This window comes from Macaca fascicularis, chromosome 20 (genome assembly GCF_037993035.2).
Source record: "Macaca fascicularis isolate 582-1 chromosome 20, T2T-MFA8v1.1".
In the NCBI taxonomy this organism is placed as follows: domain Eukaryota; kingdom Metazoa; phylum Chordata; class Mammalia; order Primates; family Cercopithecidae; genus Macaca; species Macaca fascicularis.
Window position 1 is genome coordinate 46478275 of NC_088394.1, and position 121896 is coordinate 46600170.

Consider the following 121896-nt stretch of genomic DNA (forward strand, 5'->3'; position numbering starts at 1 on the left):
AAACTCTCTCATGGCCTGTAAGGTTTCTGTTGAAAAATCTACTCATCATCTTATCAATGTTCCTTTGTATGTGATGAGTCACTTTTCTCTTGCTTCTTTCAAAACTCTCTTTGTCTTTGACTTTTGAGGATTTAAATTTACCATGTCTGGGTGAAGGTCTCTTAATATTTAATCTGTTTGTAGTTCTGTGAGTTTTATGACTCTGAATATTCATTTCTTTCTTCAGATTTGGAAAATTTTCTGTAAGTATATCTTTAAATAAGCTTTCTATTCTTTTCTCTTTCTCTGCTCTTTCAGGGGTCCTGTAATGTGAATATTAGTTTGCTTGATCTCCCATTAGTCCTGTACACTTTCTTTACTGCTTTCCAGTCTCTTTTCTTTCTATTCCTCTGACTAATTTCAAATGACTTGTCTTTGAGCTTGCTGATTTTTTTTCTTCTGTGTGGTTAAGGCTGTTTAAGTCTTTTATGAAATCTTTCAGTTCAGTCATGTGTTCTTCAGTTCCATAATTTCTTTTTGATTCTTTATTATGGTTTATATCTCTTTGTTTAGCTTCTAACTTTGTTTGCATATTATTTTCCTTATATCATTTAATGGTCTGTCTGAGTTCTTTTGTAGCTCTTTAAGAAAATTATTTTGAACTCTTTGCCAGGCAGTTCATAGATCTCCATTTCTTTAGGGTTAGTTACTGGTGCTTTTTTTAGATTCCTTTAGTGGTATCTTACTTTCCTAATTATTTATGTTCCTTGTAGCCTTGCATTGGCATCTGCAGATTTGAAGAAGTAGGCCCCTCTTCTAGTCTTCGTGGACTGGCTTTGGCAAGAAAAGTCCTTCACCAGTCAGCCATTCAGAAACTCTGGGAAGCCTATCTGGTAAGGTCCATGGGCAGGTTTGCTGCTAGAGTTTGAGGACCAGGTATGGTCCGTGGTCCCTCGTTCCTGGGCTGGCAGGTGGGGCTGGTGCCTGGGTCTGTGGGGCAGGCCTGGCGCCAAGGTCCACAGAGCCAACCTGGCACTGTGTCAGACCTTGAGCTGGAGTCCACTGGCACCAGCTGGCTGCTGGGATGGGCTGGGTTCTGTATCTGCAGGGGCTGGCCTGGCACCAAGGTCCCCTGGGATGGACTGTAGCACTTGGGTTCAGAGGGGTGGGCTGGATCCTGGGTCTGTAGGTGTGAGTACATAGGGGCAGGCCTGGAGGCTGGGTCCACAAGGGCTTGCCTGGTGCCTGGGCCAATAGGGCTAGCTTGGTGCTGGGGCAGGCCTGGAGTCTGAAGCTACAGGGCCTGGCCTGGACTGTGTCCATAGGACTGGCCTAGTGTGATGGTAGACTTGGAGGCTGGGTCTGCAAGGGACAACCTAGCACTGGGGTGGGCCTGGAGCCTGGTGCTAGGGCCTGCCTGGAGCCTGCGGCCATGGGAGGGGGTCACAGGGGCCGGCCTGGTGTCATGGTTCACTGGGGCAGACCAGGTATTGGGGTCTATAGTGAAGTCAGGTCTGTGCTGTGCTGCCCAGATTTAGGGGAGGGGTGAAGTTGTCCTTTCTACCTTTCTCAGTGTTTTTTCTTACGTTTTGTGCTCCATCCAGGTAGTGTAATGTTTCAACCTGGATTTCTTAGCTTTTGTGAAGATATTTTTGTGCATGGATGGTTGTTCAAATGGATGTTTCCGGAAGAGAATGTGTGCTGAAATCCTAGTCTCCCTTCATGCTGACATCACTCTCCAAACTTAGTTTGATTTAGAAAAATACAACAATGACTTTAAGAAAACACACATACCTAAGATGATGGAGTAAAATTCATGCCTACTATACATGATTTTAGTTTTAAGCATTTCTATCTTCAAACTGCAGTTTAGCCAACAACAAAATAATTCTTTTTCGTGAGCATGGAGAAACTGATGATGGAAAGAAGTCAGTGAAGGATAAAATTGGTTTGTGAATTATCTGCAAAGTGGAATAATCAAGAGTTGTTTAAAATTACTGCTAGCTCTCCCCATCATCAAAATTTGTAAACAACAACAACATTAACAATAGTGTTAAAAACATTAGCCAGGTGCTGAGGATCTACTGTGTTAGAAACTGAGTGCAAGAATCTCCAATTACATTATTTAGCTGAATTGCCTGAAAGCCCCATAAGGCAGTAACTTACTATCCCCGCTTTATAAATAGGAGAAACTGAGGTTAAATAACTTTTTTGAAAGCACAGAGCCAGATCTTACTCTGCTTACATGGAGTATTATACAGCTGCAACAGCATAATCTCTCAAGTCAACCTGCACAGAAAAGAATGCATCATAGGCAAGATACAGGGTGATGTCAAATGGCAAGGGATAGAGGTGAAATGGACTTTGGGAGAGTCTGGACATAGAGAGTTGGGATCACCAGGCCTTGGAGTCTGTTTCTGTCTGCACATCAGCTGCATCTTTCTTTCCTTTCAGACATACCTCACTTGCCTGTGGTCCAGTTTGGATAGTCCCAGCACAGCTTTACAGGACTAGGCCCCAATTCCAACTTGCAAGGAGGAAGGATCTGATTGGCTCAGCTTGGGTAAAGTGTCTGCCCTTGGTCCGGGTGGCTGTTTCCAGGGAGGGTGGAGTAGGGAACTATAAATAAGGCTGTAGGGGAGGGGGATGGAGGTCAAGCCCCTAGTGGAAGGTGTGTTCTCTGAGCAGACACCTCCCTGCTGTGTAGGGCAACCTGAGGCTCTGAAAAGTAATTTGTCTAAGATCATCCAGCTCGTGATGGACCCAGAATGGAACCACTTGCTGACGTTTTGAGTCAGGCAGACCTGGGTCTCAACTTTGGCCGTACTGTGTAACCTTGGGCAAGTCCTTGAGCCCCCAAAACCTTAGTTTTCTCGATTCTAAAATCTAGAAAATATAAACTGCCACATAGGATTGTTGTGTAGCGTAGATAATGTCCACTCAGCTCCCCACACATAATAGACTCTAGTGTTAGCATCAAGCTAGGTTATGGGATGGCAGCTTGCTGGGCTTTTCTTTCCCACAATAGCGATACTGACCATAATTTCAAAATAAGAGAGAACGAGTAAGTGTTCATTCCTTTTGCCTTGTACTTCTTGCATCTTGAGTCTATTATTAACCTCCGTGTGACCCGCCAGCAGCTATTTGAATGCCACAGGGCCTCAATTTTCCCATCTATAATATGGGCACAGTCATTCCCCACTCCCAATCATCTCCAGTGGCAGGGGTGAAGTTCTGGTGGGCCCAGGGATATAAAAGAAGACACTTCAAGGGAAACAATAGTTCATTGCAACAGTTAAGAAAGAAAAAAAAGCCTGCATAGGGTTGAAAACTGGTTGGCTCTTTCTGTCATAGAGGTCCAGTATTGCCAGACATTCTGATTTTCTTTTTTTTTTTTGAGACAGAGTCTCTGTCTGTCGCCCAGGCTGGAGTGCAGTGGCATAATCTTGACTCACTGCAACCTCCATCGCCTAGGTTCAAGCAATTCTCCTGCCTCAGCCTCCCGAGTAGCTGGGATTACAGGCATGCACCACTATCCCCAGCTAATTTATATATATATATTTTTAGTAGAGATAGGATTTCACCATGTTGGCCAAGTGGGTCTCAAACTCTTGACTTTAAGTGTCACCCGCTCCAGCCTCCCATAGTGCTGGGATTACAGGTGTGAGCCATCGTGCTTGGCTACATTCCGATTTTTGAAAAGAAATTAGAAAGTATTTTATTTCTTTAAGAAATATTCAAGTATCTGATATTTTTTTCAATCTTTTAAAGTGTTTGAATATTCAAATTGGCATTTAAATTAAAAATCATCATGGGGGGCAAATAAGACATTCCCTGGGGCTACCATTTGAGACAACTCTTCAAAAGGAGGCAGGGAAGTTTGGGGTCTTGCTTTGAAAACTGTTCCCCACTCAAGCTCTGGTCCAAGCCTCAGACCAGGCTACAGAATTCCTGACCTCCACTGTCCCCTCCACCGGAAGCCTCCTCCCTGCCTGGTGCCAGGGATGACTTCAGCTGGAAGACAAAGGGGCCTTCATGTTCAAAGGCCAGCAAGACGGTTCATCCTCTATCCTCCACAAACAAACAGGACGGCTTTGATCTGGGTGGGGGTGGACGCAGCAGCTCCAATTAGGAGATCAGCCCGTGTCTGGGCTAAAGAATGTTTGCAATAAAATAAAAGATCTAAGTGGCTGTAATGAAGGGTAATAGAAAAATGGTGTCACTCGGGATTCTCTCTGAGTTGCTCCATTTGAAGTGGATTAACTGACTGGTACAGGAATGGGGACTAGGGGCCAGTCCCCAGAGCCTTTCCAAGCCTTCATCCTCACCCCTGCTCTGGGATTGAGTGGGCACTACTGGGCACACTCAGGAAGGCAGCTAGGAGAGACAGCATGACCCTGTTTTCTTTTTTTTCTTTTTCTTTCTTTCCCTTCCTTCCTTCCTTCCTTCCTTCCTTCCTTCCTTCCTTCCTTCCTTCCTTCCTTCTTTTCTTTCTTTCTTTCTTTCTTTCTTTCTTTCTTTCTTTCTTTCTTTCTTTCTTTCTTTCTTTCTTTGCTTCTTTCTTTCTTTCTTTTTCTTTCTTTCTTTCTTTCCTTTCTTTCTTTCCTTCTTTCTTTCTTTCTCTTTCTTTCTTTATTTTTTTCTTTCTTTTTTCTTTTCTTTCTCTCTTTCACTGTCTCTTTTTCTTTCTTTCTCTCTTTCTCTTCTTTCTTTTTTTTCTTTTCTTTCTTTCTTCTTCTTTCTTTTCTTTCCCTTCCTTCCTTCCTTCTTTTTTTTAATAAGACAGGGTCTCTCTCTCTTACCCAGACTTGCATGTAGTGGTGCGATCACTGCTCACTGTCACCTCAACTTCCCAGGCTCAAGCGATCCTCCCATGTCAGCCTCTCAAGTAGCTGGGACCAGGCATGCGCCATCATGCCCAACTGATTTTTAGTTTTTTTGGTAGAGATGGGGTCCTGCTATTTCGCCTAGGCTGGTCTTGCATTCCTGGGCTCAAGCGATCCACCCACTTTGCTTCTGGAGGTGTTGGGATTACAGGCATGAGCCACCGTGCCTGGCCAGACCCTCTTTTCTGAAGCATGAACCTCCTCACCTTTGCAGACATAGCCACTTCCACCCTCCTTCACTTGACACATTTAAATCAAGGTGGTCCCCAGTGACTGTCCTTTGGGGAAAGGTGTTCCTGCTGTTCCTGGCTTTTATTCTCATCTTGCTGTGAGGTTGCTTCCCTCTTGGAGCCTACCGCATGGAGTTTAGTCTTGCATTACAGCAGGGCTTGGGCTATTTTTCTGCTAGAAACTCTTTTTCTTTGAGGGCAGGAACCCTTGTGGATTGAGAATGGAGCAGTTCTTCTTCAGCTTTTACATCCACTGTACTCAGTGTGGAGGAAACTTGCAGGGAAGACTTTGAGTTAAAGTCAATGGTTTGATATGCAAACTTACAAAAAAGGAGGCACAGAAGTGGTATCTCCAACATGCCAACTGCTTTATGTTCATCATCAGGACTGACACATATGGTTGCTCAGATTGTGCACTGCACAGTCACCAGGGATGCCTTCTATAGCCTAGGGAATGATTCCTTTCATCATTCCATGTATCTTCATGATAATGCTGCGAGGCAGTCATTTGGCTCTCAAATAAGGAAACTGAGGCTCTGAGGGGCTGAATGATATCCCCCAAAAAAGATGACTGAGCTAGGAATATGGAGCCTTCTGGACCCCCTGAAGCTCTCATGTCACCACATCAGACTGCAACGCTGAGTGTGTATTTAGTGCTGAAATGCATAGCGCATGTGTACACTAACCCCTTATACATCCTGATGAAGTGGTGACAGTCATTATTATCTCCGTGTTACAGATGAGGAAGCGGAGACAGAGTGGGCTGGAAGGAACTTGACCCAGGACGCTGAGCAAGCAGAGCTGTGAATATTCGAGCTCAAGCAGTTGGGCTCCCGAAGCCGGTGACGTTAACCCTAAGCTACCTTGTCATCATTATAATAGTAATACTTCATTTCTGGCTACTCAGTCTGATATGTTTTTCTTTCCTTTAAATTGGTGATTACATTCACTGGAGAAAGCCTGGGGAGACAACATTTATTTTGTTCCAGACCATATTTGTCCCTTCCAAGTGGACAAATAATAAGTCAATTAATTATTGTCCTGCTGAGGGACAAACAAGAAGTCCCTCCAGGACTTACTGGGGTGTAGGGTCTTCCCCTTTCTTGGTGCCCTAATCATCCAGAACCCCTCTCCCCAGGAGCCACCTGCAGAGGGGTCCTCTGTGTTCTAGAGGTAGCCGGAGCTGTCCCTACTCTCTCACCCTCCCTGCGAGAGGGTCATGCTTCCAGGGAAACTGCCTGAGCACACACACACTGTCTGGATTTATCTACCATACATAGAATTGAGGGCAGGCCTTCTTTGACATGGAATTCTTTTATTTGTAATTTTTTGTTTCTAATTATTAGCTCCAGTTAATTTGGTATGACCTAACATCCCTTGCTTCTAAATTACCAGTGAGTAGATATAGTTGGGACATTAGCCTCATTCTTACCTAATCAGTGATGTGAGAAGCAACATTTTAAAGACAATAAGGGACCAGATATGATGGCTCACGCCTGTAATCCCAGCACTTTGGGAGGTTGAGGCAGGAGGATCGCTTGAGCCCAGGAATTTGAGATCAGCCTGGGCAACATGGCAAAACCCTGTCTCTACAAAAAGGTTAAAAATTAGCTGGGCATAGTGACACTCACCTGTGGTCCAAGCTGTTCAGGAAGCTGAGGCAGGAGGATCACTTGAGCCCAAGAATTTGAGGCTGCAGTGAGCTATGATCATGCCACTGCACTCTAGCCTGGGCAACAGAGCGAGACCTTGTTTCAAAAAAAAAAAAAAGAAAGAAAAAAAAGATAATAGAGAGAATCCCAAGGAAGCAACCATCTTCCATCCTCCTAGTGACTGGAAGAGGGAGATGATCCAAGGAAGGGCAGTTCTGGATCTGTGACTCTGATTTAGCTTTTGAAACAGGAGGTCACCACACCTGGGAGGTTGAACCAGTTCTTGTCTGAGCAAGGACAATCAAATCAGGAGGTCTCCCTGGAGGCACCTTTAGAGACACACATGTGTTTTTTCTGGCCACAGACTTTTAAAATCTATCTTGCTTTTGAATTAGGTTAATGAAGTCATACCTCTGCCTCACTGAAGCACCACATGCGTGGCTGTGTTCACATCTGAGTAGACCCAAGGCACATTGATGGGGACCCTTGTCCTTTCCAGCTTTCTGGGGTGGTTGAGCCTCCTTTGTCAAGAAACGTCAGCTGGCGTCCATTGGCCAGGGCTCTCTAGGTCTGGGGGGCACCTGTGTGCTCTCAGGAGCTCCTAGCCAATGACCGACAACAACGCAGTGCTAGGGCTGCCTCCTATCCTGGGGTATAGGAGGTACTGCATGGGGGAATGAGAGACTTCTTTTCTTAGTGTTGTTTTTCAGAGCTCAGGCTCCAGATCAGATAGACCTGAGTTGAAATCCTGGTTTCAGCCTCAACATACTGTGAGAATTTGGGCAATTCATGTGGCCTCTGTGGGCCTCAGTTTTCTCATCTATAGAAGGGGGATAGTGACCCTGTGCAGGGTCAATGTCATGAGTCAACGTGACAATGTATATAAATAACTTAGCAGTCTGACACCCTGTAAGCTCACAGTGGATGCCACCTATGAGCATTGATATTAGAAGTATTATAGATGAATCATGTTATATGTATTCAACTCAACTATACATGTCTGACCAAAGCAGAAAAAAAGAAGCAAAGAAGACACACGCGTGTGTGTGCACACACAATATGGCAGCCATGAAGGTGCACCCCTTAAATCTCCCTTGAGGAAAAACGTTGCCATTCAGCTACAAGAAGTGCAGTTGGCAGACAGCCTTCAACTTCAGCATCTTCAGGATCTGCCTCGACTTTCAAGCTGAGGCCATGGACATCTCAGGAGCTCCTAGCCAGTGACTGAGAACAACGCGAGTGCTACGGCCAAAAGTGATATTCTTTCTTGCCAGCGTGGGGCTCCTCAGATGGGTAGTTGTTGATTTGGAGCCCCTTTTGAAGTTGGCCTAGTCTTCGTCAACTTTGGATTGCAGTCAGAGGCTCCTCCTGCCTGATCCTGCGTCCTCCCTCTTGTATCTTTCTCAGGCATTACCCCCAAGAAACTGCACTCCTAACTCCATCTCAGCATCTGCTTCCCAGTCTGTCTTATCCCACTGACAAAGAGATGAGACAGAGATGGGAATGATAGAGAGAGGAGGAGGAGAGAGAACAATTTACTTATTATTATTTTTGAAGTTCCAATTGTTTAATGGCATGGGCTTAAGAGAGATAACAATTTAAATGGGATGGGCAGAAACAAGTAAGTGCTCCAGAGGGAATGTGATGACAGAGAGGAGCCTCAGTCCCCATTCTCCTGCGAGAATGGCTCCTGCCTGAGTATGGTTCTCATGCGTAATGTCACATGGCCTCTGTATTAGTCAGGGTTCCCCAATAGGATATGTACATATCCTATTGGGGATTTATTATTATAAGGAATTGCCTCATGCAATTACAGAGACTAAGTCCTTATATCTGCAGTCGGCAGGCTGGAGACCCAGGAGAGCTGAAGGTGTAGTTCTAGTCCAAGTCTGAAGACCTGAGAACCAGGATAGTCAATGGTATAAGTTTTAGTCTGAATCCTGCAGGCTAGAGACACAGGAAGAACGGACGCTTCAGTCCAAGTCTGAGATCAGAGAAGACACATGTCCCAGCTCATGCAGTCAGGCGGGAGGAATTCTCTCTTAGCCTTTTTTCTGTTCATGTCTTCAATGGATTGGATGAGGACCATCCACACTGGGGAGGGTGAGTTACTTGACTCAGTCTACTGATTCAATCTTAATCTCCTCCAGAAACACCCTTACAAACACACCCGGAATAGTGTTTAGTCAAATGTCTAAGCACTCCATGGGCCAGTCAAGTTGACACACAAAATTTGCGACCCCAGCTTCCCACAGAAGCCAACTCCCTCAAGAAGAGATGAAGATTCGGCTCTATGTTGCTGACATGGCATTGTGTACACAGAACAATGGTAGGTCACTCTGTGAGTCCCTGTGGGGATTTTCTAGGGTAAATCAGACCTTGATTCATGTTCACCGTCCTTGCTTATGAGTCTTTAGCACCCCTCAGACTGCAACCCCTACAGCCCTTAGATGTTATGCTCACTTTCACCACATCCCTCAGACTCAGCATTTACAAATTTTCCCTCTGACCTTCGCATCCAATCCCAGGGCTTTGGTCATGGGTGGTTCCAGCTGTCTGCACCTCACAGCTGATACCCCCTCACCTCCTGCCTCCCCAGGGCCACTCTCTCCCCATCCCACCCAAGCTGCCAGGGTGACTTTCAAAACACTCTTCTTTCATCGTAGACCCATAAGATGTTGGAAATGGCAGGGACTTTAGAGACAGTGCATCCTCTCTGATCTTCCTTGCAAGATTATAGCTGGGCAACTGAGTTCCAAAGGCAGGAAGAGACTTGCCTGGGGAGGCTGCTCTGGTCCTCAGGCCCTGGTCTTCGTGTGGGTCCCCAGGGGTGGTGGAACTGGTGGGGTGGTGAGAGGGCTGGGGTCATCATGGATGGAGAGGATGTGAGTAGAGTGACTGGGAGGAGTGGGGATGGGAGGGGGACTTGTGGGTGTGTGGCAGGTGTGTGTGCAATGTGCACACATCTGCATGTGAGCATGTGTGGCTCCTACCAAATGACCCGAGGCGATGGAATCTGGAATGGATGGGGAAAGGGAGCTGGGCAAGAGCCCAGCAGTGTCAGCTAGTTAATAGATAAAACCCATTCTTTGGGATTCTCGTTAGGGCACTGAGGTCTCCATCCACTTCAGACTCAACCTGTATCCATGCAGACCTCACTGAGGGCTTCCAGCAGGCTGTTCTGCTCCCAGCTCTCCTGGGAGAGTGGGTGTGGGTTTTAATTCTTCCCCAGAGCCCTGCTGACAGCTGGTCAGCTCCAGCTGTCTGGAGGCAAACCTGGGGCCCAGCTCAGTGGAACCATTTTCAGCTGTGTACCCCAGCGAGTGCTTGGCCCTTCAGAGCATAATTTCTCTCATGTGCACAAGAAGGGGTGGACCAGGATGGAGGCGGTTTCCAAACACCAGTCTTCCATGCCAACGTCTGCCCCCTGGCCTTGGCAAAAACCAGAACAATAAGGACAATGCTGTGAGTTGTTCATGAAACTAAATGCATCCAGTCTAATGGATTATCCTTTATTCTGAGATGACGTCCTTCCTTTTTTTGATATTCAAATGCCCTTTTGAAAGTCAAATGATACAAACTCTGTGTGTGTGTTTGTGTGTGCACGTGTGCACGTTTGTATGCTTGTGAATAAAGGCAGGCTAGTGAAAGAAAATGAATGCTTATCAAAGTGAGGTCTGAGAATGCCTGGAGGTCCCCAAGACACTTTCAGGGGGTTTAGAAAGTCAAAACTGTTTTCATAATAGTACTAAGATGTTATCTGCCCTTTTTACCATGCTGACATTTGCACTGGTGGTGCAAGAGCTACAGCCAGTAACCTGCTAGTCTGGTAGCACGCCTCAGGCTGGGACGTTCTTGCAGTAAAACAAAAAAGAGAAAAAGACACAATGTCACTTAAGAATGTCCTTGAAGCAGAAAAAGTTATTAACTTCTTCATTTTTCGACCCTGAGTACAAGACATTTTAATATTCTGTACAACCAAGCAAAAGTGTGCATGAAGCATTTCTCCTGCATACTGAAATACAATAGTTGTCTTAAGGAAAAGTACTTGTGCAATTGAGTTGTTAGCTGACCTAGCTGAACATCATTTTTACTTGAAAAAAGAAGACTAACAGAAGAATTATGGTTATTCAGACTCAAGTATTGGTACATGTTTTCTTGAAAATGGATAAAGTGTGCCTGTCACTTCAAGGAAAATAATGGACCATATTTGTCACCAATGATAAAATTCAAGCTTTCAAGATAATGGCGATAAATGCCTGGAACAGAGTGGCTGTCCAATAAAGTCTGTCTTTCCCCTCTTTCTCCTACTCCTATTTCCTCTTCCTTCTCCTTTTTTTCCTTTTTTTCTTTTTCTTTCTTTTGACAACATCTGACTCTATCACCTAGGCTGGAGTGCACTGGCACCACTTCAGCTCACTGAAACCTCTGCCTCCCAGGCTCAAGCCATCCTCCCACCTCAGCCTCCTGAATAGCTGGGACTACAGGCACACACCACCATGCCCAGTTTATTTTTGTATTTTTGTATCTTTTTTTTTTGTAGAGATGAAGTTTTACCACATTTCCCAAGTTGGTCTTGACTTCCCTCTCTTCTTGGTGGAGATTAGCTCGTTGGCCCTGCCTGGCAAGGTGTCTGAAAATTGAGCTTGAGATGGGGTAGGAGGTATTGGTTTGGGCACAGAGTAAGCTGCTGTAAGAACAGTCCCCCAAATATAGCAAGTTCAACAAGATGGAAGATTATTGCTCTCATGGAAAACTCCAAGCTAGGAAGGGAATGGAAGACAATTTGACGCCATGAAGCGGATCAGGAATTCAAGTGACTTCCTTCTTGTGCTCTGCCCTCTTTTTCCGTGTTGGAAGCTGGATCTCTGTGCTGTGTCTATGTTTCAGTCTGCAAGAAGGCAGGGAGAAGATGGGAAGGGCTAGCACACATCACTTCTGCTCACATGCCATTCACATATGGCCACATGTAACTGCTTGGGAGGCTGGAAAGTAGTGTAATTTCTAGCAATGTGGCCATTCTATGACTAAAAAGAATAAAGGGAGAATGGATACTGGGGGATGGGTGACAGTTTCTGCCACAATGTGAGTGGGGTAGGATCAGAAGAGAAAAATGTAGGAATAGCAGAAATGTGGCACCTGTGAGCTCATAGCTTCAAAGAGATGCTCAGGTGAAATCCCAGAGAGGCCCACCTAGACTCAGCACCCTGGTGCTGCTACCTCTTCTCACCTAATCAGTCTGTGCACGGTATGTACGCCATGTGTCTTTGCGTTTTCTCCAAACATCTGAACATGGTGGATCTAGAAGGCACTTTAGAGATCCTCTTTTTTTCTATAAAAGGAGAGGCAGAGCCCCAGAGACAGAAGACTCTTGACCAATGACACACAGCAATTCAGAACTGGGGTTGGGACTAGGACCAAGCTTTCCCACTTCCCAGGTCCATAGCTCTCTTGCCATGGCACATAATATCTCTTTGATGATGCACCAGGCCCATTCCTTTCTGATATATCAGATGGCTACCTCCCTGAGCTGACCATCTGATTCCTTATCCTGTGTTACCTTGAAAAGCATGAATATATGTTAAATAGGAAAGGAATGAAGCAAACATGTATCACACAGTTGAAAAGAAGAACAGGCATAGGGATGTAGTGTAAGTAAGGTTATTCAGGGAAGGAGCATTTCGATCCCTTTTTATTCATACACCACCCAAGAGTCTTTTGGATGCAGGTGCAAAAATCCCACTGAAACCTGCTTACAAAATTAAGGAGGATTTATTGGCTCATATAGTCTCCAATTCCATATTTTTAGGATGGGTCACTTTTAACACCCCACTCCTGATACCCATTTCTACATCACTTGAGATGTCTTGTTGACAAGCAGCAGCCATGGGCTCTGACTAAACTGAGACTTTTGGGCATTTATTGGAATAATCCTGGGGTGGTTTCAATGAAAGGACTGAAGAAAGGGCTGAAGAAACAGATCTGGAACTTATATCTCAGAGGATATCAGCAGCAGAAGAGTCTGCTACCTTCCAACCCTGAGTCTGTATGCAGAGGTCAAGTGTGGGCAAAGGAATTCTGATTGCAGGCCTACCCCATCTGATACCAGAAGAAAACGGGGTAAACATGGAGAGCTATGACAGATAAAAACAATCACCCTTTTCCCCCCATAAATGCATACTGTCATTATCCACATTTGCTTACTAGATTTGTATTTTTTTTCTCAAGTTTTAACTTACAGAAATATGTATAGCTCTTATTGATGGCATCTTTCTAATGGGAGCAGTACATGTAATAGAACTTCTTGGCTCAATACTTCCTAACTATATAACTTGGGCAAGTTACTCAACTTCTCTGAGACTTGATTTCTTCATCTTTAAGATGGGGATAAGAATTTCTTGTAGGGTATTTGAGATCATTAAGATAACTAATGCATGAAAGGATTTAAAAGTAGAGTGGTTGCCATTTTTATCATTTTAATTTTCCTCTCTCTCTACCATCTTGGGCTGGATTCCCAGAAGCAGACTCTTAGAGAAGGAAATGTGTAGGGGTTGAGAAAGCGGGGCAGAAAAGGAAGCAGATCAGGCAAGGATCCAATATCAAGCAAAGTCCCACAGAGGGTAATTTTGGCTCAATTCCACATGTGAGCTTTGGAGACATAAGTCACAACTCAGAGTTGCATGAGCAGGGAACAAGGGAGCTGGGGTATTGATACCCCCATATTGCCAATCATTGGTTGGGGTGTCTGGCAAGCTGTAGAAAGCATTCTGACAATGAGGTGCTAGTGTTGGCTGTTGGGAGTCAAAGCACACTAGGGATCAGGAAAAGGAGCAGAGGAGGTATGGATGAAGCATGCTACCTGTCCTCAGTGGCGCTCATTTGCACAATAGACTTGAAGGGGGTTTTAACAAAGGGGCCAGGGTTAGAGAAAGCATGAAGGTGAGACTCAGCAGCCTGTCCCATCTGGGTCAGAGGTCACTCACTCTGACTCCAGGACTTTTTCCTTGGAGCTGCCAATTTGCAAATTGTAGGCTCAGCAAACTTGGAAAGGCAGGATGCTCAGCTCAAAGCTTAGAGTATTTGTTTAAAATCTGGGGCTGAGCAATCAGGGATTCTCACCTGGAAGCCTTTTTCACCATGGCATTTTGCCAGCAGGCCCTGTGCTGGGTCAGGCTGCACACACTGGCCCAGGCTCCCAGCAGTGCAAAGAAATGAGTGGTTGTTCCCACTGCCCACATTGTGAGGGTTTAGAGGCAGGCTCAGATTTCACAGTTGGCAAGAGGCTCCCCTGCTCAGGTATTCTCCCTGTACTTCCTGATTACCTGTAAGACCTCAGGCATTGACCTCAGCACTGGGGAAAACCTCACGTCTCACAAGACCACAGATAACTCTAGCTCCTGTGCTGCATCAAGAAGGACAGGCAGATCAAGTGTGTTGGGGGCATTGAGAAAAGAAACATCACTTTCCACCTCATCAGGAAAGGTCTCAGAGAAGGGGTGGCTTTTAAGTTGTCCTTGAAAAGAACAATCAAATCGTCTTATTTAGCCAATGGTCTAAAAGTTACATATTTAATATTTATTTTAAAAACACACATGGCATTTATTACATGCCAGGAAAAGTTCAAGAGCTCTACATGTATCAACTCTGTTCCTATTTGTAGGGAATGTGAAGCTTACTGGGGATGCTTGTGGGGATCTTGGCTGCCCAGTGTGGGACCCCTGTCCTCTTTAGGTGTCTAACACATGTTCTCTTTCTCTGTGATGGCTAAGGCATGGCTGGCCAACAGGATGCTTCCCTCTCCAAAGGAGCAGGGAGAGCTGGAGATACCCTCCTTGCAAACAGCAGCTTGAGGATCCAGCGCCTGGTGCACAGGTAACCAGTGGTGGTCTCTTTCTCTGCCTCGACTATGCCTGTGGCCTCTTCCGGCCCTGGCCACACCTGCCTGACTTTCCCTGCTTTCCATTCATTTTTTCTCAGTTTGATTTTACAGCCACCTTGGAGTCCCTTTTCTGTTAGGGTTCATGAGCGTTGGATTCTGTTTCAGTACCCAGAAACTTGATTGGTTCAGAAAAGGAAGCTGGGAGATGAGGCCAGATGGGAACAAGACCAAGGAAGGTCTCGATTGCCAGATGAATCGTTTGTGACTTTAGCCTTTGGTCTAGTGGTTCTTAATTGGGGACATGCTTTAGGATCATCTGATACTTTGGTTAACTATTACCGCAATAATGCTACGTAACAAGTGACTTCCCACCCAACCAGGGCATACAACAACAAAAATTTATTTTTCTCACTACAGCTCTGCAAATCAGCTGGGGTGACTCTGATGAACTTGATTAGTATTGACTGAACTTGGGCCAGGGTACACGATGGGTTCAAGCCTGTTCTGTATATCTGTCATTTGGGGACTCAGACTGAAAGGGTAGTGTCCATCTGGAGCACACTCATGGTAAAGAGCTGGAGTGCAAGAGATAGGAGTGGAAATATTCAATGCCTCTTCAGACCTTGGCTTGGAACCGGCACAGCATCACTTCTACCCACATTCAGCTGAGCAGAACGCATCACACAGTCGAGTCCAACATCAGTGGTGTGGGGTAGTCCCGTCTGCTCACAGTAAATCATGATACAGGGACACAAGGAAGAATTGTGGATTTATAATTTAATCTATCACACAAGGGGTGTTTTTTCACAACCTGATATCCTGATTCCAACCCTCTGAGTGGAATTTTTTATTTTTTATTTTTTAAAGACAGGGTCTTGCCTGTCACCTAGGCTGGAGTACAGTAGCGTGATCATAGCTTACTGCAGCCTCAAACTCCTGGGCTCAAGTGATCCTCCTGCTTTAGCCTCCTGAATACATGAGACTACAGGCATGCGCCACCATGCCCAGCTAATTTTTATTTTTATTTTGTGTATAGCTGTAGTCTTGCAATGTTGCCCAGGCTGGTCTCGAACTCCTGGACTCAAGTGACCTGCCTTGGCCTCTCAAAGGGCTTGAATTACAGGCATAAGCCACCATTTCCAGTTGGAATATCTGTATTTTGAAGAAGATGCCCTGGTGATTCTGATGTGCACTGTCACTGGGTAAGTACTAAGTACCGCTATGGACGATGAGAAGCCACTGAAGGCTTTTGAGCAGAATGACATGAGCAGTTCTTGGCTTGGAAAATAACCTTGGGAAATAGGTGGCGGTGGAGGCTGGCATATCTGCTAGTTAGCAGACTTGCAAATGACCCAGAAGGGATGATGAGGACTTGAACCCTGTGTTTCGGGCGCCTATTGCTGTGTAAGAAACAAGCACAAGACTCGTGACTCAAAACACACCTGTATTTTTTTGTATGTTTTTTTTTGTTTCTTTTTTTGAGATGGAGTTTCACTCTGTTGCCCAGGCTGGAGTGCAGTGGCGTGATTTCAGCTCACTGCAACCTCCGCCTCCCGGGTTCAAGCAATTCTCTTGCCTTAGCCTCCTGAGTAACTGGGAGTACAGGCACGTGCCACCACACCTGGCTAGTTTTTGTAATTTTTGTTGGGATAGGGTTTCACTATGTTGACCAGGCTGGTCTCAAACTCCTGACCTCATGATCCGCCCACCTCAGCCTCCCAAAGTGCTGGGATTACAGGCGTGAGCCACCGCGCCTGGCCAAAACAATACCTGTTTTATGAGCGCTTGTGACTCTGGGGGTTAACTGGGCTCGGTAGGGTAGTTCTGCTCCATGGGACTGCAGTCAATGGGCCAGACATCCTGGATGGTGCACACCTATGGCTAGCAGCTGTGGCTGGCCATCTGCTGGAAGCTCAAGTGAGGCTGTTGACTGACACACATACATGACCTCTCCATGTGGCTTGAACTTCTAGCACAGAAGCTGGGTCCTGAGAGGGAATGTTCCAGAAGTGAACATTCCAAGAGGGAGAAAACAAGAGCTGCTTGTCCTCTTAAAGGCCATGGCCAGCACGAGCATGGCATTGCTCTACCACATTCTGCTAGTTCAGTGGCCACAGGGCCAGCCCAGAGGCAAGGACTTCATGGGGAGAGTGATGAATAATGTGTATCCACATTTAATCAATCACATCTGGACAGTGGCAGTGCTGAGGGAGGGGACGCAGACTCAAGAGAGGTTTAGGGAGAGTGGACAGGACTTGGCACCTCATTGGTCATAGAAGGAAGAACTGGGGATGCCAAGAAGGTGTTGCCCTGAGCATCTGTCAGGATGATCACTTCAACCCCCAGAGCCAACCATGGGGTTCTGACATGGGGCAGTCTCTCTGCTAGGTGTTGCATGTGTTCTCTGGAAGGGAAAGATGATTGGCACCTTTGCCCAGGACACTCACAACCCTGCTAGCATCGCATCCTAGTCAGATGAGCCAGGCTTCTCATAGAGCACTAATGGAAGCGGGCTCATGACAGGTAAGTTTTGATAGCAGACGAGGTGGAAAAAGAAAAATACTGGATGCTTCTGGGAGATAAGAGCTGCAGAAACCAGGATGAGATGTGGTATGCACAGGTCAGGGAGATGGACAGAGACTGGCCTCTGATTACCCTGAAGCATTAAGTTCTTGCAGATGTTGTCAGAGACTGAACTATTCCCTTGCCTCCCCCAAGTGGTGTCAGCTGATTCAGATGGGAGTCAGATGGCAGCACCACTTCATGATTTCCCTCCATCCTTGGCCCAGGGCTGTCTGGTGAAGGATGTCCTATAGTTCCGCTCAGTAGGAGAGAATCCAAAAATCACCTTACCGAACATCACTAAGGTCAAGCCCTAAAGGGCAATCCTGAGGCAGTGTATGATATATATTTTTATTTCTTTTTTCACTAAAGTATTTTTTTTTCCTCCAGCTCCCTGGCTAAGCTGGCTTTCCTTCAGATCTGGGGCTTCTGGTCTTGAGGTCACCTGTGTTTCCTGGCCAAGGATGGTTGTTAACTTGCTCCTCGGATTGTTCAGTTTCTCATTCCTGTGCTTTGACCAAGAGGCCAAGTCCGTTCATTTAAAGTCATCTCTAAAGACCAGGCTTGGTTCTGGACATGGCGGGACTGGCTCAGGCAGGAGGCTGACTCAGTCGTGGGAAACATTAATGCCTGCCCATGGTCATTCTTTTCCTTCTGAATGCCAGGTTCGTGGAGATTAGATGTAAGGAAACTTATAGAGGCAGATAGTCCTACTGCTCCCAGGGCTGCCACTTATAAATCATGTGACCTTGGGCAAGCTATTCTATAAAATGTGAGACTCGCTATCTCTATCCATAATGTTAAACTAAGACCTCTCAGGCAGACCCTGAGTTGTGTGCATTGGACAGACCCTGAGTTCTGTTATGAGGACAATCTGCCTTCCTCAAATAATATAATGTCCCACTTCCCTCCTTCCTTTGGGCAACTTGATTCTTCCCATCCATACTGTGGTTGAGGTGTGGTCACCAATCAACTCCATCTGGCCACAGGATTGGGCAAAAGACTGTGGACTAATCAAACTCCCACAGTGACTGGTCCAGGAATAGACATATGACCCAAGTTCCACCAATCAGATTCCTTCCCTAGGACTTTTCTCACCTGAGCTTGGGAAGAATTATCTTTTCATTCTCAAAGCAAGGTTGTTAGGTTCTAAGACTGAAGCTGCTCTTGATCTCTTCTCCCAACACCTGGGTTATGTGAGCTCATAAGTTTGCCTTCTTCTTGGACTAGTTTCAGCTGGGTTCTGACAGTGTACCTTACAATCAAAAAGTCCTGAAGAAAGCATTACTTTTTGATGCTATTGTAATAATAATAATGAGAGCTGCTTTATTATATGCCTACAGCTTGCCAGGTTCTGTGCCAGGTGCTTCCATATATTATCTAATAGTTTACCTCGACCTGTGGTTATTTTCATGCCTGGTGGCACTCCCCGACTGCACCTAATCTCCTGGAGGTTGATTTCATCTCAACATTGCCCAGGGAACCCCGCTTGGTGCCTGTCCTGCACCTGGTGCATGGCAGCCTGACAGCCCCTCAGGGGGTCACCTTGGAGGACCACACGGAGATGCGTGGTCTGTTGCCATACGTGTTCCACAGGTCACATGGAGTTGGCCCTCTGGCCAGAGGTTGGATGGGTATTGATCTTCATGGGGTGGCTGCATAAAAGTGGGAGCCCTACCCACTCCTGCCCTCCTGCAGACCCCAGCCTCAGCCCCTTCTTTCCTAAGCAGCCTTTCCTAGTATTATTTTAACAGCTGGCTCCAGAATTTTTTCTGGATACTGAGTAAAGGGTATGGGGAATAAGGAACTTGCTGCTCCTGCTAAGCCACCCAGGGTGAAGGTGAGACCTCCCTAGGGCTCCAGCTGGCTTGTGGAGGAAGAAGTAGCATCTATGCTGGGACTGACAGGTAGGCAGGAGTCAGGAGTTGGGAGAGCAGAGAGGGCAACCGCACAGAGAGGACCCAGGCTCAGGAGGCTGCGTGGGCACCTGAGAAACTGGCCAGATGGTGGCGCTCAGAGAGACCTGGGGTGCGAGATGAGGAGGAGCCTGGACGTCCCAGCACTGGCTTTCATTATTCTAGCACATCTCAGGATTTTTTAAGAACAGAAAACCTGGCATTTATATTGGCAATGAAAAATGTTTGAAATCTAAATTATTTTCATCTGAAGCTAGAAATATCCAGAATGGGCCGGGTGTGATGGCTTATGCCTATAATCCCAGCACTTTGGGAGGCCAAGGTGGGTGGATCACCCGAGGTCAAGAGTTCGAGACCAACCTGGCCAACATGGCAAAACCCCATCTCTGCTAAAATACAAAAATTAGCTGGGTGTGGTGGCGGGTACCTGTAATCCCAGCTATTTGGGAGGCTAAGACAAGAGAATCGCTTGAACCTAGGAGGCAGAGGTTACAGTGAGCTGAGATTGTGCTACTGCACTCCAGCCTGGGTGACAGAGCCAGACTCCGTCTCAAAAAACCAACCAAAACAAAACAAAAAAACGAAAAGAAAAGAAATCTCCAGAATGTTACATGCGCACTCAAGCACTGAATTGAATGAAGTACTGGTTTTGATGGTAACTACAGCTTTCCATCGTTTAAAACCCTTTTAGGCTGGACGTGGTGGCTCATGCCCATAATCCCAGTGCTTTGGGAGGCTGAGGTGAGAGGATCATCTGAGCCAGGAGTTAAAGACCAGCTGGGGCAACATAGCAAGACCCCATCTCTACAAACTTACAAAAAAATTAGCTAAGTATGGTGGTGCATGCCTGTAGTCCCAGTGACTCCGGAGGCTAAGGCAGGACGGTTGCTTGAGCCTGGGAGGTTGAGGTTGTAGTGAGCTATGATCGTGCCACTGCACTCCAGCCTGTGTGACAGAGTGAGGCCCTGTCTCAATAAATAATTAATTAAATAAAACTTTTTCAAAATATCTTATTCTGTTTAGTTTCCATTTTCCAGGTTTTTAATGAGGCTCAGGAGCTTTTCAAAAGTTCACTCTGCCCCCCTATCATTTGGGCTGTGTAGTTCAAGAGGACCCGTAGCAACCTTTTACAAAGAACAAGATTAAGGCATTAGGGGAGGAGCAGGGAGCACAGAAGGAAGGAGCTCCCAGGCCCCATTTTCAGCCCTTCCTTCCCCTCCTCTTTTCTTTTTTGAGGTCTGCTCCATTCTCTTAGGGCCTGATCCTGGTCTGCCAACCCCGGATAAGGTGTTGTGACCAGGCTTTCCTTCCCCCAGGGTTCCCCCTGGAGAGACCCAAGGCAACGGATGGAGGATCCTTGGCCCCACCCCATCTCCTCACCCCACTCAAGGGAACAGCATCTGAGGACAGAGGGCAGCAGGTAGTGTGGCCCCACCTCACTTCACATTGCAGGGAGCTCTGTCACTTTGCTCCTGTGTTGCAAATACCACTGGAAAGGCCAGTGCTGTGCTGCCCAGTGAGGTCTTCAAGGTGTTGGCCGGATGCCTGAAGAAAGTGGGAGCCATGGAAGGTTGTATGCAGGAGAAGGGCATGGCCCCTCCTGAGCATGTTTCCACTGGTGGGAGGCCATAGAGAGAATGATAAAGAAGGAGCATGAGGCCACATGGATGACAGCTAACCCCTGCTAAGAGCCCATTCTGAGCCGTGCACTGTATGCCATTTACAGGAGAAAGAAGTGAGCATGAGTAGGTGGTCAAGGTCACCCAGCTGACAAGTGACAAAGTCAGAGCCATCAAATTTCACCTGAGATTCCTCCCCAGTTGTTTCAGGCATGTTCAATTCGTTTCCTGGCAGTAACTTTGCAAGGATGGGTCCTACCGTCTCCATTCACAGATAAGAAAACTGAGGGCAAATGGTAGAGCCAAGTAATGAACATGTTCTGCTTGGTCTTTACTTCTCTTAGATACTCAAGGAAGGCAACAGGTCTGGGCAAAGAAGGAAGGTGTTTCTTTACCAGAAGCAAAATTTGTGTTGGAAAAGGGATCTTAGAAAAGCCCTAGCCTTGACACTCCTTGGCTCAGCCTCAGGGCTTTATACGTACTTTGATGAACACTTAATAAGTTGCAATTTTTCTGTTCTACCACAGCGTCAGCGTGTACAGTTGTACAGGTTATGCACTACATAATTCACGGAGTTCCATGGCCTAAACCTGAGGGACCCATCTTGCAGCCCCTGAGACGGTGTGGAGTGGTGTCCACGTATGAGGGCTTGGCTGACAAGTAGTGGGGTTTGAATCTAGACTTTGCTACTTGGTTGAGGAGTTTTTTCTATTCTCCTTGATCCCATTTCCTCATCTGTAAAGTGGAGATGGTATCATCGTCTCTTCTGCCTTGGGGGCTGTCAGGATAGCAGGAGAGAACACACAGCATAAGGCCTTTTACACAGTGCCTGGTGCTAGTGGGGCCTTGGAAGAGTTCAGTTTCTCATACTTCTGTTTCCCTGAGTGGGCTTGAGGACAGGCAGAGGCCCCATCTAACTCATTCCTGCATCCCCCATGCCCAGTGCTGTCCTTGCATTTGGGAGGGACTAGGCACCCATTTGCTGAGGGACCAGAGAAATCATGCTGGAGGCAGCGAGGGGATTTGGGGAACACTAGGGCAGCAGGCCCCAGTCCGGCATCCCCACCCCTCTTTTCCCCTCTTGGAGACAGCCTGGTCTGAGTTATTTGCCTTCCCAACACTTCCCTGCCTCCAGGGCACATTTTCTCCGGGATGAGTCCACCCAGGCAGAGGGCGAAGCTGGCAGGCACAGGCTGGATTCCTGCAGAGGCACGCGTTTCATTTGGCCTGCACCATGGCTTCACGTTTTTAAAATTAGTTGCCGATATTTTACAATTTGGAGATTTCACCTAGAAACCTGGATTTCCAGCTATTCTTGAAAAATCAAAAGATCTAGCAGCCCTGGGCCTGCAGCTGGCAGCTGGTGTGCAGCAGCCACTGTTCCTTTGTGTTGGGTATATGCTGCTCAGTTTGCCACCAGATCCACCTGGTCCAAGTCCCCCTCCCTTATGACTCCTGCCCTTCCCATGGTGAACCTGCAAGCCCTGGCTCTATGGAGTGCCCGGGCCATCCCACCGACCTCGCAGGTCTTGGTTTGGCAAATCATGACCATGCCAGGGTCATTACCTGTGGAACGGGTATATCTCATCAGAGAGAATCTGTGGGGGTGCCCTCCAAACGTGCCAACCAATGCTCACGACCAAGCCTCCAGTGTAACGATCTGCCCACTTTCTTTCTCCTCCTCCCCCTGCCTCCGTGAGCCAGCGAGGCTGCTGCCCTGTTTTGGGACACAAACATACACACGTTATTAGAACCTCAGATCAAAGGCGGCATCCTACAGCCTGCCTCTCAATGGTCCCTTTGTGCAGGCGGAAGCCTGCGAGAGAGTTAGAATCCAGGGAAAGCGGGAGGGGCTGGAGGGGGTGCTCAGCACAAAGATACTTGTCACCCGGAGAAGTCCACAGAAATGATGTTAAAAGAGGCGCCAGGTGGAGGATGTACCCTGGCTCGCTGTTGGAAGATGCAGATGGATAATTCTCAGTTCTGCAGAGGAGAAGAAAACACCGATCCCTTGTGGTTTCAGAGGAAGGGGGCAACAGTGGCTGCCCACCCCCTCCACCGGCAGCAGCCTCCGTCTGCCTGCCTGCCCTCGCCAGGGGTGTATGTGATACTGAAAAGGGCTTCTTGGAACGAAAACGTGACAGTGACCTTGTCTTGGGCACAGTGTCAGAAGAAACAAAATGATGTGGGAAGGGGGCCTGGGGAAGGCCAGGGGAAGCCGTGGGGGCAGTGTCACCTCTGGCCAGATGGGCCTGTGTGTTCAGCCCTTCAGGCCTACAGCAAAGCATTTCAAAAGCCCCTACTGTGTGCCAGCCACAGTGTGATGCGAGGCAGGAGCAGAGAGGATTAACTCGGGGTCAGGACCTCAGCGGAGGCAGAGAGGGCGACGCTGTTCTAACCAGGGCATCAGAGAGAGCTAGCATCTGCTGAGGTCCCCTCGGCTGGATGCTCTAAGCGTTTTACACACATTGTCTCATTTATCTCTAGGGTTGGTTTGAACAAAGAAGTGCTTTGAGAGTTCAGATGTGGAGCCAGGAATCCTGCCTGCCATGGGATGCAGGGAGAGGGGTGGCGAGCAGGTATGGAAGAGGGGGTTCTCTAGCAGGGGAACGGAAGCCAAGAGGCCACCGTGGTGCTGGGATGCACAGGAGTTCACGGGTGTCTGCGGCCTGCGACACTTGCCAACCTCTCATATTTGTAAGGCCCTGGGGCTCTCTCCTTGGGCCTCTTCTGTTCTCTGTCCACAGTCATTCCCCAGGGCATCACATCCAGTGTTGGACTTTCAATTCCATCTGCATGCTTATGAGGCCTGGGCGCGTATCTGCAGCCTGCAACTTGCTTCTGTATTCTAGGCTCATAGATCCAACTGGCCACTCGATCCCACTGCCAGGACACTCAACGGTCCTCTCAAAATAACGTGCCAAATGGAGCTCCCCTTCTTCCTTGCCTGGCAGACCAGCTCCACCCGCAGGCTTCCTCATCGCAGTTCATGGCAGCTCCATCCTGGGAGTTGCTCAGGCCCCACATCTTGGCAGCTTTCTTAGTTTCTCTGTTTCTCTCCCGCTCCACGTCCCATACATTTGCTAATGCTGTTGCTTCTCATTTCAAAATACATTCAGCCTCCAACTTCTTCTACCTCCTCCACTGCCATCACCTAGTCTAAGTCGCCATCATCTCAGTCCTGGCACCAGACCATAGCCCTGTGACCCACACTTATTCTCAACAGAGCAGCCCAGTTGCTCTGGTTACTACTCTCTCTTTTTTTGAGACAGGGTCTCACTCTGTTGCCCAGGCTGGAGTGCAGTGGTGCAATCTCAGCTCACTGCAACACCTGCCTCCTGGGCTCAAGCAATCCTCCCACCTCAGCCTCCCCAGTAGCTTGGAATACAGACATGCATCACCTTACCTGACTACTTTTTAAAATTATTTTTTGTAGAGATGGGGTTTTGTCATGTTACCCAGGCTGGCCTCAATCTCCTGGCTGCAAGGGATCATCCCACCTCAGCTTCCCAAAGTGCTGGGATTACAGACATGAGCCATCACACCCAGTCACAACTCTCTTCTAGTAACCCCTGTCTTTCTCCAGGAAAGCTGAAGTTTTTGCTGAGACCTACAAAGGTCTCATGATCTGTGCCTGTCATCTCCAACCTCATCTTCTCCGTGCTGCTCCCAAACTGTGGTCTCTCTGCTCTTTGCTGTTTCCAAAACATTCCTGGCACATCCTTACCTCAGGCCCTTTTCACATGCTGTTCTCTCTTGCTTCTTCCTCATTTTCAAGTCTTTGTACAAAGGCTATCCTCTCTGACCTGTCAATCTAAAATCATTAGCTCCTGCCCTGGTATTTTTTCTTTCTCTTTATCACTTGAATTTTTTCTCCCATAGACACACCACATATTTCATTGACTTACGTATTTATTGTCTCTCTTCCCCCATGAGAATATAAGCTTCGTGAGGACAGACATTTTTGTCTGTTTCGTGGACACAAGAGCCTGATGTAAATTACGTCCCCGACAAATCTTCATTGAATGACATGATAAATAAAAGAGAAACACCTTTATTTCTCGGTTGCCTCCTCCCTGACTTTGGCCTCTCCATCTCCTCCCCAGCATGGCTGCTTACACGAGGCAAGGGCAAGCTATGTAACCTTGGTTGCTTCTCAGAAGGCTTAACTTTCTAGAGCCTCCAAGTGTGTGTGGTGTGTGGTCTATACACCAGCACCATCAGCCTCACCTGGGAGCTGGTGAGAAATGACTCTTAGGCTCCACTCACACTGCATTTCAACAAGATCCCAGTGAATTCATATGCACATTAAATTCCAGGGAGCCCTCCTCTAGGCTCTTTGACCCTATCTCAAGAAAGAGGGATTAAGAGTCTCACAGGGAGGGATCCAAGGTCAGAACATACAGTTAGTCGGGGACCAGTCTGTCTGTGTCTCTTTCTCCCTGGGGTTTACTATCATTGCTTTCCCCTAATGGTTCTTACTCCGCTTCTTCCTGCTTATTGTTCAGCCCACAGCGACCCCAAGAAGCTGCTCCAACCCCTGGGACTATGGAGCTCTCCAGCTGTAGAGACCACCAGGAAGTGGACTGCAGGCCCTGGGCCTCTTGATTCAGATTCTGCAAAGAGATCCTGATGGGTTTGGCCAATGGGTCAGGCATCCAAACATCTGTGGCTAAGGGGTGAAAGAGTCAGGTGTTACCAACATGGTGGCAGGGGCCACCTTAAAGCTGTGTTCTGTGCCATGGAAGAAGGAGGAGGAGGAGGAAGCTAAGCTGAAAGGGAAGGCGCGTGATACAGGAAAATCAACTATGAGCTTTGCTGTAGTGACCATTTTTCCTTCACTCCTTGAGCTATGACCTTAAGAACTGTGTACCAGTGGGAAGCACTTGCATAGTATGTGTTCAATTGCTGAACACTTACAGAGGGGTGTAAGTGGACAAATATGTCCAAAAACACATGAAATGCACACCATCAACACTTGCAGATGGTCTCCTTCAGGGAAACTTTTCACACTGGCTCTCCCCTCACTGAGCTTTCCTTCCTATCGCCCTCCCAGTCTAGGCTCCTGGAGTCAGTAGTTGGAATCTCAGATGGGAAGAAACCTTAAAAGTCATCTGGTCCAGCATTTTTCAAAGCATGTTCCATGAACTTGTTTTCCAGAAATGGTTTCCTGGTCTGGTGAGTTTAAGAAACCCTGCTTACGACGATGCTCTCCTCTTAGAGAATCACAAAGCTTGGCTACTCAATGAAAGCTCTGACAAGTCCTGCAGGAAAAGAACTTGTCTCCCTTTGCCTAAGCCAGGGCTGCCCAAAGTTTCTCATGGAGTCCTTTCTTTCACATAATAATAGCATCTCATAAACCAGTGGTCGGGGGAACCCATTATGGGAAATGCCAATCTTCCGGACGCTTCCTTCTATTTTACAGATGGAGAGGCTGTGTGGTGGTCAGGTTGGCTGCATGTAACTGAAAAACAAAGGCTTAAAAAGATAGGGGCTTCTTTTGCTCTTTTGTTAACAAAGTCTGGGAATAGTCAAAGACTGGTGCTGTGACTAGAAAGGCTTCTGATATGGTTTGGCTCTGTGTTCCCACCCAAATCTCACCTTGAGCTGTGATGATCCCCACGTGTCAAAGGCAGGCTCAGGTGGAGGTAATTGAATCATGAGGGCAGTTAACACCATGCTGTTCTTGTGATGGTGAGTTCTCATAGGATCTGATGGTTTTATAAGGGGTTTTCCCCCCTTTGCTTGGCACCTCTCTCTCCTGCTGCTATGTGAAGAAAGATGTGCTTGCTTCCCCTTCTGTCATGATTGTAAGTTTCCTGAGGCCTCCCCAGCCATGCAGAACTGTGAGTCAATTAAACCTCTTTCCTTTAAAAATTGCCCAGTTCCGGTATGTTCTTGTAGCAGCCTGAGAACAGACTAATATAGCTTCTCTGACCAGCGTCAAGAAGAGCAGAGAGGCAGGGCTGGGAGGAGAACAGGGCGCCTGCCAAGGAGATGGTGAGGCTGGGCTGGCATTCTCTGTCCTCCAGGCTCACCTGCGAAACCTGTGCTCTAAACTTGCTCAAACACCCTGAACCCAGGAGGAGTTGGTGGCACAAAAATTCAATTCAATTCAACCAACATCCAGACTGTACTCAAGCAGCTGTCTTTTGGCCCAGTCACCTCCAACCTCATCTTCTCCCCTCTGCTCCCAAACCATGCTCGCTCTGCTCCAGAACCAGCGGCCTCTTTGCTGTTTCCAAAATGTCCATAGCAGTCCCCACTTCAGGGCCTTTGCATGTGCTGTTCCCTCTGCCTTTAGTACCCAAACAGAGTGGCTTGGAGACCCCAGCCCTAGTTCCTGGGGAAGCCCAGCCTCCTCCATCTCATATCCAAGGCCTAATGCCTCCTGGCTGCCTCTGGCTCCCATCTTTTCTCCTGCAGGATATCTCCACTCTGAAGATTGCCCTTGGCCCCCAAGATGACCTGTGGGGGTCATCTTTCTGATTCCTTCATTTTGTCCTGTGCCACTAACCCAGGGAAGTGGCTAGGATTTTGCTGAGGGCTTGGAGTAACAAAGGAAGAAGAGAACACTGCCAATCGCATGTTAGAGCTCACTGTCCCAAAAGTGAATTGGCCACTCCCCACCTTGCTGGCTGTGCCTTCTTAGGCCCCATTATCACTCTCTTCTCATGCTGTTTCTTTTGAGACCTTTCTCTTCCCTTCCCTCCAAAATGCCTGATATTTTCTCATGCAGAGTAGTCTAACTTTCCCCTCCTCACCCAAACTAGGCTTCCAGGCCCCTTAGCAATGCCAAAACTCACCAGGGAACGATAAAATAAAGCAACTCAGGGATCCAGGAGGAACCAGTGGAGACTTGGGAACTGATTTTCTCCTTCATATATCCCAGATCATATTCTTGGCAGTACTCCCTCCTTACTGAGCACAACATGCTCCTGGCTAAGGCTGGGCAGAGTGAATTTCTCTCCTTCCACAGCAGGTGTGATGGCACCTGCTATAGGCAGTGCTGTGTTCAGCATTGCATTCAGAGATGCAAGTCAGGCAAGAACCTGGCCTCAAGGAGCCCTGGCTCCAGGAGTGAAACTTAGCCTCATCCATAAAAAATAATTGGAGATGGGAGGGGGCAGGGAAACCTTGGCTAATCAGAGCAGAGAAGAGCCCGTCAGGTTGGAAGGTCAAGGAGGGCTTCCTTTAGGAAGTGGCTTATGAAAGGGGCCAGATCAGATGGCTTAACTTGGGGGACAAGCATTGGGGCAGCCAACCTGGGTGATGTAGGTTTTTTGTTTTTTGTTTTTTGTTTTTTTTTTAAATCTCCCAGCCCTGTGTCTGACAGATTTCACCTAAACCAGCCTTGTTAAATCTCAAGCCCCATGAAACCCGTTTCTGTTATAATCTCTCTCTCTTATCTCTTCCTTGCCTTCCTTTCCCATTCTCCTCCCCCAAAGGATGGGAAATCTTCAAAGAAAAAGATGTGTCACTGTAAGTATACAGCCCCAGAAATGGGCCAGATAAATTATTAAAACACATAAAAAGACAGTTAGTTGTGGGGTGGGAAGCCCTCGGAGGCCGAATGGCCACCCCAGGTGGACAGCATGCTGGTGGCCCCTGGAGACCCCCTTCTCAGAGCCCTGGACAGGCTAACATTTTGCCACAAGGCCCATCTCCTGGGTTCTCACCCCAGACCCAGTAGGGGTGTCATGATTCCAATAGTGGTGAAGCCCCAGGCGCCTGCTGGGCTGGGAGGCGCCAGGGTGAAGGTGGAGGGGGGCTTTGTGTCTGGGCTGGACATTTGGGATTTACTCCCTGCAAGACTCAAACTGCTAACTGCAGTTTTAGTTCCTGCTTTTATCTCTTTTTGAACTGTAAAAAGAAATTCCCAAGGGGAAGAGGGGATACTTTTTTCTCATGAAAGAAGAAAGCCAGGACTGGTTTAAGAAAGTAACCAACTTTCTAAGCACTGTGAGAAAGGATGCTCCAAGTTTTGCTTTGATTTAGAGGCACCCTGGTACCAGTGGGGAGGGGTGAGAAAGGCAAACAGAAACCCCAGATGAATTCCATTGCCTTTTTGGGGTCTGAAAGAGGGTGCCTACTCTGACTCAGATGCTCAAACCCCTGCCTCCCTCCTACTCCCGACCCCTGCAGTTCTGCCTCACTTGTTCATGCTCCTACAGCCCAGGGGTTCTTACTTCAGCATTACCCACATTTGATGCTGGGTCACTTGTTCTGGTGGGGTGGGGGTGGGGCTGCCTTATGCATTGTGGGATGTATAGCAGCAACCCTGGCCTCTACTCACTAGATGCCTCCAGGCATTACCAAGTGTCCCCCAGAGGGCAAAATTGTTTGCTGCCAGCTCCTTATGGGACGGAAAGAAAGAAAAATGGCCTGTTACCTCTGGTGTAACTTACCACACTGTTTACTCATTCATTACATTTATTGTTTCTTGCCTATCTTCCCCCTAGGTGAGTGGGAGTTCCATGAGAGTGGCAGTTGTCTGTTTTGTTCACTGATGTATCTTAAGTGCCTAAAACAATGGTTGTCACATAGCTGGCCCTTCATATTTGTTTCCAGATGGGAGACTCTCTTTCTAGTGGTGGAACATTAGTTTTGCACTGTGTTGGAACAACCTGATGTAGTGAAAACGAGCCTGGGCAATGAAATGAACAGATTGGAGTTCAGTTCCTAATTGGGTCATGGATGAACTGTGTGACCTTGGGCAAGTGAGTTCACCTCTCTGGGTTGAATAGGTTTCCTCCTTTCTAGAACAAGTATGAGTCTGCATCGGAGAGTGGTTGCGAGGACTATGCATGATGGAGGACGAGGACTGACACATCAGAAGTACTGAATGAAGAACTGTAACATAAAAATGACAACAGTAATATATTTTTGTGGTTTCAGCACTCCTCAAATGAAACCACCCAGCCAACAGGATTATAATGTACCTGCTTATAACATTAGCCTTCGTTTCTACCAAAAAGGGTGTGTATAAAAGGAAGCTTGGAAGATGAAAGTAAGACACTTGGATGAAGAGGTTTATGACTCTGGGGGGCTGTGAATTCCTAATGTCCTTTTGAGACATGTAGATCTTCTGGAGCGATGCTTCCCAATGCAGTAGCCACAATGCCAAGTGCAAATGATCACTTGCAATATGGCTAGTCTTTGAGATGTGTTTTAAGTGTAAAATACACACTGAATTTTAAAGACTTAGTGCAATACAAAGAATGTAAAATATCTCATTATATTTTGAAATTATACTATTTTAGATATACAGTGTTCCCTTGGTATCTTTGAGGACTGGCTCCAGGATCCCAGAAGATACCCAAATCCCCAGAATTCAAGTCCCTTATATAAAATGTCTTGTAGTATTTGCATATAACCTACACATACCCTTCTGTATACTATAAATCATCTCTAGATTCCTTGTAATTCCTAATACAATGTAAATGTTATGTAAATAGTTGTTATACTGTATTAAAAAGTTTTTTATTCTTTATTTTTGCTGTATTATTCTGTTTGTATATTTTCAGTCCACAGCTGGTTGACGCCGCAGATGTGGAACCTACAGGGAGGGCTGACTGTATTGAGTTAAGCGAAATATATTATTAATATTTCATCTATTTCTTTTCACTTCTAAAAGATGCGGCGACGAGAAAATGTAAAATTACAAATGTGGCCCACATTATATTTCTATTGGGCAGTGCTGCTCTGGAGAGTCGGCAAAAAGGGCAGAATGGAGCCTCCATTTTACAGATCACAAAACTGAGCACAGGGAATTCACGTCAAAGGTCGGGGCTGGTTTCACTCTGAGCTCCGGCTTTTCTTTTCCCACGCCTGGGCTGCCTGGTACCAGGACGAGCGTAACACGGACCCACAGTGTCCCCAGAAGGGGGCAGGCGTTCTGAGAGCCACAAAGGTGGGGTTCAACCCCTTGATGTCCACCGCCCCCCTACCCCCGCCGCGCAACCTCCCCGCAGAGACCTCCCCAGACAAAACAAACAAACCCATGGGTCTGGCGAACTGCAGCGGGGAGCGGAAACCAAGGAAGATCAAAGACCTAGCGGTTACCCCCTTCCGGGCCGCGCAGTTTGGCAGCGCGCCCCGATCCGGGCGGGCACCCACGGGCCCCTGGACGAGGAGATGCGAGAGATTGGCTGATAACGGGGCGCTTTGGACGTTTGTCGCCGCCAAGAGAGGGCTGGGCCCACACTGACCCGGGGTGCGCTGGGGTCTCCTCCTGGACTTCCCAAATAAGAAACTAGAGGAGTGCGCTGGTGGGGGGCGGGGCACGGGGCGGGTAATGAACACTTTCTGTAGAAGGTAGGTCGTGGGAAGACTGGGAAAAGGCAGCGCTGTCGAAGCTTGCACCTGAGCAGCTCAGGTCTCCGCTCCCGACCTCAGTTTCCCCACCTGTAAATTGGAGCCGCCGAGGCTCGCCTTGCCGGTTTAGAAGGAACCTGGAGCGGAGGGAAGTGACAGTACAGTTGGCGAGGGCCGGGGTGTTCTGTCCCAATACGCCTCCTGGAAAAGCTGCCCCGCGGGGTCCCCAGACCGCGGCTGGGAGCGCGGTCTGTGTCCGCCCCTCCGGTCCGTGCCCCGCCCCCGTCCCCGCCCCGTCCCCGCCCCCTCCCCCGCCCCCGCCTCAGCCCGCCTCGCCCGCCTCGCCTTTGATGCGCCGCACCGGCCAATGGGCGCGCGGGGAGGCGCGGGCCGCGGCGGCGGGCTGGGGGCTCCGCGCTCCGGGGCGTCAGTCGGGCCGCGGCGACGGCGGCAGGAGCGCGTCCCGGCTCCGCCTCGGGCTCCGCTCGGCTCGGAGGCTGAGGAGAGGAGGCGGAGAGCCAGGCGAGGCGCCAGGCCAGCGGGCCGGGCGCATGGCTTAGGGACGCTCCCAGCCGCCGCAGCCCCAGCATGGGGAAACTTCACTCCAAGCCGGGTCAGTGCCCCCGCCCGCGCGCTCGCCCCGGGCCCCGCCGCCCTCGCCGCCGCGGTCGCTAACTCTCTCCCTTCCTTTCTTTCCTTCTCCCGCCGCCGCCGCCGCCGCCTCGCGATGTGCCTGCAGCCGCCGTGTGCAAGCGCAGGGAGAGCCCGGAAGGTAGGGGCGCGCGGGGCGCAGACCTCGGGGATGGACGCGGGGGACACCGCGGCCGCGGCAGAACGGCCCAGCCCACCAGGTCTTATGACCAGGGCCACCCCCAAGCCCCAGTTCCGGCCACCGGCTCCCCAAGCCCGCTCCCGGAGCAGCCTTCGCGCCCCCTCCTCTGTCCCTTCTACCCGCTCCCCGCGGTCCTGCGCTCCCACCGCTGACCCTCAACCCCTCCCCCTCCCGCGTCCCTGCCCTCGGCTCCCAGGGCGCCCTCTCCTCAGACCCCCGAGCGCCTCTCCGCAAGACCCTGCCCCCTCTTCCTGCCCCCCGGAGCCTTCTCCCGTATCCTGGCTCCTGCCCCTACTGCGGCCCCTCTCCTGACCCCCAGCCCTCTCCTCTGCAGTCCTGGCCACCAGCGCTCCCTGGTCTGATCCCCAAACCCGTCCTCCAGGGGTACTGCTCACCCCTCTTGCCCTCTTCTGTCTCCTCGCTCCTGGGGCTTCGCTGAATCCCCATTTACTTACCCGCGTCCCTCTCTTGGCTCCTGCCTCAGCCCGCGAACCCCCTCCTGGCTCCCGTGCCGTGGCCCTTCGCCTCCCACCGCGCCTCCTTCCCTCCGCGGGGGTAAGTTTTGGTCCCCGGAGCCAGACTCAGGGGCTTCATGTCGTCCCCGCCCCAGGTGACAGCTTCGCCGTGAGCGCTGCCTGGGCTCGGAAGGGCATCGAGGAGTGGATCGGGAGACAGCGCTGCCCGGGCGGTGTCTCGGGACCCCGACAGCTGCGGTTGGCGGGCACCATAGGCCGAGGCACCCGGGTATGATTCCCCACCCTGCCCCACCTCCTGGCCTCCTTTCAGCCTCAGAGATGGGTCCCCAAACCCATGCACCCCAACTCTGAGCACTTTCCTGCACAGCTTCTGGGTCTAAAAATCTCTTCTCAGCTGCCCCCTGCTCCACCAACGCGACCCTCTTCCCGGATGCCTTGGAGAACCTTGAAGTGCCCAGCTGGAGGCAGAGGGCTGCCTGGGGGAAAGGTCCTAGGTGGGGAGGTGGTGAAGGTCCAGTTGATGGGGAAGCATGTCTGTACCGGAGGGATTTGGGGACCTGCTCTGACTTCTACCTTGTTTCTGCCACCAGCATTCAAAGGTGGAGGTGGAGTAGGGGCTAGGGAGAGGGCGGTATTGGGGTGTCTGGGTGGAGGGTAGAGCTGTGCTAGCCCCAGGATCTGAATATGTTCCGATTGTCTGTGGCATTCATCAGTGCCACCTGTACAGGAACCCCAGCAGAGCAGGCGGCCCTCTGGGTGGCAGATCTAGGGGGACTGAGACCTGGCAGACCCCTTACTTGGCACATGAGAGAGAGGGCCTCATTCTACTGTAGCCTGGGCACAGCCCTGAGCCTTCACCCCATGGGTCCCTGAGGCTGGAATTCGTGGAGGAGCACTAAGTGTGATGGGAATGAGTGAGTCCAGCCCCAGCTCCTGGCCTGGGACTTGGCGTTCACAGATGTCCTGTGAGCTCCGGAACTCTGCACGGGGCTTTCAGGCGGTCTGCGTGGAACTCGCGCAAGCCTAGGATCAAAGGATGAATCAACTTTTTGATGTGACATTTAATTTTTTTTTTTTTTAAACTTAGAGGGGGAATAGACTGAGTCTCAGGTCTGGTTAGTTCTTTGGTCTTATCCATGGGCTGGGGAGAGGCCAGTGGAGACTTCAGATGTGTGTGTATTTGGGTGGTGGGACCTGGCAGCCCGCTTGTAGTGCTGGTGTCGGGAGGTGGACCTGTGGATAAAGTCAGTTCCTGTGTGTGGATGAAATAACCTCTGGGCCTGGGAGAAGCTCCCCTGTCCTCCTCCACCACCACTGCTTAACTGGGGGCTTCTCTGTCTTCTGTTGGCTTGGTTGGACTTGGAGCTGCTGTCCCCTAGTAAAGGTCAAATCTTGGTGGGTGGGGGGCACTGCAGTTGAGGCCCTTTAAAAACAGAACTACAAACCTTCCCTTCTTCTCCTGCCCTTTCTAGTTTTTGATCTACTTATTTATTTAAAGACCAACGAAAATGGTCTAATTTAGCCGTATGAACAAATGCATTTGCAGCTCCAGACAGAGGCCCACTGAGTGGATTTCCATTAATCAAGTTTTGGGTTTTTTCAGCCTGTTTATTTTTACAAAGTATTCCTGCAGAATGACATTTATTTGCAGTCCCTCCTTTTTCTTTTTTTTCTGAACTGCCAGGCAGCTTGCTCCGTGCTAGAGGGAAAACTTGAAATACAACGAGGGCTTACTTCAATTGACTTTTATCTTCAAAGCCATAACAAATGTTACCCGCATGTTTTTGGTGGGTCTCCTTGGCATCCAGTCTGGGAGGATGGGAGGGAGGAGGAAAGAGGGAGAGGAAAACAAAAGTCTGTCGTTTTTAATTAAATAGTAGTGTTCCCAGCGAGAGGAATGCAGGCCAGTAAAAGTTACCATTGGGGGAAGTGAGGGAGGATGGGGAGGGGGCCCCAGCTTAAGTCTGTGGCTTTGGTGAAGTCACGGAATTCTGTTGCCTGGTTTCTTCCCCTAGCTGAGGACAGCATGGGATGGTGCCTGTCCCGCTCCCTCCCTCGCCCCCTCTCTCAGAGAAATGCTGAGAGGTCATTAATGTTTGTTCAAAGTACTTTTGAAGATGTGAGGCTCAGAGCCGTTGGCGTGACATGTGTCAGGTGGTTGGAGGGTGGGCCCCGGCCATCAAAGATGTTAAGCAGGGGGCCGGCCTCTGTCTCCTTGGGAGTTGTTCTTGCTGCTGGGGACCCAGACGCCTGGGTTTTCACCAACCTTGGCCCCAGATGGCCCAGCCAGTGTGTCTGCAGAGGTAGTGATAAGGAGTCAGACCTTCAGGGGGAGTCCAGGGTGTGGAACAGCACTCCAGGCGTCCTCCAGGTGATTTCAGGTGGTACCTGGATGAACATTTTAAATCTTAATAGTTATCTTTTTTTTTTTTTTTTTTAACCAGAAAAAAAAATAGCTAGGACATCAAACCCATGATTTTGCAGATATTATTGCTTAGGATGAAGCTAAGTTAAAAAAGAGTCTAATGTGAAGTCGATTCAGAGAAAAATATTAAGTACAAGTGGTCAAAATTGTGAATGTGGGAATGGAATGCCCAGTTTGGGAAGCACTGAGCTATTGAACAGGACAGCAATGGGCAACCCTCAGGCTAGTTCATTTCCTCGATTCCCTCTGGTGCCGAAGGGGTAGCTGGTAGGTTCTTCCATGATATTATCAGGATGTAGGAGGGCGTGGGCTGCAAAGTCTGCTGGTTTCCAAGGGCTGGCAGAGGTCCTCCCACCAACCCCAAGCCTGTTTTGGGGCTAGTCTCTGCCTCCAGTCGTTTATGTGGCCTGTCAACTAAGTGGCTGGAGACACAGTGGCTCATCCAACTGATATTACTGTTATTGCAATAATAACTAGTATTTATTAAGTGCCTATATGTGTCAAGCACTTTGCTTATATTATCTTAATCCTCCCCATAACCCTGTAGTGTTGACAGCCCGCTGGTGTGGACTGTGTGTTTCTCCCTTTCTGGAGCAGTTTCTAGGAGAAGCCATGTGTAGAGAAGCCCTGTGTCAGGGCATCCACCTGGAGGGTGCTGCATACAAAACTCCCAGAGAGGGGGTGCTTCGAGATGAGCCAGTCGTGGGGCAGGCAGAAGCAGGATGGCCCCTGTTTGCCCTCTTCCTTCCTGACGGGATCTGATGAACTTGGGAAATGTCCCAGATGAGTCCAAGTTGCACACAGGGTCCTGAGATGTGAAAGGGTGACCATGCTGGCATTAAACTAAGCCTGCCCTCTTAAATACAGAAATAAATGAGGTCAGGCTCTGTCCTAGTTATTTGTCACCTGTGCAAACCATTTTACCCTTGTATACCTTAATTAGCTCATCTGCAAAATGGGTATAATATTTTCGTCCCTGGCGGGTTATGATGGGATTATAACCGTTGAACCTGGGAAGAAAGTTAACCTACTGGGAGATTCACTGAAGACATTTGTAGGGTTGGAGATGGGGGCCTACAAACAGGGAGTGATAGGGCTGGGATAAGAGCACCAGAGGCTCTCTGCCTCCCCCACTCTCATGGCAGGCTCACTTGGAGGGATGCAGGCCAAGGGCTGGGCTTTTGCCCTTTCCATGGGGACATGAGCAAGTCCAAGTGAATATGGGCTCATAGGAGAAAAGGAATGAGAAATGGGAGGCACACGAGTACTGTGGAAGAGAAGCAATAAACTGACCAGCACACACGCCAGAGAACACTGTGTTAAACAGAATTAGAAAGCAAAATAAGCATCATAAACTCAGACAACGGAGGATGCTGGAAACATGAAGCAGCAACAGGCAGTTAGAGAAGAAAACCAATTGGAAACACTGGGTGTGGAAAATAGAATGGACAAGTGAAAAAGCTTAATAGATTGATTAAATAGTGCAGGGGACTCAGGTATCAGGTGGGAGACACTTGGTGAAGGCCTGTGTGCCTCTGTATACACTCACAGGCTGATTGTAAATATGTACAACCAGATTTAAAACAATCTCCTCCCCACGGCCCCGATTGGCCCTTTTGTTTTTGTACAGCAGAGCTGCCCGAATAAATAGGCTGAGAGCCATGGTGCAGGCAAGCCCGCCTCTGGATCAAAGGCGGCTGCCAGGCAGTTTGGTAATTTGGCTGGGGGCACCTAGTACATTTGGATATTTGGAGAAGATGAGGAGGGTGCAGGCTTACATGTCCCACGGGGACATGTGGGGTTGGGTGATGAGATTGGAGGCTGGCCCAGCTGTTGCCCGAGCGCCGGATTCCAAGGGAATTACCCTTGAATGATACCAGTTGGCACAATTAAAAGGCCCCATGTCTTTACCATATGGAAAGTGTTAGGCTTCTTTACGTGGTTTCAAAGCTATGTGCTGGGAGGTGGGCTTGACATTTGAGGTAGAGCATAAATTAAATATTTGGTGTTTCAGGATTAAAAGATGATTTGCTTTAAGGCTGGAGAAGGACTCAGGGTGGAGGTGTTTGAGCTTTGCTCACTGGCATTTTCGAGTTCTCCAGGGAGGGTCCCCTCTACTCACGGGCACCAGGGCCAGCTGCCTGGCCCAGCCTGGGCACTGTCTTTCCTCCTGGGGGGTGGGAAGCAGAGGCTGGGAGAGCTTGGGCTGGGCAGAGTGCCGGGGACTGGAGGGACCTTCTGGTTTTCCATAGGTCCCACAGGATGGGTGGGTGGCAGCCATGGGTGTCATCTTCTTAGTGCTTTAATGGGTCTTTGTGATGTGGTCTCTGGTAGAAGCTTCGAGGAGTGTCTTGTCCTCACTTTGAGACATTTCTTCTTGGGGAAGGAGGCACCCCTGACCCAGACTATGCATGCCTTCTGTTCTCTAGAGCCCAGGAGCACCCTCTTCATTCACATTTTTGCAGGAAACCTGGGGGAAATCAAATCCAGGAGGCACCTGCTATGGGTCCTGCAAGGTCCTAGAACTCAGGGGACATTTCCTCTGCTCGCCCAGTGGGGATATTGGAAGGTAGGGATGGATGGATCGATGGACAGTGTTGCTGTTTGTACCAGGAAGCTCAGGTACACTCTGGGATCAAACCAGCTCCATGAGGGCATGAAACATCAAGGCTGAACTGTCAGCAGGAAAAAAAGAAGAAATAAATGAAGACACCCTCCCTGCCTCCTTTTTCCCCAGCTCCTCTTCCCTGGTCAGCTTCTTCCCTTTAATTCCTGCTTCCAAATTCCATCTTTTCCCAGGTCCTCCTGTCTGGAGTGGAAGGGTAGAACCAGGCCTTTTCTTTCAGGCACTCAGCTTAATGAATTAATATAAATTGTTATCAATAATTCTTTGTTTATTTTTTTTTTTTAGAGACAGTTTCACTCTACCACCCAGGCTGGGGTACAGTGGCGTCATCATAGCTCACTGCAGCCTCACAGTGATCCTCCTGCCTCAGCCTCCCGAGTAGCTGGGACTACAGGTGCACGCCACTGTGCCTGGCTAATTTATTTTTATTTTTTCGTAGCAATTGGGTCTCGCTTTGTTGCCCAGGCTGGATTGAACTCCTGACCTCAAACCATCCTCCCACATCAACCTCCCAAAGTGCTAGGATTACACATGTGAGCCACTACACTTGGCCTTGTTATTAATTATGAGTTAATAAGTCCCTAACTGGGCCAGGCTCTGGGAATACAGTGGAGAATAAGAGAGACGTGGTTCCTGCCCTCCTGCGGCTTCCAGTCTGATGAAGGGGGCAAAGCAGCAGTGAGCACCCAGGCCCATTCCTAGGACTACACAGAGGCACTCTGGGAGGGAGGGGGTAGGACGGGCCACTGAGGCTGAGGAAAGAGGAGGAAGGAGTTGGAGATTGGGGGAAGAGCTGACCAAGGCCCCAGGCTCAAGCTGCCCTTGTAAGATGGGGTAGGGGGTTGCCAGGAGGCTTCTGTGTGGAATCAAGTGGGTAATCAAGAAGGGAATGTGGCCTCCAAGTGGCTCTGCAGCCTGTGGGAACTGGAAGTCGTTCCTGGCACTGTCTGTGGAAAGCCTCGCACGTTGGTGGCTCTTGGCACATCTGAGTTACCTGTCTGTCCCTCTGGACAGGTATGTCGGGTGGAGCAGGGTGGGCAGTCAGCGTGCTGCCCCTGTGTCACGGACAGGTCCTTGGGGGCACAACTCGGCCTATTTGGGTGGGTGGCCCTGCTGTCGTGTTGGGGAGGAGGCTAGCCGCAGGACTGCAAGCCCAGCTGTCAGAGCTACGGGGGACCTGTGGGGTGGGATTGCTCCTCAAGAAGGAGGCACTTCAGGGACCAGGGAACAAGAGGGAGTGACCAGCGAATCCCAGAGAGAGCTCATCGTGCCCCAGAGCTGCAGCGTGCCTGTGCCTATGGAAAGAGGGTCCCCCATGTGGGCTGAGCAAGGCTGTCTGAGACAGGATGTGCAGCCCCCCTGGCACTGGTGAGCCAGGTGCTCTGGAATCCTCCTAGCTCGGGGGTCCTGCAGCCTCGCCCCATGGCTGTGAATCACAACATGCTTGGATTTAGATGCTTTTGGATTTTTCACATCACTTGTTGGATTCCAAACCAGGCACTTCCAGCTGCCTCCCTGCCTTCCCTCTCTCTTGCCCACTCACACGTGTTCTTTTTGCCGCTCTTGTCTCTCACAGACATTCTTTCTCTTCTCCCTCCCCACCTCCCTTCCCCCTCCTCCTCCTCCTCCTCCTCTCCCTGAGGAAGGAAAAAAATTCAGTCTCTCACAAACAAAATATCTGCCATTCCGTCGGAGGGAGAACTGAGGCAGGAGCCCAGAATATCCTGGAAGGAACGCCAGCGAGAGTTGAAGGCCTCAGTTGTTTAATCTGGAAGGAGGACTTTGATGTCACCCTGCTCCGTTTATCCTGGGAAGCTTCCCGCTGCTTCATGGCTTCGACTCTCCGCGTGAAGGATGACCGAGCTCCTCCAGGGGCTGGAGGCAAGCCTGAGCAGCCCCGAAGGGCAGCCTGGTGATGCTGCGCTCCTGCCAAGCCCAGGTGGGGTGGAGAACCTTCTCTAAACAAGCACTTCCAGAGACATAAGTAATTCTTTGATAGCTTCCTGGGAAGGCAGAAGGGAGCTGTTTAGCCGTGTGGGCACCAGTCGTGGGGCTCTGGGAGGAAAGCCTCAGGTCTCCGCACTGAAGTCATCCCCAGCCTCAGAGTGGTGGCGGCGTGGCCCACCGGGGTGGGTCCTGGATGTGTTTGTTTAGAGGGCTCTGAGGCATGGGTCTGGGCTTCGCTTTCCTTACTTGTTAAGTCACATGGGCTGTGGCATGTGTGTGTGGCCTTGTGTGTGGTTGATGCCTTTCAGAGGACACCAGGGTATTGAGAGGGCTTCACATTGGTGTGGCCTCAGCCAAAGACTCCCTGCCTGGGCTTCAGATTCTCCAGCTGAGAAGTAGAATAAAATCATGGTAATTTAGCACTGTCTATTGAGTGCATTCATTCATGCATCTGCAGTAGGGTTTTTTTTTTTTTTAATTTAGAGATAGGGACTCACCATGTTGCCCAGGCTGGTCTTAAACTCCTGGCCTCAAATGATCCTCCTGCCTTGGCCTCCCAAAGTGCTGGGATTGCAGGTGTGAGCCACTGTGCCCAGCCCTATATATATTTTTTAACTTTTATTTTAGGTTCAGGGTACATGTACAGGTTTGTTATATGGGTAAATTGTGTGTCACAGGAGGTTCGTGTGCAGGTTGTTTCATCCCCCAGGTAATAAGCACAGTACCCAATAGGTAGTTTTAGATCTTCAGCCTCCTCCCACCCCGCACCCTCCAGTAGGCCCCTGTGTCTCTTGCAGCAGGCATTGAGTACCTGCTTTAGGCCAGGGACACCTAGAAATGCTTGGTACCTAGAGTGAAGGCCTTGATTTCATGGAAGTTAGCATCTCATAGGAAAACAGAAATATTTTCATAAACAAGTTGTGCAATTTAAGTTGTGATATGTGCCTCCAAAAAGTACTGGATGTTTTGAGAACATGTACCAGGGGTCAGAACTCATCCGGGGTGTTATTCATTCCACAAATACTTTAATGCTTTCTCTATCCCACGTGCTGTGCTTAGGGTGTTGTGGAAATTGTGAGGACTAGGACATAGTTTTTGCCTCTGTGAGAGTGGAACTAAGCTGTCCCTATTGCCTTTCATCAATTTTTCTTCTCTTATTGCATTGGTTAGAATCTCTCATACTCTATTTAACAACTACCAAGTATGATACTTTTTGTTTAAGAAAGCTTCCTTCAACTCCTGGCTTTCTGAGCTTTGTAAAATCAGGAATAATTATTGAATTTTGTCACATGCTGTTGGGATGCAGATGGAATGGATCATTCTTTGCTAACATGGTGTGTGATTTGTATGCTTGATTTACATTGCTGGATTTCCTAGTGCAACCTTCTTGGCCCTGCAAAATTCTTTGTCATGATAGATTATTCTTTTAAATGTGACCGCATTTGATAGGCTAATATTTCACTTTGAATCTTTGCATGAAGTACTCAGTGCAAGTTAACTGTTAAAGTATAAAACCGTAAGGGAAGCACAGGGCTGTGGAGGTTGGGGAGAGTTTTTTTGAAGGAGGTGGGCATGTGAGTAGGGATTTGAAGAGTGGTAAGACTGAGATCAGGGGTTAGAAACTTAAGGACCTACAGGGGCCAGAGAGGTCATATGAATGAATGCCACAGGCTCAGTGGGAGACATCTGAGAGGGGTGGGAACCGGGGTGACCCTTGGGGAACACACACCCTGCCTCAAGGGGGCAGTGCCACTCAACCCCAGCCAATCACTGCCATGTGGGAATATGACCCTGGTGTTGCCACGTGGGCTGATCATTAAGAAAATCCAGCTGTCTGGATTTTTATGTGAAACTTTTCCAATTTAAAAAATTATTGTTAACCAATTAAAATTTTTAGAAAACACTTTTTTTTGGGTGACTCAGACGACTGGATTTGGCCTGTAGTACTCTGGCTTGTGTTTGCTGATTTAGACCTTTAAGATTCTGATGGTGGTGGTGGTAGAGAAGTAGTATGTTAGTGATAAAAGGACACACGAGTGAGTATCATATGCACTAAACATTGTGCCTAATACATAATGCATTCTCTTGTAGAATCCTCACAACTGCCTTAGGTATTATTCTGCTATCACATAGATGAGGAGTCCGGCCCAGCAAGTTAGAGTCACTAGCCCAGCCAGGGAGAGGTGGACTCAGGCTGCATCCAAGGCAGAGAGTGCAGGCCGAGCAAAGCCTCAGTGCCAGGAAGCTGTGCACAGTATATTTCAGTCTGGTGGGAGAGCAATGTGGGAGGCACAGGAAGGGTAAGTAAAGATGTGGGCTGGGATGGGAGGCCGAGATGGGCGGATCATCTGAGGTCGAGACCAGCCTGGCCAACATGATGAAACCCTGCCTCTACTGAAAATACAAAAAAAAAAAAAAAAAAAAAAAAAAAGCTGGGCATGGTGCAGTCACTTGTAATCCCAGCTACCTGGGAGGCCGAGGCAGGAGAATTGCTTGAACCCAGGAGATGGAGGTTGCAGTGAGCCAAGATCATGCCATTGCACTCCAGCCTGGGTGACGAGTGATACTCTGTTTCAAACAAACAAACAAAAGATGTGGGCTGGGAGACTTTATGCTGAAGACCAGCATGTGCCCATAGAAGGTGCCAGAGGTGTGCTTAGAACTTATAGAATCAGACTTCCTGGGTCCGAGTTCCAGCTGCACCTCTCCCCAGCACGGTGGGGCCAAGTGATGGCTCATCTCTGATTCTCAGTTTTCACATCTGTAGAATGGGTAGAGTAATGGTTCCTACCTCATGGAGTTGTTTTAAGGGTAGAAATGGGTTCATTTCAGCAAGTTAAAGAATAAAGAAGATGTCACCCCTTCTCTCGCAGCTTGCCAGTGTTGTTTGCTAGTGATCACCCGGATGTGTGCTAAGTGTGGTACCAGTGTGCTAAGTGTGGTGAAGGAAAAGGATGGGGAAGGAGAATAAGGGAGGATTCTACTTCGGATTAGGGAGTGATGCGTAAGTTGTTAAGACCCAAAGAATAAATAGGAAATAGCTAGGTGATGAAAGGTTTATTAAAAGTATTACAGGCAGAGGGCATGGAATGTGCAAAGGCCAGGAGGCATGCAGGGTTGGTACACAGAGAAAATCTTTAGCTGCCTTCTCGGTGTCTGACTTGGAACCACATTCCAGTCTCTGAGGTGTAACGGCAGAACTATGTGGTGCAGCCGTGGGGAGTGGGCAGTGCCTGCTGGGCTGGGTGGTACCACTGTATGTTGCAGCCCGTCACGAGGCCTTGTCTCCTCGCTGCAAGTCTTCCATGAAGTGTTACTGGTGTCTGGACTCCAGCTTTCTGGTCAGATTGGAAGAGGTAGGGAGGAGAACCTCTCAGTCACAAGAAATAGTGTCACCCTGGAGCGGATTGGCTGGCTTGCTGGGCTGCCCAAGCCTGCTGGCCTTGAGCATAGAGCTGGGGCCCTGGGGAGGGGGGAGGTAGAGCATAAAAGGACCCTGTTAGCAGGATGGGGCTGTCTTCCCTCAGGCCACAGCCTTGCTAATGGACTCAGGCCGGAGGATGTTTTCCTAACTTCAGAAGGCTGTGTGGGCTGGTGGGCCCCTCACTCAGAGGCCTTGGCTTGCGGTGGCTCCACTGAGTGGATTTGGGGGTGCTGGTGTGTGGTGCCATGCTCATTCCATGCCTGGTTTCCAGAGGGAGCCTTGTTCCAGGACAGTTTTTGACCCTGACTTTGTTGTTTTACCCTTCTTTCCCCCTTCAAAGGCAAAAAGATGATTGAAGAGAACTACTATAATCCAGGAACAAAGTTGCCTTTTCAGCGGGCACTGGGGACTTTCTCTGCTTGCTCCCTGCCCTGGAAAGTCCAAAGGTACCCACTGCCTCAGCTGGTCCTGGGTACGTGCCTGCTTTCTCAGTGGCTGCAGGCTCAATGTGCCCATGAGCTGCCCACTGTGTGCATAGCCCCGTGCTGAGCCTGGGAGCAGCAGCCCGAGGAGGAGGTGGTAACAGTGTAGCTGCTGCTTGCTGCATGTCTGCTGTGTGCCAGGCTCTGAGCCAAGCACTGTTCATAGTGCTGGCTTCTCAGAGCACCGTTATGAGGCAGCTGTTATTATTATGCCCATCTTACCCATAGGGAAACTGAGGCTTTAAAGAAGTCAACCACCTTGCCCAAGGCCCCTTGGCTTGGAAGTGGAATCTTGCTTCAGCAAGATTCAAATTCAGATCAGTGTGATTTTAGAGCCATCTTAAATCAGTTTAGGTGAGTTTTTTTTTTTTTTTCCAACTGTATGTCTCAGCCCCATTCATTGTTCATGACATCAATTTAGTGACCAAAATGAAATAGAAAAGAGTAAAAATATGAGAAAACATTATATATAGTAAGAGTAAATATTGTTTTATGTAATTTTTTGTTCTAGTTAAAAAAAATGTATACACACACTTCACACACACCTATACCCAAACCCATATACATATATCTATATCTATCTATCTACAGCAGAGGCACATTGTAAAATATAATTCTTACTATAGGTCATAATCAGAGTGTTAGAAAAACACTAGTGTGGGTCACTGGTGCAGGCCCTGAGCCTGATTGCCTGGTTTTGAGCCCTGGCTGTACTTCTCACTAGCAGTGTGACCTAGGGCAACTTTCCTGACCTCTCTGTGCTTTCTGAGCTGTTTGGTTTGTTGACTTTTGGGCCTGGGTCAGTGCTCCCAAGGATGCTGTGGGTTCTTGCTGCTGGCTCACTCCCTTTGCTTAGGGAATGAAGGGGATGAGCAGTCCCATGGGGGGGGGCCCATGGCTTCTCCCCTGAGAAGCCAACAGCAGCAGCTTCATCCCAGGAGAAAGACAGACATGGCTGAGTTGTCAGGGGTTGGACACAATGCTGTGCTGGGAACCCTGAGCCTGGGGGTGTGTCCAGCTTAGCTATGAGGTATCTGTTATGACCTCTCCTGCCTTCTGCTTCCTCCTCTCAAATGCATTAAAGGAAAGGAGAAGGTTTTGTTTCTACTGCTGTAAAAAAAAAAAAGTCCAAAAATTAGTGACTTGATCACTGTATGACTTGCTTGAGAGTATGCACTTTGGGCAGAGCCTGGGAGGGTTAAATTGTCTGTGGCTCCATGTGGCACAGTTAGGGTGGCTCTGACAGCAAGGGTCTGACTGCAGCAGCTCCAGTTGGGTGACATGTCTGGGGCTTCAGTTCTCTTCTAGTTGGCCTCACCTCGTGGGTAGCTTGGGCTTCCTCACAGTATGGCAGTCTCAGGGTAATCCGATTTACATGGTGGCTGTCTTTCCCAAGAGTATGGAAACAAAAACTGCCAGGACTTTTTAAGGTTTAGGCCTGGAATTAGCAAAAACACATTCTCTTCATTAAAGCAAGTCACAGGTCCAGCTCAGATTTAGGGGAAAGAACTACACAGGGGCATAAATACTGGGAAGTGGGATTCACTGGGGGCCATCCACACAGTCTACCAGAGAGTAGGTGGTCTCTTGAAGAGGGAGTGGAGTTATAGAAAAGGACTGAGATGTGTTCCTTGAGTTTAGAATCCTGGTGGTCACAGTTGGGTCTGGCAGGAACTGTCTTGGTGAAGTGACAGCAGAGGTGAGACTTGGGTGGCTCACGAAGGGACTGAGAAACGTGCAGGGGAGCAGAAGCACATACTTACAAGAATATTCATGGCTGCATTTGGAAGAATGAAAAGTTTGTGACAATTCAAACATCCATCCCTAGGGTACAAGGTAACAGTGGTGTGGACTTCTCATTGAGCTCTCTGCAACTGGTGAAAGCCCAGCGAGTAAGGTCCTCTCTTGCTGACAGGAAAGAGACCCTGAAACACTGCTGAATGAGCAAAGCAAGTGCAAAACATTCATAGGCTGTGGTCCTGTTTCTTACAATGTGCGAAAGTCTACGCAGGCCTGTGTCACTATGTATCTGCAGGGGCATAGAGAAAGAGCTGGAAGAGTACACTGTCAAGGACTGTTTCCCTGAGGAGTAGAGAATTTCGCTTTTTCATTTTGTACATTTTTAGGTTGTTTGACTTAAAAAAGTGAGCATGTGCTACTTTTTGTATTTTTCAAAAAGGTGATACATTTTAAAAGTGAATGACAGATGAGGAAACAACGTGTGTAGGCAACTCTATGGAGAAGGTTTGCCAGAAGGAGTGGAGAGAGAAGACAGCAGCCAGAGGGTGTGGGGTTGGGGAGGACTCGGTGTGGCCGAGGACCACCTACATCCGAACCTCTTGGGTGCTGTTCAAAGTGTGGAGTCCTTGGGGTTTCCCAAGCCTGAGTCAGAACCTTTCTGTACTGGGCAACAGCTGGGCCGACTGGACCCTGAAGGAAAGGTGACAGGAGGGTGCAGGAGTTGGAGAGGGATGAGGAGGAGGGCATTCCCCATTTGTAGAGTAGCGGGACCTAATGAGCGACCCTACAGAGACACCAGCACAGGCCCTCACTCCTGACAAGCTCTCGCTCCGTGGTTCTCTCTCCTCTTCCCACATCCCCGAAACTGTAGCTGCTTAAACTTGCAAATGGATTTAGAGCTTCCCTGGCAGTCATTGACACTTGCCTCTTTTGAAAAGACTGCTAGGTCCCCCCCTGTAGAATGAGAAGAAGAAGGGGCTGTGGAAAGGACTTCTAGACTGTGCTGACCAGTAGAACTTTCTGATGATGGAAATGTTCTGTGTCTGCATTGTCCCTTCTGGGAACCTGTGGCTTAAGGTGACCACTGGGACTCAGAGACTGCCTTTTAAGATATATTTTATTTGAATGAATTTAAATGTGAACTTAAATAGCCCCTCGAGGCTAGTGGCTACCGCATTGGACAGCACAGCCCTGGACGCATGGAGAAGATCCTCTGTGTCAGGCTAAGCTCAGTCCTCAGCGGGCACAGCCCTGGACCCATGGAGGAGATCCTGTGTGTCAGTCTAAACTCCATCCTCAGTGGGCAGGGAGGTGTCAAAGGAGTGATTCACAGCAGGTGGTCGTGGAAAGAAACCGCTCCCCCACAGGAAGCACTGGTTAACCCTCTCTGGGGCCTGTCCACAGCCTGCTCCTTGTAACATGGCTTTGTTCAGGCTTGGTGGGGGTGGCCCTGGCTGGCCACAGCCATGGCCATGGTGAGGAATGATCATGATCTTCCTTCTAGATGGTTGGATTGGAGCACCTTCTCGTGATGTCACAATTCGGGGCCTTTCTAGCCTTCTTAACCCTGGAGGTTCTGCTCAGCAGCTGCTACTGGGGTTCTTGAGTGAGGACTCGTCCTCTTGGCTCTGGTCTGGGGCATTGGAAGGTAAACTCCTTGCTGGGTTGGAGGCAGCAGCACTGAGTGGGTGGCTGTTTTCCAGCCAGGATTGACCCAGGGCTTTATGGCTTGCAAAACCTTCCTCACAGGGCTTTGACAGGCATTTAATATTCACAGAAATGTGGCCAGGATCAAAGTTATTACTATGGGGAAACTGAGGCCAGACTGCAAAGTCCACAGGGCAGGTTCTTTATGGCTCAGTCTTGTATCCCTGGGCCTTTTGCCCTGGTTGGCACATGGCAGATCCTCAAGAACATTTTCCAGGTGGATGAGGCTCAGAGGGACCATGCAGCTTGGCCGGAGGGCACACAGCTGCAGAGGGGGCAGGGATTCTGTTCTGTTCCATCTAAGTCCCCACCTCTTTTATGGAGCCAGGATGTTTTGTGCCTTTGAAGAGAGCATCTGCCCCTTCAGAAAGGGTCCTCACCTTTTTCCTTTCCTTAAATTAAGTCGTACGCATGGTTAAAAAAAAAAAAAAAAAGAAAAAAAAAGAAAATCCAAAATAGTACTAAAGGTATGCAGTACACAGGAAGCCTCCTCCCACCTCCACCTCCCAGATTCCCCCTTTGGAGATATCTGCTGTAGTGGGCTCCTCAAGATACTTCTAGCCATGCCCTGTTTGTGCATGCTTATCCCTGCACTGACAGCAGAAGCTGTCTTGGCCAACAAGACCAGGAAGCATTGGTTTTAGTAGATTAATTGAAAAATTCATTTAAGGTGGGAACCATACAAAAGTGATATAGAGGCCAGGCCTGGTGGCTCACCCCTGTAATCCCAGCACTTTGGGAGGCCAGGGCAGGCAGATCACATGGTCAGGAGATCGAGACCATCCTGGCTAATACGGTGAAACCCCATCTCTACTAAAAATACAAAAAATTACCCAGGTGTGGTGGCGGGGGCCTGTAGTCCCAGCTACTGGGGAGGCCGAGGCAGAAGAATAGTGTGAAACCGGGAGATGGAGTTTGCAGTGAGCTGAGATTGCACCACTGTACTCCAGCCTGGGCAACAGAGTGAGACTCTGTCTCAAAAAAAAAAAAAAAAAAAATGTGATATAGAAGCCAGGTGCAGTGGCTCATGCTTGTAATCATAGCACTTTGGGAGGCCAGAGTGGGAGGATTGCTTGAACCCAGGAGTTTGAGACCAGCCTGGGCAACATAGTGAGACCCCATGTCTTAACAACAACAACGACAACAACAACAACAAAAACTAGCAGGCATGGTGATGTGTGCCTGTAGTTCCACCTACTTAGGAGATGGCTTGGGCCCAGGAGTTTGAGGCTGCAGTGAGCCATGATCGCACCACTGCATTTCGGCCTGAGTGACAGAGTGAGACCATGTCTCTCAACAACAACAATTACAATGGAAAGTGATACAGACCTTAAATATTTCCTTTTAACTTAAGATTCATGTATACATCTGGCTCTGCACCTTGCTTTCTTAATATGTAACTTTTTAAACTTATCTTGGAAATCATTTCATATCAGAATGTATAATCTTATTGTTCTTCATGGCTATCAAGCCTTCTGTTATAAGGATAGACCATCATTTATTGCATTGATTCCTTACTGCTGGGCATTCAGATCGTTTGTGGGCTTCTGCCTGTGGTCGGCTTTAGAGCAACAGTGTGCATTTCTGCTTCCACCCCTCCCCCTGTGCCCCCGACACACACTGCACATCCTGATATGATCCCCGGGTATGGCTCTGCTATGTTTCTGGCAAAGCTGGAGTTTTTCCCCCTGGTTGGTGTCTACAAAATCAAGGAGGAAAGCAGCTTCAGGGGGAGCTTGTGGTTAAGTAGATGCGACCTTTCTCTGTGGATCCGTTGGGACTCTGGGTTTCAAGCCCATGTCAACTGTTTCATACAATCAAGTTCTTGGCTTGTGTAACCAGGGAGTGGAGTTACAGCTGGATCCTTGAGCCCAAGCTGTGTCCCAGGACAACAATCTGTGTCTTCATCTCTGCTTTCTTTTAGATTGGCTTCATCCTTAGGCACACCCTTCCCAGGTAATGGCAACTTGGCTCCCAGCAGTCCAGGCTTCCAGCTTCAGCTGTTAGAGAAGAAAGTTTCAGCAAAAGTCCAGGCAGAGCTCCCATTGTTTTGACTTGGGTCGCATCCCAGAACCCATCCCTGTGCCTCTGACAGTCCTGAGTCACATGCTTGTCCTGGAGTGGAGGCTGGGATCACCCCCTTACCCGCATCCCTTGAATCTCCCTGATGAGAAACTGACTTGAGAGGAGAGGGCTGTAGAAAGCACACTATGTGGGTGGAGCCAACAGCTGTGGATGGCCTGGTCCCTGCAATCAGAATCACTGAACAAGGCTTTGGTCAGCAGCTGGCAAGGCTGGGTAAGGACAGGGCAGCCAGGTAGCTGACCATTGATCCACCTATTTCTATCATATCTTGGAAGAGCCTAGGTAGGTTTGCCACCTCCTCCATGCAGCCCACCTGGGTTACAGCCTTCCTTTCAAGCTTCTCACCTCTCTATGATGATCACAGGTTGATGATTTTTAACCCTCAAGGAGTGAGTAACTTCCCTTTTGGGAATCCACCGAATCTCATGTGTCTCTCTCCTTAGACAAATACTCTTACATCGGTCACTCCAATTTCAGGGCACCCATGGCCCCAGGTTAGGAACTCCCATTTTAGTTTTTATGGCTTTGGCTTTTTTTTTTTTTTTAAGACTTCATTGCATTACTTCACTCCTTTTTCCCTTTGTGATCTCCCAATTCGAGGGGTGCATGGAGCTTAGGACCAGGCTTCAGACTTGGGTTTATACTGAACTATGTTGATGTTGGGCCTTAGTTTTCTCACCTATAAAAAGAGGAACAGAATGCCCACCGTTTGGAGTTGTTTCAAAGATTAAATGATGAAGTAATGCATATGGCCATTGAAGTGTTAGCTTGCAGTGAGCACCCAGCAGACATACTCAGTAGCCCTTTAAGGCCTCTGGATCTGCTGCTGTGTTCTGGAAGATTCCCAGTAAACCCTTCTCCATTTCTTTGGGGCCGAAAATAGCACCTGGAAGGGGCGTGGTTGCCGTTTGCCGGATGAAGATGTTGAGAGGGGACATCACATTCGTTTGCTCAGGAGTTCCCCTGAGATGACTGTTCCCATTTACAGATGGGAAAACCAAGCCCTAGGGAGGTTTCAGGGGCTTCTCTGGGTGTCTTGGAGTTAGTTTGATTTAGCTGTGAGTGCCTTTTACACTCTGATCTTGGGACACCCCTCACTTATAAGCTGTACCTCCTCCTTGGCCAAGGACAGGCCACAGGTAACAGCTCCCTTGTGTGTTATGGCCCTTTGGCAGAGTGCCCGATCTCCACTGAGTCCTTTCCGGCCCCAGATCCCAGCCATGGCTCTGCTACCTGCCTGGCTGGACACCAGGTCTGGGGTGGTGGGTATTGTTCTGGTAGAAATATGAACTGGTGCTTCGCTTTGAGTATATTAAGACACAAAGTCCCTGTGGTTAACAGCAAATTAATCACAGTGTTAAGGAGGGCCTGTTTCGGGTAGACATGACTTCATGAGCTTGTCATAAAGCCGGCCTCTGCCATATTTCACTCCCCAAGATTTTTGACTTTCAGAAAAGGAACCGCAGATAGAGTTACCAAGTTTTACAGAAATATTTTTACTGGGCAGAAGATTGCTTTATGGCGAGAGCCAGTTATTTCAGGAGACAAGCAAAGAGCCCTTTATTCTCACGTTCTGTGGGAGGAAAATAGGGTGCCAGAAAGCCCGCTTCTTGGATGGGCCCCTTGAGAGGGTGGGCTGCATTTTTGGAGTTGGGAGTGGGTGACATGAGTTGGCTTGCGGAGGTCTGGGGGGCCCCTGAGCAGCCGCCTACCTTTTCTTAACCCTCCCTGGGGATTTTGGGCTTATTTTGCAAGCGCACATAAGCCTAAGGGTTTTGAACAGGGAAGAGAGGTGGTTAGCACTGGGTTTGAAACCAGGGCTGCATATCAGAGAGGGGCAGAAACTGAGAGTGGTAGGCCAGCCTATGGGGGGCCCCAGCTGGAGACACAGGAAGTCCAGGTTAGAGCTGGTGCTGCCATTTCCCGGCCATGTGATTCTGTCATTTCTCGTTGTAAACTGGGGATAACAGCAGGACCTGCCTCATGGACTTTCAGGAGGATTAAGTGAGAGCATCTGTGTCAAGCGTTTCCTCATTTATTCAGTCCATAATGTCTCTGGTGATTGTTGGCAGTGAGAGAGAAGGGTTCTTCCTTCATCCACATTCCTGAATCTACTCATCCCACAGCTTCCTTTGCTTGTGTCTTTGAGTGCAGTGGGCCGGTGCACTGGGAGGTTTGAAATCTGGGCCCCCTTGGCAGGTCGGAGATTTATGGGCCTCATTCTTTGACCTCCGGTCAGCACCTCTGTACATGGGAGGGACGGTTCTGTCTTGGAAATCCGAGGGAAACAGATTGGCTGGAGATTCTGCCCCTGGAGGATGGGTCTGACCTTTGTGTATTAGGACTGGGTGCTTCTCTCCCCCAGTGTGGAAGAAGGATGCGTGTTACAAGTTTTGCCTGTGTCTAGAGCAGCCGTGTGCCTGATAAGGAGATGGCCCCCTTGCTCCTGTCTTGCTTCGGACCTTAATCCCTTAAGTTGGGCGGTTGGAGGAGGTTGATTTGTCTCCTTCTCTTCCCGTCCTTCCTTTCATTATTTAGAATGTGAGGGAGAGTTTAACTGGTTCTCTGGGAGATCTGTCGTCTCAGCTTTGGAACAGCATGCAGGTTTACAGAATGGAGTCTGGTGCCCAGCGCCTTCTGATAAATATTTTGGAAAGTCAGATTCCGCTGACATTATGGCCTATGGGTTGGGCAGTGGATGCTTTCCCATGACTGGGTGATTGAACTTGGGCTCTCCTCATACCATGCCCTGTGCACCAGCTTCATGCTACAGCATTTTAGGGCCCAGAATTCCGGCCTCTTTTCCTGCTTCCAAGATTCTGCTTGTGCAGTTTCGTTCATCAGAAATGCACCTATTGCTTCTGTATTCCCTGCAAATACACACGCCTCTGCTTTATCCTTGGCTGTCTGCTTCCTTCTTCCCTTTCATGCTGCCTCCAAGTTCACTCACACCCTCCCTGAAGCCCTCCCTGAAGCTGCCCTCCTTGTTCTTAGAAGCTTCCACATGGCTTTGCTAACATCTCCTTTGTTCTGCCCTGGGTTGGCCAAGTCAAATAGGTAGACCCTGGGCAAGATCCATGGTCTGTCAAGCCTCAATTTCCTTACCAATAAAATGAGATGGTAATAACAGAACCAATATCCCAGGACGAGTATGAAGATTAAAAGAGAATGGGTGAGAAGCCCCAGAGCCTGGTGTGCAGTAGGGTTGGTAATTATCTCACTCCTCTCCTCCCACTTAGATTGTAGGCTGCTTGAGGGCAGGGGCCAGTTCTTACTCCTTGTGGTAGTTGTATCTTGTGAGCTTTTTAGCATGGTGTCTTGTCTGTAGGAGGTCCTGAGAACTAAGTGGAACCCTCTGGTTAGGAGTGGTGGGGTTCCTTGGATGGAGGAAGTCCTGCAGAGACGGATTTTCAGGAGTTTTAGGGAAGACGTGGAACGTTGCTTTAGCAAAGTGGTTGGAGCTGGGCGGGCACTGCCTACCATGGCAGCCTCTATCCTGACGCAGCCACTGAGCGTTTGAAATAGGGCGGGTCTGGATTGGGAGTGCCCAGGGGATTTCAAAATCTTAATGTAGAAAAGGAAAAGCATGTCAACTTTTTTTTATTAATAATTAAGCAAATCACATATAACGATAGTATTTTGAAATGTCGATATTTTGATCATATTGGCTTAAATAACATTGTTAAAATTAATGTCACCTGTTTCTTTGTTTTTTGTTTTTTTTTTGTTTTTGAGACGGAGTCTCGCTCTGTCACCCAGGCTGGAGTGCAGTGGCCGGATCTCAGCTCACTGCAAGCTCTGCCTCCCGGGTTTACGCCATTCTCCTGCCTCAGCTTCCCTAGTAGCTGGGACTACAGGCGCCCACCACCTCGCCCGGCTAGTTTTTTGTATTTTTTTTTTAGTAGAGACGGGGTTTCACCGGGATAGCCAGGATGGTCTCGATCTCCTGACCTCGTGATCCGCCCATCTCAGCCTCCCAAAGTGCTGGGATTACAGGCTTGAGCCACCGCGCCCGGCTGTTTCTTTGTTTTTTAACGTGACTCTTAGAACATTTAAAATTACATGTGTGACTTGTATTCTGTTCCTGTCACACAACACTGGCCTTGACTCCATGGGAATGATGTTGACCCCATGGAGGCAGAAATTGGTTCTTGGGGGGCAAAGGAGTCTTAGTCTTTTTAAGTATAAAACACAGATATACATCCGGTATATAAACAGATCCACAGAATATCTGTGGTATTAAAATGTTGTGGTCTACACAGGCTCTGTATGGAGAGGGAAGATAATGGGAATTGAGAAACACTGTACTGACCCCAGAGATAGGCCCGATTCAGATGCTGGCCCTGCCACTTACTAGCTGTGTGACCTTTGAGCGAGTGCCTTAACCTCTCTGTGCCTCTGTTTCTTCATCTGTAAAATGGGAGTGAAAATGGTGCTTAGCCCACGGAGCTGCTGTGTAGATCAGATGAGAATGCCTGTGAAACACTTAGCTCCGTATCTAGCCACAGAAAGCAGGTGATACATAGGACAGTTATTATTCATGTGCAACGTGACAAGCTCGGCTGGCCTTTGGAGGCAGAACGGGGTAGGACTTCCGCTCTCAGGATCTATGGAGTGACCCTGTCTATTAGCCTTGGTTTTTCCATCTGGGAAATGTGTTGCCGGGAGTGCTGTACCATCTGTGCAGCACTTTGTGCTGAGGGTGGACTGTGGCTGGCAGGCATTCGAGTGATGCAGCCCCCACCCCAGCCATAGCAGCCCTGCGCCAGGCACAGGGAGGCTTCCACACTGAGGGCTGGCTGGTGGTAGTCTTCAGTGGGCTCATGGCACACCCTCCTGGGTGTGTGACTGTCCTGCTGTCAGGGCCAGGCTGTGCTGGACATCTCCTCCCTGGGGCTGCCTTCGAAGGGAGAGCTGAAAGTGGAGGGGAAGGAGGGGCTGCCTGTGGCCTGCTCGACACAGACAATTGGATTAAGGTTCCTTTCAAGGCTTTGGAAATTGTCAGTGACATGGGCGCTGGCCTAAGGGCTGCAGGTGGCAGCCCTCCAATAACAAACCCAAATTCTATCTTTGGAGATCGCCGTTTGAGAGACACAGAGGCCAGGGCTCTGCCTCCTGTGGGGAGATGTGATTCAGAGAGGGGCAGGTCGGCAATGCAGCCAGGATGAGGACGAGCAGCCGACCACACAGCCTGGTGGAACCAGGGTTTGTGCACATGGAGGCTTTGGGAGTTGGTAGGGGCCTTGAGAGTTTCAAGTGCTCTGAAGACCTGGGTACCCTCCACTCACTGCTGCTCACACACCCAAGCAGCCCGTCGGAAGCAGCCTTCCCCACCTACTCTTGAGACGCATCTGCGCTGCCAGCCTCCCAGTCCCAGTGAAGGGCTCTCTGTTCATCTGTTGCTCAGAGAGGCATTCTGGGGGGTCATTCCTAACTCCTCCCCTTCCTTCCCTGCAGAGCTGCCAGATGGACACCTTTCGTCAATCTATGACTCTGTGAATCTCAGATTTGCCCACTGCTCACCATGGTCCCCATCCTCTTCTAAGCCATCATCCTGTTGCGCCTGGAGGACTCCAACAGCCTCTGAATTTCTCCTCCCTGCTTCAGCCGGGCTGACTTTGCAGAACCCAATGAGATCCACTCCTCCCTCTCCTACTTGAATCTCTACTGCGGCTTCCCAAAGTCCTTAGAGGAACATCTAAATCCCTTCCCATAGTCCATAAGGCTGGGCACAACCTGCCCCTTTCCTGCTTTTCATCCCTGGCCGCCCTTCCCCTCACTCCATCCCAGCTGCCCTGCTCCCTTCTGGAACATACCCATCGCACGCCCACCTCGGGGCCTTTGCACGCTCTGTTCCTGCAGCTGGAGATGCTTCTCAGTACTCTCCCTTGTTCTTCCCAGCTTACCCTCCAGGATGGAGCTCTCACATGTGCCTCAGAACAGCTTTCACTGTGGCTCCTTCTAACACCGTGTTCCTTCCACCTCCTTGGAATGCTGACCACCATTGGTCATTTGTGACTTATTCATGTGGCAGTTGAGTTACTGCTCACCTCCCACAGGAACAGCAAGGAGTTGTGGATATTGTTATTAACCTGTGGTGGCATGGGGCAGGGTATTGTCACCCCTCTGGTGGCAGGGGCAGGATATTGTCGTTAACCCCTGGGGCTCCACAGCCTTGCACAGGGCCTGACACATATAGGCATCTGTTAATCCTTGAATGAAATTGCTTTGCTGTGTGCTTTGGACAAGTTCTTTTAATCTCTGAGCTTCAGCTATCCTGTCTGTAAATTAGAGGGTGGGAGTAGTTGCTTCCATCTTGGATTTTTTTTGGGAATGAAGCCCGTGTGTTACGTGGGGCTGGCTCGATGACTGGGGGTGATGAAGTTGTCTGCTCTGCCCTGTCCTTTGTGCTCTAACTCAGGGGAGGTGGCAAATTGGTGGGGAGGGGTTCAGGGGATCTGCTGTGGGAGTCTGGGAATCAGAGAAATCCTCTCTGCACCAGTCCGCCCATCTCTAAAAATGAGTGCTCACCACCCCCATGGTTTGTTGTCTTACCCAGCTTAGGTGCAGCAACAACATCTGGGCTTGAACTTGTCCCTGAGTCAGACAGAGACAGACCAAAAGCCAGTTTCTGCCAAGCCCAGGAGATGTGGAGGTTAGAAAGGGTGCTGACCAAAGTCAGTCTCTGGAGCCCACAGGATCGTGAGGTCGGAAGGGGTGCTGACCTGCCCCGTGCAGAAGAGGGTGGGAGCGTGGGCTCTGGAATCAGATGAGTTTAAGTCCTGGGCCTGCTAGCTAGCAGTTGTGCAAACTGAGGCAACTTTCCTAATGTTTCTGAGGTCTCAGTCTCCTCATCTGTAAAGCGAAACTAGTAGCTGAACCTTCCTTCTGGAGTTGGTGTGTGAATTGGTGAACCTGTGTGGCCTGGAGGTGCTCGGTAAGGCTGCTCTTATGACTAATTATCATTCCCTCCAAGAAGAAAGTCCTTTCTGGAAGTCTTTTCCCCGCCATGGAAAGGTCTTTGTTATTTCTTTCTTTGCTGGAACCTGCACCTCTACCTTCAGCACCACCCGATCTCAATCCCTGTGGTGCCCCCCTGCACTCTGTCTGGTCTCCAGGTGGCTCGGTGACTCCAGCTGGAGGGTTGCTATGGAGACCTCCTGATGCTGAAGTCGCCCTGTGGGCGGGTGGACATTCCCTGTTCCTCCTCCCCCATCAGGTTAAAGTGAGGCCCTTTGGAGCTTCTGGGCTCTTATTCATCCCCTTAACCTGCCCTGCAGTGTGAAGCCTGTTGCTGCGGGGGAAAGAGCCAGCAAGTGCTTTCTGGGGTCAGATCAGAGTTCTGCTGGTCTCTGCCCCTCAGGACCTCCCCTGCTGGATTCTGCATCTTGGCTCAGAGCTGGGAGAGGGTCCCACCCTGACAGCCCTTTAGAATCTGAGACCCTTTGCAGATGTACCGCTTCCTGGGGGCCAGGAGGAGGGTCACACCCTCTCTGAGCTTAGCCACTTGGATCTTCTGAATTTATCTGGCAGCTGTTCCTAAAACTGTCTCTTGTGTATTAGAATAGCTTGGGGAAAATTGAATAACCTGGGTTTAGCTCCTGGTGATTCTGATTCAGTTAGGTGTCTGAGAACTCTCACGGAAACGGGTTGGGCTGGCCTCAGCCACAGGGGCTGAGAGGGGAGTGGGGGTGGGGGTGAGGGTGCTGAGCTGGCACAAACAACAGCTGTTGACTATATATGTCTGGGGTGCAGCCCAGCAGTCTCTCTTTAACATACACATATATGACATATATGTATGTATATATAATACATGTGTGTCTATATATACATAGAAATTTTAAAACTTTGTGTCTTTTCAGTACTTTTTGAAATAGACAGTATCACTCCCATTTTACAGATGGTAAGACTGAGACTCCAAGTGGCAGAATGCCTTCTTCCTAGACACATAGGTATTGGGTGATAGAATTTGATGCTGGATCCAAATGCAGGACTGCCTATATTCATTCTACCTCACCACTACCTCTTTGGGGACTCAATTTTCATCTCCTATCAAATGGGTATACCTCCCTTGTCTTGCCCAACCTCCTAGGTACACAGGCCTTGGACATTGGGGGCTAGGGATTGGAAATGTGGGCGTGAGTCAGAACTGGGGGCTGAGGTGTCCTGGGAGGGCCTGTTTAGTTTGGTTGACATTTTCAAGGGATACCGGGCCTCACTGGTGTCCTGGCTGAGTCGACACAGCCATCTTCCCCCAGGGACTAAATTTAGGATTCCTTGGGACTTGGCTGGGCCTCATCTTGTTTTTGGAAACTTTCCATTTTGCTCCTCCTGCTGCTGGTGGCCGAGGCCCAGGCACGGCCGAGCGGTAGTGCAGCGTGGTCTCGCCTTGGATTGATCTTGTCGGAGTTCATTAGCAGCCGGCCTCGCAGGCCTGGCCTCCAGCCGGCAGGAGGAGCTGTGCCTGGGGCGTGCCAGGAGCCAGGGGGTCCCCTCCCCACATCCTTGCCTCGTTGTCGTCCCAGGCAGAGGCCCTCTGAGGGAGGCGCTTGGGTTTTCTTTGGCACTTGGTGAGCAAATGGCTCCCTCTCCCTTTTCTTCTGAGCCCTGTAAAAATAAAAAGTTAAAAGACCCTAAAGTTTGAACAGTAAAACCAAATACATGAAACCAAGCTGTTTCCAGTGGGGGCCATGGTCTGTGAACACCCAAGTTTGAAACTTCCTCTCCTTGGAATTTATGGAAGCCTTGGAAACTTTTTCCTTTTCCCTTTAAACATCAGAATTGGCTCAGGGCATTCTTTAAAAGCATAACCCTGGTGCTTCTCACAGCTTGATTTAATACAGCTTGAATATAATAGTAACTTCTGAACCCGGCTGTCTTCTGAGAGAGCTGGAAAGTTGTTTCATGACACCAGTAAGTAGGTGTTTTTTTTTTTTTTTTTTTTTCCTTTAGCCAAGAAGTATATTCTAAGATTTATTAGATTCTCCACTGCCCTCCCCCTAGTAACCCAGATTTTCGCTGGAAGGAAAGGAAACTTGCTCAGATCAAGTTCTTTAACTAGGGGCTGAGAGATAGGGAGGCCAGTCTTCTGGGGTGATGTTGGCACTAAAAGATTCACCAGCGCCCAGAGGCTGGCTGGTTTTATAGGCGGGTGGTTCACAAGTGTTTGCTTCATAGGCCGGAGCCGGCTTAGGGCCTGGCTTTCAGAATATCAGCAGGACGGGAATTGTATTTTGGGGGAAAAAGAACAAATGGGGTTGTCAGCCTGTGTTCCTGGGAGAAGGGATTTGAAAAGCCCCTTTGACAGGTGATCTTGTGGCAATATTCCCCCCAAGAAATAACGTGGGCCTCCCTTTCCAGGGCTCCTTCCCAGGGCCGTGGGGACGGACTTGCTCTTGAGCTCAGGAGCTCAAACACTGAGAAGTGGGTTATATGCTTTTTCATTTTCCATCTGGACTTAGCAGAGGGCTTTTGGAGGCTCTGGCCAGTGACTTGTACACATGCTTTTTGGCTCTCGCAGCAGAAAAATATTTAATTAGTTGCCACACTTTAAAAATGGAGACGTATCACATAAAAATCCAGAGAGGAGAAAATGGAAGATGGAAAAACACCAGGCCTAAATTCTGGTGTGGCCACCATTTGTTGCATCCTTTGGAGCAGGGGTTCTCCATGGGAGCACAGGACATTTGGCGATGTCTGGGTACATCCCTCGTTGTCATGGCTGGGTGGGGGGGTGCTGCTGGCCTCTAGTGGGTGGAGGTCAGGGATACTGCCAACCATCCTGCAGTGCACAGGACACAGGATATCTGGGTACATCCCTCGTTGTCATGGCTGGGTGGGGGGTGCTGCTGGCCTCTAGTGGGTGGAGGTCAGGGATACTGCCAACCATCCTGCAGTGCACAGGACGTCCCACTGCAACAAAGAATGACCTTGGCCCCAAATGTAAGCAGTGCCAAGGTGGAGAAACCCTGCCGTAGGGGAGCATCTGGGCTGCAGAGCCCACGAAGCCTCCTATCTGGGCTCAAGAATATTCCAGAAGATTCTGAGTTCCCAGAATTGATTGCTAGCTTATTGGCTTATTCCTGCCTTTTGTTGAGACTATATGCTAATATGCCCTCACTCTCCTGAGGGCCCTGAACAGGCACTGGACAGATGGAGGCTTGGTGTCAGGCAGATGTGGGTATTGCCTACACAAGCCTCAGAGCAGAGCTGGGAGGAGCAGCTATACTCACCCCCATGTCCAATTACATGAAGACATTCAGTCACTCCTCCTCACCTCCTCCAGATAGCAAAGAAGATGCAAACCCCAGTGATGGTAATTCCTGGTTTAAATATTGGTAACGAATGACTGATAAGATTATCCATCCATAACCAGATTGCTGTGATCAAATGGTGATTGTTCAGAAGTGGAAGCAGTGCCTTCTGTTATGTTTCTGATTATCCTTGATGGGGGAGAGAACTGGGTTAGAGGACAGGATTTGGGGTGTAAGCCTCTTGAGTATCCTGAAGATGCACCAGAATTTGGCCTGAGAGCTGCTGCAGGAAACTTGGGGAGATTGTGGGTACGTCTGTGGGCTTTACGGCGGTGGTGGTTTCATGGGTATACCCTTATCCCCAAATTCATTGAGTTGTATACATTACATAAGTATACTTTTTACAAGTCAATCATATCTCAATAAAGTGCTTTTTTTTTTTTTTTTTTTTTTTTTTTTAAAAAAAGAATGACTTATAAAAACTCATTTTTGGAAAAAAAGAAAGTTATTTACCAAGTATACTCTGTCCACCCACCCAGTGACCCACTGGGAAGGTATTCCTACCATCCCTATCAACAGGTGAGGGCATGAGGTCAAGCAGCATGTGCACTCACTGCAGTCAGTGATGAGAGGCCCCCGCTGGGCTCTGTGAGGCTGCACTGATGGATGGCCTGAGTCCCTGCCTTCAGGAGGTGCCCAGTGTGTTGGGGAGGCCACCAAACCTGACTGGCCCATACAAGGCAGAAAGTGATTTGCGGAAAATGATACAAATATTTTGCACCTTTCAGAGCAGGTTGGGTTGGTGGAAGGAGTAGGGTCTTAAGTTAAAACCAAGCTCTGCCTCTACCAGTTTCATGACCTTGGCCAAGTCACTGCACCTCCTGACCTTGTGGCCCTCACCTGTTGATGGAGATAGTAGGCATACCTTCCCAGCAGAGGGTTGTTGGGTGGGTAGGTAGAGTATATTTGGTAAATAACCTTCTTTTTTCCCTAAAGGAGTTTTCATAAGTCATTCTTTATTTAAAAAAATCACTTTATTGAGATATGATTGACTTGTACAAAGCTATACTTAATGTATACAACTTGAATACAACCTGATGGGTTTGGGGGTAAGCATATACTCATGAAGCCATTCCTACCATCAAGGCCTGTAATGTCTGTAATCTGCCCAATACATGTCTGTAACCTGCCCAAGTTTCCTCCTGCTCTCTTTATTATTATTATTTGTGTGAAAGAGAGAGAGAAAGAACACTTAAGATCTGCCCTCTTAGAAAATTTTAAATATATAATGGAGTACTGTTAGCTATAGGCACGATGCTGTGCAGTATATCTCCAGAACCTATTTATCTTACATAACTGAAACTTTGTACCCCTTGGCCATCACCCCTTTCCATTTCCTCCTTTCCCTAGCCTCTGGCAACCACCATTCCACTCTGCTTCTTTGGGTTTGCCCATTTTAGATTCCGCATATAAATGAGATCACGCGGTATTTGTCTTTGTAAGCCATTCTTAATCAAGGTAGGCATAGCTAAGCACCCAGGGGTCTTAAAGTTGACCTTTATGTAGAGGCATTCAGGTGGGTTGTATGTAGGAGGTGGTGACCGATCTTATTTAGCAGATAGATTTTTCCTGTATTGCTTTTGCCTTGAGCTTCTTACCCCAGTGAGGACTTACTTTCTTGACCCATGTATTCTTCTTTCTTTCCACTTGTTTTAGGTGGGGCAACTCTGGTTGTTGTAGTAAAGACACCTTGACATTAAAGTTTAGAATTTTATTTATCACTCATGGACCAGTCCAAAACAGGTATCTTGGTTGGAAAATGAGTGACTTAGTGGTCCAGGCTCCTTCCATGTTGTGGCTTCTTCATCTGTGAGAGCCTCTGAGTTTTCTGCTTGCACCTGGTGACAGGGGAATAAGGGAATGGAAAAACTCTTCCCACTGCTTAAGATCCCTGGCTGTGAATCATTCTGTACCACTTCTGCTAATGTTCCATTGATGAGAACTAATCACATGGCCCCACCCTGATGAAAGAGGTGCTGGGAAATGTAGTCCCATCTGGGCAGCCACCTTCCACTAACAACTCTACACTGTGGAAGAGGGAGCAGGAATCTTTGGGGGCAGGTAGCCATCTCTGCCATAGTACCAGCTTGAGTTGTTGTTCCCTTTGCAGGTGCCCTTGGTACCTGAGCCTCCTTTTCTGCTGGCTTCTGCTTCTTCAGCTGGACATGTCCAGCTCCATGTTCCAGAAGATTCTGCCTCTTTTACTGTGTGGAGTGATGTTTCCCTGGGGATCTACCAGTGCTCTGCTGAGAGACTCACATCCAGATTCTGATCAGATACCCACACTGTGTACGTTTCTCATATTGCGGTGTCTGTCAGTCAGCTTCTGAGAAATGTGTGAGAGCAGCATTCCATCTCCCATGATTCTGCAGGTGATCAGGAGGCCTTCTGCAGCCTGTGGTTCTCCTGGGCAGCTTGGTAGCTGGCTGGCCTGGCTGCAGGACCACTGGCTGTGTCTTGGTCACTGCCTCATCTCATCAGGGACTACTTTTGTCTCTGGGAATGCAAATGTCACTATGATCACCTGGAGAAGTCACTTGACATCCGTGAGCCTCATCTTTAAAAAGAAAGAAACATTTAAATACAGCCTCAGCCACATATCACATGGGCTGTTATGAGGCTCTAATAAGGATATCATTGTGCCTGTGTTCCTGCTACTCAGATACTCTCTCAGTCCCACGGGCTGCCCACTATACACACACACTAACCCGCCACACATGCACTGTCTTAGTCCCGCGGGCTGCCCGCTATACACGCACTGTAACCCACCACACATGCACTGTCTTAGTCCCGCAGCCTACCTGCTACACACACACTCTTTTGGTCTCATGGGTACCTGCTACACACGCACCCTAACCTGCTGCACACATGCACTCTCTCAGCCCCATGGGTTACCAGCTACACACACACTGTCTTGGTCCCATGGGCTAGTCGCTACACATGCACTCTAACCCACTAAACTTGCACTCCAACCTGCTACACACGCACTCTCTCAGTCTTGTGGGCTGTGTCTTCCTTCGTTGGCTTCTGCAGGTGGGCTTTCTGCTTTGAGTTTTGATTTGAGAGTGAATTCTATTTCTGAAAAGGACCTTAGGGAGTGTTGTCATGACACCATGATGGATCCCCTTGATGGACTGGCCATTTTGGCCTCCCACTGTGTGCTCACCCCTTCCCACACATGGCAGGGCCTGCCCAAGGAGAGGTGAGGGCCCAGTGCTTAGAGCAGTGCCTTAGCAAAGGCAAAGTCTGCATCTTTGGGAGGCCCTCAATGCAACTGGCATAATAACAAGTACATGCAGGGAATGCAGGACTCATGCTCAGTGAGTGCAAGAGAAAGCACCCGAGAGAATAAGAGCACTCAAACCCTTGCCAAAGGGTTCCCTGGCCAGAGAAGCTTGGGAAACGGGTGGCAGCACCAGTTGAATGAGCATTACTCCATCCTTTTTGGCAGAAATTGCAAACTGGTGAGCTGAATCTAGCTCCCAGGAATGTTTTGTTTGACCCTTTCAATTTTGAAACAATTTGAGCCAACATTTAAAAATGAGGAATATCACTTAGAACTCTAGATTTCTGACTTCTTTTTAAAAATTGGAAAAGCTAGTATCATTGGCATCAACCTCTTAGCCTGGTAACATTCAAGTGGAGCTGAATGTAGCTGTGCTCTTGGACAGGGCCTGTGTACCCCAGAGCCCCTGCAGTGCCCACCAATCCTGTTTCTCATTTTTCTCTCTATTTTTTTCATCATTGCCTTTGCACATTGGTTTTCTTATAGAACTATATTTCTTTTAAATAAATGTTTCTATTTCTCTCATAGGAAACAATTGCTATCAAAGATGGAAGAGAAAAGATAAACCAAAATGGTTTTTTGTTTTCAGAAAAATAAGAGCATATTTCTTCATGGAGATGAAGAGTGTTTCCATATGCCTCTTATGCAAATATTAAACCTGCCCCCGTTTAACTTATTTAAATAACTTAGCTCCTTAGCTCCTATGGGATTGGGGCTTGAGGTATCTGCCCTGTACTGATGTATTGCTTGCCCGGGACAATATTTCCTAAATATATTATCCCACTGGAGATTCTGGGGAAAAAAAGATTATTTGCAAAATTAACGTTGTGAAACAATTGCTACAACTACCCATTAAATAAGTTCCTTAACTGCAGGACTTCTCAGAGCCTTCATTGTCCTAATGTGCATTGTGAATCTGGAATATGGAGTTTTCGTATTATTCAGGATTCCTTCAGTTTAGGGACTAGTTTCCCAGGCTTCTCTGACCAGGGAGCCCTTTGGCAAACAGTGCTGCAGGATTTGAGTTCTCTTATTTTCTCAGTTGCTTTCTCTTGCATTCACTCAGCATGTCTATTGCATTCCTGTCTCTACCTGCTATTATGTCAGAGGCATTGAGGGCTTCCCAAAGATGCAGACTTTACCTTTGCTAAGGCTTTGCCTTCTGCCGGCTCCTATTGCTGTGTGGGACCCCTGCCTCTTACTCAGAAGCACCTTGGATGGAGAGAACTGGCTAAACAGCAAGTGTCTGCTATCTGTGGTGGGTTTGAGGCCCTGGGTACTTTTGGGGCTTCCACAGAGCTGGTGATTAATTTTTCTGATCCAGGATGATGATGTGCTATCTTGCAGCAGCTCTCAGTGGCTGTGAGCTTCCAGAGGAGTGGGATCAGGGGAGGGCAGAATTGTGTGTGTAGGCATGCATGCCCTTTATTGCTGTTAGCCTTGATTCGCAAAGGGCAGGGTGGTTCAGGAGGCAGAGAGCATGTTGCTGATTGCTGAGAGCAAAGGATTTTGTGTACAGAATCTGAATGTTGCAAGGATTGGTTGTTTGGGGCTGCTGGCGTGGAAGGGATTGCCTTGTTGATCTCTGCAAGCTGTGTGTTGTTCTTGCCCAGTAATGCATTTGTCTCTTTGCCCAGCCATCGTAAGGCAGCTCGTGGACCACATGCCAGCCTTGATCTGCTGAGCTCTCTGGGATGTTTCTGAGAAGGCCAGAGTGTGTTGCCCGCCCAAGGATGTCTCACCTAATTAGTCCATTAGAGCCAGTGGGCCTCAGATCATGAATCTGGAGCTGTCTGCTAATTATGCCTTGAGCGTGGTTTTAGTTAAACGATTAAGGGCTCTCGCAGGGCTGTCCTCCCTACAGCAGTCCCTCAGGCCTGTGCCTAGAGCCCCACCCAAAATGAGATTCACATCTGCCCTGGGAGAGAGCTGCCCCCTCCCACATACCCTAAAGTGGACCCTCCCAGGGGAGTCTGGATCTTGCAGGTGCCCATTTTCAGACTGAGGTCTTTGCAAAGAACGTGGTTGCCTCATCCTTCCCGACATCCCTGTGTATGTGCAGGGAGAGGAACATTGCCATTCGGTGGTCATCCCATTCATTCATTCTGGAATGGAACCTTGGGGCAGTCTCATGACACAGCAGAGATTCTGGGGTTCCAAGGCTGCTGCCTTTGTCTTGGTGTTCATCCACGAATTGTCTGTGGTTCTGCTGGGAATACACCATTTGTTTACTCAACGCATATGCTGCAGACCTATCCCAGGCCTGCTGCCCAGTGTGCATTGGGGTAAAAATGCATTATTGTGACTGGGCACAGTGGCTCACGCCTGTAATCCTAGCACTTTGGGAGGCTGAAGTGGATGGATCATGAGGTCAGGTGTTTGAGACCAGCCTGGCCAACATGATGAAACCCCAACTCTACTAAAAATATGAAACTTAGCTGGGCATGGTGGTGGGTGCCTGTAATCCCAGCTTTTTGGGAGGCTGAGGCAGGAGAATCTCTTGAACCCTGGAGGCAGAGGTTGAAGTGAGCCGAGATTGTGCCACTGCACTCCAGCCTGGCGACAGACCGAGACTCCATCTCAGAAAAAAAAAAAAATGCATTATTGCTCCATTTCAAGATGTGTACTGCTACCGACTTGGGGGTTAGGCGAGGGGGCTGTGTAGGAGGTGAGAGGTTAGGTGGCTTAAAGTGGATGCAATTTGTTGCCTTCCCACTGAGAGGAAGAGTTTACTCCCCATTTGGAATCTAGGTGGCCCCTGTAACTGCTTTAACCCATAGAAGGCAGTGGGAGGGACGCCTAAGAAAGCCTGGCAGCTTTTGCTTTCATGCTTTCGAGAGCCCCACGCTGCCCTATGAGAAGTCCAGCTACCTTGCTGGAGAAATCACTTGGAGAGGTCACGTGGAGAGTGAGGCTCTGAGACAGAACAGGGCAAGAGAGAGGCCCAGTTTTCCCAATGTCCCAGTTAGTGTCCCAGCTGAGCCCAGCCTTCCAGCCACCCCTGCCAAGGTGTCAGACATGAGCCATTTGGGGTATTCCACATCAGACAAATTCCTGATGACAGCAGCCCCAGCCTTCCTCCCCTTGCAAACACACAAGACTCGAGCTACCAGCACCACTGCCCAGCTGAGGCCAGTCTGCCCAAAGCATCAGGAGTGATAGTAAAATGAAGGTTTTAAGTCACTAAGTTTAGGAGCGGTTTTTTTACACAACGATGGATAGCCGACACAGAGGTATAGCTTCATGTCAGGCTGGTGTGGAAGAAATGCCGTGTCTCCTGGCACATGGTAGAACATTGCCTTTTAAGTATATAGAAGAGGAGAACAGATCAATAAAGGGTTCCATTTAGGGGACACCACACAGGTGTGATGGAGCAAATAGAGTTGTGACTCCTGATGTGGCTTGATCCCTTCATGTGTATTGTCAACAGTTCTAGAATTCGAATCCTGATCTAAACACAGTAACTTTTTGACAATCCTGCATTTAAAGCAAACCCTTTGATTTAAATGTCTTTCTCACTCACTCTGTTAATTCTCAGGCAGTTATTTTCCTGTGTCAAAAGAGAACAGGCAATGCAGCTGGCATATCAGTTAGCTGTTGCCATGTTGCAAACCACTCTAAGACTTAGTTATTCTACCCACGTCTGCGGGTAGGTGGGAGCTGTATGGACCTGGGCTGGGTTGATCTGGCTGGGCTTGCTCATGCTTTAAGACAGTTGGCCACAGCTTCCTGGTCTAGATCAGAATTGGCTGGGACAAGTGGTCTCTCCTTCTTGTGCATGTTCTATCCCTCCAGCAGGCAAGGCCAGGCGTTTCTCATTGCAGGGACAGGGTCTGAGAGAGGAAGTGGACTCCCCAGTGCCTTACCAAGTTTCTGTATCACATTCACTACCATCCTATCTGCTAGAGCAAGTCACATGGCTAAGCCCAGTCTCAGTGTGGGAGGGCTCCCCCAAAAGGGTATGAAATCAGGGAGGCATGAACAAATTAGTGCTTTAATGTAATCAGTTTACTCCAGTTTGGTTGAAGGGTCTTTTCCCAGCCCACAGGTCCTGTAGTTGGGCAGGGTCCTACCTTTGCCACTTTCCAAATGTGTAACTTTGGGGCATTATTTAACCTGTGCCTCAGTTTTCTCATCTGTAAAATGGGTATGGGAATAGAAGGGATGTTGCAAGGCTTTGAAAAGGGGATAAATGTAAAGCATGTGGCATGGTGTCTAGCACAGAGTAGCCCTTGGTAAATGATTAAAATAGAGTAGCCCTTAGCAATGATTAAAATAGCAGCCAGCTTATAAGCAACCCAAGGCCATAGGCACATGGAGAATTGGGAGCTACTGGGCTGTTTGGTTTCTTTCCCTTGACCTCCATGGATAAATAAGGGTCTCTTTCATTTAGGCTGTCCCCTGCTGAGCCCTCTCTGAGTGTGGACAGCAGCTTCTTGGCACCCCCACACTTATCCTATAGCACCTGTGTATCTGAGGGCCCTGGGCTGTTGTCTGTAGGTTGTAATGAGGCCCAGGCGCCCAGACTGAGGTCTGAGATGTGGGCCTGGCTGCACGGAACCCTGACTGAAGGCACCTGCTGCCAAGCCCAGGCATGCCTTTCTCCCTTGCTGTCCTCAGGAGTCCAAGCGCTGCCAGATTTGGGATATGTTGCTTTGGAGAACAGAGAAGATTCTTTTTTATTAATTTTTTCTGTAAAACTTGTTCTTTCATGGGATTTCCTTCCAGTCTCTGGAGAAGGTCACAAAGGAGGTGGATGGCGAAACCTGGCATTAGATTCCGATTTTGACCACGTAGTACCTGCCACTGTCCAGGTGCAGAGGAATCAAGGGGGATAGCTAAAGTCCCTCATGGGTGCTTGTACCAATTACATGGCTGGGGCAGGAGCTGGGATGCTGGCATTTCCCAATTCCTGGGCTCGGGGGCTGGCAGGGCCTTGGTGGGAGCAGAAGAGAAGGCACCCAGCAGCTGGGCTCTGTCAGCTACATGGAGACGTGAACCCTGCCGGCCAAGGAATTTGGGGCCTGAGTCTGAGAGGCTGCTTTGGACGTGCATCCTGGGCCTTGGAAGAATCTGAGCGCCTGGGCAGCAGGCCCGATGGGGGACATGGGGCCCGGATGCCGGGAACTGAAAGCTGGCCTGACTTCTGAGGCTGTGGAGCTGGCTCTCCAGAGGCCTTGCTGCCTCCAAGATCCAGCCGCCAAGCATTTACCCAGGCAGGGCCTTCCCCACGCCCCAAGTCATTCCTGCCCCAGCCCTCAGAGTCTTGCATTCCTCCTCTGTGTACCTCCTCCTCCTGGGCTGGACACTGTGGTCTGTGACACTGTGGTCTTCTCTCCGTTGGGAATTTGGTAATAGTAATAACTGATAGCAGTGGGAAGGACCGTGATAACAGCTAGCATTAAACGAGTGACCCCTGGGTGTCACAGATGTGCTGATTGCTTTATGTTTGTCATTTCATCGAGTCTGTGCCCTGTTTAACGAATATACTCAGTAAAGCTCCCTCTTCACAAGGGTTCTGTTCTTGCCCACTCTTGGTGTTTATTGGATGTGGTGCTTACAGCATGCTAGGCATTGCTCTGAGGTTTCACGAGGCAGGGATTATTCTCACCTTCATATTCCAGACACGAATCTAAGGCTCAGGGAGGTCTTAGATTCACCCTCCCACCCAGGGTAGAGCTGAGAGTTTGATCCCGGTGGTCAGACTCTGACCCTCAGCCCAGCTGCCTCCATGCCAGGTCCGTTTCCCTGGCCTTTGACATTTTAGAGGGCAAATTCTCATCAAGGTTTTTTTCATTTTCACCTTCTTCTTCTGTGAACAGAGCAAAACTTGCAGTCACTTGAAGATACCAGCAAGTGGGGTCTGGTTAGTCAAGGTGGTGGCCCACTGGCGAGTGGATGGGGGACTTCTCCAAAGAGTTTCCCTGTTTGAGAAAGTGTGGATCACTGAGTCACAGAGGCGTCTCCTTGTTTGAGTGGGGGTGGGTGGCTGTGTCCCTGCCTCCCCTCCCATCTCCAGCCAGGGCTCAGTTAGTTCTGCTTATTACCTGAGGACCACTGTGAGCCATGTGTCTGGGATCTAGGTTGAGGGAGGTGCTGGGGCTGGAGGGTTAATAATAGGCCCCATCTTCTGTTCCAACTTTTGAGGCCACAGAGGTTTCCTAGGATGTCATGGGCCATGGCAACCCACAGGCAGCTTTTGGTGGGGAAGGGGAGCACACCCATTTTCCGGTTCCCAGTAGATATAGAAGACGCCTTCCTGGCCTTGCAATTAGAGAGAAAAGTTCAACCCATCAAGACTGACTCCTTTGTGAAATGGGAATCCTCTTCTGTGCATCCTGTACAGAAGGCCTCCCAGCCTCTGCTTGGATACCTCCTGTGACAGGAAGCTCACTCCCTTGATTCTCTTTTGTTGGACAACTCTAGCTCCTGGAATGATAGAGAATTTGGGCCCTCCCTGTCATTAGTCCTGCTTTGCCTTCAAGAAATATGGAGAATTGTCCTTCTTTCTCTGGTGAGGGAGTCATTCTCTCCCTGTGTGAAGGCAGGAAGCTGGCTTCTTCCATCCCATCTCTCAGGTCACCTTGGGTTCTCACTGTTCCTTGAGGTCCTACCCCTTCACCATTATGCCATCAGCTCCACAACTCCAAAGCTGTGTGCATGTAAGGTACTCACATGTATTAAAATAGGGCTTGGTACATGCTGGGTATATCAATATTAGCAGCTGTAATCATGCAGTCATCTTTCTGGTTGTCCCTATACCACGGTCTCTCAAACATGAATGTGTATATGAATTGTGTGGGGATGATGCAAAAATGCAGATTCTGATTTCATAGGGTAGATGGGACCAGAGACTCTGCATTTCTGACCACTTCCCCGACTATATCAAGACTGCTAGCCCTCAGTCCATACTTTGAATAGCAAGGCTGGTGTAGCTGTGTCTTTCTTTATATATGAAACTTTGTTTCCAGGTGGCACCTAACCTGGTAGAAAGTAGTAGAATCATCAGCTCATCACTTCCCAAAATATAGATGTAATACTTCTATTAACGTAGCCCAACATTGTATTACTTAGCGGGGGAAAGCATTATCTAGGCTTTCTAGGTAACTTTTGTTCTCTGGCTTCCATGTCTGACATGGAAAAATATGCAGCTTGCCTATATCTTGATGGATCTGAAAGAAAGTGTGGGTCACTAAGGAGAGATGCTTTACCTCTGGACTTCCCTCTGCTCCTACAGCTGGGATGTATCATGAACCTAAGTCCAGAGTTGAATCAGTAAATGGAATCCCAAAGAGTGCCCTAGAGCAGGGATCCCCAAACCCTGGGCCAAGGGCGGGTACAGGTCTGTGGCCCGTTAGGAACTGGGTGGCACTGCAGGAGGTGAGCGTCTGAGCTCCACCTCCTGTCAAAATCAGCAGTGGTATTAGATTCTCACAGGAGTGCAAACCCTATCATGAACTGTGCATACAGGGATCCAGGTTGTGTGCTCCTTATGGAAACCTACAAAATGCCTCATGATCTGAGGTGGAACAGTTTCATCCCGAAACCATCTGCCTACCCGTCTCCCTCTGCCCCCATCTGTGGAAAAATTGTCTTCCATAAAACTGGTCCCTGGTGCCAAAAAGGTTGGGGACCACTGCCCTAGTGCAAATATCCTCAGGGCAGGTGTGGCTGATTCAGGTGGACAGCAAATGAAATAGGAATGGCTTGTGCCCTGGTACTGATGGGATTCCTTAATGTCCGGGCCACGTTCATACATGGAAAGGAAAATGTACACCCTTCAGTATTTTGTTTATTGCTCAGTTCATTCAACTTACATATCTAATAGAGGAACCAGTATTTCTTAAAGATTTAAATGCTGATTTCAGGTTAACTTAAATAACTGGGACTGAGACTACAAGTTTAGAATGACAGATCACATACCTTAACAGCAGGTAACGGTAGTTATCAGCTTGTCTGCCCTTGCAGTAAGCCCATGCCAAAGCTATGCTGTTGATGCTATAGCTTTAATCCATTGTTTTGCCATTGTTTCTGCGTCTGACCCGCCCTGGGCTGAGATCTGTTCTTGGCTGAAATGAAGCAGCAGCTCAGCAGGGCGGCTAGAGCTCAGCCTCATGCACCCAAGTAGGCTGGATTCAGATCCCAGGGCTGCCCCTTGTTAGCTACTTGGTCAAGTTCCTTTCCTTTCCTGTCCTTTCTTTTCCTTTCCTCTCCTTTCCTCTCCTCTCCTCTCCTCTCCTTTCCTCTCCTCTCCTCTCCTCTTTTTTTTTCTTTTTCTTTTTTTGACAAAGTCTTGCTCTGTTGCCCAGGCTGGAGTGCAGTGGTGTGATCTCAGCTCACTGCAACCTCCACGTCCTGGGTTCAAGAGAGTTCTCCCACCTCAGCTTCCTGATTAGCTGGGATTACCAGCGCCCGCCACCATGCCTGGCTAATTTTTGTATTTTTGGTAGAGATGGGGGTTCACCATGTTGGCCAGGCTGGTCTCAAACTCCTGACCTCAAGGGATCCACCTGCCTCAGCCTCCCAAAGTGCTGGGATTACAGGCGTGAGCCACCGTGCCCGGCCTCAAATTTGTTAACTACTGTCTGCCTCAATTTCCTCGTTTGTAGAATGGGGAAGTAGCAATGTCTACCTCATGGTGGTTGTGACGATTAAATGAGTTATAAACATGGGGCGCTTGGGAGGGCGACTGGCACATGGTCAGTGTGGCACACCATTTGGTCTCCCTATTTTGCTGTGACCTCACTGTGCCTAAAGGAAACCTAATGTCTTCTCTGACCCCAGCGCTCAGATCCTCCTTGTTGCCCGGGTGACTCTTGGTTAGCCTTGGGCCTGGCTGCTTCTCCCAAGATGGTTTAAACTCAAGCCCCTGTTCTTTAGACTAAGTTCCCCTTTTTAAGACTGTTTCTCATAGAACATTTCAGACAGACACGAAAGTAGAGAGAATACGGAAATGAGTTTCCTCACACCAGTCCCTCAGACTCAAGCACCAGTCGACTTTCTTGACTTCCTTTTTAAGCGTTAAACTTCACTGGTGGTGAAAAAGACCTTTTTAAGCCCACGCCTTCCTCATGGGTTTTGTTTGGTTTTGCTTTTCTATAGCCCAGCATGCCCCGAGGTGCTGCACGGTGGAAGCTCTGGGCAGCCGGCACTTGCAGCCCACTCTAGTCAGCCTGGTCGGGGGCACCATTAAGACAGGGCTGTGCCTTGCTAGTTCCAACCTATAATTAGTGGAGCCGCCCCAAGGGTTCATCCCTCTGGAGGTGGTGGCCCAAGTCTGGGTAGTTCACGCTCCCCTATAAAGGCAGTGGGCAAATGGATCATGTTGGAGGCCTTTGCTGAATGCTTTTTTTCTTTTCTTTTCTTTTTTCATTTCTTTTCTTTTTCTTTTTCCTTTTCCTTTTCCTTTTCTTTTCTCTCTTTTCTCTCTCCTCTCCTCTCCTCTCCTCTCTCTTCTCTCTTCTCTCTCTTTCTTTTCTTTTCTCTTTTTGAGACACGGTCTTGCTCTGTTGCCCAGGCTGGAGTGCAATGGCACCATCCCAGCAGACTGCAGCCTCCCACTCCTGAGTTCAAGCAATTCTCCCACCTCAGCCTCCTAAGTAGCTGGGACTACAGGTGCACGCCACCATGCCAGGCTAATTTTTAAATTTTTCGTAGAGACGGGTCTTGCTATGTTTCCCAGGCTGGTCTTGAACTCCTGGGGTCAAGTGATCCTCCTGCCTTGGCCTCCCAAAGTGCTGGGATTACAGGCATGAGCCACTGCGCCTGGCCCTGAATACTCTTTTGACCTTGATATTATAGGTGACCTCTCCTGCCAATCCAGCTTTCCCGTTTTTGGAGGAGGCCCAACCTTTTCCAGAACTCTTGGGCTCAACCTCATCTCCCCATACTGATACTTTTGTGTTTGTTCAGATAATGTTAGAACACATCAGTTCCTCATGTAAATCTGGCCTATGCCTGATAGAGGAAGAAAAAAATCCCCACGTATGTTCACACCTTCCTATATGTTAAAACCAACGAATGCTAAATATGTTTAGAAACAGTCATCCTTCTTTTTCTTGGGATGCTCATCCTTCTTTTACATTACAAGTGTGTCTTTATGTACTTTATATTCACCTTCACTTTTATTTATTTAACAAGCATTTACATGGTGCTTCTAAGGAACCAGGCATTTTTTCCAAGTGCTTTACAAATGTGACCTAATTTAATGCTCCCAGTAACTCCACAAGGCAGATATTATTATTTACCCATCATACAGAGGAGGAAACTGAGGCACAAAGAAGTTTATGAGTTTGCCCAGCATCACACAACCTGTAGGTGACAGAGCCAGGACCCAAGCCCCAGGCCATGTGGGGCATCGTCTGGGCCCCACACCATCTGGCAATGCCGTTTGCTCCTTTACTGCCATTATGACTTCATGGCCATTAGGATGAAGCCTTTTTTTTTTTTTTTTTTTTTTTTTTTTGAGATGGAGTCTCACTTTGTTGCTCAGGCTAGAGTGCAGTGGCACAATCTTGGCTCACTGAACCTCCGCCTCCAAGGTTCAAGTGATTCTCCTGCCTCAGCTTCCTGAGTAGCTGGTAACTGGGATTACAGGCACCTGCCACCATGCCCAGCTATTTTTCTTTTTTTTCTTTTTTTTTAGTGGAGACGGAGTTTTACCTTGTTGGCCAGGCTGGTCTCGAACTCCTGACCTCAAGTGATCTGCCTGCCTCAGCCTCCCAAAGTGCTGGGATTACAGGTGTGAGCCACTGCACCCGGCCAGAATGAAGCCTCTTTTTAGATTAACCTGATAATTCTTTTTTGAGGTGCTGACTGTTAGACTAAGGCTGCTGGGGTCCTTCCTGGTGTTCTATGCAAGTAGATATTTGCCGTTTGTTCCTCAGCCTGTGAGCTGCACTTCTCTCTCCATCTGTAGCCACTGTGGTTCCCCTGGGTGCAGGGTGTCTGTTGCTGGGAGGGTTGGGTGCTGGGTTGATGCAGAGTTGAGGGAAGCATTCACATCCACACTTTTCTTTCCTTCTCCGTGAAATACTTTTGCCTCCTGAGACAGACAGTCCTGAGGGCTGATCGTTGGCTTTGCAAGTGGGCGGTGGCCCTTCTGGGTGGCCTGAAGACAGCAGAGAAGGAACAGAGCCTGGGGCCTAGCTGAATGGGCCCTCTCCTGAGCCTGCAGAGTCATGGTCTATTGCAGCAATAAAGCCTTTGGAGATACCCTCTTGCCATGGTTCCTCTTTTTGTACAAATGGGGAAACTGAGGCAGAACGCCCAGCTCCCAGGCTAGCATTTTTCCCTGCCATAACCATTTGTTTCCCAGTGAGCTGGACTGAGAAGCTAGGGTAAGACTTCAGAGGGTTCCAAGTTGATTGAAGCAGGGAGCCAGTGAAGGCTGTGGAGCTGGGGAGGGGTCCTGTGAAAATAAAACGAGTGTGCGCCACCTAGGCTGGGGTACAAGCCAGGAAACTGGTGTGGCAATGCGTTCTCCAGGTAACTGACCTCAGGCTATATGCCTGACTGAACCAAGAAATCAGGTGGAGTGGCTGCCCAGGGATAGGCAGGGGAGCTGTGTGGGCCGGGGCCGAGCAACCCAAGGGGACCCTGTCTGCTTGTGTGTGGAACAACTTGGGTTGTGTGTGGGATGTGATGGGTTTGGTCTCAGATTGGAGAGGCCCATTGCACCTGCCCCATTTGCATTCTGGGCAGTGACTTGGCTGCCGCTGAGGACAGAGCTGGCTAAGGCCACAAGAAGACGCCGGGCCTATGTTTTGAGCAGGGGCCAGGGCTGGATGCTGGAATAGCAGCCGGCTCAGGTCCAGTCCACGTTGGCCTCGGATCAATGAAAGCTGTCCCAAGGCCAGCGCATTGCCGCTGCCACTGCCTGGGGGCTGCTGGGCTGGGCGGGGCCTTCTGAGGCCACCGTCCCGAGTCACTGGCTCTGAGAACATCGCCAGCATGTCCTGAGCCCACTGGGGGTGGATCCTAGCCCTGCCCCATGCCCTCCCCACTCCATGATTCATAGTTTCACTTGTCCCTGCCTGGCATTGCAGCCAGGACGGTTTTATCCACGCACAGAGAAAATACAGAGCCCACAGAGAGGAGGAAGAGAGGGTTAGCGGTGTCCTTTTTTGTCTGCTATTTTATGTCGTTTTCCAGGCACCATGCCAGCTCTGTAAGGGCCTTCAGTAATGAGGGAGAAATGTACAGACCCTGTCCTCAACAAGTTTAGCCGGCTGGGGAGCCTGCGAGCCACAAGCAGTTGTCTCGCAGAGCGCCGAAGGCAGCAAGGAGGATACAGAGTGGGGCCTCACAGAACCTGGGCTCCAAGCATGGCTTCTCCGAGGCTGGAAGAATGAATTAGGAGGCAGCAAGAAGCAGCGAGTAGGGGAGCATCCTGCACAGAGGGTGGTGATGGGGAGCGGGGAGAGGGGCAGAATTGAAGGTGTGGTTGTGGGGGAGGGCTAGTGCAGAGGGGTGTGGAGACAGGCAGGATTGGTTTTAGGGATGGCATCCCTGGTCCCTTTACCCAGGGCAGTTCCAGTCTCTCCCGACTTGGGTATGAACAGCACTCCTTTTGTCTCTCTAAAGTGTCCTGGTTAGGGCACTGGCATTATGTGGGCAGTCCAGGTATAAGTATCTATGTTTATCTCACAAATAGGGAAACCAAGGCTCACGGAGAGTTCGTTGTGCAAGGACTTGGAACAAGGATGGGACCGAGTGGGGCCGGGAACCGTGCCTGCCTGACTGGAGAGCTCAGGCTTTCCCATCGCCCCACGCCACCTTCCTTAGTAAAAGTAAAACCATGTTCTCTGAGCATAGACTCTGCCCAGCCTCATGCCCAGGTGGCAAGGGTGAGGAGGAGCGAGTGAGCAGGACTCATTCACTGGCTTACGAGGAGAATAAGCTCACACTGGCTTAAGCCAAAAGGGGAGATTTTGTGGTTCATATCATTGAAAAATGTAGGGGAGGTACTACCTTCAGGCACCGTTTGATCCAGGGGTTCAAATGATATTGTCAGGATCCCTTTTCTTTTGCATCCCCTCGTGTCTCTGTTTTCCTCGGTATCAGCTTTTTTCATAGCTAGAATTTCTCTTTGAGGTGGTAAAGTGCTTTCAGCAGGGTCAGGCTCTCAGCTCACATCTCACCAATGTCAACAGAGAGAGAGAGAAGATGTCCTGGGGTTGCTTCTCCTTGGCCTAGCTTGGGTTGTGTGCCCGGCCCTGACTAGTCCCCATGGTTGGCATGGTGCGAAGCTCTTATTGGGCAGGCCTGGATCACGTGCCCACAGGATCACGTGCCCTTCCTGGTGGCTACGGGGAGAAATCAGCCTGCCCACACCATGTGGGTGAGAGGAGTGGAGGGGCAGGGTTTCCAGATAAAATATAGGCCACATGGTTAAATTTGAATTTCAGATAAATAGCACTTAATTTTTTTGTGTTTTAAGTCTATCCCAAATACTGCATGGGACATACTTATACTAGACAATGATGTGTTGTCTGATACTCAAATTTAACTGAACGTCCTTTGTTTTTATTTGTGAGGTCTAGAAAGCCACCAAGGAAAATCAAAGTGTTCCCAGAAGAAGGAGGAAGGGAGGCTGGGGCCAGGGGCTTCCAAACTGCAGATGTCCACTGCAGGAGCCAGATGAGGGACAAAGAACTTCCCATAGCCTCGGCTTCCTCCCGAACTTACAGTCCGTGAAGCCGGCCTGAAACGCGCTGGCTGAATGAGAGAGGTTCCTGGGGCACGAGGTGCTTAGAACAATCTTCTTGCACTTGAATTAGGCTCTGAAAGATGGGGAGGGGGGTTCCTGAAGTGGGGGTGGGGTGGGGTGGGGTGGGCTGGGGTGGGAAAAATTGTCCATTTCCATTTTTCTGCCTCTCAGGCCTGAGCCCTGGCATCAGGGTCCCTGGCCCCTCACGCAGCTGAATTGGCCACAGTGTGACCATTGCCTTTCTGGGCTGGACTGAGGTTCCACCTGCTTTGTCTGAGACCAACCAGCTTGCAATTCATTGGCCTGCCTACTCCCTGTGAATTCACCAAGTGGGTCAGGATTCCTCCAACTACCTGCGTAGTTCAGGGGAGAGCCCTGTGAGGTCGGGGACTGCAGAAACAGAGCCTGAGGTGAGGGTCACATGCAAGTGATTCACTCAGGACACTCTCCCAGGGCAGGGCAGGCCAGTGAGGCAGTGGAGGAAGCAGGACAGACAAGAAGAAGATGCCAAGCACAGGTGCCATTTCAGGCAAAGCCTTGGCTTCAGTCTGACCCTCTGGGGGAGCTCTGGGGTATAAATTATGCCTCTGAGTTTGTCCTGACAGGAGGTATGGGCTTTCATTCTCCTGCACCAGGCTCAGGGCCACCTGGGGTGGGGACACGGCAGTTCTCTGAATCTGCAGACATAGCCCTAGGGCAGGCCTCTGAAGAGGGCCCCCAGGTGTGAGCTGCTGGGAGGGGGCACACAGGGAAGGGAGGGGGCACACAGACCCGGGGGGATCTGCGTGTGCACATGGTGCCCTGGGGAGGTGGACTGCAATCAAAGGGTCTGGAGAAGTGAGGAGGCCCCCATCTGTGGGCACCTCGTGGGAGTCCTGCTGCAGGTGGTCTAGAAAGGCTTGAGAAGTCCACGCAGCATTCCCCAAACATCCTGGGCCCTTATGCCTGGACCCACTACATTTTCCTTTGAAATGTTTGGTTGCCCGAGACGGTGCTTGTGGAGAAACCATCTGAGGGTGGGCTTGTTGGGCTGGGTGCTCCGGCCCTTGGCAGTCAGGGCGTGTGGGGGCTCTTGTCCTGTGCCTCTGCTCCCCGAGGGAACTCATCGCTTGCTGGTTCTTTGCTCCCAGCTGTGGGTCCTCTGGATTTGGATCCTGGCTCTGCTTCTCTTTGGCTTTGTGATGCTGGGCAAATCCTGTCCCTTTTTGAGCCCTCAGTTTACCCATCTGAACTCTCAGAGGTTCCTAAAGTAAAATTCACAAAAGGACTTGTAGTGGGGAGGTTCATGAACCCCCTGAAATTCAATGTGCAATTTTCTTTGCATGGCATTTTTCTAGGGGGATATTCTCAGAGGGGCTGGGTCCTTCTTGCAGGTAAGAACCTCTGAACAAAGGCTCTGGCCTAGCCTGATGCTGGTGGTCCTGGTGGAAATGTGGGGCTCAGACGGCAGAGGCATCTCTTCCAGATCCAGGAACACCCAGGGGCATGTCCTGAGAGCTCTGGCCTTCCTCTCGGGAGTGCTCCGTTTCTCCCAGCCTTACCACTTTCTTGCCTCCCCTCTGACTCTCAGTACCCCCGTCTGTAAAAACAGCAGTAGCTCACACGTGGACCTCCTGGGTTGTTGGGTGAGGTACAGGTGTGATGGGTGAAGTCACTGCCATGAAGACCTTCTTACCCCAGGCCCAAGAGTGGCCTCAGACCTTCCATGCTGACCATAGGGCCTCTCCCAGACCTCACTGACTCCCCAGGCGACCACCCTGTGGTGACACAGGGTGATGTGGGCTGTTGACTGGACCTGCAGGGGCAGGCAGCAGCCTTCTAGATCCCCATACTTTTTGCTTTGAGATCTTTGGTTGCCTGAGAATGGCAACAGCAAAATTTGGTGTGTGCTGGTTGGGATGCGCAGGAGAGTGCCTCCCTGCTCCCCCTGGGCCCCCATTGACAGCCTGGCTTGCATGCTCAGCTGGTCTCGTGCCATTTCTGGAATCAAAGTGCTGTCTGCATGACACAGCCCCTGGCTTCCTATGCACGTACAGCAGTGAGAAGCAGGCAGGGGTCTGGCTGTGGCCTCTTTGTGACCTGTGTGCACTGTGTGGCTGTGGAAGGGAGCAATGGGGTCTGGGTGGCCCAAAGTCCGGAGTCTCCACCTTCCCTCCCAGCTGGAATCAGGAGGCCACCCATTTCACCAGAAAGCTGTAGGTCTTGCCACTGCTAGGGCCAAGACCCTTTCAGCAGATTTCTGAGTGTGAGTCTTTCTAGAACCAACTTGGGTGCCCATTTTTATATGTTTTAGCATTTTTTTCCCTCAAAATGCTTTGCTGTAATTTCTGATTGTAGAAGTAATCGTATATTCATGGAAGACCATTGGGTGACCCAGAATCCAGCACTGGACACCATTTCTGGGAGCATTTTGGTGCCCGTCTCTGCAGACGTGTGCCTCCTCCTATAGCACATGGAAACACGTGCAGATAATGTGAGGAAATGTAATCACATTTTCTCTGCTCTTTGGCAACTGCTTTTTCCTTTCAAGAAAATGCAGGGCATGTTTTTCTGAGTCAGTAAATTTAGAGCTGCGTTTGGTGGTTAACACGCTGGTCGAGTGTCTCTGCCGTCAGGAGTTGACACATGGTGTGTCAGATGGTGGGAGTGCCCCAGAGATAATAAAGAAGGGAGTGTGGGAGAGGGGGGCTGCAGTTTTAAATAAAGAGATCTGGGAAGACCTCACCTAGGTGACAAGGTGATAATGAGCCCAAACCTGAAGGAGAGGCAGGAGGGAGGGGCTGTCCAGAGGAAGAGCCTTCTGGGTAGAGGGAACAGCACGTGCAAAGACCCTGAGTGGGGAATGAGCTGAACCTGTTGGAGGAACAGCAAGGACGCCTGTGTGGCTGCGGGCGAGCGAGTGAACGGGGAGGAACAGAAGGGGTGAGGGAGGTGATAGGGCAGACAAATTGGGTGGGGCTTTAATGGGCTTTGGTGGAACTTTGGGCAATTAGGTAGGGGTTGGGGTGGCAGCGAGGGCAGAGAATAGAAAATGATTGTCATTATTCAAGAGGACTGTGGCCTGGAACTCGTGGCAGAAGTGGAGGAGGTGGCAATGATTGGTTTCAGGGCGTGTTTTGAGGGAGAGCCAACAGGATGTGTGGATGCCTCCAGGGTGTCTGGTAAGAGCCAAGGAAGCAGGGAGCTGCCCTGTGTGTGCACAGGGAAGGCACTGGGGAGGACAGGTTTGGGGGCCACCAGGCATCCGGTTTGGACACATGAAGTTTGAGGTGCCTGTTGAGCAACTTGGTGACATCAAACAGGAGGTAGAGCCACATCATTTGTTTTAATGGAAAAACCTCTTTGAAAAAAGTTGTTATTATTATTTTTTTTAGTATAAAAGGGTTGAATATTCTTGGTTTAAAAAGAGAGAATATAAATATAAAATTCAAATCACCCAGAAAGCCGGACAGCTGAAGGAGACAGCGCCCCAGTTCCCATTCTGAAGTGGAGTGTGGCCTTCCAGAAACGTTCTGGAAAACGCACCTTTTTGTTTTTTAACACCGCAGGAGGGGACTCGGCGGTTCCTCAGCAGCTTCCTATCTGACAGCACTGTGGACCCTGGGCCCTCATTCCCAAATGGCCCCTCTCACCTTCTCGGCTTTTCCACACTCACCTTTGATGTGATCATCGTGCACTGCTCCGTGGCAGGCGGGTGGGACTGGTGCCCTCATTTTATAGATGTGGCCACTGAGACTTTCGATCACTGACAGCCCTGGCAGCATGTGGACTGCTGAGTTTCAGAATGAACTGAGTCCTCTGGATGCTGCCAGTGTGACCCTCTTGATTATGTCCTCATGTGGTAGTTGAGGATGGTGGGAAGTCGAAATCCACAGTGGCAAAAGACTTCACCGGCAGTAGAGGGAGGAGGGCGCTCCTGGTGAAGGGGACAAGACAGCTTAGGGCTGGGAGGCTCCGAGCGGGCAGTCCGACCTGTGAGAGGGATGGTGACAAGTTTCTTAGAGCTATTTTGGGGATGTGGGGACGGAAGGGGCCAGGAGATGAGAATGGGAGGCCTAGGGCAGATGGGATCAGAGTGGGTAGGAGCATGGCTTCTGCAAGATGGTTTCTCCAGGGCACTGCAGGGCTGCATGGGTGGACTGTGTGTGTGTGTGTGTGTGTGTGTGTGTGTGTGTGTGTGTGCGTACCTGTGCTCATGGGCACTCTTGTCCTGTCCATAAAATGAGGCCTCGGGTTATAGGAATCAAGAGGCTTTTACTTCATCTATTTTGTTTAGGTTCAGAAAAGCAAGAAGCTCAAGCCCTTCATTCCTGAGGCTGAGCAAGAAATTCCAGGCTTCTTGGGTCCCCAAGCCCCTTCCCTGGGCAGGAGCACACATCCTTTCCCTACAGTGAGGTGGCCTATGGCCGTGGGGCACCCTTCCTTGGGGCCAGGTGACAGTGCTGCCTGTCATAAGCAGCCTGGCTCAGGGCCACCCTGTCAGCAGGTCACACGCGCTGGACCCTGGCAGCAGACCGGGGGCCTGTCCCAGGGCCAGGAACTGCTGGCAGATGCCGCCCCAGCTGCTTGGTGATCAGAGGCACGCCACAGGCCCTCAGACCTCTCCTCTTATCAGCACTCAGCTGTGCAGCGTGGCGGGCCAGTGGCCGGGCTAGTCAGCAGTGTGCCAGGTGGTGGCATGGTGGGGCCAGTGGTGTGGTGGGCAGCGGTGTGGCAGGATCAGTGGTGTGGTGGGCAGTGTTGTGGGGGCAGTGTTGTGGTGGGCAGTGGTTTAGAGAGGTCAATGGTGGGTGGGAAGGCTGTGTGTGTATGTGTGTGGTCAGCAGTGGGTGGGAGTGCAGAGACTCCGACAAGCACTGAGTGCACTCTCTCTGCTCTCTGCAGCCGGCCAGAAGTGGGGTCACCTGAGGCCTTCTGGGGTGATGAGGCAGTGCTGGGCTAAGCTTTGATCCGCTGTGGCATCCCTGACAAAAACCAGGGCAGAAGAGAGGATGTGAGGGGACAGAATGAAAGACCAGGGCCTGGAGGGAGAAGAAGGTGACAGCTGTGACTTGGGACACGCTGTTTGAGCCAGACCATGCATGAAGCACCGTACACATACTCTCCATTCCTCTCACAACTGCCCTGCCAGGTGGGGGCTGTCATTTCCACTTTTGGCTGGGGAAACTGGGGCATAGTCAGGTAGAATCATTTGTACAAAGTCACACAATATAAAGCCGAAGAACCAAGGCTCAAACCCAGACCTGACTGACAACTCGGGTGAGTCACTTAACCTCTCTAAGCCTCAGTTTCCTCATGGCCAAAGTGGGGGTCATTGCAAAGCCCAGCTTCTAGGGCTGCTGGGAGCACTTGGTCGGTGATGCCCCGAATGTGCTTCATGGAAACACTTGGCAGACGTCACACACTGACTAAGGCTGGTTATCATCATCACTGAGTCCTTTATATTCACGACCTCGGTTACCCCCAGGCCGCAACATGCCCATCCGATCCCAGTTTCCACTGTGGAAATGCCTTTGAACACGGTCTAGTCGGAAAATTGTGGTCAGACGAACAGCAAAGTCTCCCCGCCCCGTGCCCTGCCTGGCTGTGGACAATCCCTACATTGGGTCATCTCTTAAGGGCTTTGAAATGCCAGCAGTTTGAGATCAGGGAGCATTCTGGGTGATGTCAAGATTTACTCTTTTCTGTTGTTGGTTTTGGTGTTTTGGTTTTTTTTTTTTCCCCCCATTAGTCATTTTTTCTCCATGCTCAGAAATCACACTCTGAAGCCATGAGTCTTGAAGGAGGGTGGCCAGGTGGGAAGGTTGGTGGCCTCTCCTGGTGCCCACCTTGCCTGGTGTCTCTCCCCCACCCACCCTCTTCCTACTTGTTGGAACCAGCCTGACCACTGTGGGGGCCAGGGGATGGGTTCTTTAAATCGTGTTGTTCTGAAAGCGTGGTTCAGTGGTCGATGTCCTATTGAGGGGTTGGAACTTCAGGTGGTAAGTGGTGGATGTCTTATATTTTAATGATTCTGAATTTGTTCAATATGAATTGTCCTTAAAAAAAAAAGAAAAAACAACACCATCACCTAACCTGGGCAACATAGCAAGACTATCTCTACAAAAAGTTTTAAAAAATTAGCTGGGCATGGTGGCCTGTGCCGGCAGGAGTCACAGATACTCAGGAGACTCACTTGAGCCCAGGAGTTGGAGGCCGCAGTGAGCTGTGGTCACGCAACTGCACTCCATCCGGGGGGAACAGAGTGAGAACTCCATCTCAGAACCAAACCAAACCAAGCCCCCTAGCACCTGTGATTTTATTGATCTTATTGCTTTATGGCAAGACTAGATTAAAAAGAGAGAGAGAGAGCCAATTTAAATAGAAGCATTTAAGTACTCATGGTAGCCCAGGTGGGACATGGCTCTGGAGGAAGGTGCGACAGTGGCATGTGGATGCCTGTGACTGACTGGGGTGACAGCCCAGGAAGTGGCCTTTGCTGGCCCTTTGGTGACTGTGGCTGGCTGAGGTTCAGGATTGGGCAACCCGTCTCTAGGGATTATGTGCACCCTGTCGGGCCTCAGGCCTGAGGGCTGGAGGAAGGGAGTATGGTGGTTTCAGAGTCAGGCCCTGGGTCTGAAGTCTTTCCTGCCAGCCCCGCCGTACCACTCCTTGCTGGCTGTCCACCTTCCCTGTGCAAACCCTCAAGCCCGGGAGGTAGGCTCAGGTTGGGGTTCCCAGGACGTGGGGAGCTGAAGGCTGGGGATCTACAGTTAGGAGCACGTCGATTGCATCTTGGGCAGATAAAAATAGTCCCGGAGAAATCTGAGGAATTTTAATTGCTGCTCAATGTCTTTGGCGTCTTGAAGACCTGGTCCTTGCAAGCCAAACACAAAAGGCCTGGTCTGTGTGTGCAGCCCGGGGAGCCTGTCTTCCCTCCCACCTCAACTTCCACAGCTCTGAGTGGAGTCTGCGGATGAGGCTCCTGCAGGGACCCGCGGTACAGCAGGGCGGCAGGAGCTTGCTCCGCTGGCTCCCAAGCTTGCCTGGGAATCCTGGACTTAGCTTTGAGGAGGCTGTGGATTGCTTCTGGGAGCTGTAGGAGTCAGAGCTTTTAGTTGCAAGTAACAGAAACCCGACCTGAATTGCTAGAAGCAGCAAGGGCCGTTTAGTGGCTTGTGTGACCGTCCCATCGGTGAGAAGAGGGGGTGAGGGTGGGTCTGCCCCAGGGTTCACCAAACAGACACTTTATCAAGTGCCTGCCTGGTACCAGGTGCTGTTCAAGGGCAAAATAAACCCAAAGACCTGCCCTCAGGCAGCCTCCTTCTGGAGAAGGCTGGGCCTGAGACTGGTCCCAGCACTGGCCTCCGTCTCTGTCTGTGTGAGCTGCCTCCTCGAGCGAGCTGCCTCTGAGAAGCTGCCGATGAGATGAGATGCAGCCTTGGCACCGGAGAAGAGTTGTTTCCCTTTAGCTCCCAAGAGAGGGGTCCCGGGGGAGGGTTCCAATTGGCTTGGCTGCGGCCGGGGGACAGGTCTGGTGGGCAGAGCCAGGAGCCAGCACCAGGTGACCTATGGCTGTGGTGGGCTCAGGGGTCTTCAGGGGAGTGGCTGAGGACTCTGCCCTATATTTTGGCTTCTTTGGAAAGAGATGCCATTTATCTTGGAAGCAGCATGTTGAGGCCTGTGTTCTGATGACCCAGGCAGGGAGGGGCAAGCCTGTTTTCCTCTCCTGGGGAGGAGGATGCCCCCAGCCTCTCCTGTCCCTGGGGTCAGGCCTCCAGGAGCCCTCCCGGACTCCTGCCTGCTGTGCCCTCTTACCATTTCCCCGCCCTTTGATGAGGATTATTTTTGTATCACTGGCCTGAGTGTTGTGTAGTGTTGGGATGGGCTGGGTAATTTCCTAGCACTTTCAGCCTGCTGAGCTTATAGGCAGGGTAGGCTCTGGAGGCCTGGGAAAGCCCTAGGGGCCTGGGGATGGGAGGGAGGCTGTGTGGGCAGAGATAACAGGTCCACAGGGGAGAGGTACATGTGAGAGACATAGAACTTGAGGCCCAGAAACTGGACAGCCCCAGTTTTCCTCTTGTTTCCTGGGTATAGCCCTAGAAAAGAGAGCTGCCCATTGGTGGTGTGTGGGCTGGAACCCAAGAAGGTCTGTGCTCCAGGGAACTGTGAGCATCATCTTGGCCGGCCTCCCTATTCTAGAGACCCCTCCAGGGGTCTATCCTACTCTGTTACTTTCCACAAAACCTTGGACCTGTTACTCAATCTCCCAGCTTTTGTTTTCTCTTTTGTAAAGTGGGTTATTATCTGCGGTTTTACTAAATTGGATTTTAATTACCCAAGTAATATACTCATCCATTAAACATGAGAACACTTCTGATAAGGCTGGGGTTTATGACCCCCCACACCCGCTGCCTCTGTCTGCCCTCCCTTTCCTGGAGGTCGCTGTGGCTGTCGTCTTCCGCACGTTCACCCACATGGGGACAATCTCATGGTGTACATGGGTTTGGTGCTCTCCTCTGTGTGCAGATAGCAGCACAGTCTGCGTATCTTCCTGTTGTGGCTCCTTTGCCCGTCCTGTGGTCTGGCTGTCTGCCTGGGAGATCTGCAGATCTGTCTTGTTCTTTTGGAGTCCCTCTCGCGTGGTGTTTCTCTGTGGAGATCCAGTGCACATGCCTTTGGGGCATCCAGGGTGTTCCTGACTGCGGATTAACAGGAAGTGCATTGCCTTAAACGTCACTGGATTTAAATGTGCCTCCAGGAAACACAGTGAGCATCGTCTCAGGGTGGACATAGAGGCACTGGCTCGCCAGGCATTAGGATAGAATGTAAGAATATTCCTGAACCTGTGTCGGGAAGAGGAGAGAAACTGATGTTAGTGCTTCCAGCTTCGCATTAGACACCATCTAGGCCTGTTGTCTACGTTTTCTCATTGACTGCTCTTTGACATCAAAATCCCCATTTTACAGAAGGGGAAAATGGAGGCTGGAGAAGTTAAGTGATATGTCTGCTGCCACTCGGCTGCCGAGGGTGGGGCTGGGCCCGGAGCCTGGGCGCCCCGACTACCAGGTTGCTCTGGACGCTGGGGAGTGGAGCATCCCTGTCCTGCCTCCTGAGAGGGGACAAGAGGAAGGCAAGAGCTTGCTCTCAGCAAGGCCTGGAGAGCGCCTGGCCGGGCTGCGGCCTCAGCGTACTGGGAAGAGAGAGCTTGCCAGGAATTTCCTGGGGCAGCTCCAGGGTAGGCTGCTTGGATCTAAGGGTTACAGGGTGGCCTGGGCCCTGCCCCCCTCCTCTTTCCCCGGCACGTCCCAACCCTGTACATTCTTGGAATCTGTGAGTTGTGCCGTGTTCTGTGGGCACTGGGAGTTTGCTTTGAAACCCGTGGCACCAACATCTGTTAGCTCTTAGAGAACAGAAAGATTGACAAAGCACTGCTGGGGCAGGCGGTGGGGGAAGATCTTACATTCAGGAGTAGGAAGTCTCAAAGACAGAGGAAAAACCCCAACCAAACTCCAGCTCGCTCCCCAAGGCTGCTTTGATGTGGTTTTCCCATTCCCGGAGGCCTTATAAGGTATCGTGCCTGGATTCTGGGCTCTGGACTGGTGCTGGCCGCACACCCTGTGCCCGGAGGAGCTGGCCTCTCTTCCTGGGGCCCAGTGTGGGCAGAGGAGGGGCTTTAGGGCCAGCTGATGGGGCACCACTGGGACTTAGGAAGGTGGCACATCTGGGCCTGAGAGGCCACCAAGCCAGGCCACTGGGCAGGAGCAGCCTGGCCCCAGGTCTGGTGGAGCGGGGGCTCTGGAGACCCAGGAAGGTCTTTGATCAGAACTTGCAGAAGAGGCTGAGGCCCACTATCCTGGAGGCTAGAGGGGAGGGGCCTGGGACCACGGGCAGAGTGACAACTAAGTAGACAAAAGAAGTGGAGGAGGGTGGCCGCTGCAGCCAAGCCCCACACATGTGGGTTTCCCAGGTGCAGTGGTGAAGGGTGTGGGCTTGGGCACTGGCACTTACTAGCTGTGTGACCTTGGGCAAGTCACTTGACCTTTCTGTGCCTCAGTTGTCTCATCTGTAAAGCAGGGTAGTCATGGCAGTCCTTTGGAATACCTGAAAGGATTGCCACGAGGGGGAAATGCAGCCCCCTGAAAACCGTGTGCTGGGCAGGACGGGGCATGTTTCCAGGTGTCTGTGAGGGCACCTGGGGTCTGGCGAGTCTCTCGGCTCATCCCAGCAGTGTTCTGGCCACCATATGATAACAATAGCAAGAGTAATAAACAGTAACTACTGACCTCATGAACCCCATTTCCACTTTCAGCTGCCCTGCTAAGCGCTTCACATGCAGTGACTTCCTCACTTCTCACACTGCCCCCCTCAGATATCCTGATTGCTGTCGCCCCCGTTTACGAATGGGGAGACTGAGGTGCACTAGAGATAAAGTTCCTTCCGCCAGGTGGCGCAGCACATGTGAGGCAGAGCTGGGATTTGAACCAAGGTCTGACCACCTCCAGTTCCATGCCCTCTGCACGGGGGCTCCCAGTGGCGCCGTCGAAGGTCGGAGTGTGTCTCCCGGCAACAGCTGCCTTCCCGAAGGGTGGTGCCGACGGCCTGGCCCTGGCCCTGACATGTGAGGCTGCCAGCCAGGGCTCAGCTTGAGGGCAGGGCTAAGTCCTCAAGTTGTGGGGAGCAGCAGGGGAGCTTTGAGTCTTGCTAGGCAGATGGGAGCCATTGACCACTCACCCACGGGAGCTGCTGGCTGGACTATTTTTCTTGTACTCCTTTAGGTGTGATCCTTGGTCCCTGGTAGGTGCCAGGACTCCTGGCTACCTCTGCTCCCATGCCCACAGGAGCCCTGGTTGCATGAGTAGGAGCCCGGGCTGAGGCACCTGAAAGAGCTGGCTTGAGTCCCCACTCCGCCCCTTGCTGGCAGGTGATCCAGAGGGGATCGCAGCCTCTTGGAGCCTCTTAGCCACTTAGATGCAGGGCTGTGGGGAGGCCATTCTCCGGAGCCTCCTGTGAGGATCCCATTGGTCAGTACCTCGCACACTGTGAGCACTTGGTAAATGAAGGGTGACTGTCATCAGCACTGTTTCTGGTCTCATACGGTCCTTCCGGGTTGAGGCCACTTTCTTTGTAGATAATAACGGTAACGATTATACCTCTCACTTTACAGTTTGCAAATCATTTTAATGAGCATCTATTTCTTGAGAGATGGAAAGACCAGGGCTGTTGTGATGATTCAGGGGGTTAATAAATACACGTGTACACAGTTGGCCCTCCATATCCATGGGGTCTGTATTTATGGATTCAGCCAACCATAGATAGGAAATATTTGGAAACAAAAAAGCATCCGTACTGAACACATACAGACTTTTCTTGTCCTTATTCCCTAAGCAATACAGTATAACAACAATTTCCATAGCATTTACACTCTGTTAGGTATTGTAAGTAATCTAGAGGTTATTTAAAGTATAGGGGAGGATGTTTGTAGGTTATATGCAAATACTACACCATTTATATATGGGACTTGAGCATCTACAGATTTTGGTAGCCTCAGGGAGTTTTGGAACCAGTTGCCCGCAGGTACCGAGGAATGACTGTATATATAAAGTGTCTAGCATGGTGCCTGACACATGGAAAATGCACAGTAAGTGTCAGCTGTTTGGTTATTATTGTGGTTGATGACTGTGCCCATTTTACAAATATGTAGACTGAGGTCAAAGGCGAGGCAGGCGGTACAGCCAGGATGTGATCCTGTGTTTGGCTCCACATCCCACATGGCTTCTGGCCTAGAGACTCAAAGCTCTAGGAGCATGCACACTGCACACCGCAGACCCTGGCTGTGTGGCTCAGCGGAGGGGATGCCCTTTTTTTTTTTTTTTTTTTTTTTTTTTTTGAGACGGAGTCTCACACTGTCACCCAGGCTGGAGTGCAGTGGCGCAATCTCAGCTTACTGCAGCCTCTACCTCCCAGGTTCAGATGATTCTTCTGCCTCAGCCTCCCAAGTAGTTGGATTACAGGCGCCTGCCACCACACCCGCCTAATTTTTTGTATTTTTAGTAGAGACGGGGTTTCACCATGTTGGCCAGGTTGCCTGACCTCGTGATCCACCTGCCTCGGCCTCCCAAAGTGCTGGGATTACAGACGTGAGCCACTGCGCCCGGCCGGGGAGAGAGAATTTTTGCAAAGTTGAGCATTGGCACAGCACAGTGCGTCCATGGACCATGGCTCCAGGGAGCTTTCCAGTGTTCTTCAGAGCAAGGTGCTGTTGAGTGGTGAGAGGCCTATCCCGGAACTTGCCAGAACTCTGCTTTCTGGGTGTGTCAGAGAGCTTGGTCCTCTGAACAGGGAGTGCTGAAGCTGTCATCGGTGATGACCGGGGTGCCTTGAGCACACGTGGTCATCGTTATAGGGTCCCACACGGTTGCCTTGTTGGTGGCGATGTCTGGAGTCTTTAAACTCTTCCAAGTGTGCCAGTAAAAAGACACGAGTACTCAGACGTCTCATTGATGCTGTCACCCGGCTGCGGTGCAGTCAGGGTGGCAGGCGCAGAGCCCCCCTCTGCAGAAGACCTCAGCGTGAAGAGGTGCACAGATGCTCTTGAAGACCGTTGCCTGTTCCCTCGAGGAAGCTCTGCCTACCAGCCTTTCAGGGGGCGGCGGCACCCGTCTTTCTCCTGCATGAAGGATGGGCTTTAATTGGCTGCTGGGGCGTCTAATGATGCCACCTGTGTGCATCCCTTTCCTGTCATCGTCTCCCAGCTCCCCTGTCAACTCAGGCTCTGTTAACACAAACAGCCAGTTTACAAGCCCAGGAAATGTTCGATGATTATAATAATTGGCGGAGGAGGAGAGGGAAGCCATCCTGACTCGAGGAATAAAGTAGCCTGGTTTTGAAGTAAATGGGACACCAGAGTCTGAATGGCCACATTTTAACAGCTTTTAAGAAAGAGTGTGTAATGCCCTAGAAAGATTTGAAAGAAGAAAGAGAATAGCCACAAAATGTTAGCTGTTTGTCTTTAAAACAAAAAACAAAAAACAAAAAGCAAGAGGCTTACCTCCAGCTGTGTCCAGTTGATGAGATCAGCAATACAAAGCCGTGTTTTTCTTTTGTTCATCAAGATGAGGACTGGCTTTTTTTAAAGCATCATCTGAGGTGCAGAATTTTTTTTTTCTCCCAAGGAAAGGGTTGGGGTTTTTTTTTTCTCTCTCTCTTTTATTTTTACAAAGAGAAGTTGGTGACAGCTGCTGAGTTTGGGCTTTTTTATTGCTTGTCATTTTGTGTTTTGAGAAGCACTACCATAGCATTATCATCCCCCCAAACCCTTGTCTGTCCTCCCATAACAGGAGTATTTCCTAAAGCGGGTTTCTTGGGACACGAATCTTGTGATGCTTTTGAAAAACGAAGCTCCATGGTCTGAGTAAGTTTGGAGAATGCAAAATATGCCAGCACTTGGAGATTCAGTGTTTAGAACCATAGGAAAAGTCCTGATAAGTCCTGCTGTAAGGGATCTTGTTTAACTTTGTTTAAAAGAACCTTCTTTGATCATGGAAGTCTTCTGGCAGAATACCAATAAATACAGAAGACAGTTTGACAAGGTATGGTCTAGCTTCTTCCATATTTGGAGTTATCCTGCTAGGGTGGGTCAGACAGATGGGGCCTTTGTTGATATCCTAGAAATTTCCCAGCTTGTGGACCAGCAACACTCCCCTCGCTAACTTGACACCTCCTGGTCAGGTTAGTTGGGATGAGATCCCAGATATCCTTAACTCACTGGTGGGGAACAGGCAGGGTGAGTGCAAGGAATCAGGCTGGTTTCCGGAAAGCATGTGTGTTGGTGAAATATGGGAGGCATGATGGAAGACCAGGTGGAGCCATAGCCTGCAGGGGTCTGAATGTTGTGCTGATACGTGTGCGTTTATGTTAAGGGCAGGAGGGACCCACCTTGGTGCTTAACTTTTCAGGTGCGATAGGATCTGCCTCAGTTGACCTGAATTCCCATCAGAAGAATCAGCCCAGGGTCTTCAAGGCGCCACTTTTAATGTCTCAGCACTGGACTCCCCCTAACCCCTGCTCAATGCCTCTGCTTTGTCTTCTAGGAGCTCGTGGGCGACGTGTTGAGAGACACGCTCAGTGAGGAAGAGGAGGACGACTTCCGGCTGGAAGGTACTCGGAGTCCATTGCTCTCTTCTCAGCAGCAGCGAGTGGGGGAAGCTGGTGTCCAGCTGGCCGTGTGCCCTGCATATTCCAGAAAATCTGCAGACGGAGGGCACAACAGGGACCTTGTGACTCTGGGTGGGGGTGGACTAGAGGGTGAGATGGAGGAGAGGAGTAAGACTCAGATGTGGCACTTCATAGGTCCAAGCCCAAGTGGGGGCCTGGTCACCTAGGTCCACGTCCTGACCCTGCACCAGATTAGCTGGGGGACCTCGGACAGGTTGTTGAAACTCTGCTGCTCCTCTGGGGATAATAAGAGTGGCTGCTCAGAGTGGTGTGTGAAGTGTGATCAGGCAGTGTTAGGCATGGAGTAAGCATTACACACAGTGCCTATTCCGTTTCCTCCATCGTGTCACTCCCTTGGTGCATGAGTGCGCGCGCACACACACACACACACACACACACAGAGCCAGCCTCTCACCTCTCTCCTGTGTCGTCCTCCTTCCTTTCTTGAGACGGGGTCTTGCTCTGTCACCCAGGCTGGAGTGCAGTAGGTAATCATTGCTCACTGCAGCCTTGACCTCCTGGGCTCAAGTGATCCTCTCACCTCAGCCTCTCAAGTAGCTAGGACTACAGTTGCACCCTACCATGCCAAGCTAATTTTTAAATTTTTCTGTAGAGACACGGTCTCACTATGTTGCCCAGACTGGTCTTGAACTTCTGGCCTCAAGCAACCCTCCCACCTCAGCCTCCCAAAGTGCTGGAGTTACAGGCATGAGCCACTGCACTTAACCGCTGCCTTCTTCATGGTGAAGCGCCGTGTTGTAGAGAGAATCAGGATACTCAAGTAGAGGATCTGCTAGCTGCTGGTGTGCTGGTTTGACTTTGGGCAGGCCACCCCACCTTTCTGAGCCTCAGTTTCCACATCTATAGAATGGGAACAAGGGCCTTTGCTCTGCTTGGCTCCCAGAATTGGTGCCAGGAACGGATGACAGCGTGAAGCAGAGTGTTTGCTGAATGGGAAATTTTAAATTCAGAAACGGGAAGAAATCACCAAATGGAGGGCTGCCTTACGAGAGTAAGGAAGGACATCTCTGCTGAGACCAGGCAGACAGCTGGCTGGAGAGCTGGGGGGCCATGGTGCAAGGGTCTGCAGAGGGGGATCCAGGCCTGTGGGTGTCCGAAGGGCCGCAAGAGAGGGGAGCCTGGGCCAGACCTGAGGACCGTGGCCACATCTGGCCTAGAGCTGTTATAAATATAGAATCTTCACTCCAGCCCAGGCCTGCTGAATCCGATCTGCATTTTAATAAGCTCCCCAGGTGACTTGCATGCACACTACACTCGGAGAAGCACTGTTTGAAGATACTCACTCCGTTGCCTAGAAGTTGGAGGCAGGCTGGAGAGCCAGGTATCTAGCAAACTTTGTTCAAATGTAAGCAGGCCCCAGATCAAGGGGGAGGAGTCCTGTGAACAGAAAGCTTTGTGTGTGCATACAGTCTGATATCTCTTACATAAAAGAAGGCACCAGACCATCCTCAGGAGTTTCTTAGGGTACCACATATGCATATGACTGTGTGGATAGAGGCCTAGACAGATGATAACCATAGCTCTTTCCAAACATGGGAGGAGACTTAAGTCTGTGTTATCTGCATTTCATGGTTAAACTTTTATAAAAGAAGAACATAGTTGGGCATGGTGACTTATGCTTATAATCTCAGCACTTTGGGAGGCTGAGGCTGGAGAATTGCTTGAGCTCACAAGTTCAAGACCAGCCTGGGCAACATAGCGAGACCCTGTCTCTATTATCAATAATTCTAAAATTATATTTTTTAAAAAAATCAAAAAAGATAATTATGTATTCCTTATGAATTTAAAAACTAATGTCAGTATTTAAAAGTGAAAACCGTAAATAAGGCAGCAGGAGCAGAGCTACTCTGGTTTGAGTCAGGTGGGCATTTGGACCTGTCCGTGTGGCCCTTAAGACCCCATGGGGGACCCTGGACCCAGTGGCCATCTGTGGTCCTCTGGCACCCTTGGTCCTGTGGTCCGAGGCCGCCCACCCCAGGGTGGGCAATATGGTGTGGGTGGCAGGCCACCACATGGCTAGGTCTGGTGAGAGCAGGTGCTACTGAGTTCTGGCCACAGAAAACCAACTGTCTGCTCCGGACCTGGGACTGGGGGGTCCCTCTGTGCTACTGGCCAAGGGAGAAAAAGCCGAGTCCTGAATCTCTTCTTTGTCTTCCTGTTGGCCAAGTTCATTGCCTCTTGGCGGGCTGGAGAGCTGTTTAAGAGAGAAAAAAGGCCATCTGAGGCGTGAAGATAAAAAGAAGTCTTTTAGCCATCCCAGGAGAGGATGGCTTTAGCTCCCGCGTTGTTATGTAAAGCCGGCCCTAATCCAGCGTCTTAACCGCCTTAACTGGCCAGCTGGGAGCGGGAGGGATGGGAGATTAAGGCTGGGCTTGGTGCGAGGGCCAGGGCTGCAGAGCTCCTTTTGAACTGGGGAAAGAACAAAGTAAACATCAAAAGTCCCAAGCTCTGAGAGCTGGCTGGGCGTGGCAGGGCTGGTGAGGTGAGGCTTTCGTGGGGAGGAGGGGAGAGGGCCCCCTCCTCAGCTGACCCAGCTAGGGTCTGAGGACCAGGGAGGGGTGACCCCATGCTCACCTTCAGCACACACCCGGCCTCCCTGCCCCACAGCTGGGCAGCACTCCAGGTAGTCGCAGCCTGTGGCTTGGGCCCCACCGGGAGAATGGGTGCCAGGTCGCGTTCTCCTGCATGGCCTCCAGGAGTCACTGTGTCTGAGGGTGCTGCAGCCACTGCTTTGTCCCCCTCTCCCATCTCCCTCTCTCCAGGAACCCCCTGCCTCTCACCTGGTGAACCCTGCCCCCGCCCAGCTTCTTGGCTATCTCTGTGTCTCACCTCTGGGCCTTTGCTCATTCTCCCTCTGGGTCCTCAAGTGCCTGGTTCCTATCTCTCCACTTCCCGGCATCTTTCTCTAGGAAGCCCCCTCTGCAGGGCGCGGTCCAGCCTGCAGGGTCCCTGCTTCCTAAAGGAGATGCTACAACCACTGAAGTCAGGCAGCCCCTCCTCCTCAGGACCAGGCCCGGGCCTCCCAGCTTCCAGGGCAGGCCTTGCTTTGCTCCTGCCGCCCCCTCCCCACTGGCCTGACGTGCAGACGTGGCAGCCCTTAGGGTGGTCTCTGCTTCCTCAACCCAAGGGTGGATGTGCCTGGAGTTGCTCGTTCTGCCCAGCAGGGAGCAGTGCTAGGACCGAGACCTGGTGGGGGCTTAGCAACACTCTGGGAACTCAGGTCCTGTTCAGCTCTGCAATGGTCCCTAACTTTGCCTTCCTCATCTCTCGTCCCTTCATTCTGACTTGTTATGAATTTGCAGCTCAGACCCCATTCTAGCCTGGCTTACCCACACTCACTATGTGACCTTGGGCGGGTCACTTCCCTGTGGCTCAGTTTCCTCACTGGGTTCCTTGTGGCACTTCTTCGCCAGGGTTATCGTGAAGACAGTGAGGTGATGGATGTAGGTCCCAAGGGTGGCCCTGGTACAGAGTAAGTGCCCAACACACTTGAGCTGCCATGATTCTTGTTTCCTGGGTTCATTTTTCTTGAAGAGGCACCAGCCCATGTTTATAATCATTTACCTAGCCCAGATCAAAGACGGCCTCTTTGCAAAGCTTCTTTAATCCTATTAGAATCTCCAAAGGCCTCCCCGTGCTCCTGGTGCCTGGAGTAGGGTCTGGCATGCTGTATGTGCTCAATAAATAAACACTCACTGAAGAAGGAAAGTCAACACCGTGTAGTCACTGAAAGCAGGCGACTCCTCCCTCTGCCTCACTGAAAGCAGGTGACCCCTTCCTCCGGCCTCTCAGGCAGGTCCTATGTACCTGTGTTGGGGCCTAGGCTAGTCCGTCCAGGCTCCCACGGGTCAGATGTTGGGCAAAGGGACTTGGGAGGCCTATAGTCTCTTTCATTGGTAGTTGGAAAACTAAAGCCCAGAGAGGGGAAGTGACCTGTCCAAGGTCACACAGCAGACTGAGAACAGAATCTGGCCCCTCACTCCTCGCCATTCGGTATGTGCTGGGCATTTGCTGCAGCTAGGGGCTCTGCTGGGCCCTGGGTTCACAGTGAGCAAGGTAGGCAGGCCCATTGGTCACAACATTCACAGGAGGGAGGCAGGGATGAATATGTAAATCTGCGAAGGAGCATGGAAGTTTCTGGTAGTGGTTCTCTGCTAAGAGGTAAAACCCAGGGAGAGGTAGAGTGAGGAGGCTTTTCTGAGAAGGTGATGTTTCACCTGAGATGCAGATGTCAGGAAGGAGCCAGCCATGGAAGAATGTAGGGGGAGAGCAGCTAGGAGGAGTGAGCAGAACCCCAGGGTAGAGGGAACTTGGTGTTTGGGGAAGAACAGAAAGGAGGCCATTGTGGCATCAGGAATGAGAGTGGGGCGGTCGTTAAGTGTGGGACCACGCACTTGGGTTGGAGAGGGTTGGGTGGGTGACTGCTGGATTCTGACCTGTTTTAAGAAGCGAATTCTGGCTTCTGGGAGGGACTGCCCAGGGGCAGGGAGGAAGGGGGCAATGAAACCAGGAGGTGATTGCAGGGTTGCAGGCGAGAGGAGATGGTGCTGGCCTAGTTTGGGAGCTTGGGGCTGGGGAGAAGTCCATGAGGCTAGGGGTTGGAGCTGGTGAGAAGGGAGTTGAGGGAACAATAGAGATCAGGGATGCATCTTAGACTTTTGGCTTCAGGAACTCAGGATTTGGCAGTGTCACTTCTGAGGTGGAGGTTTTGGCAGGTGACCATCAAGTCTTCTGTTTTTGGACCTGTTGGGTTCAAGATGCCCATTTAACATCCAAGGAGAGGTACCGAGGAGGCCGTGGGATACCTGCTGATTGGAGCTTGGGGTTCAGGGAGCAGTTGGGCAAGAAACAGAGAGAGAGCGAGTTAAGACTTCTCGGGAAGTAGCCACGGACATTCCCTGGGACTCTCGGGCAAGGCTCCCTAATACACAGGGCTGGCGGTGGCTTCCTAGGAAGGCTGGGAGGAAGGGGAGTTCACGGGAGGGCAGCAGGGACCCCCAGATGGAGGGGCAGGTGCCTATGCCCTGCCGGCTCCTCTCCCTCAGTTCAGAGCCCATCCTGTCGGGGGGTGTCAGCGGCCCTGACTCTCCACTCCCCTGCAGTCCCCCCAGAAGCTGAGTTGCAGCGGTGACAGAGAACAAGCGGACTTTGTTACCTTGGCAGTTTCTCTCAAGTCTGCTCCTCATAAAAGCTCAGCTGGAACAGTGGAAATTCTGACTTGTGTCAGATACCGGAGAGGCTTTAATAGTTTCAAGTAGCTCGGGGTTAGATTGTAAAAGCTGAATTTCATCACATGTTTTAACTTGGGTGGGGACGGAGAGGGGAGAGTGGAAGGGACATGATATTTTTAGCCCACAGAAGGCTTTTTCTCCCCTTTCCCCCTCTCTCTCTCCCGGGGCTTCCCCCTCCCTCCCTGAACAGATGTTTCGTCTCAATCCTGTTCAGATCTCAAAGCTGAGTGGCCACCAGCCTTATGCTCTGATGAGGAAAAAAAGGCCAGAATATTATTTGTTGAGAAGAATTTCCTCCCCCACCCCCCTTTCCCCCTTTTTTGTTTCCCCTCAGTTACAACTGGTCCATAAGCAAAATCTTGTGGCAGTAAAATGCAGCTGGGAGGCAGGATGGTGGAGAAGAAGGCCCTGGTGGCATTTCTGGTCTCAGGAAGGGGCAGACCCCCACTGGTGAGAAAGCTGGACATTGCCCTAGAGGGCACTGCCCTGGGTGAGTGAATCACTGCTGTGGTGCTGGTACTGGTGGTTTTTCCTAAAAAGCAGGATCTCAGAAAGATGGATATGTTAAGTCAGGATTTTTTCGGTTCTTTTGGACACTCACTTAAACTTTTGGCTCATGAAATTGAAAAATCCTAGGGTAGATCTTGCCTAAAAAGGCCTGTTTGGATTCTGGAGCTAAAACCGTGTCGTGGACACATGCACGCACACACACACACTCACACACGCACGTATATTCACACACTCACACACGTGTCTCTCTCGCTGCCCCTCTGTGTCCCTCTCCATAATTTCTCCCTCTGTCCCCTGGTAGCTTCTCCCCCACAGGTGGCGAGGGTGGCAGTGCCCAGCTCTGGGCACTCCCATCCTATGAGCACAGCCCTCTCAGGTGGAAGAAAGTTCCCAGGTCACAGTGGTCCTTGTACATGTCAGACTCACTTTACTGACCACTTTACTGGTCACTTGACCAGGGTAAATCTAGGTTTTGTGGGACCTGAAGCTTTCAGGGGCTAAACCAAAATAAATATCTCACCACCTCAGTCTCTCCTTAGCTCATGTCCAGAAATGCCTGTATTTCCCCCAGTATCACCTCACACAGGCACCGGATGTCAGAATGGTTAGATGACAATCTTAATAGATTGAGGATAAAATGCCTAATTTGGAAAATGTTACAAATACAAACACATATGACCACATAGACACCTTCAAAGACCCATTCTGACTTGGAAAGGGCCCATATAGGTGAGAGGGCCCAGAAGTCTAGCTTCATTAGCTTCTCCATAAACTCTCCTTTCATACTGACCTAGGACCAGCCACATGGCCTTCAGGATGAAACAAGCTGGATCAGGTGGGGGTACTGAGTGCAGTGCGACCCTGGAGTGGGATCAGTCTCCATAAACTACATAGACTGAGAGTGGGGGACGAGTGGCTCTGCGGAGGAAAGCCAGACGCTATTATCAGAAGAAGGAGGATTGTTGGACAGGCAGGAACAGGTGTCAGCTATTGTGGTCTGACAGAGTGGAGAGGCCAGTGGTTGAGGAGTTGGGAAACTGGGGTTTAGTTCTCTTTGTTCCACAACTTCTGGGTTCAAATCCTGGTTCTGCTACTTACTGTTGTTTCCTTTTGATGAAGCTGATGATGCTGATGATGATGCAGCACCTATAGTGTGATAGACACTGCCCTATAGACATATATATCTCAGGGTATATGTATTGGGCTGACGGAAGATTCAGATGATTAAATGAGTGATATAATAATGGTGTAATAAGGCTCACTGAGCAGGGAAGCCTAACCTAGCCCTGAGGGTGTGAGAGCGTGCTGCTCAGAAGAAGGGAGGCTTAAACTGAAGACTTGAAGGATGAGCGGGAATTGCAGAGCTGGAAAGAGTGTTCTTGGCAGGGATGAGAGCATGGCAGGCTCAGAAAAGGGAACGCAGTTGCAGAGAGAGACAGGGCTGAGAGGCAGCAGCAGCCGGGTTGTGGAAGCCTTTGGACCCCTCCTTAGGGGAAAGGGGGCCAGCGGAGGGGTTTAAGCAGGGAAACGTCGTAATCAGTTTTGGTTTTTAGGCTTAGTTTCCTCTTTTGCACAATGCCAACAGTAGCACACTCAGTGTTAAGAGGACTTAATGGAATAATGTGTGGTACTACTAACTTCACCAGCCTCTCCGTGCGGCCCAACAAAGTGTGTGTGGCTGTGTTTACAAACAGAGGTGGGATCACTAGGACCCTCATTCCCTGTGGAGAGCCTGATACAGATACTGCAAGAAACCATTTGGCCTGGAATGCACATATGATATCTTTCTCTTTTTACTGGCAGCAGATTTACCCGCCTAATTATATTTGGCAGAGGCTAATATTAAAATTCATCTGCATTCCCTCGAACAGCTGCTGTCAGAAGGTTGCGGACTCAAACATCTTGGCAAGCAACCCTGAGACTGAAATATTTGCAGCAGATAATCTGTACGTGGACAATTGAGAAAGGACTGTGGATATGTCAGGGCGAGCATCCAGACTCTAGCAAGGAAGTTCTGGCTTGTGTTAAATCTTACATTGTATTCACCGAGAAGAACTTGCCAGGTAACTAGGCTAAGAGAGGGGTCTGCCATGCATTTGAAGTGTTAGTAATTTCTGGTCTTTAGTGGGGCCGATTTAGTCATAACTGTGTTTCAAATTTGTCTCTTCTTTCCAAGTTTCATATGCACCAGGCCTTTCTGTATTGTGTTTAAGATAAGCTGGCATTTACTGGTATCATCCCGGGTTTGGATTTTTACCTAAATTTCAACTCCCCACCTCCCCATGGCACTTCCCAGTCTCCATCAAGGCAGAAGGTATGGCATATTTGTTATGTAGCCAAGCTTCCTTATGCCTACCTGTAGAATGTGCTGTAGTTCAGCAGGCCTGGCAGAATCTTTGCCCTGTGCACGGATGGGAAGCGCTAGGCATTGGGCAACCCGGGAGCAGAGGCCTAGAGGGCCCCAGATCTCAAGAAACTTGCTTTCTGGCTGTGCAGATATGGAGGCTCCTGTGAGGCAATCAGAAGGTCCCAGATAGGAGTGTACAGAATAAAGTGCTAGACTGAGCGGCGGGAGACAGCACCCCACTAGCTCCGGATGCATTCGTGCAAATCAGAAAAAAGCTGCCCCTCCTCAAGACACCTTTCTGCCATCTGTCCAAAGGATGTCATAAGCAATACACATATCTAGGGTATCGGTCATGTGAGTGGCACCACCTGGGGATGTACAGTGCACAGCCTGCTTCTTGGAGCCGGTCTCCTAGTGACCCCAAGTGACCCCGGACCAAGGGGAAGAGCCCCAAGGAGCTCACCCTGCCAGACTGTTGAGGAGGGTGGGTCTGTTTTATTTCACAGGCCTTCTTCTCATGCTGTTTGGGTGGCGCCAGCTGTCAGCAGCTTGGGCTGGGTGGGCCGTGCCATCCTGCTCCCTGGGTCACTGCCATTTGCCGGGGTAAACAGTCCCGAGTGACTGTGGCTGTCACAGCATGCGAGCCCCAAGGAGCCTCCCATTGGGCCCATGGGGAGGCGGGGGTGGTGTCTAGACCCACAATCAAAGTTGTCACCATTCAGGTATTTCCTCACTCTCTTCTTTCGCTCTCTCTTCCTCTCCACCCCTCCCTTTTTTTTAAACTGAGGGAGGGGAGAGGGAAGAGACTGTCTTTGATCTCAGCGGAGGAAAAAAGTCTGTTCTGTTCAGGCTTTTGGCTAACACAACAAACAGTGTTTAAAATTTAACTTTGCTTAATTAATTAGTAATTCTGTTTAATGCTGTCTGATCTCCCTCCAAAAGGTATTTTGAAGCTTGAGAAGGGAACATCAAAGGGAGCCGGGTGAAGATGGTCAAGTAATGCATTTAATCTGGCAGTTGCTGAGGGTGGAGAGCTGCCAGGCTGGGAGCTAATGGGGAGAGAACCGTCATTTGGTAAACACAGCAAGCCGACTCCTCGTGGCTATGGTGTGAGGAGGGACAGGGAGCAGCTTCCAAAGGGAAGGAGCTCTTCAAACCAGTACCACTCCCCCAGATTCATATGAGCTGACAATAGGCTTTAAGAAAGCAGAGTTGACATTTTCTTTCTTCCATGGCCACTGTATGGTTGGGCAGGTTGTGTACTGCACAAGGGTTTCCAACCAAGCAGGCAAGTTACAGGTGAAATTGTCTGTGCCCTGCTCCTCAAGCACATATCCTGTGCTTGGAAGTGGAGGGTAGCACACATCTAAAGCAGCAATCGATCTACAGACTTTTTCCTGAAGGGCCAGATAGTATGTATTTCAGACTTTGTGGGCTCTGTTGCAACAGTTCAACTCTGCTGTCATAGAGTGAAAGAAGCCATGGACAATGCAAATAAGCATGGCCGTGTCCCAATAAAACTTTATTTACAGAAACAGGAGGTGGGCCAGGTTTGGCTCAGCAAATGCACTTTGCCACTTCCTGCTCTAAGTCACCCAAAAGTGCTTCTTAGGCAAGTGAAAGGCCTTTTTTCCCATCTGGTCCTCTGCTTTCCTTTTTTCTTCCAAATGAGCAGTGTCTCCTGCAGTTCCTCAGACTTTCAGTTGAAGAGTGATCAGCATGATCAGTACTCCCTGATATTAGGCCCCCAAAAGATAATTTCCCAAGGGGAAAAATGGCTGGGCTAAACCAGAATGAGAGGCAGAGAATGGACTCAGACTCTGGTGCCAAAGCTGATCTCAACAGAAATACATCATTGCAATCCTCCTTGGCATGACCTGGGCGGCCTGCAGCGAGCACCAGTCCCCCTCTCCTGCTTCCCATGAGCCTGCGCTCACTGATGGGTGGAGGGTGGTTTCTTCTGCACGGGGCTGACTGGGGGCCTTGGTGGCTTGACTTAGTTTAGTTTCAGAGGGCTCATATGTGGATGAGGCCCGGCCCTTGCCCCTGGCATTGGGGTCTGCATGGCCAGTTCTCTGCCACCTCTTCTGGCTACTGTGCAGGGGACAATAGGAGGGTGAATGACCTTTGGTGGAGATAGAGTGCTGACTATCCTTGTTCCTGACCCCCACAGTCCCAGGGCAGGATGGATCACAGGCCCCATGCTGGGAGGGGCCCCTGGCGGGTTCAGCTGACCTGTGGATGTCTGGGTGGCTTTCTGCGCTGGGATGGGATGAGGGAGCCACTGGTGAAGAGAGGACAATCTGGACCACCGTAGTCTTTGGGGAAGACATATGAGGGGTCGAGGGGGATGTTTTCCAGCTCCTTCAGGTGAGGAGAAAGGAAGAGGGGAGGTCCTGAGGGAAGACAGGCTGTCCGTGCATGGCGGGGGAAGAGTGCTCCAGAGGAGGAGAGAGCAGGGACAGAGGTTCCTTTTCTTTGGATTTTATCAAGTGGAACATGAAAGGCAACATTGAACCTGAAGGTGGTTTTCTGATAACTTCCCTTTGAACTTGAAGTTTGGTTTCGACAAGCCTGGCCAGCTTGCATCTCCAGCCAGGACCTCTGCAGAGAGAGGCAGCAGCTTTGAAGATGGATCTGGGCTTTGTTTTTCTTTCTTCTTTTTCTTTCTCTTCTTTCCCCCTGCCTGGGAGGGGTGAGTAGAGGATGCTGCAGGCCGTGATATTACTCTGGTTTCTCCAGTGGGGCAGTTTGGGGTCAAGCGGGATCGTTGAGATCTGGGCTGTCAGCTGGGACCACAGCCCGTCTACATCCTTGGCAAAGCCAGCATTTATCGAGCACCTACTGAGTGCCGGCCACTGTGCTCTGTAAGCCCTTTCCTCATTGCCCTTTCCCAATAGCCCTGTGAAGGTGAGGCCGTCATGTTCCCATTTTACAGACGAGGGGACTGAGGTCCAGAAAAGTCAAGGGCCTTGTCCAAAGCTGCCTGCACAGGCTGTGTGTATTTGATATAATGCTTTTGTGTCCATTTGCATTCCTGAAGCCTCCGTTTTGAGAAAACTTAGCTGCTAACTGTCCTGTTCCCAGGAGTCAGTGGGGTGGGGTCATCGGTCCCCTGACTGTTACTACTCATGGCCAGTCCTAGTGCGCTGGAGGTCTTAGCCCGTTGTGATCAGGGCTTGTTGCATCCACACAAGAATCCTCTGGGGAAGGGGTTGGTAGCTTCCTCATTTTACAACTGGGGAATTGAGACGTCTAAAGAAGGTATGTGACCCACCCAGGGTCACACAGTGCCAGAGAACAGAACCCAGGTAGAGATGGCCACTGCCCTGGCTGGCCGGCCTCCATTAGACAGAGAGAGGCAGGCTGAGAGAAGCACCGAGTCTCCTGAATTGAGCCATGAAAGGCATGGAGGGGCAGCCTAGTGGACTGACTGTGAGCATGATTCAGGCTGCCTGGGTTCAAATCCCAGCTCTGTCGTTTACTAGCAAGGCACTTATCCTCTCCAAGCTTCAGTTTTCCCATGTGGAAAATGGAGCTAATCATAATAACTGCCTCACAGGGCTTCGTGAGGATGGAGTTAGTAAACAGCAAGTGCTTAGTCATTGCTGCCTCATCTTTACGTACAGTGGCGCCAAGGGGAAGTGCCTTCGTCAACTGCAGAGGAGAGAGCTCCCAGCCCGCAGGACCGAGCAGAGCAGGAGAGCAGGGGCCCAGGCCCACTGGGGGCATCCCCACTGTGCCTGGCCCAGGGACTGTGCTTAGGTCCTTGCTTGCATAGCTGGGGTGTGTGAGTGTGGTAGGAGTGTGGGATCAGAGAGACACAAAGCCCCCATCTAGTTGCCTGGCCCAGCGGCCTCATTTCTCCAGGCTGCTGACTTCCCAAGAAAGTCCTGCTTTGCCTTCCTCTCTGACTGGGGAGTCTCAGCTCCTCACATAACCCCCCGGCCACATCTGGGTCAGGGTAGAAGGACCAGGCTCCCTTCCCGGAGTAGCAGCCAGGCTGTTTCTTCACCTTTAAAACAGGACAACACATTTACTACCCCAGGGCAACAGAGGGAATCAGAGGAGAGGAGCTGTGAGTGTGGCCTGGAAAAGATGGCTCCGGCAAACCCCAGCCCCGCTATCAGACAGAGACAAAATGGCAGAAGGGACTAAAGGAGGCTTATGGGACATTCCAAGAATTGATGGCACTTTGTAGTCTGGGTCCTAAGTCAAGGAGGATGGTGCTACCCTGAGCTGGCTTCCTCATGAAAATAGTGTCAGTAGGTCCTGGGATTTCACACTCACCCTTCCACAGCTCCTGGCAGGCCACACACAGGGCCGTGACCTTTGGCAGAGAAGGGGGAACCTGGGGTGAGCAGAGGCCAAATGCAAGGTTCAGGATGAGTGTGCTCCCTGAAGATGCCTTTTATGTATGTGCGAGTGTGTGTGCATGTGTGAGTGTGCATATGTGTGCGAGCAGGTGTGATGCATGAGTGTACATATATGTGCGTGTGTGCATGTGCATACGTGTGTATGTGTGTGCATGTGTGCTTGTGCATACGTATATGTGGACGAGTGCCAACCCAGTTGAACTCTGTTTCTGGCACTCCTTCTGGCCATCCACCAAGGTGCCGTAGGCTGTGCCCAGGTGGTAGCACCTTTGAGGAGGCCAAAATGTCACGCGCAAGGCAGTGAGACTGCAGAAAATGGCCATGGTTCCTAAGCTCCCTCGCCAGGCCCCAGAAGCACCCCTCCACTCTCATCCATCTACCCTCTGGCCTGACGCTGCTCTGGGCGGCTGTGTGCCTCCACAGGGCAGAAGTCACAGGGTGGTAGGGGCCTGAGGGGGCCCCCGACAGTGCAAATGGGTGTACCATGCTTGGCGGGGGGGTCTCCCCAGGCAGTACCAGGTGCCAGAGTAGTGTGATGTTGACCCCAGCAAATGGGCAGGGCAGGAGTGGGCCCAGCCCACTGGCGAGAATGTCCAGGCCAGGCCTGGAAGACGAAGGTGCAGTGAGTGCAGTGCCCTGCGTCTGGACCCTGGTCCTCATGCTCCCTCGCCTCCCTCCCTGACAGTGGCCCTGCCTCCTGAGAAGACCGACGGGCTGGGCAGCGGAGATGAGAAGAAGATGGAGAGAGTGAGCGAACCCTGCCCAGGCTCCAAGAAGCAGCTGAAGTTTGAAGTAAGTTTCCTTTTGGTGCTGGGTCCTAGGGAGATGAGATGGGTTTTCTCAACTTTGTGCTTTGGGAGGAGGGAAGCTGAGGCCCTTCCAGACAGGAAGGCCCTTCCTCTGCATGAATAGCACCCTCTGTGGGAGGTTCTTCCTGCCACATCTGGGGCTGTCCTGGCTCAGGGCAGACCCCAGGGACTCACCACTGCCCACCCGCTCAGCCTGGTCCCAGCCCCTCCATGCGAGGTGTGCCCAGCAGCCTGGGAGAAGGCATGAGAGTAGACGAGGGAGGCAGGACTCTGGCCCTGCTGCTGCTGTCACCTCTCTGGACCTCAGTTTGCTTGATGAAACCTTCCCTTCCAACTCTTGAGGCTGTTCTGGGGGTGCCTGCGGGGGCTCTCAGGTGGAATGGACGAGCAGGAGGCACAGGCAGGTCCCTGACGCTCTCTGGGCCTCAGTTTCCCCATGTGGGCAACACCAGGGATGTGCCTCTCTGTGGCTCTGTGCGGTGCCTGGAGGAGGGAGCAGAGGCTGTGGGCGGAGGTTGGTGAGGCTCTGAGCGTAGGGGTAGGAGTTGGGAGAGGGGTGCACAGGAGAGCCTTTGGGAAGAGAAGGGCCTTTGGGGTGAGAAGGGGACACTTGAGTGCCCCAGACCCAGTGGCTGCATGGTCTGTTCCCCACTGCCTGATAGTGTAGCATGCCCCTCTGCACCCAGCACAGTGCCCAGTGCTGAGAGCCAGGCCCAGGCCTGCTGCATGGAGCTTCCCCACTGCTCTGCCCTCCTTGCTCCCTCCTTCCTTCCCTCTGTTTGCCTTCCTGAGACCACCAGGGCATAGCTCTAGAGTCAGCAGGCCTGGGTTCAAATCCTGGCCATACACTTAGTGGCTGTGTGACTTTGGGGCAAGTTCCCTAAAGTCTCAGTGGCCTCACATGCCTGGCCTGTAAGGTGGGGACAGTGGTGATGTCTGTTGCATTGGGCTGTTGTCAGCATCATGAGTTCATGCTCCTAAAGGTCTAAAGTGCTTAAGAGGGTGTCCCTCTTTCTAACCAGTGCTGATTGGCACTGTCTAATTGCCAGGGGACCCAGCTTTGACTGGGTGTGGTTCCTGCTGTCAAGGAGTGCACAATGTGACCAGGGGACAGTTGAGTGCCCCAGACCCAGTGGCTGCACAGTCAGTGATGAGATGAGATCTGGGAGCCCGGGGTGGGGGTCAGGCCGAGGGGTGTGGGGTAACAGACACTTGGCATTTCCAGGCTCTGTGCGGTGCCCGGCGGAGGGAACAGCAGCTGGCGGTGGAGACTGGGGAGGTGGGTGAGGCTCTGAGCATAGGGGTAGGAGTTGGAAGAGGGGTGCACAGGGGAGCCTTTGGGGTGAGAAGGGTCTTTCAGGCAGAGGGAGCTGCAGGAGCAAGGGCCTGGAGGTTGAAGTGCCAGCGTGCTGTGTGGGGAGAATGAGCCGCGTCATGTGGCCTGTGCTGGATGGTGGGACATGGGGGAGACGCCCTGTGTGCAGGGTCCCTGGTGACCGATCTTATCCCCTTTCCAGTGTCGTCTCCCTGCCATGCCCCACCATCCCGCACAGGCCACACCACACAGCTTGCTCTCCCCACACAGCACACCAGCACTCCAGCCTCCAAGAGGCTTGAAGGCTCGCCTGAGGAGGACAGGTAGTGTCTAGAAGGAATTAGGGCTGCCAGCTTCTTCCTGGAGCCCAGCCCCACCCTAAGCCCACCTGGGTCCTTGTAGGGTCTTTTGGGGAGCTTGGCAAAGCCCAGGGCTAAACTCAGTGGCAGAAGGAAGACCAGGCCCAGGCATCCTGCCTCCCTGGAAGCCCCAGTGTGCTTGCTTCTGGAGGGGCAGGCTTGGGACTGAGCTGTGGCCCACAGGCAGGACTCACCTGAGAAGCCCAGATGGGGTGTGGGAGAGGCCTAGGAGACACACATGTGACAGGTGGGGCAAGTGGCCAGAGTTACTGAACTCATGTTTCTGAAGCTCAGACCCAAGCTGTCTTGGAAACAGGTAAATGGTATTATGTGTGTGTGTGTGTGTGTGTGTACATAGGTATGTGTGTGTAGGGTGTGCATGTATGGGGTGTACCTGTGTAGGTGTGTGTGTGTATAGGTACATGTTTAGGGGTAAGCGTGTGTGTGTGTGTGTGTGTAGGGGTGTGTATGTAGGCACGTGTGTCATGCCACATGAAACAGTGCCTTGGGCAGCAATGAGGGCCCTTGGCAGGTGTCAAACGGGCGTGGCTGAAGCAAGGTTGGCTTTGAACTCAGCGTGGGCACCTGAGAATTGCTGGAGGGAAATGGCTTAGAGCTGCAGTAGCCAGGGCCAGGACGCTGTGCTGGGGCTCACTCCCCTAGTGTTCGCAGACAGCTGCCTTCCCCTCGCTGGGGAGCTGAGCCTTCCTCCTGCCAGGCCAGCCGGATGCCACCTTCTTGATGGTGGAAGGAGAGGTGGAGTTTGGTATGCCATGGAACAAAATGGTCTTGTTTCCATAGAATCTTATGGATCTGAAAGGCTGTTTGTGGAGCCCTTTCCTGCTGAACAGCATGCTTCCTAGAACTGTTCGTCTGACACTCAGCCAGCCTCTGCACACAGCCCTCCGGTGACCAGCTCACTGCTTCGCGGCTCATATTCCCTAGGGTCAGACACTTCAGGTTGCTGAAAATGATAATAATGAAATGATTGTTTCATTGATTATTGATTGAAATAACTATTTCAATGAAACAATATGTTAATCATTACAGCAAAAGTAATAGCTACTACTATTGATTGAGCTTTTCCATGTGCCAGACAGTGCTCCAAGCACAGGTGTAAACGACACCAGCATTTACCCTCCACTTCCTGTTTCCAGTTCCCCTAAGCAGACCTGGCCACATGGCACTGGGAGCAGGCAGTGTGTAGGGGAGGCAATCCTGGAGCACAGGTGCGAGGAAGGAGGGAAGCCAGCGAAGTCTGGGTTCATCTGTGGGCTCTGCCTGCTGGAGAGCCTCCTAGGAGCCATGTAGCATGCGCTCAGATTTGTCCCAGGGAGGGGTGAGGAGGCCCGGCATTTCCACTGCCTCCTGTCCCTCCCTTGCTCCATCGCCTCTGCGCATTCCTTCCCGGGCTCTTCAGGGCTGCCCTGAGACAGAAGAGCGTACATGAGGCGGGAGGTTGGGAACTGTCCCCACCACAGGTGCAGGGAAACAGCAGGGCTGAGGGCATGTGGGTGGGGCATTTAATCTTCCCAGCAACTTCGTGGGAGAGAGGCTACCATTTTCCATAATGTATACAAAGAGAAACTGAGGCACAGCAGAGGGCAGTGACATGCCCAGGGTCACACAGCTGTGGAGGGCCCTGCAGGGGTTAGGGCCTGGGGCTGACTGACACCCGAGCTCCTCATGCTCATGCTGTGCTACCCCGGCATGCTGCTGGGGCTCCCAAGTTGATGCTCCCTTGCCTTCTAGTTGCTTGTTGCCCTTGGTCCAAATTCAGCTTTTCTGAGACCACAGCGCCTCTTCTCAGACCCCCTGTGTTTCCTTTGTCTTTCAAGACCCACAGACCACCAGGCACCCCTGCAGGCATCCCTCCCTAGGCCAAACCTCCCCTGCCTGGGCTCTGGCTACCCTCCTGGGCCAGTTCTGTCTTGGCCAAGGTGCTCCCTGTCCACTCAAGGTCTGGGGAGGGCAGAGGACAGGTGGCCGCCCCTTGGCCTGGCCTCTAGGCCCAGGCTTCCACCACCCAGTCAGTGTTGCCACAGATAGGGGACCAGCCCCACCCATCTCTCTGCATCCAGGAGCTCCAGTGCGATGTGTCTGTGGAGGAGGACAGCCGGCAGGAGTGGACCTTCACCCTGTACGACTTTGACAACAACGGCAAGGTCACCCGAGAGGTGAGTGCACCTGCCTGGCCTCTTGCTGTGCATCATGCCTGCAGGCACAGGGCCTGGGCACAGTACCCTGCCACTGCCACTTCTCACCCCTGCATCGGTCCTGCCCCTCAGGGAAAGCTGTAATAGCTGGGGAGTTGCTGGGAGCTCCTGCGAGATCTGGAGGAGCATCCCAGAGCTGCTGGCAAGTGGGAAGAGGACAGGGAGGGAGGGCAGCTCCCCTGCTCTCAGCCCAGGCACTGCCTCTCAGTGTCCTCTCTTCCCACTTGCCAGCAGCTCTAGGATGCTCCTCCAGATCTCGCAGGAGCTCTGTGGATAGTGCAGGAGAAGTTCACCTTTATGCTGCCAGATGTGAGTTCTGGGTTAACAAGGTCACCTCCTTCTCAGGCTGTGGTTTAGGAGCTGTTCCAACAGGTTGGAGGAGGAAGTTGTGACTTTTAAGCACCCAGGACTCTTTGACATGTAAGTGACAGATTACATGCTCCAACTGCTGTATTAAAAAAAAAAAAAAAAAAAAAAAAAAAAAAAAAAAAAAAGGAATACAATACATTGGGTCATGTAACTGAAATTTGGTCCAGGGTCTGACTTCATGGATGGCTTGACCCAGAGGCTCGGTGGCTTCAGGACAAGGTTTTCATCACTGCTCTGTTTCCTCAGTCTATTTCCTCTGTTCCTCAGCTTTATTTCCCTTCTTGTGAGGCAGACTCTCCCCTTGGCAGTAGCAAGATGATTGATGACAGCTTCAACCTGCATTGCCCTTCACTGCCTTGGTAATGAGAGGAAGGGAGAGAGTTTCCAAGGAAGGTGGCCCAGCCTGGCCCTGGAGAAAGTGTTCACTGGGGTCATGTCTTCCTCCCACCGAGGAGCCAGGGAGTGGTTTTGAGTGGAGGGAGGTGTTTGAGTCTGGTGTTTCCCTGGTCTATTTTTAGCCCTGACGCCACTCCTCAAATTTGGCTGTAAATACGATTCCCTTCCACGCCTTCTGAGTGCCAGGGCGGATGGGCTCCCACCTCACCGAATCTGCAGCCCAGAGCTGGGGTGTGGGCCAGCTTTCCAGTCAGAAAGAAGACCTGCTCCTCCTTCAGGCGTTCGTTCATGCAGGAAATAGCACACCGATTCCTGCGTGTCTGGCCCTGTGTAGTCAGTGAGGTTGATTTTCAAGCTAGAATTGCCAGAGCACATAGGCTCTGAGACCCTCGGTCTGCTGGGACCACCTCCACCCTGATTAGACACCAGGGCCCCAGGTCCTCTAAGGTATCAGAAGTCTGGGGGATGAAGTGAGTGTCCCTCAGCCACCTCATCTGTATAATGAAGCCTCCTTCATGGGCTGCCCAAGATAGAGAGAGTGAGCAAACAGGTCCTTATGAAGAAGCCAGAGGGAAGGACAGGAGGAACAAGGAGAGCCCTCTGTGGGCCTCGTCGGAAGAGGTGGGGTCACTGAGCAAGCCAGCTAGGGAGTGCCTGGAGCCTGGGTCTCAAACTTGTGGCCCCCACAATTTCAGTCTGGCCCCCAGATGTTCTGGTCTGGTCCCCCAAAGGGTTTTGGTAAAAATCAGTTGTCAATATCAGTGATTCTGAAGATTTAACAGAAGATCCTGGATTTCTGGCTTTTCTGTGTGACCCCCTCCCACCTGCATTGTCAGAGGACAAGTCAACTGAGCTGAGCCGCCACGCTTCCCAGGATAGGGTCAGATAGGGTCAGCGCCTCTGTTGGCCCCCACTACTCTGGGCCGCCCACCTACATGCCTGCCTGTTTGGGGCTGCGCTGGGGTTGCCTCAGCTGCTTCAGCCTGCAGGACTTAACAGGCAGGAGGTGAAGGATTGCTGGGCAGGTAACTGGCCACGGATGCGTCTGCTTCATAGAGAAAAAATGTCTTCTCCAGAGGTTTCCAATGCCAATTAAAGCAGGACGTTGCCCCCCACCCCAACACCAGACAAGTGACCGCAGCAGATACCCAGACAGAAAAGGCCTAGTGAGGGGAATCTGTGCCCTCCAGCCCCAATCAGAAGGGTTTTGAGACACCCAGGGAACATTGTGTGGACACCCCATTCTGGTTGAGGGATACCTGAGGCTCAGAGAGATGAGATTTGGTCAAGTTCTCACAGATTAGTTTATCTTTTAGGGACGGTCTCAGCCAGCTCAAGCTGCCAAAACAAAATACCACAGACTAGGTGGCTTAGCAGAAATTTATTCCTCACAGTTCTGGAGGCTGTAAGTCCAAGACCAAGGTGCCACCTACTTCAGTTCCTGGTGAGGACTCACTTCCTGGCTTGCAGACGGCCATCTTCTCACTGTGTCCTCACTTGGTGGAGAGACCTCTTCTGGTGTCTCTTCCTGTTTTCCTAAAAAGAGATGGGATCTTGCACTGTCACTCAGGCTGGAGTGCAATGGTGTGCTCACGGCTCACTATAGCCTCAAACTCCTAGGCTCAAGGGATCCTCCCACCTCAGCCTCCCAAGTAGCTGGGACTACAGGTGTGCACCACCACACATGGCTATTTTTTTTTTTTTTTTAATTTTTGGTAGAGAATGTTATGTTGCCCAGGCTGGTCTTGAACTTCTGGGCTGAAGTGATCCTCCCACTTTGGCCTCCCAAAGTGCTGGGATTCCAGGTGTGAGCCATATCCCAGCTCTCCTCTTCTTCTAAGGGCCCTGATCTCCTATCATGGTCCTGCCTTCATGACCTCGTTTAATCTTAGTTATCTCCTTACTCCAAATACAATCACATTGGGGGTTAGGGCTTCAACCTGTGGATTTGCAAGTGAGTGGGGAGCCACAGTTCAGTCCATAGCAGGGACACGTCTCCCTTTCCAGTTTTCATTTCAAACCCGAAGCGGATGCTCTTGATGCTCCCACCCCATTTTCCCTGGGCCCACCTTGAAGTTCACCTGCTACCATGGTGGACAGTGCCCACTGTAAGAACTTTCTCAGGTACAGGGAGCTGGCTTGGCCCTTGCAGGGAAACCCAAAAGCACAAGGGAGGGTGGGGCACAGTGGCTCATGGCTCATACCTGTAATCCCAGCACTTAGGGAGACTGAGGTCGGAGGATCGCTTGAGACTGGGAGTTCTAGGCTGCAGTGAGCCATGATCACACCCCTGCACTCCAGCCTGGGTGACAGAGTGAGACCCCATCTCAAACAAACAAACAAAAATCCAAAGTACAGGGAATGTAACATCCTTGGGGAGCTCTCAGGCAGTGAGGAATGAGAGTCCATTTCTAAACCCTCCCTCTATCTCGATGAGGCTGTTCCAAGGTGGCCTCCACACTCTCCCTCCAGGGCCCCAGTATGACTGAGCCCCAGTTGCCCCTGGCTGTAACCTGTTCTTTTCCTTTTCTCTTATGGGATCTTCCTCTTCTCTCTCCCTGCTCCCTCACTTCTGCTTCCTAGGATCTCTTCCCAAATGAACCTCAGACATCCAGGTTTCTGCCTTAGGCTCTGCTTTGGGGCAGCCAGAGGGGTTCAGGCCTGCAGCATCCACCGGGCCCTCTGGTTTCTATTTTCAAGGCCCTGTGACTGAAACCCCACATGGGTCTCTGCTTCCCTCCCATTCAGGACATCACCAGCTTGCTGCACACCATCTATGAGGTGGTGGACTCCTCTGTCAACCACTCCCCGACATCCAGCAAGATGCTGCGGGTAAAGCTCACTGTGGCCCCTGAGGGCAGCCAGAGCAAGAGGAGCATCCTTGTCAATCAGGCCGGTGAGGGCTGCAGGGCTGAGCCTGGGAAACAGCGTCCTCCTATCTCTTGGGAAGGACCAGAGCCTTCCTGGGAGGGCTGGAAGGGAACCTGTGGGCTTTCTGGGGCAGCTGCTTTGTGGACAGGTGGGGTTCAAATGGGTCCTTGAAGGGGTAGGAGGAAGGGTGGGAAGGGGAGGGAAGGGATTCTGGGTGAGAGGCCTCACATAGGCAGAGCCATGCTGCTGGTATAAAGGCTGGTGTTGTGGGCAGCACGGCGTCTGCAAGCCTTGAGGCCAGCTAGAAGGAGGTGAGGCTGGACGGGGAGTCTGGGGGAGGAGGTGAGGCTAGATGGGGACGTGTCCAGGGCAGGTAGCCTTGAGACCCCTTTACTTAGCCCCAGCTCGGGGAACCCTCCCACAGTGACCTTGCAAAGCAGCTGCACGCCAGGCAGCCCTGAGGAGGGTGGGAGCAGGTGGCTTACCTGGTGTCTCCTGTGCTTCTCGGGCCGGACTCAGACCTGCAGAGCACAAGGCCCCGAGCAGAGACCAAGCCCACTGAGGAGCTGCGGAGCTGGGAGAAGAAGCAGCGAGCCCCGCTCAGGTATGTGGGCATGGTGCACATAAGCATATGTTGAACACCAGCTGTGTACCTGCATCTGAAGGATTCAGAGCAAGAAGTTTTGCTCTGGTCTGTGTTCTCTTCAGGGAGCCAACGCTTTTGATGCACAGACTCATAAATCAAATGAAAATCTTAACAAATAACTACATGTAGTCCACATCCTTTTATGGAACACATCTTGGGCAGACAGAACTGGAGTCTAGCATTTTTGGGGCTTTGGAAAGGTGCTCTCAGCAGTGCATCAGGCTCTGACGCATTGCTGTTTCTACTGGGAGATGATTGGATGTTCACACTAAGTGAGATAGAGACCGTAAACACCTTCCCATCCCTTTAGGGTGGGCCTGGCTGCCATGTGGGTTATGAAAAATCTTGGTTTTCAGACTTTTTGGATTTCAGAATGGTGGATAAGGAATTATGAGGCTGTAGTTAATTTTCACCTGTTATTTCTTCAGCTGCAAGGGAAGAAGGGAGGAAAGGAAAGAGAGATTGTTTAAAGAAAGGGATTGAGTAAACAACAGTAACACGGCAGGCGTGAGGCTGTGTTAACCTCTAGTGTAAATGGTAAGGGAATGACCGGAGCTGGATTAGTACTCGCTTAGGGGAAAGAAAAAACAGTTCAAGCAGGGTCACAGCTAGGTGTGGGGACAGGGCTGAGAATCAGAGGGACCCAGGCTGGCTAGAGATCCTGGAGGAAGGTGGTACTGTGTTGTGTGGGAAGGAAGCCAGGATGGGAGCAGATCAAAGAGGTCTTTGGAGGAGAGGACCAGGGAGCCCCGAGCCCTGCAGGGGAAAAAGAAAGCCTCTGGCAACATTTCTCCCCACCCCTCCATACACACTGTGTTAGTCACAAGTGAGTGTGCATACACACACTCATACACTGGTGAGGCCCATCCTGGGCCGTAGGGCTGGTCATGGGGTCTGCCAGGCACAACTCCAACAGTTTAATGGGCTTCTGCTGCCCGTACCCCCTGGGGAACCAGACCAGGGGTTAGGCTACCTACCTGCAGTGGGCACATTTATACGGCTTGAAGCCTGGCACTGGGGCATTCTTAGAAGTTGGCCAATAATCTCTCACTTTTGCTTTGAACCTGTTCAGAGCAAACTCCCGTCCACTCCTCCCAGAAGCTGTGGGGAGGTCTGGCCGTGGGCTGTGGTCTGTGGTCTGTCTCTCCATCCGCAGGGAAGCAAATGGAGGCCAGCTTGTAGAGAGGGCTGTTCCTCCCCACGCTCTCCAAAGGCCAAGAAGAAAATGAATGAACGGTCCAGAGTTCGTTCTGGGGGCTTCCCAGTAGCCTGTGCACTTGCCCCTACCTGGTGGTCGGTGTCACCCCACTCACTTTCCTCCCCTGCCGTAGGTTCCAGGGTGACAGCCGCCTGGAGCAGTCTGGCTGCTACCACCATTGCGTAGATGAGAACATCGAGAGGAGAAACCACTACTTAGATCTCGCCGGGATAGAAAACTACACGTCCCAGTTTGGGCCTGGTAAGGGACTCGAGCACCATGCGATGGGCGATGAGGGCAGGGCGTGGCTGGATGGGCCATGCGGGCCATGCGGGTGGTGTTCACTGCTACCCCAGGCTTCAGGAAGACAGCTATTATGGGACAGATCAAAGACTCTTGGAGAAAGTGACATTAAAAACGGTTTCAAAATTAAAGTAATACATGCACGAAATTGAACAAAATCAAATAGTATCTAAGGACTTAGCACCCAATGACAAACAACAGTTCCGTGCCCCAACCCAGCCCATTCAAGCCCTGTTCCCTGGGCAACCACTTTGACCCCTCCTGGCTGTTTCTTCCAGCGAGAACCTCGGTTTCCCTAGGTACAGTGCTGCTGTGTCTTTATCAGCCTTGACCTATGTTGACCTCTTGCTCAATTTCACTCCCACAACTCCCTTCTCCCCTTTCTCTTCATATGTTTAATTCCTCTAGGAGTTACTTCTGTATGTTTTTAGCAATATACTTAGAGTTCTTTCTTGCCCCAGTGACCTTAGATGGTTTTTGGGGTCTCTGCTGCCATCTCTCTTTCTCGGCTCCCTCTCGGAGAGTATTTTTTAAGACCTACCGAAGAACCAGTTCTTCCCACTTAGCAGATGGGAAAGTTCCATTTCAGAGAATTTTCCTGCAAGGCAGTGAGGGGCAGTCGGGCATTGGGAGGTAGCTCTGGTCTTGGAGAACTGGGGGTGGGGGTGATGTCTGGGGTACAGCACAAGCCCCAGCACACAGTAGGTGCTCATTAAATGTCTGTTGAATTGGTTCCTAGGCTCCCCTTCCGTGGCCCAGAAGTCAGAACTGCCCCCCCGCACCTCCAATCCCACTCGGTCTCGCTCCCATGAGCCGGAAGCCATCCACGTCCCACACCGAAAGCCCCAAGGCGTGGACCCGGGCTCCTTCCACTTCCTTGACACCCCAATCGCCAAGGTCTCAGAGCTCCAGCAACGGCTCCGGGGCACCCAGGACGGGAGCAAGCACTTTGTGAGGTCCCCCAAGGCCCAGGGCAAGAGCGTGGGTGTGGGCCACGTGGCCAGAGGGGCAAGAAACAAGCCCCCTCTGGGACCCGCCTTCCCTGCGGTGTCCCCCTCCGCCCACCTGGCCGCCAGCCCGGCCCTCCTCCCCTCCCTAGCCCCCCTCGGGCACAAGAAGCACAAGCACCGAGCCAAGGAGAGCCAGCAGGGCTGCCGGGGCCTACAGGCACCGCTGGCCTCGGGCGGCCCCATCCTGGGGCGGGAGCACCTGCGGGAGCTGCCCGCCGTGGTGGTATATGAGAGCCAGGCCGGGCAGCCGGTCCAGAGACATGAGCACCACCACCACCACGAACATCACCACCATTACCACCACTTCTACCAGACATAGAGCCCCTCCCCAGGGCCCCACCCTGCCGTATGAAGGACCCCACCCCCGACACCCCAAGGCATTATTATTCTATTAATTATTGTTATTATGACGATTATTGTTATTAATAATTATTGTTACTCCACTAATATTTAGCTAGCCTTCATGTAGAAGATCTATGGAAACACAGAACTAAACTTTTATTTATATGTTGTGGGGACTGCATAACTAGCCCAGGAAATGACTCTGGTTTGGAGTGGCCTGTAATGGGCAGAGGCTCCCTGGAGGCTCAGGAGCTGCAGTATCCGTGCGGATCAGCCCACACCCTTCCCAGAGCCGGGGAGCCCTCAGCCCCAACTCTGCCCCACCCCAGCCTCTTCCAGGAGAGCACCCTTACCTGGCCCAGCTTCCAGAGACCCTCGAAATCTCCGAGAAGATAAACAGCTGCTACCTCTTAGTATTATTCTGATTTTATTTTGCCCTTAACTGATTGTAATGTGCTACAAGGGATTTCAGTGGACTGCAGAGTGCGAACGTCTTGCTGTTGTGTTTTTATGTCCCAACCTAGAAACCTTAGCTGTCTTTTCTGGAGTTGTCTTTCATGCTTTTCCAGTGGGATCAAGCCCTTTTCCCCAAAGCAGTCCCATCTCTTCTGCCATGCACAACATGAAAATCCACTTCTCTTCCTTCTCCTCCTTCTCTCTCCTTTACAGCGATACATACACATATTTAAGGACTATCCCTGAGACCATCCTTCTCATTTTGGAAACTGCTAGGGAGGGAACCAACCACTTAAACAAGTGTCGTTTTCCAAGATCCGGGCAATTGTGTGCTGTTGGTTGTGGGGGAGGATGTGGCAGATATATACGTACCTACACAATTCTCTAACAGCGTTTCTGTATCTATAGATAGACGCCATCTGTCCATTTCTATGTATCTTTCTATAAATATACACTCTCAGGTATCTTTTCTGGTGTGCAGAAATCAGTGGTTTGCTTCTCTGGATGCTTCTGGAACCCAGATGTGACCCTGCTTGTCTCCTTTTGGGGCTGGATGGCTCAGATGCTTTCATCAGAGGTCCCTTCTCGTGTTTGGGGGTCTGATGGATTTTGGAGAAAACTGCTGGGGTACAGAAGCTTGGAGGGAAAAGGGGACCATGACCAGAGTTGGGACCCTGGAGCAACATCCTCTGCAGAGAAGGATTTTGTCTGGCCAGAGCCTGGAGAAACCTGAAAAAGAACCAATCAGCTAGCCAGGGTCTCAGAGAAAAGCAGATTACACACTCAAATTGGGTAAGTTGAGCAGAGTTTAATAAAGGCAATATTTACGAAGTGTGGGCTAAGCCTCCCACGAGAATGCAGAACCCTGGGGCTAGCAGTGTGGAGCGCTACTCCCACCCCTGGGCCTGAGTGAGGAAGGAGTTATCTTTAGCAGACACAGGATTGCTGGAGGAGTGAGAGGGGCACCTGAAGGAGCTGTGACCTTTGCTCAAAGGATGCAGCCAGTCATGGGGACCCTCCAGGGAAATTAATATCCTGACCCTGCTTTCCTGCCCCTGCCTCAATCCATTGACTGAGGCCGCTGGAAGCCACCGGGCCGAGGGAGCTTGTTGATGTGGGTCACACGGGCATGTTCCCAGGTCAGAGAGGAGAGCCTACAGTGAATCTAGAGGGACACAAGAGGGAGAAGCAACTCCAGCTACCTTCCTTTCTGCCGTTTTAGCTCCCAGCTGGCATCCTCTTTTCCAGAGCCTCGAGTTTGGGTTTAATGTAGTTAGTAAGGAGTTACTTCCAAAGATAGTGGGCTTAGTTGTTACCATATTATTAATTTTATTAATGACTGATGTGCCTGGGATTGGATTAATACATTAATCCTTAGGACAGCCCCATGAGGCAGCTTGGTGGCAGCTCAGGGAGCATGTCTAAGGCTCAGAAGTTCGTAACTCCCTTGAGGCCACACACAGGGCAGAGCTGGGATTCTGGTCTCCCACTCGATCCCTTCGCCACTGGTGCAGAGCTTAATCACGGCCATGGGCTGCCCTTGTTTGGGTTGTGGGTTGTGGGTTTCTGTCAGTGAGAAGTCAACTCAATCCAAAGTGAATGAAACCAAGTTGGAAGGCAGGGAGGGAACTGGCTTTGAGATGACAGAGTCCAGGATGTGAACTCAGCTGAGACTGGTTCTTGTCCCTCCCTCTTGTCCCTCGGATTGATACTGGTACTCAACTACATGCTTTGTCAGGGAGCCCTGACTGTTGGCCTTCTGGGTCCCCTAACCATAAGGAAAAGGACCTTCCATTAGTGTAAAGCCCAAGGCAGGATTCTGATTGGCTGGGCTTAGATCTGGTGCCCATAGCTGGACCAATCATGACATCCCAGCTGGGGCCACATGGCCAACCTGCCCGCAAGGGGGTGGGGGTCTATACCGGAAGACAGGAGGGGAGGGGTGCAGACCGGAGAGGAAGTAATGGCGCCCCAGGTTCCGAATTGCTGCAACCCTGGAGGCCAGCCGGGAGTTGAAACTACTGGTTTTAGAGCAGTTCCTCTGCCTCCCTAAGCTCCACACCTATCAGGATTCTGTTACTTCTTGGTAACTGGGACTTTCCCAGCTTTAAAAACATTATTTAAAAAAATAGTAACGTGCACATGTAAAAGATTCAAATAGTACATACACAAGGTACACAGTAAAAAGTAAACTTCCCTCCATCCCAGGCCCGCCAGCATCCCTGATGCCAACTTTCTGGGTGTGGCCTAGGGCCCCTCAGTGTAGTGTAGGGGTTGTGAGCACAGACTTTGGTGCCAGCTTGCTGGGTTCGAATCCTGACCATCTGGGTACCGAGGACTGGGTGTGTTTAAGGCCTCTTTGTAGCTCTGTGCTTCAACTGAAATACTGTGCCTCAGTTTTTCCTTTATAAAGGCGGGGATCGTGAGAGTACCTGGCCCATGTGAGCACTATGAAAGTGTTAGCTGTTCTTTACCAGAATAAATGCATTTCTATATCTCCCCATATGCATTTTGTTAATTTTTAAAGTATTTCAAACACAAAGTTTGAAACAGAAAATTGTGAAACAGTAACTGTGAACTCACCACCCAGAATTTACAAATGCTGACATTTTGCAATATTTATTTCGGATCTATTTTTAAGGGAGTGGGGGACGGGGAACCCTGCAGTTACCGCTTAATCCTCTTCTCACCCCACCCTTTTATTTTTACACAAGGAGCATAGTGTTCATACTTATGCTATTTTTTTTCAGTAACTGAATATATTTGGAGATCTCCCTCCCTAGATCATAGAGCTCTGCCCTCTACTCTCTAACAGCTGCTCGGCCTTCTGTGCTAGAGGTGCTGTCACCAGCTTGCCCCATCCCCTCCTGGTGGTCATAAGGGTCATCTCTCATCCCAGGCTCTGGCGAACACTGCTGAGAGTCCTTGCACACAGCTCTCCCAGTGCCCACGGGCAGGAGACAGGCGACAGAAAGTGTCCACATGGAACTGCAGAGTTCAAGAGCAAGTGTGATTTCCATTTTGATGTGATTGTAAATGACCTCTAAAAGAGGTAATACTGGCCAGGCACAGTGGCTCACGCCTATAATCCCAACACTTTGGGAGGCCAAACTGGGTGGATCACCTGAGGTCAGGAGTTCAAGGCCAGCCTGGGCAACATGGTGAAACCCCATCTCTACTAAAAGTACAAAAAATTAGCCAGGCTTGGTGGTGCATACCTATAATCTCAGCTACTCAGGAGGCTGAAGCACGAGAATTGCTTGAACCTGGGAGGCAGAGATTGCAGTGAGCTAAGATTGCACCACTGCACTCCAGCCTGGGTGACAGAGTGAGACTCCATCTCAAATAAATAAATAAAGAGGTTATACTGAATAATGAGGAATCAGAGGAAGAAGAAAGAGAGAGGGAGGAAGGTTGGAAGGAAGCAAAGAGGGAAAACTAGAAGGGGAAACCGTGGCTGCTGGTGAGGTTTTGAGCACATTTTCCTGCAGGCTGGCATGGGTGAGAGGTTTGGTCTTGTTTGCAAATCTTCTGAAGGCCATTCCAGAGGAGCAGTTGCCACTGCCCCATCCCCTGAGCTCTGAGCATGGGGGTTCCCCTGGGGAGACTCCTGGCGAGAGGATGCCAATTTCTGCTGATCTGTCACTGGGTACCGAGGACTGGGTGTGTTTAAGGCAGACAGCCAGGTGAGGATCCCAGCCACTGGGGCCTGCTGTCATCTCCTGGGAGTGCCCGGGGGCCAGGAGCCTAGGGGACTCTTGCACTTCACATCCAGCCGTGCTAATTACACTTTTTGGCAAAGGAAACAGCGAGGAGCAGTTTCTTTCACTCCTCCAGCCCTGTTTTCTGTGTTTAGACATCAAATCATTACTGGGCTAGAGGGAAGGCAGCCTCCAAAGTGTGGCAGTAGGAGGGGAAGGCTGCCTGCACCTTGGTGTGTCTGTCAGATGCCAGCACTAATAACCTGACTTCTTTGAGGCCTGTCAGTGCTCTCAGGAATGAAAGGGGACCCCTGAGAGGTGCTCGGTGCCAGCAGGCTGTGAACGCCCTCCACCCACCACCCTCCCCTCCTCCTTAAAGATGATGCTGCCTGCCACACAGCAGACACCTAGTCACTGCACACCTGAAAGACCCCAACGCAGCCTTGCCCCTCGTCCAGCCACGCCCCAGCACCCGCCCTCCTGGCCCCTGCCTCGGCCTCCCCAGACCAGCTGCACCCAGCCCCCAACACACACCCCTTCTCCAGATGTGTGCAGGGCCTCGTTTTGCAGAGCAAAGACAGATGTTTCAGCCACATGCTTTATTAATTTCTAAAACCTGTGCTCGGGACACCCTTCCGCAGTCATGAAAACTTTGATCACTTGCCACAGTCAGGACCTTTGTGTGGGGCTCTGATCTGGTGTTCGGTCTCATCATCTCCCAAACCAGCAGTCCTTGGGCCCACAACCCAAATGATTTTCCTAATTTATGTATTTCCCTACAAAGGGCTTTCTATACCTAGCATCTGCCTCCAGCATGAGAAGGGGAAATAGGTGAGACCCATTTGCCAGTAGCAGACGACGACTCTTGGGAGGAAATGGCAGAGCCTGGCAGAGACTCCCTGTCTCCGGCTGGCCAGCCAATGGGATTCCTCTTCTCTCCACTGTCTCCCACAAAGTAGAAGAATCCTGGTACATTTAGCCCATGAGCCTGGCACAGATCCCTATCTAGACATGAGGCCCTTTAGACATGACTTTGGCATTGACCAGCCTGTTGGCGGTGGCTCAGGGAGGCAGAGGGGATGCTCACACCAGCAGTTCTCATCCCCTGAATGCTTCGGATCACCTGGGGAGATTTCACAGAATACTGGTGCAGGGGGTCCCACCTCTGATGATGCTGAGTGGTGGGTCTGGGATGTGGCCCAGGCGTCAAGATGTTTGCTTTTTCCCCGAAATGACCTCAGACGGCCCGATTTGAGGGAAATACCTAACTTAAGGGTCGTAAGAATCCCCCAGGGAGCATGTGAAATGCAGATACCAGGCCCACCCGCAGAGATGAGCTGAGGTGGGTCAGAGGTGAGGCGCAGGGATCAGTTTTTTTTCACAAGCTTCGCACCTCCAGGAAATGGTGGTGTGGTTGGACCCACAGACCACAGTCTGAGAGTCCCATTGCCTGTGCCTTGGCGCATGTGGGGTGGAATCCCAGTGGCCCTGCCTTGAGGAGGATGTGCATTAACGTGGTAGGGGAGGCAGAGACAGCTCCACCTGCCCCCTGCCCCACCGGGGACCTCCAAAAACTTCCTGGATGTTAGAGCAAGCAGCGCAGAGGATGAGGCTGGTGGATTTAGTAAGAGCCCTCTGTGTTTGGGCTGAGTTCTTTCTCTAGTTGCCCTGTCATCTGGCCTCTGGAAAACCCAGCTCTCCTCCTTTATCATAAGATTACAGGTTGCGAAAGACCCCTAAGGTCCTCCAACTAGGGTGGGTCCACAGTGGCCCCTGGTGCATGGACCACACACTCTCTTCCCTCCCCTGGCTCAGGACTAAGGTCTGAAATTAGGGAGATATGAGTGGCTTTCATAAAAACTTCTCTTCCCAATCTTCCCACTTTGCTTGGGAGCCTTTGGTCAAGGCCAGCTTTGGGGACTAGAGCTTGTTGCAACTACCAGCTGTCTCATTTTGCTGTACTACAAACTCAGGCTTGGTTCCAAGGTTATGGGGGCCCTGCTGTGCCCCTAGTAGGGTTTGTTTTGGGGTCACATCTGGTCAGATCCTTCAGAGAGCCTTTCCCCAGCCTCCACATCAGGGGGAGAGGTAGGTAGTGAGGAGCATTCGAGGCTTAGAAGAAGGACTAAAGTACAACAGCCTTGAAGGAACTGCCAGGGACTGAGGGCAATCTCTGGAGGAGGCAACCCAGGACCCCCTGGGCTTCTGAGCAGGAGGACCAAGACCTTCAGGGACCCTAAGCAACAAAAACATCACTTCTCATCCCCAAGCCCTGGCATCCCCCTGCTCTTCTAGAATAACTCTTTTCTAGATATTTCTGATCGCAAAATTCTGGGTGGGTTCATCCAAGCTGACCTTTGCTATTTTTTTCTTTCCCAACAAGGCCTCACTTTTTGGAGCCATCTTAGCTGGTGCCTAGGCAGAGGGTCAGTCAGCAGTGGTTATCAGGATCCTGGCTCGGTGGGTTGCCTTCCTCCTGGTCTATAAAGCCCCTGCGGGCAGGGACTTCTTAGATAACTGCTTCCTTAGGGCGTGGCACGTAGTGGAGCTTCCTTAGGGCATGGCACATAGTGGGTGGTTAATGAATGGAAGAGAGGGAATGAGCGATGAAGGGAGGGAGAAGGGAGGGAGTGGAGATTTCTCATCCTTTCCTGTTAATGTATGACATCCTCCTGCCTATGAGTCCTTGACTCTGGAGTTTTACAAAGCAGTCACATTTCAAATAAAAGTCTGGGAAAGCAACACAGCATCGCCAACTTTTAATTTTGCTAAATAAGTATATTAGAAAAAGAATAGAAAACTGCAGTCCCTTACTGTTTAAAGAAAAACCAAAAGAAGTTAAAAAGAAAAAAAAAAAAAACCTCATTGTGTTGTCTTTTTGTTTTTGTTTTGTTTTCTTTCCTTGGAAACCAGTGAAAGTTTGGTCAACCACACATCATAGTAGGGCTAGAATTCCCTTCCCATTTTAGAGACGGAAGACCTGAGACTCCAGATGGGGGTGTGGAGTCCAGATGGACAGTTCTTCCCAAACCTGAGCACAGACCAGCTTGCAGGCCCTTTTTCCAGTCATGGCCTTAGCTGTCTGCAAAGGACTTGGGGGAGGGTGACATCTGTGATGTCTGGAGGCGGG

General features: G+C 50.6%; 1 protein-coding gene and 2 long non-coding RNA genes across 7 annotated transcripts; 2 read left to right on the forward strand and 1 right to left on the reverse strand.

Annotated features, from left to right (window-relative positions):
- The first annotated feature begins 748 nt into the window (after positions 1–748).
- Positions 749–5997, forward strand: LOC123570632 (uncharacterized). Its single transcript, XR_006694912.2, has 3 exons — positions 749–872; positions 2434–2542; positions 5835–5997. It is a non-coding gene; the product is annotated as an uncharacterized lncRNA (long non-coding RNA).
- A 25472-nt stretch (positions 5998–31469) lies between these two features.
- NKD1 (NKD inhibitor of WNT signaling pathway 1) lies at positions 31470–121512 on the forward strand. 5 transcript variants are annotated; one of them, XM_074027564.1, is made up of 12 exons: positions 31470–31653; positions 31780–31812; positions 32483–32616; positions 37239–39338; positions 90167–90233; positions 97924–98115; positions 103461–103567; positions 107340–107435; positions 110988–111135; positions 111630–111714; positions 113088–113215; positions 113997–115534. In XM_074027564.1, the coding sequence occupies exons 4-12, from the start codon at positions 39315–39317 to the stop codon at positions 114584–114586; spliced, it is 1437 nt and encodes a 478-aa protein (XP_073883665.1). In that variant the 5' UTR covers positions 31470–31653; positions 31780–31812; positions 32483–32616; positions 37239–39314; the 3' UTR covers positions 114587–115534. The 5 variants fall into 5 exon arrangements, with proteins under 5 accessions (XP_073883665.1, XP_073883664.1, XP_073883666.1 ...); XM_074027563.1 differs by having other exon boundaries at positions 38976–39338; XM_074027565.1 differs by lacking the exon at positions 97924–98115 and having other exon boundaries at positions 38976–39338; positions 113997–117568.
- Positions 92345–95526, reverse strand: LOC141409292 (uncharacterized). The gene is made up of 2 exons (XR_012429123.1): positions 95467–95526; positions 92345–92505 (listed from the first exon to the last, which is right to left on the reverse strand). It is a non-coding gene; the product is annotated as an uncharacterized lncRNA (long non-coding RNA).
- Positions 121513–121896: the final 384 nt, after the last annotated feature.

Coding starts and splice junctions, on each gene's coding strand:
- NKD1 (XM_065537710.2), top strand. CDS start 31,629: ATGGGGAAACTTCACTCCAAGCCGG. Junction 31,654..31,779: donor GAAACTTCACTCCAAGCCGG/GTCAGTGCCCCC, acceptor ATGTGCCTGCAG/CCGCCGTGTGCAAGCGCAGG. Junction 107,436..110,987: donor ACGGCAAGGTCACCCGAGAG/GTGAGTGCACCT, acceptor CCTCCCATTCAG/GACATCACCAGCTTGCTGCA.